Below are 118,031 nucleotides of genomic sequence, written 5' to 3'. Positions count from 1 at the left end.
TTTATCTTATATTTCTGCATATATATACTGTAAACTTAGTCAGAACAATACCTGTAATATTTTTATTTAAGTTCTCTTTCAAAATGGGGATTAAAAACTTAAAGCTGATCAAGTAAGAGATTCAGAGAACTCATAGCACGTGTGTGTCTTGGAGCCTGTCTCCATTACCACAGGCAGAGCTGCCTCTGTGCCCTGGAACTGGCTCCAGGTTACCACTCCCAGCACCCCAGGAGCTGGAGCTCACCCAGCACTGCAATGACACAGCTCCACAGCTTTGGAGCCAGGCTGAAGGGAGAACATGCTTGTCTGTAGCTGATGGTATGACCTAGGGCTCTCAAATAATATATTAGTCAATTTTGGGGTAACAGCTCTTCACAACTTAATTGCTTTATAACTACTTTTTGTCCTTTGGTTTTCTTTAACATCGTACTTCAACACTTCTTCCATTATCCCCTCTACCCTTTTTCAGATCAGAAAGGGATGTAATACATTTCTATCCAATGCGTGCTGCGTAGAATGCACAGTAAGAGGTGTTCTTTCATTTCATAGGCTTATTGTAAACAGAAATAGTTGTAAATTGAAATATATTTCATATTAATTAATTTTTAAAACGCAAGGCTATATTGTCACTGGAAATTATTTACTGGCAATTTCAGTATAATAATTTGGTCTACTCACCCCATTTACATAAGTGTACTCAATGCTTTTCTAATTTTTGAGCGTGATTTTTGTGGGTTTGTTTTTGTAGCCTGTGATCACTGCTGTATCCACTAGATGGACCTCAAAGATTTTGGTTGGTTTGGTTTTTATTGCTCTAATTGAATTTTATCTGTATATAAAACAGTATTTTTCTGTTAACCGTACAAGTCTTTTCAAAGTGCACTCCAAGTTCTTTTCTTACAGGGAGTACATATGGAGAAAATAATACAAATGCTATTTTTAGCGAGGACTCAAGATAAATAGAATAATGAAGTTTTACTCTCCACCTATCAGCCATTTTCCCACCTCATTAACTTCTAAAAACTTTTGAGTAGGTGCAATCTAATGTAACAAATGTAAAATTGTGAAGCATAACACAAGGAGTGTTCACAAAGGGATAGGGAGATGCTGCTTTTTGTTATTTGGGTTTTTTGGGTTTTTTATTTTGTGGATGGGAAACCCCAGAGGTCATTTAAAGCAGACACCTAAATTAAGTGATAGGAATTGTGAACTGCAGGCGTGTTCCTTTTTTCCATTGGGAAGAAGCAGAACAAGGAGAATACCCCCCTGAGTAAAACCAGCCTTCAGTGGATGCTGTTTTGAGTTTCCCCCAGTTAACAGCGCATGGCCCAGTGGGTGCAGGCAGTCTCCAAACAACTGGATGGACTTGCCTACCACTAAGCTGACAGTCAAAACTTTGTCTCCTACCAGATCCAAGCAGAAAAAAGGCTGAGATGCTTGTAATGGAAGTACAGCCAAAAACATGGGGGAGAAGAGATGCATTTTGCTGCATGACTACAAGATGGTTAAGTCACATTAGTAATACAGCTCGTAGGCATTGTTTGAAATTTTCAAAGCTTATGATATTTTAAAAGTTTATGATATTTTTCCACGTAATTTTACACATTTTTATTATCAATAAAAGTATCAATTGCTGCTATATAGGAGTATAACTTTCATGGATTATTATCCAAATTTATAGTTGACAGTGGGTCATCTACTGTTTTCAAACTAAAAATGGATCTTCTGCTGAAGAAACTTTTCTCTCTGTTTACTCTTTTATACTAAACCTGAACTATCGTTTATTGTTGTTTAGAATTAATTGTATTTTATTAATAATAAAATTAAGATTATTGATAAATATAACTAATGGTATGTTAGAAGGCTAGTTATTATGTTACATATTTCTGTGAAAAGCCAGGAAGTTATAAAATTGCAATAAATAGGAAAAATAAATATTTGAATCAAGTAACCTGGGTAATTCAAGTCTTCAGCTGATAGTCACCTAAGTCAAACATCAAAAAGTTGTACAAAACTACAGCTGGCTACAGCAGAGTCAGTCCTGGGTACCACATCTCCCATCTGTCAGTTTCTTTTAGCTTGGCTCTTATTGACATGTATTTTAAGTTTTGCACTGTTATGTTCTTACCTTCCATTCTTAAATGGTAATTTATCTAAAGAATAGCACTGTATTTGTTACTTCATCCCCATGCTGAGCAGCAGAAAGGAGTTGAAAATTAGTTTCCACTGCTTGCATTGATTCTGTTCACCATCTCGCAGCAATTTAGCTGCAGTCTATACAAACAGGTTTACATACCTTGTTTACTTTATTATTTTCATGCTCCATGGAGATCATCACAACAAAGCTACAAAGGCCAGCAGTGCCTCTTTCAGATTTTCAGTATTGAAACTTCATAAAAGGGTAGCATTTGAGACTCTTGCTGAGAAATTTTTGTCTTGTGAGTGCATGTGCCATTTTGTTGCTGTCTGGGCAGGCATGCTTTCCAGTTGTATTTTTTTTCTAAGTTTTTTTCCTTTTAGTAGAATTTTGAGTAGAACTCTGAAGACTCTTCTAGATGTCAAACAGTATTAGAATGTCTGGCTTCACTTTTTTCCTCAAACAGTTCTATTTGTTTTGTTATTAAGTAACTTTTTTCTTCTTACTGTGAGAGCATTAAAAGGTTTGCTAAACATCAAAGTACATTGTTACATTTCTATCTATGGTTGTCTACTTTAGTAATTTTGAATGAGAAGAACACTGAAATTAATCATCATTCTTTAGAGGGCCAGGACCTCAACTAGTGAAGAATGACAATCAGTATGTTGGTTAGGATCTGGTCCAAAACACATATCTTGTGATACTCCACAGGACAGAAAATGCTTAGTTAAAGTCATCCTTTTTAAGACTCTGTGTTCACGAAGAAATGGTATAACCTGGGCCATAATAATTGTAATCTCTTCCATTCCCAACTGTCCCTGGGAAAAAAAAAGAGCTTTAGGAAACATGTTAATTTCCTGCAATAAGTAGTCATTTAATTAAAGAACAAAAGTAACAGGAATCAAAAATGCTTGCAGCTGTGATTCTGTTAGACAGTATATAAAAAAGAATGAAATTATAATACATTAAATTAGTTTTTAGAACATGAACTTAAGTGTTTTACAAACTAACTGTGGTAAGTTCAAAATGTCTTGTCAACGTAATACTGAATGACCGTGTGTCATGTCCGTTTATGTCAGAGGCCTTGGAATGGTAAAGCCTGTACATGCACAACATCTCCTTTTCCAAGATAGACTGCAAAACAGTTTAAAACAAGCATTAAAGGAGAGTAGTAGGTTCTTTCAAGTAGCTTTACTTCAGTCTTTATCAGCAGATCATCCCACTCCACAGGCCGTCACTCTTCTGACCTCAGAGCGAAGCACATCTCTGGTATTTCTTTCCATACATAAGTGCTGCAGAGACTTCATCTGCAGAGTCCTTCTTTCACATAAACATCAAGGTGTCCTGGACTGAACTTTAGGGAAAGACTTATATATTCCCTGATGTGAGTTCAGCAGCAATTTCAAAAAGTAAAGACAGATTCTTCTCAGAAGAAAATTTCTATGGCCTGTGAAATCTAGAAGAAATGAGACATTTTTCAAACCACTTTGAAATACATATATAAATTTTTTAAATCCTCTTAGATTAAAAAAACAATTGTACTTCTTTTAAAAAACAGTATTCATTCTGTTTAAAGGCACAGCAACAGTTAAGCAATGTTGAGCTGATGCTTTGGAAAGTAAGAGGACACTGTTCATTTAGTGTATGGTCTTAAAACCTGCCTGGAATAAATACAATTATACCCTTGTTCTATAGGCTTTTTCTTTTAGCTGAGCGATGTAATTGAAGTCCCAATTATTTTTAATGCCTTAGCACTAATTGTAAATTTTAAGCCTGTTTACTCCTAATATCCTGAACAAATTTCAAAATATATCATTATAATCTACTTAAACTCCCCAGGTAGCTTCAGTTAGAGAAGGTATATCTATCTCATTTTCAGACTTAAACTGCAGCCAGCCCATTTTTTAGTCCTATATTGTATCAACACAGTGATGTCTTGCCATAAACATTGAGTCTGAGTCTTGAACTGTTAAAAAAGCCTGAACTGTTGCATGAACATTCTAGATTTATACAAATACAGCTTTTAGATCAATGTACATTGCATTTATGGCCCAAGTGTATTTGTCTAGATCATTTTGTCTTGAACACCCAAAGCTCAGTTAAGCTAAAATTTATTCTGAGTATAAAAATAAGCATGGAAATGTGGGTCCAGGCACTGCTGAAGTGAGCCTTCCAGAATGGGACACTGCACATGAAGTGCTTTAGGGCCATGTCAGGCAACTTATTCTAGCAGCAAGCACACCAGAGAATGCTTACAGCCTGACAAGAGTACACTGTGCTCCCAGCAACTCCTATAGTACTGTTGTAAGAGCAATTGGATTTGCTCAAGAGACCTAATCAAAATTGTAGGAAAGAACTGATTGCTATTTAAATTTTCCTCTAACTAACAAGGTAGGGTTTTTTCAAAGTAACAATGGCTGTGGAATCAGCCTCTCTCACATTGTTTTCCCACTTAGGAAAGTGAAATTAACGTTTTCATGCATGTTTAAACGTCGTACGTGTCATCAGTGCTGGCACATGCAGCAAGCACTAGAGTGACTAGGGTCACACTGGCCCAGCCACACAGAGAGACAAGGTTCCAAACCAGTCTTCTGATGGACTGCAAGTAAGTGTGCTTGTCAGGCTGCTCTCCTTCCGTTATCAGTCAGGACTCAAGCAGGTTGCTCTAGCAGCCCGTGGAAGTAAACAGCTGGAAAACTGACCTCGTCAAATGCTTGCTTGATGCATGTACCTCCATTTCATTACTTTTGTATTCATTTAGCTCCTTCCGTATTGCTGCCTAGGAATTGAAAATAGAAGTAAGTTAACAAACAATTTTCTATTTATAAGCATTGTAAAATACTGGACTCACAGAGCAGAACAGCAGTTCTAAAGGAGAAAAAAAAAGGTATTTGGCTTAGCAAAGCAGACTATGCCAGCAGAGGTGCTGAATATTTAGGTTATAAGGATTAGTGATATGAAACTTGTATCATTCATTACTGACTGCTGAGAGGGTCAGTTCTGTCTAGAAGCAATTCTAAGAGAAGAATAAAACCACAATGCTTATTGTCTCACATTTAATATTATTTAAGTTTAAAATTACTAAACACTAAAAGATGTTGCAGGGAAATTGATCAGCAAGTGAACTGGAATGTACTGGTGCTTTCCCAGATTCTGTATGTTTGGTACTTCATAGATAGCTACCTAAAAGTGTGAGGCTTACCTATGTTCACGTTTCATATCAGAGATTTGGCTTATTAAAAGAAAAATGAGGAAAAATATTATACTTGTCTACTCTGAAAGAGTTGTTCTTCAGTCACAAATGCAATGGTCAAACTCCTGACCTGGAACTCCTGAGGTAATTGAACTCTGTCAATTTTGTTTTAGCTTATAAGCCTGCCTAGTTAAGGATATGAAAGCAGTAAAACCAGGGAAGGCCTCATTTTAATACATATCCAGTACATACAAGGAAAAAAACAAAATACTTATTTTTTTCATTATAGCTCACAATAGCTCATTCACCATTTCAGTGAGCTCAGGAGACCAGCTACGGTAGTAAAAATACATTGTTCCTTTTCTGATTGAGTACTCTAAAACCATTTATTACACTTTTTACTGGGGAGGCACTGGAGTGAATTGTTTGATCTCCTCAGAACAAAGCAGTAACAAGCCTGTGTTTCCCATTTTACCCAGTAATTATCTCAGCATCCCTACTCATTCTGCTTGCTGCAGGCCTGGAGCTTCAAAACTCATTCAGCAACTGGAACCTGGAAAAATGCTGAGCTATTTTTCTTACTACTGAGGCACCTAAAGGTCAAAGTCAAATTAGGATGTAACCACCTATGTGGCAGGTATGTGATGGACTGAGTGTTTGTTTACACTTGTGAAAATATGGGATCAAGTGACTCCTTGAGAATTCATAGGAAACAAGAAAGGAAATATTTACATGTTTAGAAACACAGTGGAGGATATTTGCCTGTTTGGGTTAAAACTTCCAGTGTAAGGATAAATGTTAATACTGCATTAGCTTGAAATGTTTTTGAGTTGCAACCCTAAAGCATCAAGAAACATTGTATGAAGCTTTGTTTTTTCCTTATATCAATTGCTGGGCTGGGAAGAAGTCCTTATAGTACTAAATAGGCATTTTTCTAAATAGCATTTATGACATTGTGCATTGGTTTCAGCATAAAAAATAATGCTAACATTTACAGATATTAAATGTCCCAGAGGTTAAATGTCTTTGCAAAATCCAATATATCATCACAGACAGAGTAAGCAGGAAGCGGTAATAGGTCATGTTAATTATGTCAGCACCTTATCTGCTGCTGACAGTCTTGTCCACGGTTTATCTGCTCGCCTGTCGTAGTCCTGTGCTTTCGCCACTTCCACATAATCACTGAATCGAATCAGAATTTTTCTGTCTCTTAGTTCATCAACTGTAGGTCTCTGGTTAAGCTGTATTAAATAGTTTTGTAAAATAAACCCAGTGTTAGTAACAAACAGATCAATAAAACATAAGTTTTCTGCTTTCCATTTTAGCTTAGTGTGCATTTATGTATATGGAAAAAAAAAAAACACCCATCCCTTGGAAATTGCAGCAAAATATTCAGACCTTTACAGGATTTTTAGGAGAGTAATAATGGTTTAAATGGAGCTGTGGGCTACAGCACAGTGACTTATGGACAAAAGAGGAAAGTATTTTAACCTGGTTATTGATAAAATGTATTTATAATATGCAAAGGAAGCATAATTAATTTATTATCATCTATGTATAATGTATGCAGTAGGGGGTTTCTACTACAGTCTGGGTAAGGTTTTCAGGACTAGACTTGTAAGAATTTCAATTTGGCTTTAACAAGTTATCAGCATATTTGGCTTATAATTCCAGTAGAGATTCCTAGGAACAGCACAATAACAAGACACAGTTCTGATTCTGAGAATAACTTAAATGCAAACAGAAATCTTGTAGCACACCTGGTGCTCAGCAGGGAGTCAGCCCTGCTATTGACTGCTACAAAGAATAAACTAGTATTTTTCTAGCAATATAGCTGCACAACATGAAGTGTGCAAGTAACACCCCTATTCTGATGTAGTTAATACTTAAGTGTTCTACTCAGTCTCACGTAGCTGAGATGAGATAGGTATTTTGATTAGATACTCATATTACTAAATACCACTCTCAGACACTGCTGAGCAGGGTGTGTATTATGGGGGAGTTGTGTAATAATGGCTTCCATGGCTGGTTGATGTTATATTAGCTTTGCTAAGTGTCTAAAAACTGATAGAAGATATTGCAAGGTTTACCTTTCTTGTCAGTCTCTGTTTGATTTCCCTTTTTTCTTCCTGTTCTGTTTGATCATTTCGTTCTGTAGAGAATATATATATAAAAAATAAATAACATTATATTCCTTATGAGAAAGATTGGTAGTTTCAGTAGTTCCAGTCAACATAAATTAGATCATATAAAAACTTAGTAGCTGGTTATTAGTTTGTATGTTTTGTTAGTTCAGTACCTCTCTCTGGTTCTCTCTCAGAACATACAGTTACCTCTCTGTAAGGACAATGGGTGCCAACGTCAGCTTTCCCTGTGCTCTAAACTCTAATTCCAAGGAGATTTAATAAAAACAGCAGCCACACCAAGTCTCAAATTGTACAAACTTTAGAAGGAAAATAAAAATATTCTGTATTCAATCGTCATTTTTTATTCTCCATATTGCTGGAGACATTCATTGCTGTCAGATACTGAAAGGACTTCCTGCAGCAGCTTCAGGGAAAGCATGTTCTTTCCTTTTTAAGTTTTTTCCCAGGCTATATCTTGAGGTAGTCCCAGTGCCACAGCAGTTAGCTTTGAGTTGCATGCTTTTTTCTCTGCTATTCAGGATATGCCACTGACGTTAGAACCTCTTTATCCTCACAGGGTTTTTCTTTTATAACGTTCCATTCTAACTGAAGCCAGCTTGCCTTTGTGTGCTGTGCCTATTAACATTCAAGCCGTGGTAACTCCTACACACTGGGTCTAAAAATAGACTAGAGTGCTGTAACACTGTGTGAAATATATCCCTTGCCTTGGGAAACAAATTAATGGTGTTTCTATTTTTAGTACTATCTGTTACTAAATCAAGGGGTGAGCCTATGACCTGAACAAAGCTGAAGACCTAGAGAAAAAGGTTTAACCATTCAGGGATTCTCTAGATACTACTGTGAAGTTTATTATACCACAAGCATTAGGTATTTCCAGTGATAAAGCACACATGTGATTTTGAATATGCCTCAAAAAGACAGTAGGTACTGCAGATTAATTTCAAAAATCATATTTTTAGTAATGAAGTATTCTTCTTCCTTATTTTTAGGCTCATTAGATTACACTAAAATTCCATCGTAAGTATCTATTTAAAAGAAGATAGTCCTGGGCTATAGTAGACATGTACATCAAATTAATCTAAAATGCTATAATGTGTTGTATTACAATTTGGTGGTGTCAAGGCACACAAATTGAAAAGAGAAAAGGACAGATAAAATTAGTGCCTTGTCAGGGATGAGCAGCTATTTAAGTCTGGAATGTTCAAAAAGAGACCAGCCTTTAAAAAGTAAAGTGTATTCTAAGACAGAGATACCTGCAAGAAGGCACCAATATGCTTCATTAAGTTTTAATTCACCCTTTTAAAAGTATATATTCCTATCTATATGTATTTGTTAAAAATGATAGCTTTCTGTGACGTATTGGCTTTTTTAAGAGATAACTGATATGCACTGAGAGAATTCCTAAAGAAAAACCCCAAATACACATTTCTGATCAGAAAATGCTTTTCCAAACATACTAAACACATACAGTGAACCATTTCTATGAGTCGTTCACTCAGGTGCTGTGCATGCACACCTGCAGTTTCAAGAAAGATAAATAAGAGTTCTTTTATAAAAAATAACCCCAGATTTGATAGGGAATGCTAGCCAGGGCATAACATAACTCAGGCCTTATTACAGACAAACCAGGGAGATTTTCTCATCAGTGTCACTGCCTACACATCGATCCATTCATTAGTGAGGGCTGGGGACAATTCCTGGTGTTGAGGATGAGCTGGGATGGTACAGTGTGATTTAAGAGATGCTGTCTTCTTAAATGTGAAACAGCTTGCTGTTGAATGCAGGAAGAACATGTGGGTTGTGATTTTAGTTCATATGCTTTCCAGGTTTTGTAGTAAAGTAGTGTTTCTATAGAAAAAGTAAAGGGCTTGGAAGATCAACAAGATTTTAAGAAAGTGTTTGGTATAAGTTGCTTTTTAAGTATTACTTTTATCTTAGAAACATCTCCCTAAGAGACAGGAGTTGTCACTATTTTTAATCTTACCAAGATTTGTTTTAAAATAACATAGTAGTTGCACTTAGGCACTTGCAATATGCTTCTCATTTTGACAGATTTGTACAAATGTGAATTATTAGTCCTTAAAGCAGCTTTGGGGGTAGCACTGCCTCTGTTAGCAGTGTGCATTATGAACATCAAAGATGTAAGGACACCTAGGACTCAACTCTACAAGCCCTTATAACCTGGAGGAGGTTGTAGTGATTTCACTGAAGGGCATTTATGCTGTGACAGGCTTGCATGTCAGACCCAGCCCAGGTGTCTTCAAAGTCCGTAACAAGAACATCAATGTCCCTATTAATAAACGGAGACTTTACTAATTTCCAGATTGACTCAAAACTGAGACTAGGGTATTTGCATCTGTCCAGCTTTTTAAGATTACAACTGACACAGGTAAGTGATTACCCTAGCTCTTTACAAGATATATAGCTTTCTGTATAATGGAAGAAGTAAATAAAATAGAAGTGGTTCTGATCTCAGCTGAACCTTTATAAAGCCTGAGCAACTGAACTGAAGTCAATATATTTACTCCATGCTGGGAGCTCTTTAAATGAGATACAAATCTAGACCAGTATGTTTAGCTGGCATTCAGGAAATATCTTTAATTCTGCTTTATCTTCTTTCTGCTTTATCTTCTTTCTGCTTTATCTCTCTCTAAGCTCATTATATGAATGTATTCAAACTTTTTTATTATTAAAGCTGGTCAGTTTAACCCAGATTAAGGATGTAACCAGCACACTTCAAAAAGTAAACATAAAGAAACAGATTTTTTTCAGTAGAGATCAGCTCTTCCTTAGCCAGGAAAAAATGCAAAGAAACAGATTTTATGAGATCTTAGGTTCTGACTCTTGAAAATCTGGTCCCATATATTTCAGAATCTTGGGTTAATGTTTTTTCTTGTCCCTTAGGTAGATTCCAAGTTAAGTTAGGGCCAAGTTGATCCATTCACATTTGCAAACAATGTATCCTGTGTCTCATTAGCTATGCACATGTTAGAGACATTTCACTTTACCAGGTGCAACGTACACATACTGAAAATACCAATAAATGTAAGCTGACTAGGGAATTCCATGTGCATTAAAACTGAAATGAAATCTCCAATAATTTCAATGGCAAGAGAATAATGTTTTTCCTATGAACTCCTAAGAAAGTTCTGAGATACAAAATTTTAGGTAACAAAATATGAATAACTTTTTTCCTATCAAATTACAATCACATTAATAATTGAATATTAATTAAATAGCATAGGCAGCATTGCTTGTATGACATAAATTTATGTGGCTTTATGTTTTATGCTTGTATAATGAGAAACAAACACTTGTTCCCATAATTCTGCTTTTTGTCTTTCAACACTAAATAGACCATGAAAATAACAGAAGTAATCTACTTTTTCTTCAAGCAGATGGCCTCCCCCTTTCTCCTGTCTGAGACTCATAATGGAGACAATTTCAAGCTTTCTCCCACTTCCCCTTTACTTAGAGGATTCCCCAGCACTTGTAGGGAAAGAGATTATGTTCATCACTTGTTTGATTCTCAGGTCAGAACACCAGTCTTTAGGAAAAGAGTTGAAAGTTCCTGTTGAGAACATTTCCCTGTGGCAGCATCTACAACAGGCCTGGAACTGTCACTCTAATAATTCAGAATGATCTTTCATTGACTTGTTTTTGGGAAGATACTTGCTAGGAGAATCACACCTCCACGAGGATGCTTTCTCCATTCCACCTAAGCCTTGGTGACATTCAGTGTACAGTTTGCAGTGACAGTCCTCATCTTGAAAAACAACAGTCCAATTCACTGCACCGTGTGACACTAAGATTGTGTTCCTTGCTTAGACATCCGTAACAGTGTAATCAGAACATTTAGAAGCCTCAATTTGAACAAATCATTCTTTTCTGTACTCACTTGATCAAAGTGTGAATTCTGATGCCTGCAGTATTTGAAACCCAGGACATGTGCAAAATTAAAAGTTTTAAGCACAGAAAATAATCCCAGTGAATAAATGTGTCTATTTAAAAAGAATATGTTCTAGAAATGCAATTGATTGTTTCAACAACTATCATATAAAATACTTTAGGAAAAAAAAAAAATACTCACGTTTAAGTATATTTCTTCTTTCTAGCTCCTCAACAGCAGGTCTTTGGCTGAGTCGCCTGCGAAAAAACACCAAAATCACATTTTGTACCATGCCTGTTCTTTGGAAAGTCTGCAGTGTTCTGAGATCTGGTTGGTGTTTTCCTCAGGAAGGGGACTACAAAATCCTTCTCCAGGACTCAGGAAGGAAAAAAAATACAAGAATCCTGGCACCAGAATGCTTTCTTCTCTTATTTTTCCCAAATGTCAGCAATGCAGGTAGAAGTTCTCCCCTAGTTTGCTCTGCTGTCAGTGAAATGCTTCCTCAGAACGTCCATCCTTTTCACCGTACTTTCCAGTCACTTGGAACCAGTGCTCTCCAACAGTTAAATTCACTCTTGAGAGGTTATTTAAGGTGGTTATCAAATGAGTTTCATAGGGATCTTCTGTAGCTATCACTGCCTCTACCTTTAAATCTCACACAGCAGCTTCCTTTTTTCTAGTAACACCAGTGGTGCATCCTGACAAAATGCAGACTTGCCAGAAATAAAGCTTTCCTGTGGTTTCCCGACTGCCCGACTCACAGACCAATCCAGCAGCTCTCCTCCTGCCTGATGAATAAAATTCGTGTGCTGCTCACAGCCTCATGCTGTCTGAACGGAGTGTCTTAGGCAGTTTCACCTCCCCTTTTCAGTTGTGCTGCTTCAGGATTGAGTCTTCAAATCATATGATCAGTGCCACAGCGATTTTATTCTGCATACTAAATGAGACTTCCCCTGAGACACTGCTAATATCTGCAGAGGATCTCAGGTAATCGAACCCCTCCCCTAGGCAGACACACACATGCTGCATTTCTAGCTTTCAAGTAATAATCCAGCAAGCAGATCAGGAAGAGGTTATGATGCTTTCTGGCCTGTGTTCTGGCAACGTTTAAGGATTCTCATCCTCTCCTTCAGATGTTGCCAAGCCAGAGATGAAGTTACAGAGACAAAGAAATACCCAGAGCAGGGACCACACTGCAAACCACTGTTGTAGTAATTATCCTTCCACTATGTATAACAAATAAAGGAACTAATATAAAGTGATACTATAACAAGATCTACATTTTATCAAACATACAAGAGATGAAAAAATTAAGTAACTGTTAACAAACTAAAAAACCCAGTAAAAGCACCTGATTCAAATTTCTCTTCGTTTTGTAACAAATATACAAACATACCTTCAAAATCAGTTCTACTTATGAGGTCAACAGTACAAAATATGAATGCAACTCCTTATCCTTTTTAAATGAATTTTCCTGAGATCACTGGGAAAGCTCTCATTTGGCAACAGGAAGGCATCACAACTATTATACCAGATTCACCCCAACTGAAAATTTAGACTGTAGGTGTTTCTAAGCACTAGAGCTCATAATCTAACTCCCATTCTTGCTACATAACATTTCCTATCACCTAAGGTTTTTCTTCTGGTCTCCAGATTTCTTTTTGTAGTAGCAAATCCAATACTGAAACGGGAATGATGTTGAAATGTATTTTGGTTCCTGCTCCCCTTGGACTCCTCCCTCCTCCCTCATTTCCCTGTGTATCTCAGAAATGATACAACACTGGCTAGGTTTTGTTTGAAAGAGATTAACGTGCATTTTATAATATAAATCAGGGAAGAATGACTTACTCAGCTTATCTGCAAATGAAAGGTCCACCCAACCTGCTGCTCACATGCCTCTCTCTCAAGCCATTCGTAATTACACCCCTCTCGTGTGAGATTATTATAGATTCTCCCAGAATCTGTACATTAGATTTCAGAGGCCCCTTTTAAGCTGGGGGATTAAAAGCCTAACAGAAATTATAAAAGCAGTATGAGAATGTATATGTGTAGGAAGCTCTGTATATATTTTTTTATTTATAGTTACATACTATATGATGGTTAATTAGTTAAAACTCTGTTTCCCTTTTGGTTTTGATAAATACATGGTAGGTGACCAGAGTTACATATTCTTGTGCACACCCTCAGCTTTTCCCACAACAGAAGGAAAAGCAGAAATACACAGGCATATATACGCATGAGAATGCATTGCATTTTTTTCCTGAGTTTTTCAGAGATACGGACAAGACTTCCAAGCTTTTTTGTCTTACTCACAAAACTAGAAGTGGATTTTTGTTCAAAATAAAATTCTAACAGGGTTTTAGGAAGCTGGGGATAGAGAGAAAACACCAAATACAGTGAGAGTCATGATCAAACAATGAGAAGTGGCAACGCCACTGACATTTTTGCTAACAAAGTGTAGAAAGATGCTTTGTTTCCATTATTTTTTTCTGCTCAGGAGAAACCCTGAAACCCCTTTCATTTGCTTTCTCTGCTGTGGCAGCTGTGCTGCGTGGTGGTTGGGCTCCAGGTGAAGGACTCCAGATGCCTCCACCAAGGGCTGCTGATTGTAACGAGGGGAAGCAGCTGTGAGCTCGGGCCAGCCGAGCCTTTTCTGCGCCCGGAGAGGAGCCTGGTCAGCCATCTTAGCAAGAACTAGGTGCTGTTGTGTGTATTTGCTGTGTGAGCAGAGCTTGTCCTTAGTCACTCAGCTGCTCTGGGAGGATGGAGGAGGGTGCTTCATCCCCCCATGGGGGTCTAAGCACCCCCAACAGCACTTTGTTTCCTCAGAAGGGGACTCACACTCCGCCTTGATACCTCCAGCTTCCCTCACGACTCATCTGCAGCCGGTCTTGGATCAAGATAAGTACACTTTCCTGAGGGCTTGGTGGGTCAGCCACTCAGCATAGCGCAAGGGAAGCTGTAGGTTACCTCTGTCAAAAAAGCATGGCCCTCTTGAAAGGAGATGTTAAGTAAGAAGTTGCTTCGGATGAGTTTGTGCCACTGCTTGGGTGAGCCATTCCCCCGGCACCACGGCGCTACACGTGCCTTCCTGAGCAACGAGTGCTCTGTTTTGCTTTTTTATTTCTAGGTTGTTGTTTTTTTTCTCCCAAGCTCTTAAATTACAAAATAATGCTACTGACATAAGCAGAAGATGTCCCCTGTGCATTCAGCTCAGTGTTTTACCTCAGAAAGAGGCCATCTGGCCCTGCAGAGAGGCAGCACCGTGGCCTCAGAAACACCCCCATGCCTGACGGGCACCCAGCCTGGGGAAATGGCGCCTGGCTCCCCTCACACCGCTGCTGGGCAGCACAGGCCAGCATGCAGGTACTGAGAGACAACAGCTCTAGAGAGGGGATGTTCATATCTCCTAAGTTTAAAGGAAATAAGTTCTAGCAGAATCACCATTATCAGCAAACTACGTTGCAGTGTAGGAGCTGCTGTGTGACTCCGAAGGATGAAGCAGGCACCTGCCATACAGAAGTTTTTGTGAAGGCTTAAAACTGAACCCTCAGTGTATCGTCGATGATCTCCACAAACTTTGCACAGAGGATTTTGTATTATAGAGCTGCAGGCCATTTTGAAGCAAATTGGAGTCTTGGCTCATTTCTCATGGGTTCAGTAGAGTACCTGCACCTGTGTGGGCAGAGGCCAGCCTGCACGCTGCCTGGGTGCCATACTGCTCTGCAGATCTTGCTGCAGGAGCCATTGAAGGTCTGCAGTGGACATGGAGCTCCAGCACTGTTGCAGTATCAATGTGGACGTGGCTGGGTGAGTTCTGTGCTTTGTTTGTACTGTTGTTTTTTTTTTACCTGGGGACTCGCAAACTCCTACGGGACTCGCCTCAGTGAGGTGACTGTAAACTCTGCTGAGAGCACTAACATAGTGAACCACTTTTGTTGTGTTACAGTCATGGTTTATTTTCTGTGGATTTAAATTTAGATAGCTGCTTCTTGTTTTGAGGAAGAACATTACCCAGTTAATGCTTTTGTGTTCCGAGCTATGTTAAAACCTAGCTTTGGTTGTTTTTGCACTGTCTGCTGAGGCAGGAGTCCTCCCTCTGAGCACCTCTGCAGGGCCAGCCGTTTCTGGAACGGTCTTGAAAGTTTTATTAAAAACTCACAAGTCACTTGTAGGCAAGTCCCATCTCTGTACAGATTACCCCCAGATCTGTAAATGTATGAAATGTCTTATGTTAAGAGTGACTGCTTGAAGAATCGGGGGGAGGGGGGAAGCACCACATGAATTCAAAATGCCACAAAGCTGTTTCTCAAGTAAAAAAAAAAACAACAAACCTATGTCTGTGTTACTGTTCTGTGCATAGTGGGCATGCACCTTCAAGCACCATATGTTCTTCAGCTGTTTGAAGTTTGGGGAGTGTTCTGGGGTATTTTCAGATTACCTTTAGATTGTTTTATCCAGTAATGTGGGCTTGGATAGATAACTGGATAAATTAATGTATTTTCATCTCTCAGAAGTCAAAGACTTTGCTATGTACTTTTCCCCTGTCCTCTGCAGTGTTACTCCTGAGGGTGAGAGGAGCAGGTTGTTGCAGGTTAGCCTGTGGTTTGCTCTGAGAACATCCTGCAGGTATGGCCATGTGCCCTCTTGGTCTCAAAGTACCTTGGATGCTCAGAGTCTGCACATGGCCTTAGGATATTTGTTTTCTCTATGCGATTTGCACATGGAAATGCCATGAGTGCTCCAGAGGGACTCTAGGGGAGGGACAACAAATTATGCACGTCTGTCTGTTTCCCTTGACTTACATATGCTGTGCATAATTGTAGCAAAATGGGTTGCCCAGGGAGATAATGAGCACTGTCCCTACCAGCCCAATGGGTGGGGAAGCCTCTGTGGGCTTGACTGGTGGAGGAGGCTGCAGTCCTTCACCACAAGAGTCTGGTTGGAGGTCCCGCTAACTAACGTGTCTGACGCATGGACAAGTGCAGAAGCTGGATTTGCCTTCGAGGGGAAAACCACTAATTGGTCATTCCCTCTGGAGCAATGTCACATGTTCATGAGACCAATGGCTCTTACATGTGCCGGTGACTGCTAATCAATAGATCACTATTACTTCAAAAAGTCAGATTGTCTCCTTCCCATTCAAGGGAATTAATGTTTTGGAGCCAGCATTACACCAGGGCTGATGGTATTGCACTGTTGTAGGTGACTGAAACTTCAGCAGTCCAAGGATTTGCATGTGTTACTAGGATCTTCAGGTCTGCTATCAGATGGGCAATTCATCAATAAGTCCTACAAGCAGGAGACAATGCCAAGTTTTCTGTCCTTATCATTAACCTTAGCAGTGTCTGCTTTGTCCGTTGTGGGAACTGCCTCTCAGCAAAGGCACAGGAAGCTGTGGGCTTGCAGGTATGGGCACAGAATAGCTGATGAGAGACAAACTGGAAACAGGTACAGCCCACCTGTGTTCATATCCTTTCAAGCTCCTCTTACTAGTCTTAGCTGTCTGGCAGACCCTGGCAAGCACTCAGCAGAATCTACTGCAAAAAAGTTTGCATTCTTTGTACATGGGATTTTTCACGTGATCCTTTGTTTCCCAAATATATTTTTGCATAGACTCAGTTGCACAGACACTTTATTTATGGCTGTCGTAAAACTGGATTTCTTTCAGATTTCTTTGGAATCCTTTCTTGTGCATTTCCTTAGTTAGATCCATGTGATTCTGATAATCTTCTACAATGGGAGGAGTAGACTGGGTAGACTTGGACACGTGCAGGTACTTGTGGATTCTGGACTGACAAGTGAGCAATCAATCCAGCCTTCAGTAAATCAGCTGGAGCCAGCAGCAATTGCATTGATTGTCGCTTGTGACAGTTTTGCAGATAGAGTCTGGAGGGCTGGTGGTGGGGAGGATCCCTCTCCTAGGAAAGCTGAGAGCTCCAGCCAAGGCAAAGGGAGGAGAAATGGGAGTGCCCCGTGCTTGATCCTTGTAAAGCAGCTTGTGTCTGCTGCCCATTAGGAAACAGAGGCTCTGTCTTTCAAGTCGGCATCTTCATTATCAGAACATTGTGTTCAATTGAACAAGAAGTTTATTTTCAGCCTTCCTATAAGTGGCTGTGAAGATGATGTGTGCCAGGGCTTTGAGTCACCCACATGCTGCACTGTGGCAGTGCAGTACTGCTTGCAATGTGCAATTATGGGTAGTAGTAAATTCTGGGTAGGAGGGACTTGCCTTTTACAGTCTGTACAAAATTAGAAGGCAGACACTGAGGCACAAACTTGTTTTTACCCCAAAGTGATTCTAGAGAATGCAAAAAGCAGTAGCTGAGGGACGTGCCAGCAATTCCCATAACAGCACAATAGTAGTTGCTGCCATTCTCTGATATTAGGAGGTTACAGAGCAGTGTGAAAAGGGTGAGTTGATAAGGTACATTCTGCAAGTTGCTTGCAAAAACTTTACTGCTTTAACATCGTCCATTTGTGTCTGTGTTCCTTCATAAACTTTTTGAATACAAATAAGAAAATTGCCTTCAGGTGTCCAGTAGGAGATACTGGATACACACTAAGACCATGTACATTGCATATCTTATTCATTTGTTTGGCCTGTAGTTCTGTCTGGATTTTCAAGGCTGCAAATCAGCAAGAGTTCAGTTAATTATGTTGTCACTCATCTCCCAGGCAATTACAGTTGCTCATCACTATAATTTCTATGATGGAAGCCTTGAAATGAGGAGTTCAGATGTCAGTTGGAATAAAGACTACATACTTTCCCAGTGTGACCCCTGTATCATAACCCACTGTCCCTGGACGACCTACATCTTTGTCACAGGCTTGCTGTTGTGTAGTGGTACTTGGTGATAAGCTCTGTATGGGTCAAAATACAACAGAGCCAGTATCTAATTATGTGAGAGGACTCAGATGGAGAAGGCTTTACTGTAATCACTGCTTTCACCACCTGTGAAAGCCCCACTGCATTTGACCTTTTGTTGCATAGTTTTCTCAATGTGTGAGGAAGAAAGGCCAGACACAGCTGGAGAGCAGAACCTGTCTCTCAGTTCAAAGGCCTGCTGCAAAGTTCAGGAAGATGCTGAGCATCCTTCCATCAGCTTCAGGAGGTTTTTGCTTCTATACCTCTGTCAACATGCAGTTGAGGACTCTTGGACAATGTTGTGACGCAGTCTAGGACCAACATAACATAAAGGTTTTCATTTTCAGTTGAGCTGTTTGTTGATATACAAGAACTAACATACTACATTAGCGTGTAAATGTAACAGCTGCTTATTTCAGAACATTAGCTTTCTCCTCTCCCATCTGCTCTCCTACTATTGTGGTTTCACAGAGTTGCTAGATAGTGGATCTGTCCTGTTTGTAACAGAATTACAATATTTAGTCATTAGAGTGACAAAAGTACAACTGATTATTCAGCCAAAGACATGCTCCAAGTCTGTAGTTTGATTAATATTTATTTTGGTAGCAATGTCAGTGTGAGCTGCACTGTTGCTTGCTCTTGCTTCTGCTTTGTCTTGCAGCTGGGCAGGGAACTGGTTTGGGAAATACGTTCAAGCCAAAAATAGCTCAGCAAGAAAATCTGCTGAAGCAACATGCTCTTCAAATAACAGTGCAAGTGGTGCAGTCTCCCAGTGCAACTGTGCTGAAGGCTGATGAGGGCTCAAGGCTGTGTATTAAAATGTATGTTGAAGGGCCTTCCAACTGAAACCACATGCTGGTTATGATCTAGGTCACACTGTGCAGGTCACTGAAAATGGTAAATAATATTTCATTGCAAAGCAATAGGGTTTTTTCCTTATTACTTTTCTTTAAAGCAGGAGTAAAGCTCTAGAGCACTGTGTTCCCACAAGAGAAAAACAAAACACAAAGGCAATGTTACATATCTTAGATTTGGGCAAATTGAGAACATTGTGGGTCTGATGATTCTGAACAAGCAAACAAAGGGACTTATATAAATCCCAGGATTTTAGTTTTATCCCATTATGTAAGTATTAACATTATATTATCTTAAATAAAGACATCTGCCACTGCTGAAGTGATCCTAAAATCAACTCTCATAGAGGCTGCCTGAGCAACAGTAGGGAGTCTCCAAGTCAATCACTAATAGACCAAAAGCAAATCTTAGCCCAGTGGTAGGGCCTGCCACTTTACTGAGACTTGCCAAACAAAACTCCCAGTGGAACAGTTGCAAACCCCTGGGTGCTTACCGAGTAATGGTAAGTACAAAAGAGAAAAGAAAAAAGAAAAAAAAGTTAGGTTTTAACTTCACTCTATGAACAATGCCTAATCCAATGCTTGTGCTTGATGTCCTCCAAGGAGGCTGAGGCTGGGTTGCCAGCCACCCTCTGTAAGAAAGTCTGTAGGCTCATGACTCAACTTCCTGGCCAGCCAGCACTGTAACTTCAGTCACCACAGTCAGAGGAAACAGGGACAGGAAGAGAGAAAGACGTGTCAGTTTGGACTGTGGCACTAGCCAGGTTTCAGAGTCCATCAGACAGAGATACTGTACATGGATGGAAGTGTCCCCAAATGTCCTGAATTGAGCTAGAATGTTCACTGTTGCACAGCTAGTATTAAGATCCACAGTACTGTTCACTAACCTATAAACAGTTGCCCCTACTAACAGATGCCACTGTGATATGCAACTGTGGGATTTGGGTCACTGGAAGGAACCACAGCTGGATTTGCAGAGAGCAGAGAAATAAATATTGGTGTGCATGCCTAGTCAGCCTCCCTCTGCTGTCTATATGTAAATTTTCCTGCACCTCCTCATTTAATGCAAAATGGTTTGATAACAGCCATTCTTGTCAGAGATAAAAGCTGCTGAGGGTTTCCCCATGCAATGTGAGGTCTGGAAAATACACTTCTCTGTTCCCTGTAACCTGTATTTGTATATAAAGGGCTTTTTGACAGTCTGTAGAGTCTGTGAAGTGACAAACATCTGCAGGCATATTTGCCGCTGCCAGGTGTTGGGTAAAGCAACAGCAAGGATTTACCCCAGAACTAGTGGTATCAAGCTGAGTGAGCCTATGAACCCAGCAGCTTCAAACCCTAGCAGGAGAGGGCATGCCATTGTGGTCTGCAAACTGGTTGTAAGATCAGGCTTTATGCCAAGGGATATCTTTCTTAATCATGGAAACAAGTCAAGGAAAAATTAGCACTCTCTTGGCTTTGTGTAATCCCTAAAGAAAAAAACCTTAATTATAGTGGTTTCTAAAGTTGCAAACGTGTCTGGGATAGACAGTCTCTGCTGGGACCCATATCTATGACTGCACACCTACTATCAAATTGCAGGGATCTCTCTGGGAACGCTCTCCCTGGCAATGCAAGTACTTGCTAGTTTTCTCCAGTCACTCACCCACATAGCATCTCCTTAGGATGGGATATCCCTGCCTTCAGATAGCATGTCACCATCTGTTCTACTATTTTCTGTTTCTCTCACGTACACTATTGTTAGCCCAGCATTTTTCAGCAGAGCTAGACCAACAGCTTGCCTGCATGCTGTCATTAACCAAAGCTGGCCAGGGACACACAGCCTTTGCCCACAGCATGCTCTGAATCCTGCTGCTTTACTGCATTCCCATTTATTTTATTTAAACCTTTTGCTTTTTTCAAAAGTTCTCTTGAGCTTGTGTTTATTTTCAATGCAAAGAGTGTTCCCACTATCAGCATGCAGAACATAATGAGAAATTTCACTGACAACTCAAAGATGTGGTCCAAGCACTCTGTAGAGAGTGAGTCCCCTAGTCCCAGTGATGGGAATAATTATCTGTTTTGTAGTTATTTCACTGGCAGATCTCATGGTGCTCTGCAAAGCTGGTCTGTTGGGTTATCTCTGTCGTACAGAGTAGGAAAATGTGACAAGTGTCTTGTCTGGAAAACCAGACTTGCGTACCCTCCAGGGACCTATTCACTCCTCACTGTGAATCGTGTTTCTGTGATTTTGTTTTTCTTTGTTTTTAAATCGGGCTGTGTGAGGAGTATGACCTGTCATTTGATGTCACAAAGCCTCCAGACCATCAGAACATCCCTGCTACCCCAGAGCTTCCTGCTCTAGCCATCCTTGTGGACCTAAGCATGATGTTTCCACACAGCTATCATTCTCTGTTTTTTCCTTTATGTTGTAAACAGGCTGCAAAAAGATTTCTTCAAAATTAATCGCATGAGGCCTCTAAATACAACTTTCCTTACCACACTAGTACTGGTTTGTTTAACCTTTCCTCCCCCTCCTTCTCCTCCTGTTGAGTGGTATTTGGAAGTACGGTAGCTTTTGCAGACACCCTCAAATTAGCCTGATCTCTGTGATAGACCAGCTGCTATCTGGAGAGACTGTTGTGAGATTCTGTCTTTTTTTAAAAACAAACAAACATGATTTCTGAAAAACTAATGAAGTATTAATTAATTCAGAATTTAATTTGCTTAGTGAATATTATAATCTCAAGCAAGTGACAATGGCTGTTCATCTGTGAGCTGTGTAGTCTTGATTTTGAGGGCTCTTTTAAAAAAGTGAGGCACTCACTTTTTTATTCTGGTGTGTCTTGGTTGTGTAGTATTTTGTATAGTGTCAAGAAAACTCTCATATATTTGTACAATCACGGACTTACTAGATTGAAGGAACCTGTTTCCTAGTTACCTTGACACAGTCCATGACATAAGTGGACTTTCAACAGAAGGAGGTACTCAACTTCCAAAGGTGTTTACCTGTTTCTTTTTTATTTCACTGGATAAATACTTGAGCATGGACTGATAAATCTGGGAGTCGTTTTTGGTGTGTGACATGCAACAGCTACAGAAACTGAGAGTGCATTCCAGGAAAAAACCCCACTTTCAAGAGTCTGGAGAGGTCAAGGAAGTGTGCTGGCCACTTGGATGATTTAATTATCCTGAAAAACAGATACTGAAGGAAACTTGCAGGGCTCTGTTTGACCTAAGAAGCTCCCAAGTTACACACATAAACAGGAAATCCCCACAAGACCTGATTATACAGCTGCAGCTTGCCAGGTGGGCACAGGCAATGGAATCAAAAAGGTTTTGCTAGAGCTACATTTTAATAATTGATATGACTGTAAAATATTTATTAAGTATTGTTTGATTGGAAACAGTGACCTTCTGTTCTGACCTGTTTTTTTCTCCTTCTCACCTCCCTATTTTCTAAATATTTCTTTCCTTCATTTTTCGCCCCCCTGCCTTTTCTAAGGTTGTTTCCAAAAGGCAGAAACAGTGCTAGACTGACCCAGTTTTTTTATATAAAGGCAGTGAGCCCAAGCCTCTGATTCCTGGGAGGAATTAAAAACTTGAATGAACCCGGCTAAGGAAGTTGTGCTTAGAGCCACAGGAGGAGGAAACTGTAGTAACTCTGTGTATTTGGAGGGCCAGCAATTGTACTGTATTAATTGTAGTTTCCTTGGATCACATGTGATGAGCCAGTTCTTGGAAGAGAGTCCAAAAGCAAGCTTGAGTTCTTCACAAAAAGGTGAAGATGACTCATCTGACAACAGTGGCCCATAAATCAGGGATGACTTACTGCTGTGGTAGGAGCCATGTGCCCTGCAGGTATGGCAAATGCAAAGGAGACACTGCATGCTAAGAAAACCTTACCTCTTCCCTTCCCCAAGCTAAAAGCCATGGTACAAATTTTGTGGGAGAATTAATTCTATCCATTTAGTTATTCTGCAGACAATTCACAGCAACAGTTATGGTGAAATCCATTCATATCTAGTCTATGCATAAATTTGGTTAGGTTTAAAAGGAAGGTGAAGGAAAACCAACACAGCACAAACCTACCCCCTCTCTCTTGTTCCTATGCTTTTGAGTGGCAAGTCTGAAATTAGTTATGTTAAAACTAAAAAGCATGTAAAAAATTTCCTTCTGGCTGAGACTTTGCTTCTACCAGTTCACAGTCTTTTAGATACACACTGTCTGTCTTTGCTCCTGTTTCAACTGCAATGAAGTGCTTGGCTTTAAGTGCATAAAATATTTTTCCTGAATTTGATGGACAGGTTTAAAAAGTATTTAAAAAAAAATCCTAAACATTACCAGTAACACAGTGACCATTCCTACAAATGGTGAGGGCTGCCACTCAATGCCAGAATCTCTGCTCAACCTGTGGTTCATCAGTAGCTCACAACTGCTACAGCACCTTGTTCTGGTCAGGTTTTTGTCATTAAAAAAGCACAAATGGCTGTGACAACCAGAGTAGCTTACTTTGGTCCCTATTGATTAAGCTCTGCAAATTAAATTTCAGGAAGTTCTTTCTGTAATTGTGCTGCAAATCCAAACTGATTGAAGGACCTGAATCATAATCCAGTGTAAGATGAGTCGTTACAGAGTATTATTATTTGCTTTCTGTGTATTTCCGTTTTGGTGTATGACTGCACGTCACAGGCCAGATCTTCAGGCATGTGTAAATGCCTAATTTCTGGGAGAGGAGCTGAGCCTGAACACATGCTGCCACTTGTAGGCAGTTTGGCAGAGCAAAACAAATGCACTATTTTAATCCCTAAAATGTTTTCTCTTGATTACACTTGCTTTAGTAGTTTTCCTGCAAGTGTATTTATATGACTATTCTCACTTGTGATGCATTACAGCTTTTTGAACCCTGAATTTTTTATTTCTAGTTTCACATGTGCCACTTACGCTAGACCTATTTGAGGAATTGACTCTGTCTCCCAGAAAAGGTCCTGGCTATTCCTGTCTGCATTTACACCTGCTGCTCTGCTTTTCCCTTGCCTGCTGCTCATTGACCTGCTGCCCTTGTCTTCACTGTGCCTGGAAAACATATTTGATTATGAATTCCTGGAACTGGAGTCACAGAAGTAGAACAGAACAGTGTGAGTAGTTAGCGTCTCCCCAGAAGACAATCTCTCATCAGCTGTGCACTGAACATGTGAAACTTTTTCTTGTCCACAGACAGGAGTAACTACCTCCTGCAATGACTCTTGCACAAAGTAAATACCCAGCATTTTTAGCAGGAGGTGCATGCTGAATCCTTGGTGATAAGAACCTGCAGAGCAGATTTGAGTTGTGTGCAAGTTGTTCAAATGAAAATAACACACAGGACTAAGTTCTCTCTGTTGCAGCCCTTTATAAATTAATTAGTGTGTTCAAAAAATTATTGCCAAACATCCTGTGGGCTGGTCTGAGGCAGCAAATTGCTCTTTGTGGTTCAGCTGCAGATCATGGCTCTTACCCAGATTTGATAGTGTTCCATAATTAATTGTGCATGCACTGTGCTTCATTATGGAAGCAAGCAAGCTCCTCTGGTTGAAGAGCTTTTGTCCAGAGGGTCTATTATGATGGCACACTCAGGGCACTTAGGTTTTTTACTTGCTGACCAGGGATTTGTATTAGTGAAGCTCGCTCTGTTACTGCAAAGGTAATACCTAAAAGGGAACAAAGGCTACCTTTTTCAAGAGCTTTTAGGTCGTTAAGAGGAAGGGACAGGGTAGTCAAGGTATGGCACGTACAGATAGATGTATTTGAACCTCTACTAATACACATATTGGAGCTGCACTGCAGCTCCCTTGGACCTGAAGAGCTCTGTAAAAAGGATGCTAAACTGACTCATTGCTTGGAGACATTGACAAAACTTGAGCTTTCTCCCTTTCCTCCTGTTTTTATGCTTGAAGACTGTCTCAGAGTAACTCTGGCAGCTGACACTAAAGCTCACCCCCCTGACTGTAGGCAGGGTGCTGTCACTAGGTACATAACAGGGCTTCCAGGTGCTTGTCACTGCCTGACACCAAGGAAGGGCATGTGGAATACTACTGCCTATGGGCTCTGTCAATCTAAATCCTGGATATAGCTCCAAAAACTCTCAGCTATCACTTGCACCTCTCCCAGTCCTTCCCCTCCACCCCTGCAATATTTTTCTTTTCTGTAGCCTGAAAAGCTGAGCCCACAATGGAAAAGAGACAAAACATTAAAAAAATCCCAAATCCTCACACAGCGCCAGGTTTAGAAAGCACTTGGGCACTGTGTGAGTAGTTAATAAAATACTGCAGCCACATGCAAATCTCCAGCAGCAACCCTCCAGCCCATCCCTGCTGCCAGCATCTCCTCTTGCTGTGTAGTGCAGAGGAAGGAGAACGGGAGACTCCCTCAGCCTACACACACTCCCACAGAATTAAATTGTAGCTCTATATATAGCTCCAGTCTCATGCGAGGAGCTGAGGCTTTCGCAGACGCCCACGCTGTGCTCACTGCGTCTATTTTTAGCATCAGTGGCAAAGTTACCTGGATGATTTCTGCCAAATAAGAATGAAATGCATTAAATTGTACACACCTAATTAGCAGTGACAGTTGATTTGTCTTTGTGCCTGCCCCTGCCTTTCTGTCTCTGGAATAAATCTGTGTCGAGTTTTCCCAGCCTTCTGAAATCAAGGCAGTTCCCTGATTTCTAGTTCAGTGAGTGGGAGTTTGAGCACAGTTGGAGCTTTATCAAAAAACCTTTATAATCTCTAGGTGAATTTAGGCTGAACTGCCTCAGTTCATTGTCTACTTAATAGATAGTATTCTGCACTAGGGCTACTAGTACTTCGTACATACCAACTCCGCCACTCCTTAGTCAAAATCAAATACAATATTCCCCAATGTTCTGTGGATTCAGCCCTGTTTCCCACTGAATTTCTCTCTTTGGAGGGCAATGCCTTTTCAGTGAGCAAAGCTGCACTGAGATGTTTCTGTGAGGAATTTGCACTGGACGTGCAGTTCTTGGGAAAGGGGGCACAGCTTTTGTTTCATCAATAGGTAAAATTTTCCTTTGTGATCGCTCTGTGTTGAACTGCTATGCTCTTTGCTTTTAGGCTGCAAATCTGAAGTGCGGTTTGCTTGGTATTGTTCTGTCTCCAGCAGCACTCTAAGCTTCATGGTCTGTTACATGAGGCTGACGTACAAACCAGGCTCTAATCTGGGTGTGCATTTAGCTATGTCTGCAGTTTCTGGGCAAGTCAGCTCGAAAATCCCTTTCCAAGAACCTCAGGGCAACACTAGAAGTACAGATTTCCAGATGTGGTAAAGTACTAATAAAGATACCTCCTTTTCACTTTACATTTCCAAGAAACCTTGTCCCAGCATGATCCGTGTACTCATGCCAAGATTTGAAATGTGGTAAACATCAGTTTTAGGTTCTCAAGTTTTGGTTCCACTCTGTGTCCAGAAAACAATCTTTCTTGCTGTCTGACTCCTTTGATGCCCACATTTCTGTATCTGAATTCCTGTCTCCATACTCTGAGTGCTGCTTAATGCATCGTGTCCACTTATGCAAAAATCCAGGGAGGTGAAACTGAATATGAAGGGGAAATTACAAGTATAATCTTTTCTGGGAATTCATGTTTTCATTGAAACATTAAATAGTAACGGAGTGTCTTTGACTGTGGTTATACATGGCATACTTGAGAAGTATCAGCCACCCAGGCCATTCAAACATTAACTTTCTCAACAGTTAGATATCAAATTCAATTAAATAACCTTTTCTGTGTCATTCTTCAGTCTGGCAACTATTTTACTCCTCCAGGTTTCAGCTTAAACCCCTTCTTCTAGAACAAAGTGAGTCTGTAAGGCAGAAAGCAGTTACTGCAAATAATTGTACTTGCAAATGTCTTCCTGCCTCTTGACACAAAGAGCTCTCAATTCCCTGAATTCCATTGGGGGCTTATTATCTGCACACCAAACACATCATAATGGGAACCAAGACCTGTTGGGAGCCCTGTTGCCTAATGCACAGTAGAATATTGCAAATGCACACCACAGCCTGGGGCACTGGGAATGCATGAATTAGTAAGAGAAAACACTACTGGAAAGGAAAATCTGGAGAAAATGGAATATTGCCATTTTGGATGGAGGATGGAGGGAGATGTTCATGTTTCCACGGCAACAAGTGGTAGATGAAATTGGCTGGAGCATGAAATGTGGTGCATACACTTTTCAAAACCAGCAATGCACATAAATGAATGCTTGAATCTACTCATGCTGCAGTCAGTCAATAATAAATCTGAAGTCAGTGGAGTTGCACTGCTGTAAAAGTAGTCTGTCCCTGTATAACAGAATACCTCAGTTTGTTTTTTGTGATGGAATGAGTGGGAAAATGAAAAAAAAATAGGGATTTTTACCTTCAGCTGCATAAACACTCTTTAGCATGATAACAGAGAGTTTGTTTCCTCAGCAGGTTCACAAATACTGTTAAAATGTGTTACAACCAGAACCATTTTAAAAAATAGTTGTTCTGAGAAAATGTTATTGTCTCCCCATTTTTGCAGTCACACAGACACCAACATTTGGTGTATTTTGCACGTTATATACATCAGCTCAGCTTTCTCTCCAGAGTACAGAGCTGGGCTATGTTAGCTGTGAGGCAATTTGCTAGACAGCTAAAGACTTTTAAATTCCTGCAAATGTGCTGAAAAACATTGCTCTTGAAAACAGCTGCCTGTTTACTTGCCATTCTTATGCAGACAGCTATTGAATAACTGCTCAGTAATCTGCCAGTACTAAACTACAGGTCTGTAGCCTGATGCTACATGTGGATTCAGAGCTGAGCTGGCAAGTTCTGTTGATGTTATCCAAGTGTTATTAGTGCAGCAGCAGCAGCAATGTGTTCTTATCTGCATAGGTAGTGGCAAAAAAATAAAACAGACATTTCTATTGATGCCCATGTCCCAGTCAGTACTTCTCACCTGAGCTCTTAGCAGAATATTCCTTAGCCATAAGCTTCCGAGTTGTCACAAGGAGACTCTGCTGCACAAATACTAGTGCAATGAGTGGATTTAAAGATCTCAAAATCTCATGCAAGGTTTTCATTCTGCCTTATGTGGTTACATTTCCACACTACTGCCAGGTTGTGCTCTGGGGTGCTCTGGATTTTGTACTCTAGAGGGATATCTCTAGCACTTTGACTCTTTGGTCTTTACCCGTACCCATTTTTACTTTGGTTTTTTTGGATGTGTTCTTTCTTTTCCTGGTATAAATATTTTTCTACATGCATCCACCACCTGAGCTTGTTTGCACGGTCACATTCTATTCCGGTGGATGAGTTAGGGGCTGAGATAAGCTCTGCCAGTGCACATATGGGATGGAAGTAGTGTGGGAGATTGCTTCCAATCTGTTTTGCCGTTCCTGTCTATTCCAGCAATCTCTGTACCGTCTGTTCCCTGACATGTGCTGAATCTTCTGCGTTCCAGGAGGAAGGGGCTAAATTAAAGCCTGTCTTTCAGCACTTGGAACAAAGATGGTTTTTTTATGGCTGAGTCACTGAAGTTGCTATATGCTTTTACAAGGCTTCCACTCTGTGTATGTGTGTGTGCTTGCATGCTCCATGTTTGAGGGTCAAACTCTGCCTTCAAGTGTGTTTGAGGTCCCTTCCAATCCAAATCATTGTATATGACCCTCTAGACATTACCAATAAGACTAATAGCCCACACCACAGGTTGTTGCAGAAGACAAGGGCAATCAAGTATGGAGGTTTCCTTCTGAGCATCTACCTATAGACAGTACATTTCCTAGCTTCTAGCAATGACCAGCCCTTTTCTTCACCAGTAGAGCAGTTTCCTTTTTAAGTCCTCATGCTAACACCTGACTCTAGGTATGCCTCTGTTAAAATAATTGCAATAATTCTTCAGGCTTATTATTAAGCAAGCTAAATGGTGAATGATAAGCCTGTAGTTACACCACCTGGACTTGCAGTTCCATTAGACCTTTTACACTAAAAAAAGTAGTGAATATTCTGTGATGGTCTGAGTTAGTTTTAGGGAGAAGTGGAGTGGAAACCATGTTGTGTATTTTAGAGCCTTAAAATTAGGCAGCTGACCTATGAAGATATTTCACAAGCAGTTGACTGATCAAAACACTGGAATTAACAATATCTAAGACCAGCTTGAAATATTTCCCTAAGATGAATACACAGGGTTTGCAAGGTCAAGATGATCTAGATGGAGGTCCATGACACTTTCCTTCCTAAGACATTGGGTATTAATGCAGCACATCTATTATTTGTTCTGCCTGTAACTCTTTGAACTTCATGTAAATTGTAATGTGATATTTTCTACTTGTATGAGATGTGTATGTTTTTTGTGATAGGGACTGTCATCTGCTTGTCTTGTGCAGTCAGTGGCACAATGCACTCTTTCCCTTTGGGTGTAAAGTGCTACCATGATACAAAGAATAAATAGCAATCACTGAGCCTGGAAGAAGGTGATTATTCCATATCCAGCATTGCAGGGCCATCAGAAAGTGCACCCAAAATCTCATCTGTGTGGACTCAGCAGCTCATTTCTTAGTTGAGGGCAAGTGTGATGGTGGCAGTGATGTTTTCCTCTGTAAACTCTGGTCCATTAGGACTTGTGCTCTGATCCATATGCAAACTTTTCATTCCTTGTCTCCTTAAGTAAAGTTTAATCAAATGCACACATGTGAATGAGCTAGTCTAAATATCAATAAATGTTTCTTTCAGGAAAGGCTTGAGATATTTAATATTTAATAAGCCTTGAAAATGAACTTCTGTTCCTGTTTCTCAATTTGATTTCAAGCATTTTGGCAGCGAGCAGTGCTCACTGTCCCAGTGAGGCAGGCACAGCACAGATTATTTAACAATTCACTTTGTCTCATCTGAAATATTCATGTTAGCAGATATCCAAATGCAGCTCTTAAAAAAAAACCACACAAAAAACAAATAGTGCAATCTGAGCCTCACAGTTACCTTAAATCTTTGCTTTAGGCTACATGTCACAGTAATGCTGTATCTCTCATAGCTCTACCCTGTTGCCCTGGTTACTGATCAAAACTAGAGCATCCCTGCAGCTGGACTTACACAAACACCTTATCCATGTGAGGGCAATACTGCTGAAGGTGCTTCTTCCCTAAAGCAGAAATATGGCCCCAAATGCATACAGCAGTTTTCCTTGTTCAAGTAAGCAAGCAAGCATGCAGCTATAACAATTGCCTTTATCCTCAAATTCAGCCAGTGCTAACAAAGCAAAATTAGATTAATAAATAATTAGTATTGTTGTTAAAGCACTAGCCTTTCTGGAAGATCTCAAAATCTTGATTTTGTATCAGTGGAGCTGCAAGTAGATTTGGCAGAATTTTATCTCTCACATTGATTTCTGTCTTGAAAATACAGGAATCCTGAATGAAGAGGGAGTTTAGATTTTTTTCAAGTGGCTGATTGACAGCTGAAAATGGGCTATATTAGTTTGTGTGTGACTTTCTGCAGGATATGGGCTTGTGGGTGGGTGACAGTGTCTCATCTGACAATACTCAGATGCTTCATAGTAAAGGGTGGTCCCTCCTGTTCTTGGATAGACTTACTTTGAGAGTTTCATTTCAATTTGCTGCCGGATTTCCTGTCTTTCCTCATCTGTTCTCCTTGGAAAAATATTCCTGTCTTCCAGCTCCTGCTTACTTGGTCTGTTTCGTAGTTTTACTGCCAGCAATTCTTTCTTGCATTTTCTTGGCAAAGTACCTGGGACATGCATTGGAAAGAAAGTTATTAGGAAGACAGGTCCCGGAGATGAAACATGAACATATGAAGAGTGGAAAACCTATAGAGTGACAGTATGTTAGTGTGCAATGAGCAGTTGTACACATTACTATAAGTAGCACTACTGTTGTGCTGGGCTACAGAAGTCCTGTGCAGAACTTCAGCAGAGTCTGAAAATTGTCATTGCAGAGCAGCACCAGTCAGATGGAGTTGAGAGTACTGTCCAGATATGCAGGAACTACAGTTAAATCTCTGTGTTTCCTTCATCTTGGGAGTCTGTTGTGTAATACAAGGCTATTTTGTTTTGGTTCCTTTTTACTTTAAAGGGTTTTTGTTATTATTTATTTAATGCTTCACCTTTTCTATAAAAGGTCAGCTCATTTTTAAAGAAAATGACATTGAATTGGTATTTTTGGCATATGACATAGGATGAAAGCTGTTGTTTTTTTTAAAGGATGCTCTGGAGGTTGTCAGGATACTAAATCCTAAATAGGTTATCATTCCCAGGTATCGGGGTTTTATTTGCTCAGGAACTGTGAGCCTACGTTATTATTATCACTACTGATCTCACATTTATTTGCATGGACATGAGCCTATACCACATCCACAACATACATGTTGGGAAGATTGGGGCAAGACAGTAGTTATGGTCTCCCCATGTGAGCAGGGACAAGTCTCTTGATTGTTGTAGTGGTGTAAAGTTAAACTTCTTTGAAAGTTCAAAGCACCATTTACAGTCTAGAAGCTGTGCCCTTGTTTAGCTCCTTCTTCCTAATGCTCTCCAAGTCTGGTGCAAACATTAATTAAATTAGATTTCAGCCCTCTGTGAAGTAGTAGGTATGCATTTAACAGATGGGTAAAGAAGTTTAATGATTTGCCTGATGCCACACAGAGCCTTTGCTAACTGAATATGTGGCTCCATCAGAAACACTTGTCTCACTGGGGGTCGATGCAGAGTGGGCAACGACAGTGCTTGATCCTTACGGCACAGGAACAAATAGAATTCCTTCTGGAAACAATCCAAAGCACTTTTGGGGCTTACAGACTCCTGCGTATCCCTGAACATTTTCATTTTCACCTGGAAATTTTAAGCAGGTGGTAAGAGGAATTTGTTTATGTCAGGACATTGCTGCAGAGTAACTGGGTGTGCACGCTGAGCGCAGGATCTCCAGAATAGGACAGGATTCCAGCCCATGTACTGGCCATCTGCATAGTGCATTTGCAAGCAGGTCAGTGCATCTTCAGTGCAGTGGAAGCAATACATGTGTACACGATACAGCACATGCATACATCTCTGTCCAGAACTGCTTTGAAGGAAACAAGGAAGCCCTACATGTGTAGTCAACACATTTTTTTGAGATGCACCTTAAATGGTTATTCTCCCATTCATCAGTGACTTCTAAGGTCTGAGCATGCAGGACTATCTGTACTCCCTTCACGCTGTTATAAAACTACTTGCCATACCATAGTATACATGGTCTTTGAATTGCGGGAGGACAAGGGCTAGAATCACAATGTTTATGTGCTCAAATGTCAGGGCTCATTTTCTTCTGTCCCTTATCTCCTTGAAGGCCAACTAAAACTGATGCTCTGCGAGTAAAAGACTGGACCTTTTTGCAACAAGTCAGGTTTTGAAGCTGATGTGGAGACACAGGCTTAAGTGAACTCAGCGTGTGCCCTAGAGGCTTGTATTTCAAAGTGAGATGGAACAATGCAGTATTTTCCTTGAAACACAGCAAAATGAAGCTGCTTTTCAGAGTCTTGACTACTTGCAGGCTGCTCTGCTGTACACTTAGAAGGAGTCTATTACTTTATGAAATTAAAAACACAAATCATATCTGAAAAATCTCAACTTTAACCTAAATCCTGCCGTTGCATTAGAGGAGTAGACAGCATATAACCCACTCAAGATAAACTGTGCTCACTTCATCCAGATGTCTGGATTTCTAAATGGCTTACGCTATAACCACTCCCATGGTCCATATGCACTGATTAATATTTAGGGTATTTCAGCAAACAAAAATGCAAGAGATCTTGATTAATCTGATCTAGTCTAAGGAGCCATTCCCCACAACTGAGCAATTGGGTTAATTCTTGACAAATAATACCTGCCCAACAAAGTGAAAAGAGGGAGATGATGTTACTCCCTTTGGGGAGACATGCCAGGAAAAACTGTGTGATTTATCTGTTTTTGTCTTAACCAGCCCAGTGACAGCCAGTTATGTCCACCTGCTGCAGAAATCCATACCTGATACTTCAGAATTAATAAACAAAACCAGAGAACAGTTAAGACATAAAGCCCAAAACTAGTTGTCCCCACATGCAGTTTCAGCACCCTGAGGCAAATTCCTTTCTGATCACTATCTCAGTGGAAAGTGAACCTGCAAATACCCTTGTTTAAGTATTTTCTTCCTAACAGTTCTCTTTCCTGGTCAATAAGGCATGTGCAATGCTGGTCTGCCCCATAACCAAACTGTCTCAGGTAGGATCTTGGCTGTGGCTTGTCTCATTATTTATGACAGCTCAGCTAGGTCAACAATAAATGCTTTTGAAGTTCTTGCAAACCAGTCTAGGTATATTAAACGAGAAAGGATCTGGAGCTTTCCGGTGAATTCTTCTGGTGCTATCACTGTCACTACTGCATCTGTAGTTCCTCTGTGAAATGCAAACGGGTGCAATTGAATGAATGCTGGCACAAGCAGTGCCACCCAGTGTCAAGATCAGAAGTGTCTTGCTCATGTCCCAGCTTGCAGGGAGTAAATGGGCCCTGCTTATCCCCGAAGCTGCTGTCTTCTCGGGGGCTGAGTTCACACCAGGACTTCTGTGGTTTAAAGCAGTCGTGTTGCCCAGCTTGCCATGTACCTGTTCATGGCAGCCTCCTTAGACGACATCAGGCAGCTGACACTGTATGGCCTGGGTTTTTGCTGTACCCCTAAAATATGCCTCAACATGAACATGAGCAGAGCAAGCACCAGGCTTGTACAAGAAATTAGGTAAATGCACATTTAAAACCTACAAGGACAAGACAGTTCACTATGATCTTCAGCAACGTTCAATAAAATGATCTTATGTGCAAAGCTCCAGCGTCATGATGACTGGGGGAAGTTTTAGGGGTGTATCAAACAAGCTTCTTGGTGCAGAGAATGAAGTTTAGGTGTGAAGAGACTCAAATGCCAAAGAGTGAGATAAATTAATTATGAGGAAGCCTGTGTAGCTACAAAGAAATGAAAGAAAATTCTTCGTAACAATTGTTTTTGTTGAAGTTGGAATGTGTTTTGTATGGAAAGAGGGGTTGTATTCATATCTTGGGCCTCTTTATTGAATTATGAACTATCTTTGTTTGCTCTCCTTGCCCTCAATGTACATCTGGAGGTAATTACTAATCTGTAGAGAGTAAACATTCTATCTGATTTCATAACAAACATGCATTTCTAGCCTTTCAGTTAAGGGATCTGTCCGCATATCTACTGTGTGCTGCCATTACATCATGAGAACTGGGGAAGCAAGTCTGTATGTGCTTCTAGCTTTTGACTTTTGATTTGGGCCATCAATCTCATTCACTAAAGCATTCAAGAGCATATCAGCTCCACCTAACTATATTCGCCAGTTAGTCCTATAAACTTTTCCATTCAGCTTTTACATCAGTTGATCTAGCATTGCCTTATAAAACTTGCTGCATTTAATCCATTTCTAGGCCATCCTCAGTACAGCAGTTCTAATGCTCAGCTGTAGTAAGCAGACATATTTCAGAACTCTAACACTTTTTGTGGAAAGCCAAGAGCTGCTCTGGATACCACTGAAATGTGTACAGTAATCAATGTTCTTCTGTCATCATAATTTCTGTCTTCACAGGCATAACATAATTATTTTGTTAAATATATAGAATATTCATCTTCAACAGTAAAATGTTAAGTTTTATTTTTACAAGTAGAGGATAACGTATTTTTTGCCTGGTTGTGACTCTACGTCTTAAAATATATAACAAAAGAGACCGCTTTTGTCATCAGGAACAACACATAGGAAAAAAAAAGATAACTTAAAAATCACCTTTTAAGTTATATCCTTTAATGCATTATATGAGGGATACTAATTTGTTTTGCTTTTTCTCAGTTGTCTATTCTGTTACTGGGTATCTTAACACAAAGAAGCAGAACTCATGAGTCCTGTGTGCTACTTATACTTCCTAATAGCAATATTAAAATTATCCTTTAGCTGTTACAACAATTATTTTTTTGTTATTTTTTCTTTCCCTGCCTTCTCTTATTGTATTGATTAAGAGATTGAAAGATTCCTTTCAGACTAAATCTTTGTCCTGCTAACACAAAACATTAAAGCTGGAATGACAATTAAGTTTTCTAATGAGAGTTGATTATTGTGCCAAAGGCACTTAAATAATTGCTCAGAATGATACAGTGTGCTGCCCATAAGTCTCAAGAAAGGGAAAATCGATCAAATGGAGAAGCAACTTTCTTCTTCAAGATATTTTCTCTGGATGTTTGTCCTTCCTAGATTCATTGGTCTCTTCCACTTTTCACTGTATCACCACTGCACTGGAATGATAGCCCTAAAATGGGATGCTTCCAAAGCCTCCACAGCGTCGGCACCAGGTATGCAGGAAGCTTTGCCTGCTGACTGTGAGATGTGTCTACAAGTGCTGCCATTATTGTTATGTAGTGCAAAGAGCATGTAAGTCACTGAAAGGGTAGAGCATACTGATACATAACCCTAAACACCACTTTTGTGTGCAGTACCTACAAAGACAAACATGCTAATGATCACTGTGACTAAATTTAACTCTCACTAGAACTCCTTGAAAAAACTGATGTGGCAATAGAAGATTTTATACTGATCAGCATTTTCTGTTGCATACTGCCTTGTTTAGAGCATTCCGTTAGGCTACAATAGCATATCTTTATAATATAGTAAGTGACTTTCCTTACCAGAAATAATGGAGTCATTCAAAACTTCCTCATCCTGATAAAAAACAGAGTCTTCCTTGAGCTCTGAGTTAATTATCATGTTTTCTTTGTTCTCATCTGACTCTTTAACCGAGTTCCGCTTATTTTCTGAGTCAGTGCTGTAGCTCAGCGAGTTCTCCTTTTCTTTGTTGCGCTCTATGCTAGATGTTCTGGATGGACGGACATCCACTCTTTTTTTTGGAGAGCCTTTGCTTTCTCTTCCGCGGAAGCTGTGGGAGGAAGGTGTACAGCCCAGTTTTCACAAAAGACTGTTTTGTTGCTACAGTAGAAACTTATCGTTATATGAGAATGAGCAGAATATCCTGTAGCTTGTAAAGGCCAGGGCAGACTTGAACATGGGACAACACAGGATAGCGTTCTCAAGAGTGTGTTGAGAATAGCTAATGTGGATCTACTTTCCTATCTCTGTCATAAAGATAAGGTACAGAAGGGCAGTGACTAATGTATTTCTTTGATATACAGCCACATGCTATACTGTACAGATTTAAAAAAACCTCACAGTACATCCTTCTAATGTAAAACATTAATGGCATGAAATATTACCATTCTGATACTTTATGATCATGACAAAGGTTAACAGGGCCTGGAAATAATATAATACGAATCTGTTCCCCATGACAATAGCTGTTATGGAATTGAGAAATGTTACCAACTTAACTCGAAAGCTCTAGGATGGAAAAGGTTATCTGTGTCCTCCCCTAATACACAGGAGGGCTTATAATGAAAACCAGACAAAGTACCCAATGCACTCCCACACAAGCATTTGTATTAGAAATTGGTACCGTATATGCTCATGTATAAGTCAGGAGACACACACTGCAAAAGCAGCATTTCTCATGTGTAGAGGACTGGTATTTAGAGCAGGGTATGTCTTAGCTACTTGTTATCTTGTGGGGAGACTATATTTTGCAATAGGTCAAGGATTATCAAATTATTCTACCTGTTTGAAAACCTACTTCCATGTCACAGTAGCCTCCTTACAAAGGAAGAGCATACTTTGGAGTAACTGCCAAATTAAGCATTTAAACCAGGGATGGATGTTCAGAGTAGTCATATTAAGAGGAAGGCAAATCCAATCTGTAGGAGTAGATAAAATGCTAATAACAGCATAGGGACATTTACCAAGAAAAAAATATTTAGTGGAATGATTCTCCTCATGCACCCAGAAAGCCAAGAGGCTGTAGGTACCTGTCCTGCCGGTGTTTGGTGGCCAGAGCCCTGTGGAGTTCTTCAATGACTCTGCTGGGAGGTAAAGGCAAGTGGATGGCAGCCAGGTGAGGGGAACCAGTTGGCGTTGTTACCTGTCCTCTGACATGGGGATCTGAACTTTTCTGGCCAGAAGGATGGAAGAGGGCAGCTTGTCCTGAGATCTGGGAGGAACCAACAGTGACATAGTTCTTCAGGATGGTGGAAGGAGGAGTTTTTATGGCTGGGTCATCTATTTCGCTTCCTGCTGTCAAAACATAAGAAGGTGAGAGGTTGTGCAATGCTTCTTAAATTTTGCATGCTGAAATTAATTAGTTTTTCTAGAAGGAGACTGGTTAAACTGAGTAACTGAATTCAAAAGACTCATACTACACAAATCCAGATCTTTGATCTAGAAAAATAGATGCCTTGTACATTTCCCTCAGTATCAGATGCATAACAAAACTTGCCAAATGAAATTAAATGAGAGGTGTGGTATTGAGCACTAAAAAGAGAAAAGAAGGATGAGGGAATCTAATCCTTTTTTACCCCCAGATTCAGATGTTTCTTATGCCCTGTAAGCCTTTTATTGGAAATTAGATTTACAGATATCCATTTTTCTGGCACCTGAGTTCAAAGCACAATAGATATTTCTCTGGTTGTAAATTTCGTAATTTCACACTTTAAAAATAACTGAACATCTGGCCTGAAAAATACGCTGTGTGGTTTATCTGTTCTGCAGCTCTATTCTCCTTTCCCTTATAGCTCCGTCCCAAGCCTCTTGCACAGGGCGTTGTTTACACCTAGAGCTCAGTCTGGGAGTGAAGAAGCGACGCCAGTTCCTCATACAAAGAGTATTTCTTTTCTCTGGTTGCCACCTAGTGTTTTAAATAGGAATTTAAACTGACACCGCTTCTGTACAAGCTTGTTTTCACAGATAATTTTTAGTTTTTTCACTTTTGAGAAAAATCCTTCCGTTTATAGCAGAGAAAAACGACTGCTCAGGCCAGGAGTATCCTGAAATACCCATGTAAAAAGGATTTGTTTCTTATTAGCAGGGTAACTTACTGGAGAACTGAAGAGGACAAAAGTAATTTTCAATATTAGCTTCAGTTATTAAATATTTCCTCTCAGAACCAGCATCCTGCATAATGGTTACCAACTACAGGCTTTTTTTTAAGTTCATGGCTGGAAATACGGTACAGTTTGTAAGGGTAGTGCTGCAAACAGAGCTTGGCATTTGAAGGTTAGAGAGCAGAATTATTGAGGACAACATCAAAAGCACAACTAGGAAGGAGAGCTCCTGTAGCCATAACCAAAATCAAACATAAAAAATTTTAACATGACAGCACTAAGCCTGGCTTCTTTCTCACATTTATAGGGTAAGAAGAAGAGGAGAGTTACATCCACATTAGTCTTCTCTCTTATTCTAAGAAAGGTCTAGCTTACTATTTTTTTCATTTTTTTGAATGCATCTTTGCACATTTCTCTCCCTCCAACCCAGAACCCTACGCCAGAGCTTCATTCATCTCTCTATGCATCCAGAAAACGTGGGTCAAGCTAGTGTAAATGTTACCCTATTTAATATCTGAACATGTCTGAAAGGACAGGGGCATTTCTTCAAGTGTGTAGGTGTCCAGTGCACAATGTCTTGGCAGTGAGACACGTTCCCACTGCAGATCTGCTCCTGGACTGATCAGGATGGTTGCTGCTGCCAGCAGAGACCAAACCTCTGCCAAGCAAAGATGATTTTTCAGCACTCAAGGGGATTTTGATTATGTGCTACTGTGGAGGTGCAAAGAACATTTGTTATCGATCATTGCCATTGAATCATGGCCTGAGGGGATGGAAAAAACACCTCGTAAGTCACTTTATACTATGGCACGTTGAGAGAGGGTGTCTGTGTTTACTCAGAGCAAGAATCCTGGGTTCAGCTCAACCTTAAAGCAGGAAGGGAGGAAACTTTTTCTTTTCCTTTATACCTGCTTGTTCCTGGAGCAGGTCAAGGGCCAGTTGTATCATCATTGCAGTTTGGCTCAATATTGAGAGTTTCCTGAGATCACACCTTATTTGTCCTAATGACAGCTGTTCAGTGAATAATCTTACAAAGTGATGTTTTGGCACATTGCCCTGTTGCCCCTCTCTCTGTGATTAATTGGTGCTTGGCTTATTCCTCACTCTGCTGCTAACAGCATTTCTAAGATTGTTAAAGAGAGAAAACTAAATACAAAAGAGCCCTTCAACTTCTTAATCTTCGTTTTCTTTTTCTTTCATAATTGCTCTCTGTTTCTCTCTCCCTATACATTTGTATTCCCTTTCACTCACTGACAGTATTTTTTTAGTCTTTACTGCCTTCACATCCACACAAAAATGAACAAATGTATAATCACTATTGGAAAAGGATCTATAGTTATTGGAGTGATTGAGAGAACTAAGAGTTGTTCTTTGTGGAAAATTTAGATGAGAATGAAATACCCAAACTCAGAATATACTGGATCTTAGGGGAAATAGTTTGGTTAAGCAGCAAAATATCTGCACTCAAAATGCTGTGAAGTGCCTGGTGGAACTGTAATCTCATGGCCTGCTATGGGTTAGGTTTTCCAAATAGCCTACATGTCATGCAGAGCATGGCCCTCACATGAGCTGAGCAAAGCCAAAGGGCTGTCCTGGTTGTGCCTATTGATGCTGCAGGGCGGCAGGGGCAGGCTTGAGTCTGACTCATAGCAGAGAATGTTGAAGCAATCTGAACAGCAGGTCCCAAGAAGAATTTTGATAGCATTTTGAATCCAGCTCCCAACTCTTAAGCTTTTAAGCATGGACAAAATATGGATATTTTCCACGGGAAATAAATACTTGTAATTTTCCTCAAAAAGACTGAAAATCTCAGTATTTTCTATGAACCTCACTGGTCAGATTACAGTGCTCCTCTGATATTTTGTTTCCTGGTGACTTTGAAGACCCTGTTCTTTGTGCCAAATGAGTGTGGCTGCAAATCAGGGCTGAGGTAATGGCTGTCATTTAAAAGTGTAAATATTCAACAGGTCTGACATTTAGATGTCAAGACTTGATTCTAATTTGCAATAAGGCCCTTTTAACTGGTTTTGCCATATGTAGGGCCCCTAAAATTGGAACAAACTAAAATCATATTCACTTTAACACATTTTCTGCAGTGCCAGAGTGTTGGAAAATGTAACAACATTGGCGATACATTAGAAAATCAGGCCCAAAGGAATTGCTCTTGAAACATTCAATGAAGTCTGGCACACAGGTTTGCTATGTGGGAGCCAGGTGTATCACTTCTGTGTAACTAGACCAGATTTCATAGCTCTGCTTTAAACCTACCATAGAGAGCAAACGCTTCAGGTAGAAACCTCTACAGAACCTATTGTCTTAAAATTGCTTTTGGCTGTTGTACTCTTACCCAGCAGAGTCTGGTTAATACATTTAAAACTTCCTTGTGTTTTATGACATATCAATAGGAGCATCTGATTCAGCAGATGTTTGCAGTTGGTTTGATTTGTTTTACATGTGTTTAGTGCAAGACTTGCAGCAAATAATTCCCTAAGAGATTCAAATAAATATGTGAAGTACAAAGATCAGTGCATTGTTATCAGGCAACCAGACTGCTCCATTCATGGAAATCATTAGCATTCTCTTCACTCAGTGTAGCTACCCCGATTGACAGCAGTTTGTGACAATAGGCTTAAAAAAGGATGTAAGAAAAAAATCTAAATTCTGTGCTGTGTAGGTGAACAACAAATAAGGGATGGGAGATTCTTTACTGACCAGTAATGACTGACCTGTTACAGTTTTTGTGATTTTGGAGATGGCCTTAGGTGGTGGAGCTGGGAGCAGCGGAGGGCTGGGAAGCTGTGCTGGGTTTCGTTCTGTCTGTTTCTGGGGGGAATCCATGGATTCAGATACAAGTAAGGCTTGTGGACTGTCTTCAGATGCTGGCAGGCTGGCATCTTCTAATTCTTCAGTGGGTGCTGAAGGTTTCTTGGCTAGTAGGAAGATGAGTAAAATTAATGGAACATGAAGTTAATAATAATGATAGGCCAGGGGACAGTGCCAGGAACATTCAAAAAACCAGAACACATGGCATACAGCTAGAAGCACTTCTTTTCCATAGTGAAGATAATGATTGTGTGAAACAGCCAGCCAAAGGCAGGTAAAGAAAAAAATGTGTGAAGATATTGAAGAAAAGTTAGTTTTGAAGATCCCAAGAAAACTGCTGAGCTTCCGTTACTTCTCTGAAGCCTTTTTCCCTTTCGTTTTGTGTTTTGTTTTGTTTTAATAATGAAGACAGCAAGGCAAACCACCTTTTGAGGACTGTAATGCATTTTCTTCCAGCATACAATTTCAGTGACACAGTTAGTGGGTACTTGTTTGTGCTAGGAACATACAGCCAAAGGGCAAAGAGCAATATTACAGGAAAGCTGACTTTCCAGTTGTTTGCTGTACACATAGACTTTCATAATTCATTTTTATCTTACTTAATACATGACATCAACTTGCATCCTGACTCTTCTCTTACTGCAGCTGACTCAAGAACTGTTGAGTCTTTTCCTGAGGTTAAAGCTGATAACCAAGAAAAGTCTGCAAGGAAAAAGGTTTGCCAGTGGATCTCAGCAATTTTTGTGGAACTGAGAAGTAGTGAAGTGCTTTAGAGAAACTTCTGTCACGAAAGCCTTAATTTGAGGTGATGAAGCAGTGTTCATTTCAGGATTGTCTCCTGAAAGAGGGCAAAAGCACTTGGCTCTTGCACTTAGCATGGGTTCAATCACTGAGCAGTTCATCAGATTGACCCAGCTGTGATGAAGGCACAGAGGAATAGATCCAGAAAGGCATGAAGCTGAAGCAGGACATAGGTGGAATTTCAGTGATTTTCAGTGATCAGTTTTCCAGTCCAAAACTAACATCCATGAATCCTGCTTAGATGTCAGCTGATTATGGCAGTGCTTAAACTTCACACAGGGCCTCACTGCATGACATTCACTGTATTACATGTCCTGATCTCTGTCTTGGCATACATGGAGACCTACAGACAGGCTTGAACCCGGCTCTGATCCAGGCCCCCATGGCCAGGCCCCACTATGATCTCAGTAACCATGAGGTTTATTTTTCCTTGGGCTGGATAAATGGCAAATCCCACCCCTCCTGGTATTTTGGGTTGTCTGAATGAAGTACCTTTCCCTCCAACCATCCTAGATTAAATACATGACAATACATTGCCATATTTCCAGAAGTGTGTGTCCCAGTGATAAGAACTAGAAGTTCAGAGAGAAATTTCCTTAGTGATGTGGAATCAAACACTCTAGAGAAGAGTATTATTGCTAATAATAGCAGTGCCTGAGGGATTCTAGTCAAGATCTTGATCTACTTGTTCTAAGAACAGGGAGATGAATGGGTTTTGCCTCAATTAATTTTTAGGATGGTACAAAAGCAAACACAGCCATGAAGGATAGAGTTTGAAGAGAGAGGAAAACTTTAAGCGCATATATTAATAAAAGTTGTCCATGTCCAATTTTCTGTCTTGTCTCTGTTTTAAGAGGCAAAAAAGAGAGGATAAATCTTTAGAATCCCACATACAGTGCTTTGCAAAGAAATAGCACATGGTTGAAATTAAGAAGGTGGTGGAAAGGACTTACAAAAAAATCCTCGTGATGAGCAAACATGATGAGATACTTTCTGGGAAACAGAAGAGTTTCTATTGTCAAAGCAATTAAAAGTTCAGTGGAGATAGAAATGGGCAAGAAGAGCAATATTATATAAAACAGCAGAAGGGCACAAAATTGCGTGAGTCATGGGGATGGAAAGGACAGGAGGAAAAGGAAGTGGGAAAGGATAAAGCAAAGTAATAGGAAACCCTTGAAATAATTCTTTCCATGCTGAGCTGCTGAAGCAGGGTAAGAGCATAAGCAGGCAGCACTGCTCAGCAAACCACATCAGGTAGGGGTGGGTTTGGTGAAAGTGGCTGGGGAGTGGGACCCCAGAGAAAGCAGGGCATGAGGGGGTGGAAATGGAGAACAAAAGGCAACCAGGGCAGATGGTGAAGATTGACCAGAGGGAATGGGCAGGAAGATCTGTAAGCACTACATGGTACTCCTCACAAATTAGGATAAAGCATTATCTCTGCAGCTTGCATTTCTTGGTTGTCAAGAAGTGAATGGAGTCCTCCAGCTGCTGGATTGTGCCTGGCTGTTCTAGTCCTAAGGAGCTGCTGTCATGGGTGAGCTCTGCTGGAGCACAGTTGCATGAAAGGAGATTCGGTTACATTATGTGTGCTCCTGGTATTAAACTGCAGTTGTATTTGCAGCATTTTGTAGACAGGGCGATGATATGGACAGTGTAAGATTTGTATTGACATTGTTCACCAGAGTCAGGACACACAATTTCAGGCTTGGCACAGAAGTTTAAGAAACGATTTTAAGAGAAGCTTGTTTCATCTTCACAGGAGTCACTGCTAATACTAAAAGGGCACGATGGATCATCTCATAATCCAACTAATCCCATTATGCAAAGCTTTGTGTGGTCCCACAGTTTAATAGCAGTCTCAAAAAATCACTGGTTTTATGTACTGATTGCTAACCTAGTATGGGCTGAGATGAATGTTTATTAAACTGACTCCTTATAAAGCAGCTCAATAGAAATATTTTTTTAACATTTTATAGTTTTTTGAAAACGTTTTATATCTATACCTGCATCTTCTTTCAGCTCATCCAAATGCAGCTCCTCGCCAAGCAAGGTCACATTTGTTGTGGCTGCTATTGAAGTCTCTTGTTGAACCTCTTCTGAGGCAAGTGCCTGGCACACAGGAGCTGGAGGGTCACTCTGCATTGCTCTCGTGGCATCGTCACCAGTGCAGGCTTTCCCTTCGGTATCTGAAACACCAAGTCATTTAATATTAACTAATCCATGAACAGTGAAAGCTGAAACTCCCTGGTAACCACTTGAGAAGAGAGTCCCAATGTTGCACTAGTCCTGAGCGGTCTGAGATTTGTCTTAGAACAGCACCTGTTTTCTGACATCTGTAATGCAACACCTGTGGAGACCAGCCCATCTGGATACTAATATCCACCTAGTTTTCACAAAGAGGCATCTTTTTCTGTGGACATCCAGCAGCCTGGGTAAATGGCTGTTGTGCATGTACAGGAAAGGCCACTGTGCTCCTTAAGCACCTGCAATGTGGGAGATGAACACAAACTTGAGAAACTGGAGGTCTCTGGGAGAAGGCAATTCCTTGCAGGAGCAGAGCTCATGGTGCAGTGCATGCGCAGGTTGGTCTGATATGTCTGGGTTGTGTCAGGCTCCAGGCACGACATGCTGCCATCCAGCTGCCCCAGCAGTAATGCCAGAGCCTTACTGAAGACAAGGCTTCTAATATTCCCTACCAAGCTGTAGGTTTTGAACATAGTTTTAGTTACTCAGCTTTGAAAAGCATGTCCTGTGTGATTGAGCTGATCAGAAATTCAAATCTGTCTTCGTGCAGACCTAGAAACTGCTCCCTTTGCTTACTCTGAAAGATTTTTGTGCCAGTGATGCCTGCAGCTGTAGCATAGTGATGACTGAAGCTTTTCCAGCATTCTCCTATTCAGGCAAGAGTCCTCAGAATACAAAGTATCCTTTTACTTCAGGACTCCCTCAGAATTTACAATGTCTACATCACTGTTGCAAACCAAAGCAATGACTTGCTGCTCCAGCCAGCTCCATACTGATGGACATGTTTGCTGCCCACCCCTGACCTCCTAGCTTGTATTTGTCAGCCCTGGACACTCCTTTCTGGAAGCTCCTAACAGAGTGATGGTTTTTGCAATGGTATCATGACAAGTGTCTTGAACATTGATTTAAAATAGCTACCATTCACAGCCACTGCTTTTTAATTCTATTTGGACAATCTGCAGAGTAATTTATTGCCCTTTGGGTAAGGGTATCAGATATTGGCCCGGAGATGCTGTGGAAGAGATGCAGTATTTTTGTACACTGACCTCACTCAGTCTGTCTCATAATCACGTTTGGTGAAAAGTTACTGTTCTTAAAATAGACCCTGCAGTAGCACAGTTGCTATGATACAGAGAAGGGGTGGGGGAAAAAGTTCATTGCCTACATTTCAGCTCATTGTAAAGGCAGCCTCTACCTAATTGTCAGTGTATTAACAGCTGCCTGCATTATTTGACAGGCAGCCCCTATCTCTATCTGCTGTAAGTACAGCTAAATCTGATTAGTTTTGTGCTCACAATGGGGAGCAATATCAGGGGAAGCTCCCTAAATGTTTTCAAGGTAACTCTGCCTTGCACATTGCTCACATGCTTTGGAAAGGTAGGCTGCTGACAGCTGTGCCACAATGCAGCTGCAGTCAGAGACAGGAGATCCTTCAGATCCCGGCCAGTGGAAAGTGTGATGACTGATGAAGTAATGACAAGAAGACAACCCTGTGGAATAATTTCTGTTGAGGAGCATCTGAGACATACAGCAGTGATGTTCCTGGTCAGAAATGATCAGCTCGTGCTTAGATCAAAGTGAGTGTGCTGCTTTGATTGGCAGGAAAGCCTCAGAGAGTCTTGCTTGACTATTACAAAGTAATCAGAAGAAGTAGGGCTGTAATTTAGATGAGAGTGAATCCCACTGTCTGCCAGACCCTGCACCTCTTACAGGGTGCCAGTTGTTTCCCTGGAGTGTAGCTATATTTGCCCTGTGTGAGCGGAGCTGGAGATGAGAAGACAGAAGGGACCCAGACTGTGCAACTTCATTTGTGCAGTGTGTCTGGACAGCTGGATTTTGGGGTTGTGTGAGGAGAAAGGGTGACATAACCTGTTAGGATGACTCATCACCAAAGCAAGGACAGTGCAATTTCACCCTGGGCTGATCACAGATTGATGCAGATTCTGCGCTAGCTTTGTGATTTGCTCTGAGCCAAACAGTCTAGTTCAAAATGCTGCTTGACAGACCTTGTGCTACAGAACTGGAGGATGACACAGCTATTGTAAATGCATGAAGAAGATCTGGAGATTTCTCAGATTGTAGCTTCATCCCAGTTTGGGCTATTTATGAAAGTGAGCAGGAGTCAGGTCTTTGGAAGTGGAGTAGAACCTGATGAAATAGAGGGATTTTAGGTTTTACTGTAGTCTTTTAGCATAGTGTTGCTGCTCTGACAGTTGCAACTTACTGCATAAGCAAGGACTTAGCCTTGAAGCTGCTGCCACTTCATCTTAGTCCAAGTAGGACACTAATCTTTTACTGAGAATTATTTGGGTCAGTTTTTTGTTCCAGTTAATAAGCTCCATCTCCTAATAATATAATAAAATAACCCTGGAGATTCACAACACTGCAAAGAAGAATAGCTTGCAGGTGGTAGCAGTGTCCTTCAGCTGACTGTTAGCCATTCTTTGCTTTCAGGACTGCAGGGTGGTACTGAAAATGTGTTTGATGTTTATAGGAGCTCTCTGCAACTTAATAGCAGACAAGTAAGCAGTCTGTTTGCAGCTGCCTTTTAGAGAAACACAGTGTGACATAATTTTTCACTGGACTATATATATATTTATTTAAGCTATTTTAATTGTATTAAAATGTTCTTGTAGCTTAGCATTGTCTGTTTTCCTCCCAGACATTTATTTATGCATGCAAGAAGTTTACTGATTTGTTGTTATTATTACCTTTTAATGTGCTCTACAGAAGTTTTATTTTACTGTGTTTTGGTAAAGCCAAAGATAGCCAAGTTGTCAAATTCATGGTTTATGGGGAACTTCCGTACTCCTAGCAGAAATGAGGCATATTTTTCTTTCCCATAGTGCTAATAGGGCAACTAATTATATATAATTATGAGAGAGACAGAGTTCAATGGACAGAATTAAAAATGAGCTTTTTGAAAAACTTCAATTTTTAATAAACTGAAAAAATTAAATTTTTTTTTACTTGACCATTGAACTCATTAAAATATAACAAAATAATGTGAAAATAGCTTTACTGCAATGGAAAAAAAAAATCCTGTGCTTTTTTTGACTCCAGTTTCTCAGTTACATACCATTGTGGACCCACTGAGTATTGTCCCACAGACTATTTATAGGTATGGCATTTGTTTTATACAAAGAAACTCAATTTTAGTCTCAAAGAATGTAATTTCTATCTATCAGATTGTTCAAACTCAAAGGCCAATCTTTCCTCATTACAGCACTTTCTGCTATAAAGTTTTCAAAGATGGATTTATTTATTTTTACCTCTGTTTAGGTGGACATACCAATTGGGATGTTGTCCATAACACTGGGAGTTCTCTTGATCTTGCAGCAGATCTCTGTCTCCCTTAAATTTTGAAGTCAGCATGTTTGGAGTCCTTTGAGTCAGGGCTTTGGAGCAGCAGGGATATATAGAAACACAGTCCTTTGTGTATGTTTCTGATGTTTTATCATCTCTAATTCAGTGACTGCTGCTGAACCTGGTTTGTACTTGGGAAGGCTTTAAAATGACATTACTAAACATTTCATTTATCCATGTGTATGAAAAACAGGCAGAGTGGTAATATGTTTTGTCACAAACTTGGTTTACCAGAAAGACAACTGAAAACATCAGATCAGTATCATTTTATGTGATTTGGTTCACGGATGGTACATGTTAGCTGGATGCATCTGTATGTTTATCTTTATAACAGCTTTAGCTTGGCAGTGGGATTGAGGTAGGTTTACAGTGACTGCATAAAATATACCTAACAGCTTAGATTGCACCATGTATAAATCAAGAGAAGATGGAGTTGCATTCAACATGGTAAAACATCAAAAATTAAACTGCATGGATTGATTGCAGCAGGGAGGAATGTGAAGAGAGACATGCTTAATTCAGATACTGCCTTTTTTTCTCTCTTTGGATTTTAGGTTTTCCTTTTCATTCTTTTGATTCTTAGGTTTCGTCTTTCACAATTATATGTCCTGAAAAAGACTGATAAAAAACTTGAATTTTTACATACCTTGTTCCATCATCTCCAGAAGGCCTTTCTTAATGAGTTCATCCCGACCTTGTCGTGCTGTCATCTTTTTCTCCAGCACTGCACAAAGTAGTATCATAACACAGCACCAGTTAACAGCACAGTATTCATATAATGGAGTGAGAAAGATGCAACCTTGGATATTCCCTCTAGTCTCAACTACTGTGTGCTTGGAAAGTATTGCAATGATTTTGTTTTGGGGAGCATGGGCTGGTAAGCCTGTTTGTGCCTTTTCCTTTGTTAGAATACCTGTAAAATCATCCACATGTAGAGGTGAGATTAATTATCTAATCTACTAGTAGTGGGTTTATTGGAGAGTTAATGCTGTTTAATACAGCACATTGGAGCTGCCTGAGGAAGTGGTGTCCTTATGGTGCCGCTCCACAGGATTTTGGGGCAAGTGGAGGGAATTACACCATCCTGTCTTAGGAAAAGGCAACTGAATTTGTTTCCTTACTGATCTCCTGGGATGTCCCTGGAGACTAGCGAGAGCATGCAGTGGTGTGTGCTGGGCTTCTTCACTGCAGAGACAGCTGCTTGAGGGAAAGCATTTTAAATGCTGTAGCTCCCTCCTGTCACTTTTCATAATGTTAGTGTGACCTACATAATCTTCACCCCAAATAAAAGGGATGATGATACTTGGGGCCATAAATGTAGCCTATTTTAGAGACAGGACAGCCCATGAAAAGCAGTCTGTGTCAAGGCTTGTGCTTCAGTCTTGTATTTTGACCTTGTCTTCTAAATATACTGTATTATATTATATTGGAAGTCAGCCTTCATGGTCTCTTTCTAGCCTTAAACAACATTAATCTGTAACATGCTGAATTTTCCAAGTTAGATTTAGGTCAGGTCACTATAAACAGTTTCTGTGTAAGCGTATTTCACCCAAGCTAAGCTTTGCTCTGTGTAGCATCACTCTCTGGTTCTCATCCTACCTGCAGATGTCTGCTTTAGCTTCTCATTTTTCTTTTTCCTCCACTTCCATGGTTTGAAGATCCTGCCCAGTGTTGCGAGTTTGCTGTTCCTCCTCACTGGGGGAGTTCGAATCCCTGAGACCAAGTAGTCAGAACGCATTGCAGAGGACTGCTCCATCTCATCTGAGAAGGGCAAGAGAGGAAAGCCAGCTGTTGGACAAAATAGACTTAACATACACTAGACTTAAAAATGGGAGGCAAATGAAGACTAACAAGCATTCAACCTAGTCAGTGAGATAAGCAATGCAAGATCACAGATTGATGCAGATTCTGCGCTAGCTTTGTGGTTTGCTCTGAGCCAAACAGTCTAGTTCAAAATGCTGCTTCACTCTGGTCTTGCACAATACCTGTCTGGATGGCAAATATTTCAGCATCTCCACTGCTGCTGTCCTTCATGGATTAATCAGGACTATTACATCCATAGAGGGGGGGATGAGCTGAATTTGTACACCCTATGCTTTCTTCCATTCCTTTCCTGCCTTTGTTCATGCCTGGTACTCACCAAGGTAATGGTGTGCCTTTCCCTCCCAAGGGCTGCATGTAGCTGCGTTACAGTCTTCTGAAACGAGGAGAGTTGGAAGCTCCCAATAGCTTTGATAGGAGCAGTAGAAATTTAACACATCTGTAAATCAGGCCCATGTGGCTTCCAGTTAATCACGTAAATGTAATGTTAATTTAGAAAAATTTAAACCTCTATGAAAAGCTGAGAGGAAGGGCGAGAAAGCTCAGCTCTTTTGAATTCCCAGTTTCTAGTTCTATTCTCAGACCACAGGATACTGTTGCCTTTTAAATGAACTCTTTTCACATAAGCTAACACAGAACACACTGACTTGTAAGCTAATGCAAATCTTTTATGTAAGAATAGTTTGTTTGATAAGTGCTACGTAAGTAAAATCTTAGAGCTATTGTATAAGTGTATTGAAGAAGCTAAGGGGAAAATTCTTTCCCTTTTGTCCAGCCAAGCCACAGGAATTCAGAGATCACGCTTCAGCTGGAAAAGCAATTTAGGTATTTTTAATATTTTGCCTTGAAAATTCAGTGTAAGTTCTGCTTATAGACAAGTCTTGTATGAAACAACACATACTGACTATTCACAGTCGTGTGCTAGCCAGTACCATGAAAGAAAGTAGCACAGTTCCATAAATGGGGTTATTGATGTCTTTGCTGAGATTTGTGCTTGAGCACCAATGCAGTGATTGTTAAAAGAGATGTTGCCATCAGTCATCAGGCATGTTACATAAATAAAAACTGAATGACAACTTGCGTGGTTTTTCACCAATGAGTTATGAGTTAAATGAGCAATGTGGAGCTATGAACATATGTACATTTCTAAGTAATTTCTCCTGGAACAACAACATTTATCATAAATTGCTTTATGACTGCAAGATAAAAACTACACAGCATCTTCTAGGCTTTGTTTTTAAGTTAACAGGGTGAAAATGCTTAAATCACAGCATGGAGGTGGGAATTTCCAAGTAAACAGGAAACAATTTTTGGATGATTATTAAACACAGCAGGGGAATGAACACATTCCTCCTCTTCCACTTAATTTTGAAAATACTGGTAATAGAGGTGAATCATTCAGTGGAGACAAACTAAAAATTTGGCCACATGAACTATCAGAACAGAAAGAAGGCTGTAACAATTCCCCCCACCTCCATCGTGCATGCCCAGTGAATTTCTCTATGTACTCAATTTACAGCATTTTTTTGTCTCCTTACAGAGAGCTTATCTTGGGGTTTAATGTAGAATAGATTTAAAATGTGTGTAAAAATCTATTTTTGCCTTTGTAAGAATAGTGTCTACTCAAGGTGATATTTATAATTTACGGTTTGGAGGTCAATATTAAGTTGAGAACAGGAGCTAGCAATGAGCCTAGCACAGGAGGAGGGCAGGAGCCTACAGATCACAAATGAAGTGCCAAGATATCATGCTCCTTGCCTAATTGTATATTCAAAATTGAGAAGTATCGCAGAAATAAGCTTTGAAAAATTAGAGCTGCTCTTGATTACAGAGATGGCAATAAGAATGGAAAATGACAGAGTAGATCTGCTATTAATTTGCTATTATGATTACTTTGAAGCTGTAATAGAAGCCTCAGAAAATAGCATTTGGCCATTTTTGTGACATCCCTTGAGTGGGAATGGAAATGTTCATAAAATTAGCTCCTCTCAGAAGAGCTGTACATCAGACTATAAATCAGACTCTTGTACCTAGAAGCTACAGTAGAGTAGAACAGCCTCAGCTCAGCCATCCCTGGGCCTTGCCTGTGAGACTGCATTGCTGCTCAAACACTTCCTACCATCCAGGAATTTCTCAAGCGTGTAAGTGAAGATTAAATAAGAAGCTGATTTATAGCAGTACCTTAGCACTTACTGAACCTATTGCATTTCATTCAGGATCTAGGTGTCTGCAAAGTGGTTTAGGCATTATCCACATGTTTTCTTTAACCTTGGTAGCATGAGATCATGTTACCTTTTTTACCAGATAGCAAGAGATGTAGACAGAACCAGGAAGTCATTCAAACCCAAACCTGTGTGTCTCTAGCAATGTTTGTTATCCAGATATTCCCCTATGAAAATGACTGGGGAGATACTACAAAGGCACTAGGAGTTTCCAAAGTGCCCTGTAGTCATCAGTGCTTCTGAAGTTTCTACCAACTCTGTCAGCTGAGTTTCTTCCATCCCCTTTGTTTTGGAAATATAAGGATTTTGTGTCTTAGACTTTGGCTACACATGAAATACAGATAGAAATCAAATGTTGAAGAAGGAATGGTAGCTAAAACAAATGTTCCAGTGGAGGTTTTTGTGGGGTTTTAAACTTTATTAATGCTTCTCATACAGTACAGACAGTCCTTAAGCAAATGGTTTTCTCACCTGGTACATTCTCACCATATGCAATTCCTACACTGTGCATTTGGAGAGATGGACACAAAAATAGATAGAAACACAGTAAGACAGATGTCCTGAAATTATAAATAACAAGGAAATGGTCTCATGACCAATGCCAATAAGAATCACAAGAAAGCCCTTGGAGCTCCTCATTTCCAGTCCGTTCATTTTGTGTTGGTTGTGGGTTGACTGCTTGGGAAATAAGAAGTTGACAGCACAAAAAGCAGTTCCCACGTACAGCAATGAATGCTGAAGGAGAAGGCACGCCTAAATATCAGCCAGTTCCTACAGCCAACAAGCTGCCAAGACTTGCCAGCTCTCCAAACCACTCTGAAATATTCAGTACATTTTTTTAATCTGCAGTCAGTATTTTAATTATGCTAACTGTTCTGTGGAATAATGCAGTTATTTCTCCCAGAGCCTGATAGCCCGGGGCCAGGCCATGCAATTACATAGAGGACGTCTGCAAAACATAAACAGCCAAGAGCTGAAATCAAGACTCTTCAAATCAGCAGGGAGAAACAAGCAACAACGTAACTACCTGTGTAACAGAAGGATGAGGTGCAGTCATTACACAGGGTCAAGCAAGCCCAAGCTTAGCCCCCAGCAGCTGCTTAACCCTACTCGACACAGTGAGGTTAGACTCTGCTTGGCCACCACTGCTAAGACAGAACAATTGGTCCCACACTGTCCCACAAAGAGACAGTCATCAGTCCTGTGGGGCCAGCAGGTTTTGCTCTGACTGAAGCTTGTTGGCTGTTTAAATCAGAATTACTTTCAAGTCCATGCTTGACCCTGTTGGGACAAAGGCGTCTGTGCTGGAGCTTCAGTTCCGAAACAAACTCCTCATATATCACAGAGCTGTCATCTGCTCTGTGTGTGTGTCAAAGGGGTGGAAATTAGTGTGGCTGTGCTGCTGCTGCTGGACAAGTGCTTCTTACAGTGCAAGTTGGGGTAATTTCTAGAGCTCCTAACAGTGGTCAGAAGTGCGAATTATTTGATGTCTGAGACTTCCCAAATGAGATGAGGCGAGAGATTCTGACCTGGTGGAACTGCTCTGCACTGCAGAATAAACCAAGCAACAGAAAAGAAGGAAGAAACCCCACAACAACCCATAATATTAATTACATTCGGTTGCAGGGTCTGACCCTTCAGAAAGACTGGGTATCTGCAGCTTCTGTTTACATCAGCAGCAGTTGTGGTGATCAGTGTTTCTGAAAAAATGCCCCAGCACCACTGCCTTTAAAATATCATGGGGACATAAATAGACTACTCTTCTCATTAGCCCATTCTCTATAGGGATTGTGCATGGATCATGAAGTTTTTCTGCATATAGAAGTTCTCCCACTTACAGATGTCAAGTCCTGACTCTATCCCATCCAGTGTCCCTCAGAAGTGGAGCAGGTTTGCTAGGAATACTGTGAAGTTTGTGTCCTGGATGTGGGATGTTGGAGTGCCCTGTGCCTTCATTTGTACAGCAGATGATTTTGGTGCTGAGACAGTCAGGTCTGAGTGATAACAGTGTGTGAAACTGAGCATTGGAAGAGTCTGTAGCTTAATGCCTGGGTTGCTGATTATAACAACTGCAAGCTGCATTCTGCAGGCTGATGCATAGCAGTTGGGAACATTAGGGTTGCAGAGCTGAGTTATACTGACCTTGCCACAGAGAGAGGCTGTAAGAGACATGGGATGCCCTCTTATGAATGCACAAATTGCTCTAAGAAGTTTATGGGAAGATGAAGGATGCTGAATTTTAATGTGCTGAGAAATCTGGTAACTTAAATTCATGGTAATGGAAGTTGTGCCTTGCTACATCCTCTGTGCATGCTGGCAGGAGGAGGACCACTGAAAAGTCTGCAACCTGCAGGCAGTTTAAAAATAGCACAGCAGACAAGAGCTGCAGGCAAATTTGTAAGGCTGGCGTGCTCTGTTTTCTGATGAATTGGTTTGTGATGCAGCTTTGCATGTTTTCCTATTTATTATCATTGTATCTGTCTTTGCAACTCAGATACAGAATTTCAAAAGGAGAAGAGGTTCCCTGTGGTCCACTCAAGAGGGCAGAGACAGGGAGTGGAATCAAAATTACCTTTTTGACTTTTGGGATAGAGGTGCATTTACCACTACTAACTTTCAGTGTTGCGTAGAATTCGTGTCTGCCTCTAAAAAGGATGTCAAGGAGGATGCCACAGGGAGAGCTGAGCTTTTAAAGTTTTCATGTCTATTACTGGTCATTCCCGAATTGTGCAAACCAGACATTAGTGAAGTTAGCCAAGAAACAGCACTTCCTACAAAGGGTGCTCTGTAGAGGGGCCACTTTTTTATCTGTGAGAGAAACATGCAGGGGAAAGAGGGCAGAAAGGTTGTCTTGGTTTTAGAGTAAGGACTATCCCGAACTTTGGGAAAGAGAATTAGCAGCAGGAACAAAGCCCTTTTACCTTAGTTTAGCATCCCAAAAGAGGAAGAACAGATCACAGTGATTGAATCTGCAGGATGGGGGTAAATTGTGTGTGCCTAGGAGCCTTTGAACACTTCTGTCATGCTCTAGAGGGGCAGAGTTCAAACTGAAAAGCTTTTTTATTGCGCTAGCTAGATGTTTTCTGGGATGGAGCTTTCCTTGTTCTAAAAATGTTTTCTGTCACCTGCATTTCTGCAGAAATGCTCTCTTCCTTGACTCTTTGAAAGAAAACTGCAGTGGAGTGTTCCAGTTTGAAGTTTCCATTTCATTTTTTCAAACATAGTGTATTTTTATTTTTCCAATTTTGAATGACTGATAGAAATTAGAAATTAAAATTAGAAATGAGAAAAAAGCTTTTGATGAACCTGGAAATTATTCAGTTTTGTTGGATTGTGTATTTGAAGCTGTGAATGTTTTGAGTTGCCTTGGAAAAATTTGCACAGAATCATTTTTAAGACAGAAAACCTAGCTCCTAAAACTTCAGTTGTTTAGAAAAGGCAAAGTACCTGTAGTACATTATTTAATGTGATCATAAACTCATTTTAGATGCACAGCTGCTGATGTGACATAGATCGTTGCTCTGACAAATCATATTTGTTACACTAGAAAAAATACTGAAACCAAATATGGAAAACTACAGGATTTAGGTGCAAATTCAGGCATTTACCTAACCCTAAATTTTAGCTCAACAGTGTAGGTAAAAATCACTTGGATTCTTATTTTTCTGTTCATGGTAATATTTTCTGTTCATGATTTCCCACCTTGGATTTCACCTCTTTCAATAGTTTAATCTCAGAAGGAAACAGATGGAAAGTGGGCCAGGTTCATCCACATAACTACGTCATTCACTGAGCTACCTTGGGGGGAAAATCTGGCACAGAAAATTTATATAGACTTCAGACTCATGAAGATACATGAAGGCAGGGTGAAAATACTAAGATACTAAGATAAATGGCAGAATGACAAAGGGGTATAGAGTCTTTTATGAACACCATACCAAAAACAGCTCTGGGTTCACCTTCGAGAGAGTAAAAGCTGTTCTTGGGCTGAATGACCTTTATTTTAGGTTGGTGGTATGAAATCTGATTAGGTTTTTATACTTCCCTGCTTGAAAACACAAGCTACTGTGCTTTCCTTCCTACCTTTCATGTGGTCTCCAGAGTCTGAGCTTCCATTTTCACTTAATACTCAAATGTATGCCACATATCCTTGTTCTATGATTTCCACTGCTCTTTAGCATGTCAAATTATGATTTAACATTTTTCTTTAATTGAAGGAGGCAATCCCCCCCAAAAAATAACAACAGAATTTGTGGGTGGTCAGAGGGGGCTGTGCTTGCCAGGGAAGTTTATTTCCATTCTGTCATGCTGAGTCTCCCTTCAGAGTATTTGGATTTTAAAACCAGCTTTAGCTGAAATGAACAGGGAAACAGATTATACTTATCAGAGGGAAGAGAGCAGGGAAGTGGCAATTCCAGCTAAATCTCTTAGATAGAAATACACTTTATATGCTTGAGATTTGCAGTTTCTTCCAGAAAATGTTCCTTCGTGAAGCTGACATATCACCTAACAGCATTGCCATCATATGAGCCAAGGTGCAAATAAATTAATCAGGATCCTTTCATGCTTTTGGATCATAGTGTCAAGTCCTAATAGCACTTCCCGTGATTTACAATGCCCAGTGTGACATTAGCAATTCATTAGCAAATAAGTTGTTCAGTGTTTGCATAAAGAACCCACAACATGCTTTATCTGGATAAGGAACAACTAAATCACAGTAAGAAAATGAGACTAAGCAAGGATTGCTGTATAATCACAATTAATTTGGTTACCTGAGCCTGTACAGCATATTTGAGAGGGGAAACGACATTTGCATGTGTCTCACCCAGTGAGAGCTTGCTCAAGCAGCAGACAGAGCTGCACCTCCTGAGAGTCACTAAAACTTTTCTTCCAATAAAGTCAAAGAAGCACTGGTTCTGCAGAGGGCAAAGAGCCAGTCTGTGCATCAAGCCTTGGCCATCCTGCACATCCTTGTACCACACACATGTTACAACTTTCCAGGACTGGGGAGTTTTGCCAAGCATCTTGGAGAGATGCTGTTTTGCAGGACACAGGAAGGCCAAGCACAGGAAGTACAGGAATGGTTTGAATTAGGCTCTCCATGCACTTAAAACAATAAAGCTGCTGTCTGCACTGCAGGCCCAGTGTTCCATCACCTGCAGTCATTTAATTAGCTGTAGCCTTGCTGCAAACCTGTTGAAAGGATGGTTTTTTATAGCTTCCTTAGGGAGTCTGCAGAGTGAAACACACCCTGTGCTGTCTCCAAGAGGCACCTTCAACTCCGTTTACACTGCAGCTTACCCCAGGTCAGAGTTACATTTAGAGGGACGTGTCACACCCAGGGAAGTCATCGGTGTAAGAGCACCATACTTGCCAGCAGGCAACCATGTATTGCTTTTTTCTGGGATTCATGCCCCAAAATGGACCTGTTTGGAGTTTCTTCTGTTTATGGGAGTGTATGGTTTTTCAGACATACAATCAGCTCTCACTTTATATCTATCCCTAACTTTTATATTACAGAAATAATCACATCCTCATGTCCTGTGAACTTTTATGCTCTTGTAATTTAATGCATAATTTCCTTCTTCCCTCAAATGCACCACAGCTCTCTGTTGGTGCTCTGTCACTGTTCAATGCCACTACTGCAGATAGAAAACATTCTTTCTGTTTGGTGAAATGCAAAGCATCAGCCCTTTTTTTTTCCTTTATCAGTCGTGCTGCTTTGCGCTTTCACTTTCTTTACAGCCGTTGGCAACAAATACACATTAGTCAACAGTCTCTGGTGCACCCTTCAGGCCTGCTATACGGAATAAGACAGAGATTTGGAGAAAGAAATACTTGGACAACAAAAATATGGCATAAACCAGAACTGTTGCAGAGACAGGTAGATAGAAAACAGGTGTAGTGACTGAATTCAACTTTTGTCTAAAGGTTCTGCATCCAGTTTGGCTCCTTGTAAACTGTTATAAAGCTGCCAGTGATTTCTACATTTGTTTGGTATGTAAATTATGATTAAACCCTTCTTAGGAGGTCATATCACCAGAATGAATTTTTTAATACTTTCTAGAGGTGGCTTGTTCTGCTGCACATAACATTCCATAAATACAAAACATGTAGGAAATACTTTGAGAGAAGCATTGATTTTAAAGGTCCACTTATCCCACTGTCTTCTGGTATTTTCCAAAGAGGCAATTATACTAAATACTCTGCAGTCTTCAAAAGGAAGCAAGGTACCACAAGCCCTCTGTTGTCCTCAGCATCCTTGACAAGACACACACAGATGTGCATACACACAGAGCAGAGTCAGGCAGTGCAAGGTCTCACACTTCTCACCTGGTAAATCTTGTGCCAAGTTTAACGTTATCTGCTCCTTACCGTGGCACTATAGTGAGGCCTGGATAAGGGCTTTAAACACTGATGTAACAAAACTGCAACATGCTAAACTGTAGAGATCTGAGTATCCTTAAATATCCTGGGAGGTCCACACTCTAAAAAGTGAGATTCTGCTTCCAAATTGATGGGCTCTGGTTAACAATCTTTGAAGTGCTATTAGAGAAATATGCTTTCTAAAATGAAATCCTTCACTGGTTGAAGGCCAAGAGAAATAATTGCTTATCAAATTTATTGTAGTGGTTATCACTGTTTGTCTGAAACAAGATCACAATCTATTCCTAATGGGAATGACAGGATCTTCAGGGCAAGGAATGAACATGGAAATTACTTGAAATATATAAAGCTGTCTCCTCTGCAGCTCTTTGAATTAATCCATACCAGGTTGTTTCCTTCTTGTATTATAGGACCTAGGAAAAATGAACTACTGTGTTGTAATCCTTGCCCTGTATAAGAAATGGAAGAATATAGAGACAGTGTCCCACATGGCAACAACAAAATGAGAAATTGGCAGGAGAACAGTGATCTCTGGCCATTCACTCTCTGTGTCACTCTGCAGCCAAGCAGGGAGAACAACTATGAAAGTAACTGCTGTTCCTTTTGCTAATGTAATGCATTGGCTTTGTCTGCATCAGCAAGTAATGCAGCCCATTACGAGTGGGTCTGTGAACAGGTGGTGCTGAGGACCCAACATCCTCGGGCAAGAATTTGTTAAGCACTGTGATCTTGTGACTAACTCAACAGAGAACAATCTCCTTACGAATTGCAAAGCAATCAAGATTCTTCTTTAAAACAAAAATGCCAACCAAACTAAACCACCATCCTTCCAAAATTTAACTAAGATTCCTGTATTTACTTTCCATAGAAAGGATGTTCATTATTTCTCTGGAACTTCAGTGCAAGAAATCAGTTTTGTATTCATTTTTTATATCATAAAACATTATTTCCACACAAACTAGACTAATGTTTCTAAAAACAAGTCAGAAAATGCATCATAATATTCCTTGAAAACTGAATTCCTTGCATTTGAAAGAAGGGGGAAGAATTGTCTTAAATACCACTTTAATATTCACATTCTTTTCAAGGAGAAACTTTGTGGGCTAGTTAGATTGCATTGTTTACAACAACTTCATGGGTCAGATAATAAACCTCAGCAATATGCTTGCAGATGATTACTATCTCTAGGAATATTAGGCAATATTATGTGCAAGCATGATGTTTAATGACTACATTGCTTACTCCATCTTGGAAAGAGCTCCCTTGAGCTGAAATAAACAGAGGAGGACTGAGGTAGTATACAAACATACTCAAAGTAGGCACAAAGAATATAATGAGCTAAACTAAAATCTAAATGATAACAGCTGAGAAATGGCTTTTTTGATATTTTAAAGGTCTACTAGTAGCATTTTCATTTAAAGGCTATGGCAGAACTCATAAAAGTTCCTTATATCTGCCTTTAAGTGTCTGGAGGGTTTCCCTACATGTCACCATGTAGCTAATGTGTGAGGCATTGTCCTGTTCACTCTAGATCTGCCTGTAGTTGAAACAGGAGAGGCTGCAGCAACTCTGAGTTTTTCCTGTTAATAAATTTTCCCATTCCTGTTAATAACTTTTCCCATGACTTTGTCAAGGCAACTTAGTAGTCAGGGCCAGCATGGTGGATGTGGAGCAGCTTAAATCTGTCTTGGTATAACAAACACTCTCTTTGTACTGTGTTCCACATACATACAGAAATGGCTGATAAAAATCCCCTTCCATACATTTTGTCAGAACAGGTAAGATTGCCCCGGACCTGCTCTTACAAACTTAATTTATAATGCAATAGTATGAAAAAAATAAATAACTTTATGAGATTCTACAATACTTAGCAGCGTCTGGGGAGCACATGGTTACACTTCTCTCCTGCTGGTCATTGCTTATGCAAAAGAACAGAAAACAACTAAAGGCTCTCTCGTTGCACAGACCCGTTTTGTTAATTTTACTGACAACAGGTTTTAAATTCACATGTATTTTTGAGAATAACAATCCCAGGTAGTTCTTTGGTCTCCAGCTCTTTATTTTCATTTGAATTATGTTTTTGAGAAGAAATCATCTAATGAATTTTTTTCTGACCTTTTCATCAGCAAGAATATTTTGAATTTTTACTCTTGTTTCCTTCTCTTATTGTTATTTTATTATTTTTTATGCAAAAAGGATAGCCAGATCTGTGACAAAACTACCACTTTAAAACCACCATAGAATATGAACTGAATTTCTATTTAAATGCATGAGGTTTTTATTAAACAAGTAAATAACAGTCTTGCTCATTTCAACCATATCCTGGGCTTGTTTTTGTAAGTCTCACAAAGGCAAAGAGCATGGAAGGAAAAACAACATGGAATATTTTTACCCTGTCTGACCTAAATTTATGCATTTGTTAGTTCTTACAAAAGAAAGAGAAGTGTAATAACTACTCCCTCTTCTCAGTTTCTTTTAATCTTTCATATTTTAACTGTGTTCTTAGCTGCTTGCATGAGTCATGGAGAGCTAGAAACAAGACCCCCCCTTCCTCCCACAGTATTATAATAACTGCTTCCTCATGAGGAAGCCTCTGTGTGTTTTGGGGTATACCACTAAAAAGCCACAAAAATCTCCTGAAAGCTTCTTTGTACCAGAAACCCACCTTGGGTCTACTAGAGGAAGTGCCAATATCTTAGGTGCAAAAACCCAAGTACTTATGAGTGTAATGAAAACTAAGAGATTTAAAGATTTCTTTATCACTCTGTCTGGAAATTTATGCCGTATTTCTTCAGTATTTGCAGAGATTTTTAGACTGCTGTTGACTTTGTGGATTGTTTTGTGTAATTGTAGTATCACATTTCACTGGTCTAGGCATAATTTAGATTAGATTTTGTGATGTTCCAAGAAACTCTAAAATTTACAGGCTTTTATGAGAACTGGAAGGGTATTCAGTGCTTGCCAGGCTGTTCCATGCTATTCCAAGATAACATGCTCCTTCCTATACAGTGTAAGGCATATCCAAACTAAATCTGCATTTGAAGCTACCTGTATTATTATAATTAGAAACAACAGGGGAAGCTCATGGCAGAAATGCAGTTTTCATTCTGAAATCCCATAACTTTGTTTAGAAAAAGCCAGGCCCCTTGTACTTTGGCTCACGCCTAGACTGAGCAGAGCTTACCAAACCAGGTCATGGATCTTGTGCAGTAAGAGAGGAAAAAGAAGGGAAGGTCAATATACTCCAGCATAAGCCAGATTCATTGGCAGGTCAAATGGATTCATATAGCAAACATAACATTAAAATATGGTGTGAAACATATTAACAGAGGATACTGGTATCTAATGTGCCGGTCAACTCCATGGCATTTATAGCCATGTATTGTTATGCCTTATACTGCTCTGTTTCATTCATATTAGCTTGAGTTTATCTGCCTCTAACATAGAGCTTCAGTCCTAAATTACTCAACATAAGGTCCAAAAAGGAGGATGTCACATTGAAATTACATCTCCCTGTCAGACAATATTCTCTTTCTCACTGGGCTACCCTTCCTCTTCTCTATACATATTCTGCTTCTACCCTAGCTCTGCTTTTTGTTATCATTTCCCCATTCATACAGACCTGACTATTTATCCTGCAGGCAGCCTTCTCTTCCTGCTCATGGCAGTTTACTGATCCTCTGGATAGGAACAGTCTGACTTTAATCAAGACTGTGCAGGAAAACCCTTTCTTCTCAGAGAAAGCTTTTATATGTTACAAGTGTTCAGAATTTGTTTACCACATTGAGTAATGAAGCAGAGCTAAAAATACCATATGTTCCTTTGACATTGCCCATTCATTACAATAAATGACTGAAATTTCTGTTACTGCAGAACAAAACATGTTTTATGTTTTTGCCTTTAAGTGAAGCTGTGTATAAAGCTCTTTGCCACTTGGAATATCCTCTTAGTGTTTTACATAAGAGGATAACACAGTTTATTTGGAAAATGCAGAGAAGCCTACAGCTTGTTTTCCTCTCATTTTCCTAAATGAATGTGGAGAGATCTTAGCATGTGAGATCACAGAAGTAGAACTGGCCAAATTTTCTCCATTATCAGAAAATATAGTGAGGAAATTTGTTGAGACTGCCCTTCAGAACATCACTTCTTACTGGCAGTTCACTGTGCTGGATAAGCAGAAGTCCTTTCAATCATCTTCAAGCCTTCTATGCAATCTGTCTAACTCTGTTTCAACAACTGAGATGAGATTATCAAAGCACAAGAAAGAACTCACACATAGGACCAGATTGTTTGAAGATGTTTATTTTAAGCCATTTCACATAGTCCCATTGACTTTTTTTTTTTTAACTGAAAGTGAGAGAATTTTTTTTCTCCAGTAATTAAAACTCTGAAGGCGAATGCTCTTGCCTGCACAATAAAAGAACTTAAAATATTTTTTAAAGTATTTTTTAAAAACCCATTAAAAACTCAGCTAATTTTTTCCTTTCAAGTGCTGAAATGATCTCATGCTATTAATAGAAGATTTTTTTCTCTGTGGAAAATGTATTCTTCTATTTAAAGCTACTGGGGAAAAGCTTGAAAGAACAAAAAAATATTATTCCAACATCTAGCTATCAATACAGTCTTTGGATGATGAGTTCAAGTAAAGGCTCTAAAACAAATACACTTAATTGGAAATAAGGCAGAACGATTGACAAGACATTCTTTTCCACACAGTTGCATTCAGTATCTGCATACATGCCCACCCAGCTTGTCCACTAATGCTGAAGAAAGCAAATTTGAGGATACCTGATTCACAGCATTGAAAAACATTGATTTTTCTTCCTTCACAGAAATAGACACAGGTACTGAAGCAGCCTGACTTCCCCAGGCTGCTGAGCAGCACAGCCTGACCCTGACCTAACTGGCCCATGATTAGCAGAGCAGGTGTTGGTCTGTCCCGTGATCTTCCTGCAGAGGTATGAAATTGATACTAGCTGATACTAGCTGTGATGACATTCTTTGTGGGCACAGGACTAAGAATTCCTGTCACAATACATCAGCAAACAGAATACCTCCCCAGGAGTTTAAAGAGGGCATTTTATATTGAATAGCTCATATCCTGCTTCCATGCACCTGATCCATTAGGCTTTACTTCTTGGACATGGGCTGGCACTTGCTGATTTTACTCACATGCTGACTGCCCAGACCAGGTGCTGTCCTAGCTATTTACTCTGCATTTGGAGAGATGTGTCTTGTGCACTCCTGCTAGGATCATTCAGAAATCATATTTGCAAAAACACTTGGGTATGTTATCTGAAACATGTGATTCACAATAAAACCACCCAAACCAGAACAGAATGCTTAAAGCTGAAAATAAACCACATTTTACTGTTTTGTTTAATAAGGAAATGGAAAAAAGATATTTGTAAATTGCACAGTGAAGAATTGTGCTAGAGATGTCTGAGTAACCAAAACAAGCCACGGTACTTACATATCACTGCAGCAATGAGCTCTTAAACAGAGAGCTAAGAAGTATTGTCAGTTAGCAGGGTGCTGGATGGAGAAGTTATGTATTTCCATTATCTATGCAGGGCACTGAATTAAATACAGTAGGTCAGAGTCCCTCACACAGCTTCCCTTCCACACAGTAGATAAACCCTCAGAAGACAGACATGAACAAGTAGGCCTTGGTTTACAAACTCTGGTATGCAAAAAATCTAGGTTTAGGGCATTTAGTATGAGATAAAAAATACCATGGTCCAAATGATGCCAAGTCCAGATTCAGTAGACGTTCATTGTGCCCTCTCAAATGTGTTAAAAAAATGTTGATCAGTCAACTTTGTACCTACATGCTTTTTCCTGGGTTGGGTATAATCTGTCCACACCACTTGCACTTCATGCCATGTCAAGCGTTGTCTGTCTTCCCACAGTTGGCATCAATCTGGCATAAAAGCACAGAGCTGGCATAAACCCCATGTACAGTCCTGGCTGATTTGACAGAAATATGATCATTTGCCCATGATTGATCTGGATGAAACCTGTACTGCTGGAAAAAACAGTTGTGCACAGATCTGGTGTTAACATCAGACTCTCAAATGATGGCAGAGCCTGTTGGTGCCAGAAGGTGATGTGAAACTAATGGAATGTCTTTGCCTGCTGCCCCAGCACAGAGGTCTGGGTGGCAAGAAAAAAAATGAGACATCATATGATAACTTTAGTCTCTGTGCAGATCACTTCTGCCCAGTGACTTGAACTTCCAACAGCAGCTTATGTGCTACATGAACAGCGAGGAGAGTATTTTCAAGGGGCTTGAGCCTGTGCTGTGCAGCTGCCTCCAGCAAGGCAGCAGGATGATGCAGAGCAGCTCCATTTTCAGAGCAAAATAGACCACCCTTCTCCTCATGTTTGCTTTTCTTTGGTTTTGGCTTTGGGCTCTTTGCTTCTGAACTGCAAATGCACGTGTGCTCCACCCTCCCCAAAGTGGGTAGGTTTGCTGTAGTGTGTCAGTATCTGCATAATATATCTACACAGTATATATGTATGCATGCAGTGTTGCACATTAGATTACATAATTTCATATTTAACGTTCTTTATTAAAAAATCAAGGAGTGTGCTGGTAATATGGATTTGATTATAAAATAGCTACTTCTCATACAGGTCAGAGTGAGACACGGTTTGGGAGCTTGATTTTTAGGGTGGCATGATCAGCATCAGAGATCTTGTATTTGCAACTAAGCTGTGCCCTGGCAGAACCCAGTGCAAAGTTTGAGTAGTTCAACCATGCTGTTTCTAACCCATTCTTAGTAATGCACCTAATTCATCCTAGTAGCATGTACAATGACTTTTGATTAAAACAAGATAAGTCACAAGCTAGAAGTTAAATTTTAGCATCTATTACAGTGTTGTCTTCAATGTTCATATTTATAATGCTTGAGTGCCTAATGCACAGTGAAAGGATGCGAACAGAGTTGAATCCCAATTCCCATTAAAAGGCTCTTTAGCTCTCCTCACCTCCTCACCTTCTCCTGGTATTTTTTTCTTTTTATTTTATTCCTGGTTTTCATGTTTCCATTTTTTTTTTTTCCTTCATTTTTTTTCCCCCTTCCTCTGGAGTTGGCAGAGAGCCAAGGGGAGAGGGGCAGTGCTACTTAGTATTGAGCCAACATTAGAAGTGAGAAGCTTTGACAGTTAAGCTTATCTCCCAAGCCCAAGCTGACAAAGCCACCTGAAAAAAAAACAAACCCCAAATGTTCCTGTTTCAAATGCTTGCCTAAAAGCAGGTTTAACTTATGTTTTCATCATTAAGAAGAAAAACAACTCCCTTAGTTCTTGATACATTTTGGCACTCAGCAAATAAATTTTACCATGGCAACTGTAAAGCCACTTGAGACATACAAACTCTCCAGTAAAGTGGTCCTCATCATCTTGTTCTACAAACTAACATGGATAATCTCTTGTCATTAAAAAATATAAAAAACCTACCTGAAATAGCTTAGTATCATGTATTAGTATCATGTTTTCTAATTGTTATGGAAATAAAACATCTGAGTTTTACATAATATTTTCGCAAGGACATAAAAAACCCAGGTGCTTTACAAAGGAGGAAAGCTAAAAGACAACGTGTAGTGTGACCTGTCTCAGGTTGAATCAGTGCTGAGAGGACAACCTTCACCCCATAATGCAGGTCCAGTACTCTGCCTTTTCGCTTCTTTAGCTAAATCTTGTAGCCCAGCAAATTCTGACTGCAGTCACAGGCCAAGGAAGTTCCACAGAGTTGCCCAGTGCAGTGATCTATCTTATCTTGCTATCAACAAGAAAGGATTTATCTGTGAGGTCAGTACTGTCTGGAGGGAGTGCAAGCTGAAGAGGCACAAATGAATAATGTACCTGTGTCTGATAAACAGACCTGAGTATTGTGTACAATGACTGCACTGACAGAAAAAAGTATTTTGAGTGATTGTAGCATGCAGCTGTATGTGAAATATGTGTGGTTTTGGAGCTAATTTGCTATATAGTTGCCACAGCTGTATGTGTGAATCATTTCATGGCTTTATTCTTGGCCACTTCTGACAGTGCACATGGTAACCAATGAGTTACACAAGCAAAATCAGGGAATGGCAATATATGTCTTTTTTTGCAGAGTCATTTAATCGTCTCTCTTTGTCATTGTGGCCTTACATTCAGTGCAAACAGAAGGACAACTTAACCGTTCTCTCAATTTGCAGTAGGAGACCCTGCTATACAAGCATAATTTCTTGCCATGATTTTTCTCAAAATAGATTAATCTTTGTAGAAAATGAGAGCAGAGGCTAATGAGGGTTGAGGCACAAATGGGATAGCACCAGTAGCTACTTCATACAAGCACAGCAGTGTAATCGTTTCTAGCATATTTAATAAATCCAAGCCCTACTAGGATGCACAGCTACAGGGGAATTTATTTTGAAGTCAAATATGATGCTGCTTGGCTGTCTTCATTGGAAATACATGACACATATTTTATCTTATTTCTTGCCTTCTTCAATTTAATCACACCTTTAATGAGCAGAAACATAAAAAGTAAACAGTTCCTTTCTCCTCTACAATAATACTGGTCTTCTTTCTACACTGTTTACTTTGAATAACCGGAGTTCATTTTTAGGACCCTGTTCAATATTTAATTCAAAGAACTTTACAAACATCTTCCAAATGCTATTTTGAAGCTTCAGCAATGTTCATTTGTGTACTGATAAGCAATGCAAATTTCCTGGGATTTTCTCTGTCTTTCAGGGCAAGGGGAAGGGTTATTTCTTGATTTGCTTATAAATCCAGCTCCATTCCCAACTGAGAGAAAACTGAGAGCTACGTAGATCAGAATACAGTTGCACTGTGAGTAATTTATATATTAGCCCTCATTTACAGAGGGTGAAAGCCAGCAGAAGCAGCCTCAAAGGAAGATGGGATGGCAGTGACCCATGCTTTATCTTTAAATCCTGTCCTTTGTTTTAGTTTTAAAGTAATACTTGGCAACAAAGTTATAAATAAATAGATTAAACAGAAGCAGAAGGCTGAGAGGGGGCTGGCTGCATTAAATATTACAAGTAACTGTCAGATTAGTCACAAGTAGAATTTTCCTTTCCAAACACTGTGCATCGAGGGAGGCTGAACATTTGTTGTACAATTAACAAGTCATGGCATATTTAAACAAATCAGTACTTTCATCAGGTCAAGTTTCTACTATTTCATTACATTACTTTTCACACTGATTTTATATTGTAGGTCTATATATCCCTTGAAATACATTCTCTTGTGTATATGGAGTATGAAAAATTAATTCCATTAATAGTTATTTTTTAACTAGGTCTCTGGAGTTCTGTGAGCCTGAATTATGCTGCATTTTCCAGTACCTTTTCAATTTTTAATGTTCTAGATAAAAAACAGTTTCCTATAAAAATCATTGCCCTCTTCTCTGTAATGGTGACGAGAGGGAAAAGGATATCAAAAAGTTCCTCATCAGCATAAATAAATTAAAATCCCCACTTCATAGAGGCCAAGAGAAATGGAGATGCTGTTAAATGTTTTAAGAGGAAGGTAAAAGCAGAGATGACCAAAATTAAACTCCCCAGTCTAAATATATTAGCAGCTCTTTCCCCATTTGTATTTTTAAATGTCAAATAATCTATTAAAATGGAAACATCATTGAAGGTAGTGTGGATGGAGAAGGGTTTGTGATACAATGTATTTAAATAATGGGAAATCACATTTACAGTTCTGTTTTTGCTGGTTAAAATTCAGCTTTCTGTTAATAAGGCCAGTCTTGTATTTTTGTCAGCACTGTCTGCTCAGGCTCCTCCTCCCTTTGTCAGCTCTTTCCATGCTTGCCTGATGATGCTTCATTTTGCAGGGATTTCAAAGGTTTGCAAAAATTTCACAGCAGCAATTCTGTGTCATCCAGCAAGGGAGACCTATGTTCACTATTTATAAACTCACACAGTTCTACTTGCTTCATGGTAGCATATTCATGTTTAATTAGATATTTTTGTTTTTATCATTCTCCAGCTTGCAGTCATAATTGTCATAACTGTGCCCATAGGGTAGATTCACAGCTGTGTATATAAAGTGGACTGAAGCATCTGCTTGCAAAGCTTCTCTGTAAGTCTGGAGCTGGATATATAAGAGCAAGTACACTTCAGACAGACAGCCTTGATAGGAATAATAAAGCATCACATGCACCTACATTGCAGAATGGAGAGCAAAAATTCCTCTGCTATGACCCCATTAGGAGCTGAGTGATGCTGGGCAGGAGAATGCAAGTGAGAGCCCAGAACAAAAGCAAAGAGGTGATTCCAGGAGCTGCTGTGGCACCACAGCTCAATAGTTTTGCTTTGCTGATGTGCACAGCCTCTCCTTGGGCTTTCGGTCTACTAACATCGATGGTTCACTATTTTATTAGGGAATCAGCAGTTTTCTTCTTTGCTGGACACTGTTATACTGTCAGGTTTGTGATGCTCCTCAAACCTGGGAGTACTGTTTATTCCTCCCTCTGGGCTTCATTTATCCTCTTTGACTAAAAGGGATACAAGTAATTTCATTTACTGTGAAAGGTATGACTATCATTTGCAGTGTCCATTGGATTCTTAAGATAATGGATGGATGCCTGTTTAATAGAGAGGACATTCCTGGCAGTTGCTTTGGCAGGAGGATGTCTTCTCTGTGACAGGAGCTCTTCAGCACCATTTTAGGCGAAGAGAAATCTGATGGCTTTAGAGTCATGCAGTGCTAGTGAGAGGGGAAGAAGAAAGATGCACAGTTTCTAATGTGATCCTGTTTTCATTTGGGCAAACTTTAATTTTTTTAATGCTATCCTTTTCCCTACAGTATATCCTTAAATTTTCCATTGACATTCATGGTACTTTAGGATGGCTTTATGCCAAGTTACAGGCATGTATTTCACCTGGGTTTCAAACAGTATGTTTTTATCAACTTAAAGACGTCTTGTAGGCATCTTGCTTTTTGGATTGTCTTTTACCAGGGTTTCCTTTTTTAATTGATGACCTCATTTTCATGTAGTCCCTTTTCTAGAAATTAAGTATCTGTATACTGGGTGCACTGGGCTTCCTATGCCCCCACCATTGTATTTTGGCTGTTACCACTGAAACTATATTGAACTGAGCACCACTCCAGATGAAATTCAGAATGGTATATTTTCTTCTGCGTCCTAAGATTGGCTGTTTGATGAAGCAGTCATTTACCCTGTCCAAAATCATTTATCCCTATGTCTTGTCCCAAAGAGGCAGTTATCCATGCTATATGAGGGGAACTGAAATCTTATACTACTTATAATTATCTGTAATTTACAGTTTTTCCTTAGAATTTCAGTTCCTGAGGTCTTGCAAGTTTTTTTTCATTGAAAACTGAAATTTCCAGAGTCACATTTAAGTATATTTTATTCACTTGACATATTTTTTCACTCAGAGGGTTATGCAAATATTAACAACCTCTGTAAACAAGAACAAACCACACAGGAGAAAAGCCTCCTTAACCTGGTCCCTGAAGAGCCATTTGGAACAAATGGCTGTGTGCATAATATAGCTGTTGTTTTTCTAATTAGCATCTCTGGCAATAAGCCATTTGGGTATATTCTATATGCTTTTATCTTTAGATTAAATTTACATTTGCTGCTAGGTAGCTCTGACATCTTCATTCTTGTTTTAGAACTGTCATAACATGATTATTGTGTGATCACTCCTCACAGCAAACCAGCCCCTATTTATATGGCTCAAGCTTATCTACACTGGTGAGCTCTATGATCATGCCAAATAAGGAGTATTTTCTTTTGCAACTTGCCTCCTAGAATTCAAAAATTATTGTTGTAAAAGTTGCAGGACAGGTTTGGGTTTTTTTGAGCCATATGACTCCAAGATAGAAGCGGTAGACACAACCAAGAAAATAATTGATAAATAAGAGTGTCTTTCTGAAGAAATTGTGATTTAAATATTCAAAACAAAGGGTGAGGTAAACTTTACAAAACAGAGGCACAGATTTTAATGATATTTCCAAAGTTTTGAAGAACTGGATATAGAACAGATAATTTCCTCAGTCCAGTGTTCTAACCACAACATTTTTCCTACCACACAGAACTAAGCACTTTCAAAAATAATTTTTCAAGGGCAGATTCACAATCAGAATTATAAATTGTTACAGCTTTCATGAAATAACTTGATCTATTGTTGATTGTGTCAACTGCAGATCTGCCACAGGAGCCTTCAGTAAAAAATAAGTAAGTAAATATGTATCAAATGAAAGTGCTTTCATAAACATTAGGCATAGATAGTAACAGAATTTCTTATGCCATGAAAATTCCGTATCTTTCAAAATTTTTTAATGTTAAAATAGAACCTTTTTTTTTTTTTTCAATTCTTGGAAATAATGAGAAAATTTTTCAAGGTCACAGTAGTAAATGCTGTCTAAATCAAATCTGTCATTCAGCTAATTCAGTTAAAACATTTTCACTATTAGTTTCCTTACCAGCTGCTTGAGTGAAAAGTGAGGTTTTATTCTGACGTGCAGAAAAGGATTGACATTGCCACACCATTGCCACACCATTGCCACACCATTGCCACACCATTGCCACACCATGGCCAAGTTACCTCTCACAGACGTTGCTTTTGGAGATCAGAAAAAGCAAACTGCAGTAATAAGGTAAAGTGACTGCTACAAAACAAACAGCAACCTTGATTCAGTTCACCACACAGGTCTTTGGGGTTTTCATACCTTATGTGCTTAATTAGATTTCAGATGATGTCCATTCATTAAGAAAAACATTTCTGTTTCCCCAGTTTAGTAGATTTCTTCTTCTAAACAGCTTTGTACTCAGCTCTCTCCCTTTACCACAAGAGCCTGTTAAGTGTTTAGGTCAAAACCACAGGACAGGAAAATACTAAAGTAAAACTAGAAATCCTTTACCCACTCTCTGTTGAGATGTGTTCTCCTCTAACACCACAAGAAGAGTGAGCAAGAGTGGTCCAGTCACACAGGTCTGAAGTTCCACTGGGCAGTTGTCACCGTGACAAGACCATGCAGAAGTAAATACCACGTTGCTACCCATATGAGCTCTACTATAAATCAAATCCTTTTAGACTCCCTAAAAACCACATGAATCACAGTCTGTTAACCCAGGGAGAAAAATGAGTGTGATCATGCACTTTAAGGCTGCCTCATAGTGCACAAGGAACCAAATGCAGGCTGCATAGGCAACCATAACTGGCATTTCCTAAGTTTTTACTGCTTGTCTTTAAAATCTTAATGACATGCTCTTAATATAGTGGCTTTCCAGCATAAAACATAATTATTTGAAGCTGTGTATGTGATGATTTCTCAGTATCTGGAGAACGTTTTGTTTTGTGCTTTAAAAGGATCCTGAAGAATAATCGTTATTTAACTAAAACATCTTTGGCTTTCTTTTTCCTTTGCTTTTGTGTGGAAGCCACAGAACAGCTTTTCACATACCAGATGAATAACGTGTAGGAAGAGTGGGAGAGGAAGGGAATTGATGAATTTTTTTTAAATATGTGAATTTAATTTCACCATGTACTTAAGTTTTATCATAATGCACATCCAAATTTATGTATAAAAAGGATCTCCTTGTGAATGCTTCAATATGTTGTTTTATACATTATTGAAAAAGTTCATATTTTACAAAATAATACAATTCTTTTCAACTGTTTTTTTCAATGGTAGGTTGCAAATGAACATACATCAATGTCTTAAGTACTAGGTAGCATGAAAACATTCTGTATATTCAAATTACACAGCAAATTGCAACCATAGGCACGCTGGACAACTGTTAGATTATCTGACCAGACTGAAAGGTTTCATGGAAACAAACTTTCTTACACTGTTGGATATTTTTAAAGAAACTTTTTCTTACCAGTGCCAGGAGGAAAGGGACCAGCTATCCAATACACATCGAAACTAAAAAGCACTGTGACACTTGCAGTGGGAAAGATTCCCTGTTCCCTGCGCTCCCCTCCCCCAGCTTCTCTGCAACTTAACTGTAGACATAAATCTCTCTCCCAGTTGAAAAAGTGTATGTATCAATACTGAAACGAGGCATGTGTAATAGACAATTATGCAATTAATCTGCAAGCACCATCACTGATTCCTAGTTTTGAAGGGCTATCTTCATGGTTATGAAATGTATGATTTTCAGAGCACTAACTTATGAAAGAACAATCCTACATTTTCAGCTAAAAGACATCCAATGGATTTTATTTTTTTTTATGTATACCTAATGATCCCAGAGATAACACATCCTTGCATATTGTATCACAAGCAAAACATCACAGGAGTCCTAGTCCCTTAATGTTAGAAGCCGGCTGCATACCCTCCATACAGAATCTCAGAAATACTTAAAAAATGACCAAAGGTTTAGTCCACTCACCTCAGTTAACACTCCAAGTAAGTATGATAGACCAGTTTAACAAAATAAGGCATCAGGAGCAGGAAGTAAGCGTTTATCCATTTTCCTCTTAATTTTGTCTATTCCTTGCTACTTACCTCTGAGTGCTGCTGTTGCTCGGAGCACACAGAATGCAGCAGCTCAATCCCAGGAAGAAAACAGTCATTTCCTTTCCCCCTCTGTTACTGTTCTCCCTTGAAACTCCTTCACTTTTTTCTTTTCAAGTTGCATACAAATACAAGGATGGACCCTTTGGGCTCTATCCAGGTCTGTTTATATTATGTAAAACAGATGAATGCATTTCCTATTTTAACCATAAAAACCATGTCTTCGCTGACAGGCGCCTGGATCATTAATAGTATTCTGTATGCAACTGTGAAAACCCACGTAAGGCTCGGAATTGGGCTCAGTTTTCTAAATGAAGAACCAGATGAAAATCTGCAAACCAACTTCCCCTTGTTGCAAAAGTTTCTCTTTTTCTCTGCTGTAGAAGAAGCTGGAAGCCACTGTTTCACCGATACAGATTTTTCATTGGATATGCTGGAGGGAGACCTTTTAGACTTGGTTTAACACCAGAAACACGTTGAAGATGTTTGGGTCACTAAAGTGCCTATAACCTCACTGTAACTTCTGGTCAGCTACCACATCAAACCTGTGATTCCTTTCTCCCAAGGCAGTTTTTTCTTCTAACACTGTCAGCAAACTGCTTCAGCACTGTTTGAAAAGATTCCAGCTTAAATTACAGTAGTGAAAGCCTGTTCTGGGCTTTTCCCTTACTATTTTTTCTAGAATATTTAAATTTCTTATGATTCCCCACCCAGTCTTAACCATACTTCCCAGAATGCCAGAAAACAGTCTTTCCTTCCTGCTATCCTAAATGCCTTCATTAGGGAGACTTAACATTGAAGTGTTTTGGAAAAGGCAGATGCTCTAGATTTAAAAGAAGCAAGAAGAGACTCTCAGTGAACAGCTGCATTGCTCCCAGCTTCAAGCCAACCATATCTCAGAATGGTTTTGTCCCTGAGAACATATTATTACCATCTAAATTTAAAAACACTGGCATTCTTGCATGAAGGCCAAAGCAGACTTAAAACCACAAGGACTATTCTGTTTGAATATCCTATGACAATGATGCAGAAAAGACCAACATGAAAACCAGTTTTTCTTTGAGATTTTTACTTGCAAGGTACCTGTACAGAAATGGCCAAAAACACAAGTACAGTTTCAAATATAATCACTGATCACAGTTCTTGTTGAAATCTCATCCTGAAGGTGTTTTAGCTCTTTATTGGCTGCTCAGAAATATCTTGTCCCACTGGAACAGTGTTATTTTATATCTGTTAGTAGGTTGAAGTGTTGGACATTAAACCCATGTTCCAAATGTATAGTTTCTCAGTTCTAAAGGAAAATATTTCTAAAATAAAGCACCTTCTACCTCTGTAGATATTAGGTCCTGTCATTCTTGAAGTAGTGTTCTGGCAAACCATTCCATTTCAGAGCACTGAGCTTACATACCTCTTGCTCTTAAAATGGCTACTGAACTTCCAAAATCCAGAAAGAAAAATCTGAACAAATGTAATTAAAAATCTTATCAATTTAAATTAAATCACAATCTTTTTTTTTGCTCCACGAAATACATATTAACATTTTTTTTTCTCTTACTGAGGCTTCTTATGCATCTCCTACAACCACCCACATTCATTTTCCAGAATAGTTTAGTCAGTGACTCAATGATCCATTGCAAATCAGATGAATTGTTGGTTCTGAAAAAAAGTGCACTGATCATATGGATAATGTAAGATAGATTTATTTTAATTCAATGAACATAGGTAAAACAGAGGCATAGAGACTTTCAGTCATAAACAAGACTTCTGTGGACAGCCTGTTACTTATTCCCTGAGGGATATTTTAAAGAGCAATGAATGAAATACTGTTTCAATTACTAGTAACATCATTTGGAGTATTTTCATTATTGTCAGTGGCTTAACTTCAGTCAAAAAAAATGTATACATATATATCAAATATAGGTGTGTATATATGTTCTGGCTAAGGACTTCCTTGCATTTTCTGAGTATAATTTTTGCATTTCAGAAGTATCTGATTCTCTCTAGAGGAGGACCCAGCCCAGATGGGAACTTTGCTTTTTGATAAACCTGGGTTTACTGATTGGTTTTATGTAATTACATCTGTAATGTGACAAGAGATTTAGTATGAGAGAGAGAGAATTAGAGAATTAAATGCAATGACAAGTTGAAAAAAAAACCAAACAAACCAACCCAATATTTCTTTTAATATTTAGTAGAAGTTTGCTAATTAATATTATCCTGACCCATCAATCAGTATCTGGCCATTAATCTAATTGTCATTCAGTAAGTTCTTCCAACCAGAATCTCTCAGGCATGTACTGCAAAGTCTAATGAGCTTCCTGTGTTGTATTGTAAGAGAAAGGATGTTGAATCATCTTCTAAGTCTCTTCACCTTGTTGCTGGCAAGACCAATCTTTTCTGAATGATTCCTGAATGGAGGGATGCTAAAATTGGGCAGGTAAATAAGGCTCTGATCAGAACACTGGTCAGCTGGGTAAAGTAGGGAAAAGTGTAACATAAAGTTGAAGAAGGAAAAGGACAAACATCCGCACATCTAAGTGTGCTACCTTGCTTGTACTGAGGCCCTTAGTTAATTTTTAAAAAATTTTAAAAAATTTAAAAATCTCACCATTCTCTGTACAGAATTCATCCTTTCTATTCAAAGAAGTTCTAAAAAAAGCTATGACAACTAACTTTCAAATGCAAATAAAAAATATGAAGCAAAATCTTGATTAAAAATTAAAGACACTGACCCAGTGAAGTTCCCAAACGTGCTTGAATTCAGGCACACAGTCTTAGCAAAATTAATGGGATTCATCTGTCAGTGAGAAGCCTTATGCACAAACGTGCTTCTTAGAGTTCTAAAATCACGTTTGGTAGGCTTCTAGATACTTCAAATTTAGGCATACAAGTTTGAAAACCTGGCAAAAGCTTCTTAAATGTTTTTCAGGAAAATAAAACAGATCTTTTCAGGTTTAGATGTTTATATGATCATTACTCTCTAGGCCAATAGAACTGGTGGTTACCAAAGGAGTAGAAATGTCATGGCCACAGAGGGGATGTTGGAGGGCTTCTGAGGCTGATTGTAGTGACCTAGGCAAGTTGGAACTTCTGATACAGGGCTAACAAATTAATGAACATATTGAGAAAGCTGATGTTATAATTGTGCTGATGGGCAAAATTCTCCAAAAGTTTGGAATGGCTTAACTTCAGATTCAGATTTTCCATTGCCATAAATAAAATAGAACTTTTCCTCCTTAACAGGACCCAGACTTTAATCTTGCCTTTTGCATGAGACTCAGAACTCCTATTTTTACACTTCTATATATAAAGCACTTCCAGCAACTTACACTGCAAAAATAAATAATCTCTACCATGAATTTGTGCCTTTTTAAAATATATCCCTCAGAATCTGAACTCTCTTCATACACTTTGGTGCGTGTTCTCCATGTACTGGAGAGCTAAGTTTTTGCTATGCTTTTCTTGGCAAACTTACTTCAAGTGTGTGGATTTTATAAAGCATCTCCTAAATGTTTCATGTAAAATTGTGTGCATGTGGTAATCATTTTGGATTTAGTATTCTACATTTCAGCTGTCACTGTAATTCTGTGTCAGAAGACATTAATTTATTTATGACATCATAGACCTTCTTTGGAATATATTCTTTCCTGGAAACAAATGGTGACCCTTGTTTCATTAAAGCTGGGCAACATCCATATTCCAGTGTTTTACTGTACAGTTTGTTTAAAAGTCTTTTGATAAAAAGAGGTTAGATTGCCAATGATACCAGGTAATGACTTGAGCAATTGATGTAGCACAAACTTATCATACAAAACCCTACATGGTTACTGAAAAGCTTGTTTCCCCTTTGAGGAAGGGGTGGGTGGGAACAAATTGCCTATATCTCTTGAAAATGCAAGGTGTTTTGCTTCCAATTGCTGTTTTTCAAGAAAAAATGATAGTGGGAAAATTTGCCTGTACATCAGAATGCTGAACGTTAATTTTAGAATTCAAACAAAGTCTTCAAACATAATCAGTACACTCTTTGAAACACCATGAAGAAAAATCAGCATTTGAGGAATCTCTCTTACACAGGTTTTAAATTTGGTGAAATTAGGTCTATAACTTATTCAGTAGTTCTTAAATACTCATAAATTGTGTTTGGACTAAATTTTCAGAATTTCTTCTATCATATTTAATTAATGCCTATAGAAGAGGCATATTCATAAAAATTAGAAACAACTAAGTCTAATCTCAAAGTTCCTGTTTTAAAGAGTAGCAAGACTGTAGAATAAAACATTTGTTCTCCTGTTATCAGGAACCTGAAGAAATCTTTCTTATTTTAAAGCCTTTTCCATTTGAAGACAGTTAACATGCTTGGAGTACTTCAGTAATTAGCATTTGTAACCTTTTCCAATCTGAAGTTCATGTTATAGTTAGTAAAAAAGAGAGACCAGAATTTCAGTATATTCCTGGAAATATCTTTAAAATGTCCTTTGAAGTATTTTTAGATTAGATATTAGGAAAAAGGTCTCCACTAAAAGGGTTGTAAAGCACTGGAACAGGCTGCCCAGGGAAGTGGTTGAGTCACCATCCCTGGAGGGATTTAAGAGATGTGTAGATGTGGTGCCTGGGGACATGGTTTAGTGGCAGAGCAGGGTTAAAGGTTGGACTTGATAATCATCAAGATCTTCTCCAACCAAAACAATTCTGTGATTCTACATGATAAAGTTCATGCACCACTATCCCTGAGTCTCTTGATCAGCATTAATTAGGATTTTTTTTGTGTTTTAAATGTGGCAATAATTTCCTTTTGTTTTCTCAATAAGGCCTTTTGTCATTTTTTATTTTTATCATCTGTCATAAAAATGTGCTGTATGTGTAAGCAATTTAATGCTTCACTGAAAGGCTGTTACGCAACTGAATTGTATAAAATCCTGTCCAAGCCCAAAATTACTGTAAGGAGGAGACAGTGAAATGGCAAAAGGCTGAGAATAAGCAGCCATCTATTCCTGACCTCTTGACATGAGGTACCTAATCTTTTCTTCCCTCTTACACTCACAGGGTAACAAAGAGAGTAGATCTACAAAATCACATATAAAAGATGTAAATACAAACAGAAAACATTTAAATTCTCAGCACATCACTTGAAACACGGATGACCATCTTTTCACCAGTGGAAAGTGAAAAGAGTGATGTAAAAGAGCAATAGCATTTAGTACTGAGCTGTAATTCCCTTTAAGATTTTCTCCTCTCTCCACATTATATGACCCTTTCTTCACAATCTCACTTGCCTTTTCATTTGAAATTGTGATGATCTTTCAAGAGGATAATCAATGAGAAGGCAATCTGCACACTGTGTAAATGTCTGTATTTTGTTTGCAGACAGTTCTGAAAGCATTGACTTCTGCCTTTGCTATACAGGATAAATCATTAAGTAACTGTGTATAAGCATACCTCTAGCTCTGGAAGTACCAGTGACAGGTTAACACTGTAACAGAGAAGACCACTCCACCATTCAGCACCAAGGTCAGCTGAGGACCACACCCAACCTATAGACTAGGACCCTGATACATGAAAAAAAGTCAAAGCTCCCATCAAAAATATAGAATAATCTTGAATTAATAGAACACTTGTTGGAAATTGGCAATCCTGATAGAGAATATTTTCTTTAAAAACACCTAAACAGTAAATTTTATTAACTAACTGTATTCTTTATGGAACATTCTACATGGAATATAATGCAAATGATTAGATATGAGATACAGTTTGTAACGTTATTTACTCTTAGTAATGCACAATGGAGCTACCTGCATGTGTGGTGGAAGAACAGCCAGGTGAATTGTGCACTGCACTTGCAGCTATTTTTAATTTGAATTTTCTGTGTACAAAATATGGGCTAAATTGTGCCTTCAGGTACCGTCTTAAACCAACATCATAAATTGCACAATCTCAGAAGACATGATCTGCAGCACAGCTCCCTTTTTGCTTCATGATAGGCCAGCTGCACATTAACTTTTTCAGAAGCAGTCTACAGCATGTCTGTAGTGTCTCAGATGCACTCACTTACCAGGGCACTGCATTGTTACAACAAAAGCCTATTTCAGTTTCCACTTCTCCTTGTCTACTTCTCAACTTCATTTTCCAGAGAAAAAACATGCCATCGATATCAGATTGCATGTATACCCCCTTGTATGCAGACTGAGACAGACAGAAATTTTCCCTTCCTTAAACAGATGTAAGTAGTCTTTAACAAACCTAGATAATGTTTTTTATGTGTGGGTTTAGCTGAGTTATATTTCCTTTGAGTGTGGACTTGAGATCTGGAGATGCATTGGGTAGATTGAGAGGAATCTATTCCTGACTTTAAATTGATCTAGGTGCCTGTGAAATGCTAACTCGTAAGGCCTCTATGTATTTTATATATGGAAAAAGGCAAGTAAATCCTACTGGACTTATGTATCAGAACAAATAGTGCTTTATTTTTTAGAAAACAAATTGTCATGGGTTCTGAGCAAGACTTTGGCAATCCACCAGTGACAACAAAGCTACAGTGCCAAGTTAAAACTAAAACTTCAAGGTGGTTGTGCAGATTATTGTGTTGTAGTAGTAGCCAAGTCCAGTATATAGTCCCCAAAAAACAAAACAGCAGTTAGGTAAGAAAATGGCCTCAATGCTGTAGGCTGGAATGTGGAGTGTCACCAGAGAAAACACAGCAAAAATGCATAGGAGAAATCCCAAAAAGAAGAGAAAAGTCAATCATTGTACATTTACTGAAGTAACCAGACTGATACAGTAGCGGACAAAAGGACATTTAAGTCTAAAAGTTGTCCTTTAAGTGAATTTAAGGGCTTTTTTACATGGCAACTCTTACAAATTCTGATCCAAATTACCTAGCTGTGTGTGCTTGGAGTAGCTTAATTAAACTACACCAAGTTTGCATGAATACTCTCTCCTAGAATTAAAGTAATCTAAATTCAACTTGTGTTCATTTACTTTTCAAAAGAATAAAACTAAATTAAATTGAGCTCACTTTAATTCTCAAAATTAGTGTCCACAAAGATTTTAATAATTAATCCACTGTACTTCCTGAAGTTAAACTGCATGGATTTTCATAGTCTGTGTTTGTATAAACAAGCTCAAACACACTTATGTTAACTTCAGGGCTGTTCTATTTTCTATTACACTTCATATGGACTAATTTAACAGTCACTAGGAGGAGCCAAGTATTAGCAGATTGTTCTTAACTGAGACTGTATTTCCCATCACTGAATATAAAAGACAATTTTGTATATATTATCTGAATTATAGTCCTCAGTGTACCCCTATAGGCCTTAAAGTCTACTGATTATAAACAAAAGAAGCTAGATATGAATCTTTAGAAAAAAAAGTGTATTTATTCAAATTCAAATTTATTCAAAGTCTAAAAATTATACAGTTAAAGATGTTGCTGTACAAAACAGCTTATGGTATAAGAATTTAATTTTCTAGGTAACAGATGCACTAAAGGCACAATTGGAAACCATTTTTGGACTGTGTCCCAGTTCAAATCCATCTTACGGATTTTGAATATGCTAAGACAGATCTTGAAATGGTAATTGATTTGATATCATGATTTTAATCAAAGAAGAAACTCAGATTTATACCTGTTAATGCTCTAACTCAACAATTATAAACAATGTGGGTTTTTTAAGTTTTACTGCTCCCAAACTAGCTGGGTCCCCTCCTTAGTTTCAGTTTTTAAAATGTTCCCCTGTTCCTGGGGTGAAAAACTCTATCTTTGGCTGCAACTCTGTTCAAATCACAGCTTGTTAGGCATGGTTTGTGTTAACTGTGATTTCAGTTGGCAGGGCACTAGATTAGCTGTTGATATCAAGCCAACATTTAATTTTGTTTTCTTGAGTCATCTGTTGCCAGTTTCTATGACAACTGATCTCCCAGCCTTCACATTTACTAGAGAGACCCATTACAATGGGCAGGAGTACATATAGGGATTTTTTAAGTAGATGGACGTTCAACTTTTTTCTTCAATGGATACGAAAGGATCTTTTCAGCTTCCACTTTAGCAACATGGGACTTCTGTTGATGAATACAAAGACTTTCTTGAAAAAAAGAAATAGAGTAAATGGTAGTTTTTAACAAGAAACCTGTTTTAGCATCTTTCTACTACATCTACAGAATGAAGGTCTTTGTTTTTAAAATCACATGATGCAGAGAACAGCCAAACATCATCTTCTATTCTCATTTGCAGTAGTAATGAAAGATAAAATTTAAGATATAGATTCTTCTGATCTTCACTAGAGACCCTGTACATTTCAGTTTGTTTCACAAATGTGTGGCTTAGGTGAAGGAGGTATCTCAGGAAGACATTATTAGTCCACTAAGTCAACCCAGTTGTTGTAAAAGATCAGAGTCAAAAACCAAGAATGGTATGGGAGCTTCTTGAAGCAAAAAACCTTTGGCTAAAAAGAATAGTTAGTGTATATAAAATAGTAACAACCCATATACCCACAGGTTATGAAAGCATAAGAAGAAATTAAATAGCATATTGGATCACAAATAGTCCTTCTAGTAGAATGTTAATATACAGTGGTTATTTCTAAGGCCATCTCGTGTTGAATTTCACAGGACTTTGTGCAGGAGTGGTTTCCAAAATCTGAGTTCCACATTCCTCTTATGTACTGTGTTTGAAACCTTGAGAAGCACTAAGCACCCCACATCTCTTTGAAGTAAAATGGAAGTACAAATACAATAGAAAAACACATGCACAACTGATTCAGATGTTAGACACTTCAGAAACAAACAAACAAACAAAAAAAACCCTCCAGCTGCCTCTTCACCTCTTCATTAGGTAAATATTTGCTTCTATTATATGGAAAGAAAATAAGCAGCTAGATAACTTTGTCATCTGATGTGGTTATTCCCCACTGCCCAGGAGCTTGTACTAACAAGTATTATTTGCAGGAGGATGTCCTGTTATCCTGGCCCTCCACAGAAAGTGCAGCAGGCATTGCACTGCTTGCAAACTCACGTGGGGACACAATACTCACAACTGCATTTTAAGAATTAATGTGCCTCTGCAAAGGCAATAGACCAAAGGTTTATATACATCCCATTCAGTTGGTGTTTCATTACACATCTTTGGATGACTTTTCCAAGATGGTTCTTTAACAGCAGTTCAAGATTTCTTTCCTAAATGTGAGGGTACACAGACCTATCATCTCAGTTAAAACAGAGAATAAGGCAATCACTCTGACAAGGACGCACTTTGCTTCTCCTCCTCTCCCCAGTAGAAGCAGTTAAATATTTTAAAGATAACGGGGGTGTATGTGGGAAAAAGTGAAAGATAAGAGAACACCCAGGTTCCTCAGCTTGAGTTAACTATTCCAATTCCAATGAGGACAGTGGATGTCCTCCAGCTGAAAGTCCACCCCAATAGAAACCAGAGGTGGTCAAGCATGTTTGGTCCCACTCATACAGCATGTAACCAAGTGGGCTTCTCCTTACAGCTTTCCCCTGTTTTAGTAAAAAACACTAGACTGTTGTGACTGCTAAAAACCGGTATAAGCTAATGACTGGAGCACTGTGGCCAGGAGGTGTGGTTGCCACCATTCAGTACTGCAACAGAGATGAAAGAACTCACATGTTACCTCTGAGCGGTTTTGCTGTAACAGTTCAGGCTGTGAATTCAGGCTGTCCCAGACTGTTTGTGAATGCAGTTGGCTCGTGAATATCATTGATGCAGATGCTGGCATACATTCAAAATGCTGTGTTTCATGTTTTGCTTTTATCTTTAAATATATTTGAGTAGGTTTTTCTCCCTTCTAGAACAGCTCACATAATAGGTAGAACTAAAAATGATCTAATAGCTTCAATGCCTTAGAGCCAGTGGCATGCATGAAATTCAAACTGTGACTATAAAAAGAAGTAATGAGAGCTTTTTCTCTAAACCTCATTTTTAGCTATTTCTATATTTTTTGAGAAGGATAAAACTTGTTCATGTTTTAGATCAGCATCAGTTAAATAACATGCAATCTGAAAGTTATTACAAGTTATCTAGGGAACTGGAGGCAAAGTCTGGGTTTTTTCAACTGGTTGAGAAGGCAGTAAGTTTAGGAAGATTAGTAGTTACTAATTAAGGTTACAGAGTGCCCCAAATCTGTTTTTACAGCCCTTAGTTTTTAGTCAGAATCAACTATATCCATTATATCTGAGCAAATAATTCCTGTTGAGTAATGTATTTGCACCTTCTTACTTTCTATTTGCATAGTCCCTTTGTGGTATTACAGCTTTTCTGATAGTATCAACTTGCGCTTGCCTCATTATTTCTGCAGTGTTCAAAATACGTATTATATGGACTCTGCAGCCAAACACAAGTTGCATTGCTCAGTTCTAGTCCAATAATTTGTGTCAGTTCACCCTATGACTGAGTGCAGCTCTTAATTAAGTTTATTTGCATGTGTGCAAAACATATGCTTGGTTATTCAAACCTTGCCTTGCACAGATGTTGCCTAATTTTGTTAAATGGGAGAGACCTATATAACTTTTAAGATGTATTAGCCTGCTTGTAATATTTAATCATTTGAGTGTATTCCCAGACTAACAACCATTTGGTACCTTGCTTGTGAGAATTTACATATTTTATCTATTTGTAAATACTCTGAAACAAGAATTTGTTATTTTAATAAACATGGGTAATTTGGGGATTTTACTATGTTTCATTCCAGCACAGGCTGACTCAGTGTGTTCTGAGACATATGCATATTGAGACACTCCTGGAGACTGATTTTAGGTTGAACCATAACCATTATGACTGTGGAAGAGACCATTGAGGATGTACACCATGGGCAGCTGGTCTACCCACTGGCAGTTATAGCAGTCTTGGGTCATTCTACAAAGAGGTAGTCTGTGTTGTATCCCCTAAGCTGCTCTAACAATTCTGGCGTTTAATCAGAGACAGATACATTTGTTATAAATAAAAGGAGCCAAAAGATACTAAGAATATCTTTGGAGAGGCTTCCTTGATAGTGCGTTGGGTAATGAATGACTAAATAAAAAAAATTAAAGCAGAATATAATGGATTTGTACTTTGTTTGTACACAAAAGACATCATTAGAACTCTTCAACCGTCATTAGTTCTGTCTCTTCTGCAGTGTCACTGAGTCATTCTTCTCCCTGAAAAAAGTCTGAGTTACAAAAATGCCAAACCATACAACAAAACCAGCTAAAACTCTCTGGGTTGTCTTCCTATGTAAGCTGGTTCTCTGAATTTAGGGGATTATTTCCCATGTTTTTTTTTCCATTTCAAGGTGAAATGAGTTCTGCAGATACCTCAAGGTCAATCTTAGCCGAATTTTCTAAAAGGTAGGGTATACAGAGAAAAACCTTTACCCTTCCAAACAGTCACATCTGTTATGGTCTCTTGGAGGACTCCACCTGGCTCACTCTGGAAAGGACCTGACGACGTGTCTTAGGTGTGGAGAAGCCAGGAGCAAGTGAAAGTGGATAAGCTTAATAACAGATCCTGTGTTTCTCAGTCATTCAGGCAACCTGGGTGCCACTCAAACTAAAATTAGGCCCTTTGTAAATGGGAATGAGAAGTCTTTGTTCTTTTCTGCTTTTGAGCAGATGATCACAACCTAGACGTATGCAGCTCCAAAATAAGCACTCCCTGTCTTAACCCAGGCACAATAACCTCTTTACCAATTCAGAATCAGTGCACTTGCCACATTTAAACCACCGTGATAAGATTAAATAAAGTGACTGTTGAGCAAATGAAAACAGAACTTGAAGAGCAGGGCTGGGGTAATCATTTAGCAGCATCATTTATTCGCTCTTCAGAAAAAATAAAACAAAAATTAACATTGAAATAATGAAGCAAACCCAAAGGAAGAAAAGCAGTCTGGCAAATTCTGGCCCCTGTGCTACTGTCTGCTCAGTAAGTGGGTTCTTCCAGGGTAGATTCTCAAGAAAGGCCCCAAAGACACATAAAGGGATTTTTCAAAGTTCAGTTACAAAGCCATGTTTCTAAAATTTGTGTATTTCTAGTAATTAAGACAGTTCTTGATCTACCAGAGAACTAGACAAATACATAAGAATCAGTCTTTGATTTTAAAAAAGCATTATTCATCCAACCTGGCTAAGCAGTCAGTCAACTACAGTGATTTGGTTGAAATACCTATCAGTGGTAATTGTGTACTTAAATGCTTTGAACATTTTCTGTAAAATATTGTGCAAAATTAAACAGGCACGATTACAACATATAAAAGAGGGTTATTTTACATACAATGAAGAAAATTTGTAAAATCAGATGCCAAGATATGCAAACGATTTGTATGCACAAAACCCCATGTGTGCATATGAAAAACACTTAATTATGCCTGTTATTGTAATTGCCATTAACATGTGCAATTACTTGCTTTGCATCACAATTCTAGGTGAATGGTTAAATCCGCTACAAAATTATGAATAGCTGAACAATTCTGTTACAGTCCCCAAGCCATTTTATTAAATATCTTATTATATAGTAAGCAAAGTGCGTATTATGAACTAACAAATTGCAAACTCCATTTTTTCTTGAAGTGACTGCAGTATTCCCCGAAGAACTGAGATTATGTTGTTTGCAGAACAAGAACTCCACATGCAATAGCAGGGAAATCATCCTTCCAGTACTTCCCATCAGGGCTTAGCTACATCAACAGGATGGGTTTTCTGGACTCCTTCAAACCCTGGGATTTTCTGGAGAATTTGTAAGGTAGAGGGGGGATAAAAATTTTCTGGAAATACAATTAGTGTTACAACTCTAAATGTAATTTCTGGTGGAACAAATTGGAAAATGAGGATGGTTATGTAATATTTCTTAAGGACTATCAAACTAGATTTCTGCAGGCACTTCTATAAGACTGTTCCACAGCTAAATTTAAATCCTCTTGAATCTAAAAGCTTTGTTCTTCTATCTTATGATAGTGCAACAGCTTCATCCTTGGCTCTGCATTCTTAATTGTTTTAGAGAATCAGCTCTTATGGTAGTACTTGATCAGCTGAAATTCAGTCCTAAATATAGCAGAAGTTTGAGGAACTTCATATACGTGGATATTAGAGCCAAAGTTGCTGCTCTAAGTTGGCCTCTCCTAAGCTCACTCAGAGATAGTTTGAGGATGTGACTGCAGGCTTGATGGATTTACATTGACATGAGCCATGAAGAAAGGAAATGTGGGGAATTCATACTACCCTTTTTGGGTTCTGCTTTTCACCTAACATGTTGACAGGAAAACACTCCAAAATATAAAGGTGAACAGGTGACAACTCCCATCTTCTCCTTACCACTCCTTTTCCCACTTCTACTGCGCATCAATAAAGGCTGCAATTATTACTTTTTCAATAACAGTGGTAAAAACTGAAAAAATTACAAAACCTGATGGCTACTCTCCCTTACCCTAGAGCTTATCCTAGAGCTTGGCCATAGATCCAGTTCAGAAAAATCTAGCTTCATATTTTTAAAATGTGATCCAAGCAACAACATCAATGAAACTCCAAATTCACACCCCTTACTCTCCTATCAGGACCTGGACCACATGTAGACTGTAATTAACAGAACTATTGCTGAGGAGAGACCATCCTGAATGTAATTATGCTATTAGGACAGGGCACTCAGAATAGCTTGCTTATTAGAGAAGTCCATATGCTTTTCCTACACACTGTAATTTTCACTTATATAAAATAATCTTCTTAGGAGATACTACAATTGAACAGTGATTATGTGTATCAAATACATTTTCCATGGTTATGGTTTATATGAAAGCACAAGACCAGAGAGAATCACAGTTTACTGTCCATGCATTTAAATAGTGCAAATGGTTTTGCACAGGTTCAAATGTGCAACTGGGAGTTTCCATCATCCTCAGTCAAACAAACTGTCAGACAGTGGTATCAACCACAGACATGAAATGCCCATTGAAAATGTAGAGATAGAATTGTTACATTTCAGACAAAACTCTCAAAGCATTAATAGAATTACTATTCAGACATGACTGTTATTGGACTCTGATGTTGGAGCCACTTTGAAGTGGCTGCTTTGCAAGTAAATGGCTGAACAATTACACTGTGATACTTGTGTTCCAGAGCTCCTGACAATTTATGAAAAATATACTATGTACATCTTTGGGAATCAATTTCTGTAAATAACCCATCTCTCATGAGAAATAACCCTATATAACAAGGTGATCACCTCAAGTAGACTTAGATGGCAGTGAAATAGATGAAGCCTTCTTCACATCTCAGAAGGCAGAAAAACAATGAAATAAAGCAGCTATTTCAAACCACTCCAGACATACTACTTTGGAACAGTTGCTTTGAAGTCATACCTTCTGAGAGCTATCTTAATGACAAGATAAGAGCAGGAGCACTGGGCCAGGCAAGCTTGTTCCAATGGTAAAATGCCTTAAAAGGAATCTCAGGGCTATTTCTGGAGGATAGAAGCCATCCAAGTGATCAATGATTTTGTTTTGTGCGCAGATTTAGGTTACAGGGGAAACAAGGGAACAAAAGATTGATTTTGAGAAGGTATAATTTAAAACTTCAAAATAATATCCAAGATTTTGAAGTCTGGAATATGATTTGGTTGTTTGATGCAATGGTATGACTTCATCGTTTTAGTGGCTCCTCTGAAGATGGGACTACTGATTTGTGGTATCAAGGGACCATGGGATTTGACTAAGAAGCTGTAAATCAGGAAATACACTACTGCCATTAGCAACACATGGGACAAATTTTGCAGGTTTTAGCACATAGTATTTGTTCTTCTCAGGGAATCTTCTAGGACCAAGTTTTGACCTCTAATACACAACTTCCCTTAGCTGTACAACCTCAGCATGCGTGAACATTGGCCCTCCAGCACTCTGAGCTTATCAGTCAGAGAGGAGCTGGGTGACTCACAGCTCTCTGGCTCTGCAAGAGCCATGAGCCCATGGAGCAGTTACCCAACATCTTCGTGACTCAGTACCAACACCTGTAGAGCTGATACAGGCTCCTTGGAAGTCTTTGAGAGCTGTATAATGGAAGAGCAGGATTTATGTGATAAAACAGCTTCCAAAAAGTTGCCGATCGTAGCGATTTGGAGAAAAAAAAAAGCAGGCACTTACTGTTGCTGTCTAGACCTTGCCTAGTAGCTGTTCTTCCAACAATTTATATATGCAATTACACATCTATTCACCATCACTGCAGGTGCAAGCTGAACAACAGCATGTGTATAAATGTGTGTGGGTGTGCAAATGCTTCATCATAGTGGTTTGTTAGCACAGTGAGTGAAGCTTTGTGTCCAATGAATGTGTAAATTAGATGCTTAGATTACTTGAGTGAAAAACAGTTCACTTTGCCTCCTTAGTCCATCCCTCTCAACAAACATCAGAAAAGAAAGTAGTTGGATAGTTTAATTCCCTGTCAAAGTAGCAGCTTCAATCTAAAACCTAATCCTAACTTGTGCTGTCCTCAGGTTTCTAACAATGAAGAGAAGTGAATCTTAAAGAATTAGTCATGTTGAATGATATCTTAATCATATGCATTATATGCTCTTATGTAGCATCAGAATAAGAGATGTCACATCTTGTGTTGTCGTTTCTGGGACAGAGAACTGAGACTGTTGGCTAGCTTTAAATCATTCTGGCATTAACGAGATTCTGACCAGAGGCTCTTTCATGTTCAGGATATGCACGGAGTTATTTTCTGTTATATCACAATACTTTGCAAAGGAAGAGCTAAGTTACCAAGACTAATCCTTTGTGTCTTTCTTTCTTTACAATGTCAGACAAAATAAGACTGTGCTGTATTTCCATAATCTCTCTTGCATTATGAGAATATTATGATCTATAACCCCAGCAAAATCCCGAAACTGGTTGCATTCCCATTGGATCTGATATGCTTAGACTTGTCTGTTTCTGTCAGAAAAGATATTTCTAAGTATGTATTATTTCATTTTAACAGGCACTATCAGGCTAAAAATCAGATTATTAACATAAAGCAGAAAAGTACAGCTTTCTGGTGTTTAAATATTAGTATTTCTGAAAAACAAAACATGATGCAATACCCAAGGTTCTCTTCTTTCTTCAACTACTTAAAATTAAATGCAGTTTTGAAGATCTCGGGTATATTCTGCTTTTTTCTACTCAGATAGGTTTATTTAGATTAATCTGTTCAAAAGTAGTTTTTGTTCTCAGACAACTAGACCTAAAAAAGATTTATTCAATGCTGTGATGGAAAATTGCAGAGGAGGGAGGACAGGAGGGAAATCTGAATTAAAAACTAATTAAGTAAACCCACCAGAAGTAAGTCTTCCATTTCTTTTAATAGGCTGAGGGGGGGAAAAACAAAACCAACCAAACCAAACAAAACAAAACAAAAAAAAACACCAAAAAAACCCCCACAAAACAAAAACAAACTAACAAACAAAAAAAACCCATGTGAAGATCAATCCTTCCAGACAGAGGGAAAACATGCACACCTATGCAAAAATTTAGGGTGTGTTTCTCTGCTGATATTTTCATGATGTCTAAGCTGCTAAGAGCATATTCAGTAACTTAACTCTTAAAATCACTTCATTAGAGCCACCAAACCACCATGATCTCAAAATACATAAACCCTTGGCAGTGTGGTTTTTGTTTGGGTTGGGGGATGAGGTGTGGTTTTTTTAATAAGTTGTGAAATATGTCTAAAATGCTTAACAGGCCAAAATTAGAGGAATAGATAAATATTACATTGCAGGGTGGGAAGTGGAATGAATTTTCAGCAGGTGGAGAACACAAGAGAGCTGATTATATAATACATCATCTCCCAGTTAAGAGAGATGAGTAATGCCCCAGGTCACAGTGCAGATTTTTTCAAACAGGTTGGTAGAACTAGTGACCTTTGATGTGTTGAAATTAAGCCTAAATACATCCTAGGCGTAGTGTTATGAGAGCAAGAGTGAGAAAAATATAAATGGAACAGCAGGTTACTGAAAACATCTTATTCTATATTTTGCTCCCAGTTTGTTCTTTCAGAAACAAAGGTTATTTAATCACTTTTTATCCCATGTCACACACAATGACTTTAGAGCTTACTGACAACTTTCAATCAAGGATATGTGGTTCATGAAAAAAGACACTAGTGACCCTAAGGAGCATTACCTGTAGGAAAAGCCCAGTGTGAGGTCAGTTTTTCTTAGGCACCAAAGCATCCGCACAGGAGAGATAGTGTAAGTGCCCCAAGGGAATAGTTTTCAGTCAGACTTACACTTCATTAGATAATAGAGGATCTATTCTGAGGTCATAAATGAGATTTTTGACAGTTTAAGATCAAACTGAGGACTGAAAATGCTGAAGCTATAGGAAAGCAGGCTTTGTTGGCTTCTGTGTTGTTACAGTAGTAACACCCATTCTATTTCCAGAAAAATTCTGGAGAAAAGCATGTGGAGCCAGGGGGCTCCTGCATTTGGTAAGGCAGAAGAAGAGTGCTAACTAGCAGGATCAATTCAGACTAGGTGGCAGAAAAGTGAAGAAACTGTAAAGAAAACCGACTGAAAAGTAAAAAAAAAAAAAAAAGTTGCAACAAGCTCTACATCACAAGAGAACAAGAGAACGTAGGAAAGCACCAACTAGGAGGAATGCCAGATTTCTGGATCAGCCTGTATTTTCTTCAAAGATACTTTCTTGGACTAAAGAAGAGGGATACAGAATACATTTCTGTTATGAGTTAGGGCCCCTTCTTCAAACGCTTTCATTGACACAATATTCTGGATTTTTGAAGGACGCTTCTTTGTACTTTTACTTGTTAAAATGATCTCTTTTACTTGGCTTCTTTTCAATTTATTCTTCTGGTTGAATTACAGCAGGAAATGTACACCATAACACAAAGAGGTCTATTGGCTATCTATCTTGACAGCCGCTCTTCGCATACCCTATGTTTGCCTTAAGAAAATACGCATCTGATCGTGTCATCTCTTAAGTTAACCACTACTACAAGGCTCTCAAGTAAACGAGCCTCAGGCAATGGCTGATATTTGCTCCTATTACAGATCTAGCAGAGTCATGGTTTTAGTGAGGATGTAATTTTTTTGTATCATGGGATTCAATTCTGAATTAGTATCAGGAGTTTACAGTAAACTAGTGTGTTCATCAAGACCTCTGTTACATTGCTAAATGTAGGGATTCCCAGATGACAGTAAGTTCACTTATGTTCCTCACTTGCAGGAAGAAGTGTTACAGGTTGCTGGGTTCTCATGATGTATCTCCTGAAATCTGAAGTGATATACGTAGTTTATCTCGCTTCTGATTTTCCCATTAATTTTCTTGAGGTAAACAAGAAACTAGGCAATTAAAAGTCATGGTGAACAAGTGGATACTTTGTATGAGTGAAAAATTAGGCTCCATTCTCTTTTTTCTAAAGCTTTCTCTGCATAATTAGTATTGTGTTAGGAGTATTTACTCTCTGCTTCTAGTCACTGTAACAAAGAGCAAAGTCAAATGAGCAACCATTATGGAAACAAACATTTTAGCTGAAGTTAAGCTGAAGTGCTGTAACTGAAAATAGGGTGTTTTTCTCCTTGAAACCTCTGCAGTCCCAGAAACCTGCTACCCAGCCTGTGTAGTTGCTATAATTAAAAAAAAATAAAAAAAATAAAAAAATATCCTTCTATCATAAATGCAGAGCTTACAACATTATAGAAGTCCCATCTGCAACACACAAACTTTAGAGGAACCCAGTGAAGTCACTGTTACCTACATTATTATGTATTGTGAGCAACCCAAAGAGGCTAAAGCTTTAGGTAGCTGGAGAGAACACAAGGGTACAGAAACAGGTGTGTCAAACAATCTCAACAATTGTGATTTCCTGCCGGTGAAAGTCTGTACAACTTTTCTCCTCTTTTCTGCAGTAGTTCGTTAATTCCCCCCTTACTCTGAGCCATCCTTAGAGGTGACTGACACACTGTGTTGTACACTTGTCCTGTCATTTTCTCTCTGCTGCTGAAACCATTTGGGATGGTCAAAATCTAAGGTTCTCAATCAACCTGTCTCACTCTACTGTGCTCATTGTGGTGCTTACAATGGATCAGTGATCCCTCAAGTGGATGCTCACCAATGTCCATTATATAGCTGACCATAAGTTGTGCAGGTTGAGGAGAAAACTTTTAAACTATTTCCTTTCTCTGTTCCTTCACCACAGTTCTCCAGTGCAGCTAAAATAATGTGATACTAAGTATTGTGCGGGAAACTTTACAGGCTCCAGTCCTAAACTTGTCATCTTCCCCAGCTCCACCCATCATAGATAACTGGAAGCCTTTCAGCTCTGGAGGCTGAGGTCTGGCTTAGACAGTGACTTCTTGCAAAGCAATCTCATCAAATCTCTTACACAGCAAAACCTGGAAATAGGGGAGATTGTGGAATTCTTCTGTAGAATAGCAGCTAACCTTTCTGTTGAGCATGTTGGCTCTATCTTCATATTTCACAGAGATTCATGTACTTCATGATGAAAGAATTAAAAAGAACTTGGGGGAGCAGAGAAACTCTCTTGAAGACTGATTTCTACTAATGTTTTGTCTGAGTTTCTCCAAGAAAGCAGGGTTGGTCCTAGACACTGAGCAAACTTGCCCAAAGCATCAACACTTGTATATATTATTTGAAGCCAGACACAGAAGATTGATCCTGAATATTTCATTTGGTGTTCATGTGTGTTCCTTCAGCCATCTTCTTCATTGCTTCTAGTCTGTTCCAAGCTTCAAGGCTAGGCAAGTACACTCTCCCTAAACAGCATTTTCTACTGCCCTGTCAAGAACAGTCTCCTAGACTGGAGAAACCACGGTTCTGACCCAGTAGAGCATTTCTTATGTTCTTGAAAGGATAAAAAACCAAACCTTGGTGCAGGCTCTTTCATTAAGAAGATGCAGATTTCTGTGAGCAACTGAATGAAATGTGACAGACATTCACAACAGATCAATATGGGCAAGGCACAGGGAAGACTGTGTGGCTCAAGGGATGTAGCAGCCCTCAGAAAAGGCTGAAGGCTTCACTGATTTGATGTAATGCAGTGATCTATGTCCAGTTGCTAGTTATGCAGCAACAGAACAGTTTGAGGATGTTAAAAGAAAGCAATTAGAACAAGGACGTTAACACATGAGCTGTCTCTTCAGTACATGCAACAGTCATGAAGGAAATGCCCAGGACATGCCTTTCTTTAGCTATAACCACAGGTCTGCACACATGAGCCATGTGTGATTACAGGATATTACTGTACTACAGAGAGCAAGGTAATATGCTCTTTGATTAAGATCATCTTGCTGAAATATTTATGCAGACTTGAGCATGAAGCTATTGACCTGCATCAAGTAGTTCTATGATGTGCTCTCTAGGGCATGTATAAATTGTGTATACGTTAGACCATAAATCAACTTGAATTTCAAACAAAAGCAGGAGATGGGATTTAATAGGCACAAAGAATCCATTTATTAGCATACAAACTCTAGCTACAGTTAGAAGCGAAATGAAGGTATCATATTTAGCTTTATTTACTCTTTGGTATTTATAGATCTGACCTGCTCAGAAAAGCCAGGGTAATTAATTCTACCTAATAAATTTAAAAAATAAAAAAACCCACAAATTTGGTTTAAAAAATGACATAATGTTATAAGTAAACAAATTGTGTAGCCTGTTAATTACAACATTAATTGGGCAGTCTTGAAAAAGAGTTCCAAAGCTAAATGCTGTATAAGAATAATACTGTAACTTTACTACTCACTAAAATAAGCAGTTAAGTTTCCAGAAAAACATGACTCCTAGCATTACGTAACTCATCACATGTTCAAAGTGCAGGGCAAACATTAATTTACTGAATAATCTTAAACCATCTTCATTCATAGCTAAAGTATGAAGGATTTTTTATTATTATTTGACAGACATATGAGTTTATTTGCAAAGAGAAACAACTAATTGTGGGCACAAATATGTGTGCAAATTAAGTCTGAGTAAGTACTTTAGTACTTGTACTTAATGTGTGCAATCAAATTTGGAATTTTTTTGTGGTTTTTTTTTTAAGAATCCCTTTAACATTAAAGAGAGAAAGGTAAGAGGGGGTTTCAGTACTCCATAGACTACCTGATAGACTGAACCATTTCACAAATTCTATTCTTACTGAAACTGGTGGACATATACTTGTCCGAAGGTGAGCAGGAAGATATGGACAAATAAGTATTTTCTAATTTAACTTTTATCCGTCAAGTAGTCAACTACCTCTATTTCATTAGGTCATTAGAATGTAAAGTAATTGCAAAGAGGAAGGAGAAGTACTAAAAGGTAAATAGAAATCCTTTTCCATCCTTCAAAAAGCACATGGTTTCCTTTTTTTTACTATTAGGTGATACAATATTCAGCATGAAGACTAAATCTCTAAAGACTTTTAACAAAAATTATTGCTTAAATCTCCAAGTGAGCAACCAGATCTGTCTGTGATTTTAAATAAATGGTCCCAATGTAATATTATGCGAAGAGCAGTTTCAGAATTTGGTTGTTTTTTTCCTTAATTCACCAGATTTCCGAGATGTACTTGTCTCAGCTGTTTTCTCCATTAATAGTAATATGAAACACTAGAAGATGTAGAACAAGAAATGGCAGCTACATTTTTAAAAAGAAGTGAATAAAAAAAATCCAAGTTCTCTAATCTTACAATGAGGACAGATTTTCTTTTCTATGCAAAATACTTTTTCTTCTCCTTTCCAGTGTTTCCCATGAGTTGACTAGTAGACGCTGAAACACCTCAATATATAATTTATCCCAACAGTGGCACTGCTGTGTGTGATTTCCATGGTTAAAATATGGGGCTGAGCCCTAAAAAATGCAGTCAAATTGCAGCGGTGCCACTGGCTTCCTACAGAAACTCAGAGAAAGCCATTATTTACAGCTCAATTCCCTATATGTAAAATAACTTTTCCCCCCACTGTTTTCTGTCTCTTTCAAATTAGATTGCAAATTAGAATTAGACTACTTAACAGTTTCTCTTTATATGCTGCACAGCAACTGGCACAATCATGCATTATTTCAGATATAGCCTATAGGTATTTCTCAGACTGGACATCTCTGTTTGGAGAATCTGAGCCTGAATCTTTTTGTAATCGGTAATAGTTCCTTTATGATGCATGAAAACATCTGAAGAGTTGAGGAGGGCAACAGAAATGCCCTTTGTAGAGAGTGCACAAAAGACCTGTAATACTTCTCTGTGTGATGTATGAGATACTGCAACTCTGAAAAAGCCTTTTTCACCCATACAGCTTGCTTTGATGATTATATACTTAAGACCTAAAAATGTATTAAATAAGATGTAGATGCATTATTTAGATATTAATATAAAATAAAGATAAATCAATCCTGCATTGTTTGCACAGTGTGCAATGTCATCCCTGCTGCTCTTTATGCCAGGGTTTAGTTGCCGCAAGCAACGTAAATGCAAAGAGGGAACTTGTGTGTACATAACTGGGTTCTTTCTTGTGCATGAGAGAGGATTCCCAGGAACTAGGGGGGATAAAATATTTAAGACATTCTAGAACTAATAAATTAATTCTAAATCAACAAAGGATAATAGAAACTGTCAGATCAGATAACTAGTGAAAAAGCTTTTCACTGATGTGATAGACTACCTACTCAAACTCCCATATTCAAGTTTAGACCCAAGCCTTTATGTGTCCCAAGAGTTTTGCTATTAGCATTTGGAATAAGAGAACCAGCAAGCATCTGGAATATGAGAACACCAGTGCAGTGGGTCTCTGAAATGTGGGACCAGAGTGCACATTTGCACTCAGGGACAGTCCCTTAGGCTTCTGTATTTCAATGTGAGATTCTGTCTAATCTTTCCAATCAGAAGAAAATTATTGTAAAGCTAGGAGGAAAACAGGACCCTCTATTATTACTCAAGGATGCAGAGGCAATTATAGATGCAAAAAAAGGTCATAAAACAACACCAGGTATTTCCAATATGATGACTTCACTCTCATAAATCCAGTCTAGGTTATGATGGTGCATAATCAGTATTTCCAGTTCTGGGATTTTTTAAATGGTTTAAGTATCTTTTCAGCAACATTTGAACTACCTGATAATTTGGGACTTGGGGAAAAAGAGACCTGTAAAACACTTTTTCCTTCATTAAGGATCTTTATTTCATTTACAGAACCCTAATATTTGTGTCCATAATACAAGTGTCCAAACACTGGGAACAGTCAAACCTTGGAAAAGCTTAAAAACAACCCTCAACATTAATAGCTTACTTATTAACTGATCTCATTTAGCTGCTACAAAAGTAGCATTAAAACATAACTTCAGCAAGCTTCTCTCTTGAATCCCAAAATTAAACTAAGTAGTTAGAGTTTCAGTAAGTAAAATACCCAGGCAACCATGATAAAGCAGTTTGTGCTAAGCATACATCTTGTGGAGTAACATGCAACTTTGTCACAAATCTAAATATGTGCAGTACCAAAATTACACATTCAGAGCAATAGAATCTACATCTAATCCCACCAATGCAGCTTGTCCAAGTGCACCATGCCCATCCTCCTCTTCAGAAATGGAGAGATTACTCTCCCTCCTGGAAAATCCTGGAGAAGAGCTGCCATGCATGTGAGATTAGTCATGCATCAAGGAGGAGGGCTGCTGAGGTAGGACAGGATTCTCCACTGCAGGACAGAGAGGCTGGGGAAAGGGAGCTGTGTGCTTCCATTGAAGTTTCTCTGCATCACAGGGACTTGGGGCCCAGTTAGGTCTGACCAGAACAGGCTTGAGGATTTGATGAGAAAGAAAAGGACCTTTGCAAAAGCACAATGGCCCATTTGTTGAAGGGTAAGTAGCATTGCAGTACTTGGTAATATGGTGATGATCCTTCTGGTGCTACCTGATAAAAAACTCTAACTGTACCTTCCCATGAATAACAAATATTTTGGGAATTCTTACAGAGCTGAAATTTGGATTTCAGTGTAAAAGGAAATGGGATATTAAGTTGGAATGTAAATTAATATCCTGCATGTTTCTAGTATCTACTGAGTACTCCTGCGTATAGTCCCCATGGTATCACCCAAGGAACTAAATACATGTGCAACAGTAAGTTTCTGCTGGGAGCCCTTTGGTTGGATTAGAAAAAAAAAACATTCTGACTTTGAGTGGCAGAGCTTAAAATAGCACAAAGCTTCATATAGAGTTAAGTTGTAAACTGGAGCAAAAGCATTCATTGGCTTATTAACTTTGGTCATAAATTAGTAGTATTGAATGTAAGAGACCCGATACTCTTCCTGCTTCAAAAGAAATCTGATTCAGGAAAAACTCTGTAAACAGGAAACTTAAATGGAAACCAAAATTTTTTCTGGTGAAAAGAAAAATGTAGGTAGCCTGGCCAAGTGTTAGTATCAAAGTTGAAAGTTTATGCAAAAGTATGACAGATAAGCCTGCAAGTCCCTGACTGCAAAAGGATGAGAGCAGCAGCCAACTGACAGGCAGGGCATCAGGAGCATCTTCTGTCCTGGTGCTCAGTCTGCTCAATTTCCTTGCATCTTAAGCACATGTTATAGTTAAGCATACAGTTACAAGATTTTCTGAATTACGGGCCTGGAATGAATAGATTTGCAGCAAAAATTACTAGAACAGATTGAGAAAGCTGGCACCAACCTATCTGCACTCCAGTTGTACCCCTTTCTCTTTGCCTTCCCTTTGTTCCTTAAAAGGAACATCCATCCTTAAAAACCCAAACCTATCAAGGCTAAGGAGGAAAAGCATACCTTTCCCATGGATAGCAGGCTCTCTGACACTATGCACAAGACTCAAACTAAGCAAACTTGTTGAAGGAACAAATACGTCAGCAAAAAGATGTCAGCAAAAAGTGTTAATTAAAATGTTTAGAAGTGTAATTCAATCCTAAACAGTTATGAGAAATCAATGGTAGGCTTGTGAAGGGAGATGCACAGTCTATTAAGGGTAGGTTACAGCTTTAAAAAAGGAAGAATTAAAAACAAAAGTCCTAATACAGATTATTCCTGTACTTGTTGTTTTATTGTGTTACATCTTTCCCTTGGCATTGCTTAGATGGCCAGGCATTGCTTAGATGGCCAATGTCCTTATGTTGCCTGTGATGCTCTACTGGGTTAGGGGTCATCCTTCAACCCCTTTCCTCAGTCTTCTCCAAAGAGAACACTAAGAAATTATGCCAGTTTAGCTGTTAATATCACCTAACACTACAGCTTGCACAACAACAGGTCCTTGCCTGAGTACAGATCCTACACTGGAGAAGGAAGACATGGTGGACCACTGGCAAGTAGAACTCAGTAGTGCCAATCCTGAAAAACAATTCTTGAATTGCCTGGTGCCAGGAAGGAAGTGTAGCAGCATAGAGAACAAAATGTGATGGCACCAATGTATACTTCTACAAATTAAGATGGATTATCCCAAAATTAAGGGAAGGTGGGACATTTTCACACATTGTCAAGGCTGTCTGTATCTCCTCAAGTAATACGGAGTTGTGACATGGTGTTCTCTTCTTCAGTCTGTGGAGCCCCATCTTTTATGGCTACAAACCAAATGAGGTTGTCAATCTTGTCTATGCCCTGTGATTGCTGGAAGGATTTAATGAGAGCAATATTTGGGCTTCCTGCAACTGTCTCTCAAATAAATGGTGTTACTGGAATCTGTTCTGAATTTCATATCCCAGCCTTCTTTAGACTCTCCTTTTTCCCTTGATCCTTACTGGGAAGGATGGAGTAGGGGAAAGGAAAAAACTATGATCTCTGGAACTAGTGAAATCCCTCTTTGTATTATGTTTTCTTAAGTGATTGCTGTCTTTTGCCATCTAAATTCACCACCTTTTAATTTTTTTAATTATAACTTAACTAATATTCTATATTTTTAAAACATTTTTGACTGCCTCAAAAAATTCCCTTTAATGTTAAGGCAGGATGTGGTATTTTCTAGAGTAGTTTTTCACTTTAGAGCTAACCCCAGATCTATAATCAATTAAGTTGTGTCTTTTTACACAAATCAGTGAAGACAGTGGGACTTCGAACAGCTGTCTTAATGGCAGCAGGGAAGAATGCAACTGGTTTTAGATGTCTTTCCTGTGAGGATTTCAAAATGCCAGTTGTGCTAATAGTGATTCTTCTCCTGTGAATCCGGCACTAAGTCATGGCACAATAAGAAGAATTACCTCAAGCAATAGTTCATTAAAAAATTGTGAATTACAGTAATAGGAAGTGAACTAACTGCAGTCTGTTCATCCTGAGTTCCATAAATCTGATGTTTACATGGCTCAGTATTAGCAAGAAAGAGATTATATGGTCCAGTGATAAAAGATTCTGAACTTGGGCAAGACAGCCAGCAAGTCTGGTAGCCATGCTGTGTACAGTCAATACTTCTGTTAAGCTGATGTTTCAAGAAGGGAAAATTAAGCATTTCATGAGGGAATTTTCTTAGTGAAATACATGAAAAGCTATATGCTGCCACCTCTACATTCTCTGCTATGTCACTGAAATTTCCTGTGTAAAGCTGTGCTAAAAAAAACCCACAAAAACCACTGTAATTGTATAGGTCAGGAAAGGAATATGAATTATGTCTTTAAACAAATCCACATGAACACCAGAAAAATCTTGAGAATATAGGCTGGCTTCTTTACCAAATTTTCTACCTCTCTATACTTTCCTACAGTAGACACAGCCAAATGAACTAGTGCAGAATAACTCTTTACCACATCATGCATTCAAGAAAATGTTTCAAAACAAGAGTGCATCTCCAGTAGGAATATAATGCCATTTGAATGCCATATAAAAAGGAATATTTTTGTAGTGATCCTTCAGTAATATAAATATTTTGTTATTGGCTTATTTGTGTGATTTAAATGCATGACTTAATTTAAATTAATTTTGTTTTTAAATTAACAAAGAATCCCTACATGTTCAGACTTACTTCTCTACATGCTCTTTTTTGAAGTCGGGGTTAGGATGTAAACACAAACTTTGTACGTATCATTTAGCACCCCTAAGACTTTCTTTTGATTTACAGTCCATAGATGTTTATGTTTGTGTCATAATGATCAAGGTAAAATTATGCTCCAGCATAATAAGAAAAATTACAATTATGCCATCTAAAATATATCCTTCTTGCTACAGTTTAAATTGTATTCAGTTTTTTGAGTAGCTGGCTGGATGAAATCGCTCATAGTAGGTAATTACTGACATCACTGTAGCATAAACTATTATATAAATTAAGTCATTTATGTTCATTTTATTATAATTTTGAAGCAGTCAAATGTTCAAAACTATTTGATAAAGAAATTTAAAACCTGAAATCTTACCAAACGTCAAACTCTACTACTATTTAACCTACCTGGACAAAAACCATATGTATTTATCACCTTTTGTTTCTCTCCACATATTGTATGTATAACACAATACCACAAAAGACATCTTTTCTTGCATCTTAGTATAGCCTCTGCCATGCAGTGGGACACTGCCTTATCTGATTAAGCCTGGTTTAGGGAAAAGAAAATGTTTACTTAGCATTGATAATTCTTTCTCTTTACAAAAAGCATAATAATAATGTTTATATCTTTGTCTGTATGTCGACATGTTGTGTCCTTTCTTGGCTGTATATTTCACAAAGGTCAAAATAATTAATTAGCAGAAAATAATATAGAGGAATTAAAACTGAGATTGCACATGCCTTCCTTTCATCAGCCACTTGTGCTTCCAGAAATGAAATGGCAGAAACATACATTCCTCTTTCAGTCAAGATTGCCCCTTTGGGAGTGAGTCAAGCAGTTCATGTTAGAAGAGTCCTTTGTTCCCTTCACTTAGGGTATCAGAACAGTTGGGCATCAGAGATAAATCATCTACTGTTTGCCTTAATTTAATTTGTATTTCACTCCAGAGCAAGGTGCTTATAATTGCTTGATAAGACAAATAAATAGAAGAACTTAAAATAGTTACAAATATTAATATCCTCATTGGCTCAGAAGGAAGCAATATAGCAGGTGTGTGAGGAGAGCCTGGGATATTTTATTTACTCAGCAGTCTGAAAAAGGCAGGAACTGAAGTTCAATCCAAAACTGGACTCAGGGACAGTCCCTTCCAGGTTGATAGGGCTTGGCTGAAAGCCCAAACCCATTTCTAAGTTTAGTATTCAGTGTAATGGGTGGGAATGATCCGCACCCCATTCATTGTCTTACAGTGATATGACTACTCTTTTTCTCATAAATAAATCTAGTTTTTGTATGACCATCTATTCAGATAAACTGAGAGTAAACTGGCTCTTAGCCTTTGCTTCCAGTTTGTTGTTGTGCAATCACGTCACATCAAAGTGATGTGGCTGTTTCTTTTTCTTTTTTTTTTTCCCCTAAAAAAATCGTTGCTTACATTCTGACGATCTGAAATTACTGAGTCACCACCAACAAGCCTTTAGAATTATTCCTCAAACTGAAGTTAAGTTGAAATCATCATTAGCCATTGTTAAAGAAAAAGAAATCTAATCACAGTATTATTCTATTTATATACTAGCGGTTCGGCTGCGCCCCCTCAGCACCACCCTCTGTGCCTACACTTCATAAGAAGACTACGCTTGTCCTCATGAAGTGAAAATTACCTTCTTGTGAGGCGAAAGCGTTTAATTACCACTCTGCTTCCCCTTGTCTCCATGGTGATCCCATGCAAACAGCCTGCTTTATTAGACCTTATTTTCCCCCGCCCCACGAAGGTAATAAATCAGCTCCGTGCGATCCTCGGTTGCAGCGTTGCCCGCTGCCCCGCCGGAGCGCAGCCCCCGGGCCGGGGGAGCCCCTGGCCGGCTGCCCAGCGCCGGCCGCGCCCCCGTACGCTCACTTCGCCACAGCAAGAGCCGCGGGAAGAGCTCCTCTCTAATCCTGCTTGGAGCTGAGCCCCTGCATCGTTTCGGCACTTGCTGCAGAAAATACGTTCGCCGTTCCCTGCCCGGTCGGGGCGGACAGGCGGGTTATAAATGGGTGGATGCTCGCGGCGCGTCCCTGCCCGCCCGAGCGCTGGCGGGGAGAGCGGGGCCGTTACCTGGGTGCTCGCCGGCGCCAGGGCCCGCGGGGTCGGTGAGAATGCTGGGGTCACTCTGCGACCTGCCTCGCGGGAGAAAGCAGCCTGTCCCTTCTTCCGATGCAGCCATGAGGTGGAGGGCGGGAAGCTCAGAGGCGGGGGGAGGAGAAGACGCTCATGGAGCCGGAGGCGGCCGGGGGACACAATGGGACGGGGGTGCGGCGGGGCGTCAGCCGGGCAGGGCCAGCCGCGACAGCATCTTCCCCGGCGCCGCGGGCAGGCTGCGGCGGGGCGCTCCGCCGGCACCGGGCACTCAGGAGGCGGCTTCGAGCGCCTCAGGGGGGTGGGCCATGCTGCCTGGCGGGGTGGGGAAGAGCCGGGGCGCTGGCCGGCGGGCCGGTCCCCCTCCGCCCCCTCCCGGGACGCCCCCCTGAGCGTCGCTCCCGGAGTCTCCTCAAGCCGCCGCGCTGCTGAGCGCATCCGTTGGAAAACATTGGGATTCTCCCATGGTGCCCAGCGAGCAGCCGCGTGACGTCACGGGGGGCGGGCGGAGGCTGCACCTGCAGCGCACAAAAGCGGGGGCTCCGCAGGTGCGCACGGCCGCGGTGTTCCGCCCCGCCCTCGGGATGCGAGGAGGGGGACCTGCCGGTAAATCTGCCCTCTGGCCACCCCGTTCCTCGGGGAGCTTCGCCCCCCGGGAGGGAGCGGTACCGCCCTCCCGTACGGGGGCAGCCTCCCCCGCGGGGCTGGAGGACGGTGTCCTGGGCAGGCTGCTGCTTCTGGCGCCAGAGAGCGCCGGGACGCGCCCCGCTGGGGCATCCGCGCAGCTCGGCGGGACGTTCCGCGGAGCCGTCAGGTCCCCGCGGGGGTGCGGCGGGACGCGCCCGGGGTCACCCCTTCAGCTGGGCTCTCGTGGTGATGCAGGTGGCTCACGGTGACCCCCGAGGAAACCGTGGGTGTTTCGTCGGGAGCTAAATTGTTTGGTTTCAGAATTTGTTTAGAGGAAATTACAGGTTTTGTGGAATTTTTCCTTAAATGACAGGTGACTTCTCCCCATGTTGCGGTGGGTGCCAGCAGGGGGGCTGCTTGTGTGTACCCAGTACTCTGGGTAGTATCTTCCTGGAGTTTTGGCCTGTAAAAACCAGAGATGCTTTTTGGTCGCTGTGCTAGTAAAGTCCTATAGAAGAAGAGCTCAGTCAGCTCCTGTTAAGATCATGCAGATTCTCTCCTCATGTATTATAGTGGGGTGGTGTCGAGGAGTGTGCATTAAACGTTGCTTTTGTCTTTGTCTGGAACTAGTGTTAAGGAATACGTGAACCTGCAGGTGCATTTCCTAGGCTGATTTAGGAGACATGGTTGTATGCAAGGCTGACCAAGTTCCCGTCATAACAGGTGTAAGTTTGACAAATTTTAGGGATGAAATTTAATGTGAGAAAAAGTTCCATTAATGTAGTCATTCCTTCATGTTAACATTTACTTTTACAGGAATATATAGAAATTAAGAATGATATGGATTTCTTGTATTAAAAATATGGTCAGAAGTTCCATATCAGATTTACGCATTCGTACAAGGTTAAACATAAAATACCTTCAGCCCAAGAGAGAATGTCTCCAAGACAGCTTTAGGACCCTAGAGAAACACAAGATAAGACTGGTGTATTTTTAACCACTCACAGATGGATTGTCTCTATAGAGGACACTTTATAGGATCCTAAAACATTGTTTGATAGAAATCAGTCAAACAAGGCTGGAATCTGCCTTGCTGTTTTAACTTGGTTAAAACATTTCATTTTCTGTCATTCCTGCCAAACCAAGCATCAAGAGACTCAGTCTGGGAATAAATCCTAGGTGCTGTGCACACCAGCTGACAGAGCTGCCCCTAGGCCACCTTGTTCTATTACTAAATGAACCACCATCATGTCTGGGGAGGGGGGAAAAGTACAACATAAAATAATTGTTTTAAATTGTTTAAACCTATCACAGAATCATTTTGTTTGGAAAAGACCTTTAAGACTGAGTCCAACCATAACCTAACTCTACCAAGTCCAGTGCTTAAACCATGTTCCTGAGCACCACATTTATACATCTTTTAAACCCCTCTAGGGAGGGTGATTCAACCACCTTTCTGGGCAGCCTATTCCAGTGTTTAATTACCCTTTCACTGAAAAAGTTTCTTCTGATACCTAATTTAAACCTCCCCAGGCACAACTTGAGTCCAACTCTATGTTGCTAAATAATGTATCTTGTGTAAAAAGTACTATTATCTGCATGGCTTTTGCTTTGAATTTTCATATGTAATGTTGATGATGATGTATCTGTTTGCACTTTTCAGTTTCTTAAGGCAGGTTCTGCATTCCTTCTGGGGGCAAAGCTTTTGACAGGAAAAATTAATGTGAGGCAGTCTTTTCATGTTGAAGGACCAATGCCAAAAGGAATAGAGCATTTTCACAGAAGTAAACAGAAGCTGATGCAGACATGCCCCAACCAATATATTTTAAGTGCATTGATTTGTAAATCCCTCTGAAACTGGAATGAAGCTAAACCTGGTTCTAACTGTGGGTTTTAAGCACTTGAAAAATTGTCCTTAAGTTCCCATTTACTACTTTATGTCATCCTATAAATGTCACAAACAGAAATATTTGTAGGATCAGAATTACTATTTGTAGAAACTTGATTCTCACTTTTCTTAGTGCATTTTCTCAATGTGTCAGTCTTCTGGTAAACAAGTGTGCAACATTTTCCCAGAAAGTACAATGATCTGATATGTTTATTTCTCTCTGAGAGGATTTTTCTAGCTTGGTGACAGATACTTCTACAACTGGAATTCATTCAGTTGCAGAAAAATGCCTCGTAAAATAAAATATCCACACAAGGAACACAAAAGAGAAAATAAAATTTATTTAGCTTGATGCATATACCAAAACCAAACCAATGCATGTCCATTTGTTAGTGCTCTTCCTTGATAAAAAAATAAAAACACAATTATATAAATGGTATGCATGATTTGATTAGTTTGCTTTCTGTTTGATTAACAGCTGAATTCCTGTTTCATGAACTAGTTACATAAAGAGAAACCCTAACTTGTGCTAGGAAGGAATAATCCTCTGAGGAGAAAGAAAAGAGGTGAGTCATGCCAGTGCTGGGTTTTTTCGAATCAGCAGAATATTAAACAACCTCATTTTCATCAGTCTAGAGCCTACATGTGATCTCTGAGCATAACTCTGATCTTTCAGTGCTGTTATTTAGGAAAAAAAAAGAGTTCAGGACACATTTGGATTGACAATATCAGTTTTCATGTTAAAATTGTTTTGATGACCAAGAGACAAATAGCCTTGCTCAGAGCAGTTTTCTCAGATGCAGCAACAGAAAACATTTGTTTTCTTGCTGGTGAGTCTTAACCTATTTTTTTAGACTTTATGCCAGCTTGTTGCAGTTCAGGATGCTTACAATAACAATAAAGATGAGTATTCCCATGCTCAAAAAGCTCTTGTCTCTATTTACTTGGCGTTTGTGGTTTTTTTCACCCTCAGATGCTTTCTTGGTAACAGAGACATAGGGCCCATTTTGAGCCTTTATTTGTCAAGATAAATGTATGTCACTGAGATAAGTATCATCCAGCAGTGACAACTTTACGTACAAAGACTTGAAAGATGTCTTCTGCAGAGCATGATGAGGTAGTTGCTGCTATGGAAGGCAAATAAAAAATGAATTGGCATCAATGACTTGTTTATTGGTGGCTTCCTGCACACATTTGTATTTAACATCTCTGATACTCGAGCTATTCTAGGAATCACGCATCTGATTTTCATGCTTGCTCTTTCTCACAGCTGCAGTGCTTGCTGTGTCATTTTCTAAGTGAAGAATGGGAAAGGGAGAGGTAGGGGAAGAGGCAGGACACCTGGACAAACAGCTCTGCTCACGCAAGTCCTTCTAGGTAGCAGTGCAAATGACAGTGAGAAAGGGAACATCTACTTCTTTGACAATTATTCCAAATGATGCAGCTTGTTATAGTAACAGCAACCTACCAGTTTATGGGGAGGGAACTAAAGTCTGTGACACACCAAGTCCAACAGAGTTACAGGGATGTGATTCGTTGATTGCTGTGCATAATAATTGTGTATAAGAAGCGAGGAAAAGGCAGCTGTGTGTGGAAGGCAGTGGAGGATTCCTGCAGTGCTGTCACAGCAGCTAGAGGTGATGTGCCGTGTGAGTATTGTTTGTGCCAACTGGAACTCTGAAGAGATGAATCTGATTTTTCTCTTCATTTTTTTATTCCCCTTAGACACCTAAGGGAAAGGAGTCTATACACAACTTCCATAGCAGATCCCAATCTTCCTCTTTTCAATGTTGCCTTTTGGGGAATTAATATTCTTGTATATCTTTCTTGAAACCTTTCACTTCTTTACAGGCACAGTGTTCTTAGGAAGGCATATGCCTGTAAGCTCCTTATTATTCTCACTTTCATTCTCAAAGTATTCCAAGGTCTCAGATACCCATAGCTATGAAAAACTGAAGTCGTGGGAGCTCTGAAAGCCATGTCCAGTATAATTGAGACCCCGCAAGATCTACTGGGAAAACAGTGAAGTATTTCTTCTTACATTTGTAACACAAGTGTTAGAGGTTTTAGACTTCAGCAAAATAAAAATACCTTAGATAAATTGTTGTTGTTGTAAATATAAAAAAATGTAATTTAAGATCCTGGAAAAAGTTTACGTATGGAGTTAGGAAATTCCATTTGAAGTCATGAAATTGTCCTTTGACGTATTTAAGGGTGAGAAAACACCTGATCATCCCTGATCTGCGTTCTGATGGGTGTCGCCTGGCCTGATGCTCTGGGCCTGGCGGTGCCCTCCCAAGGTGCCCTCCCCCGCTTCCCGGGCCCCCAGCCCCCCCCGCTCCGTCCCTCCGCGCGGCCCCAGGCGCGAGCGGCAGCCGTTAACCGCCGCTGGCGCGCGCCCGGTCCCCTCCCCTCAGAGCCCCGCAGCTCCCGGCCCGCGGCGCTGAGAGGACGCCCCTTCGGAGGTACGCGGGATTTCTTCCCTGCTTGCCCTTTAAGCTTTCCCCGGGGTTTAACGCCGGCGGGCTGGTGCTTTCCGTGCGGTTTGCCACAGGCATCCCGCTGGGCGGGGGCCCAGGACAGAGGCTACGCAAGAAGCGCGGTCCCGCCCCGTGGTTAAACCCTGACGGATTTAACCGGTCTCTCAATTTGGCAGATACTTGACGCTAAAGTTTAACTTTAGCTCCGTAGAATCATGAACATAAATTTATTAAAATAGTTTAGGCCCATATAACACTATAAATATTATTAATAGTTTGATCATATCTACTGTTTAAAGACTTTTTTACCCTCCTGACTCAGTAAGGAGAAGAGGGAAGGTTGCTTTCCCAATTATTTCTGAGCAGCTGGAAACAAGGTTTTATTTTGTTTACTCCTTTGCTTACTAACAGTCCACAGTTGAATACTTGTTTTCTGTTTTAAATGAAATTTGCAAAAATCTTCACACAAAAAAATAGCCAACATGTGCTAATGAAGGGTTTGTAACAGTCTTAACTTGCCTGAGTGCTCTAAAGTCCAGGCTTGGCAGTATTACTGAAACCAGCGTCAGGAAGGTGTTGTGGGCTGCGTGCTACTCACCTTCCTCGCTTTGTCCAGCAAGGAAAATATACAGGAAGAATTATTTGCATCCAATTGAGACTTCATTAAGAAAACCACTGCCCTTCATTTCATGGTACTGGTACTGTGACCCTGAAATTGTTGTGGGTGTTGAGAGGTGCTGTGGCAGGTTTGCTGCTGTCTGGCTGTTCTGTTAAACTCCTTTCCTATTTCTGGCTGGTTGCAGTATGTTCAGGAGCTCTTTTTTTTCTTTGCCAGTTGTCATCTTGCATGCCATGCATTAAATACCTGAGCCCTTCACTAACACAACACTTACATTGAGCAGCTGTCTGTCAGCTTTTCTTATGTATATTATTTTCATTACATTATTTATATTTCAAAATCACTTGAATGAATTGAAGAAGAGTAAAAATTATGGGAGCTATTTGACTTAGTGGGGGAATTTTACAAATGGCTAGAACTTAGCATCTGCTACTAATTGATTGCTACTGATTGAAAAATGGCTGCTTGCCACATGCTTATGAAAGTCTGATATAAGTAACTGATCAGTTTGTCCCAAGAATGGGAAGGCAAGTGCCTGGGAAGGAATTGTGTTTGGGAAGGAAAAAGGTGGAAGGCTTCCTGCAATGTGTTCCACTAAACTATTGGAGAAAGCAGGAAACTGTGTTTACATCAGTGCTAGAAATTAACACATCACTTAGGTTTATACATTGTTGCATTCTAGTCCTTTTGTTTTGCTTATGCTTCGCAGTTGGTAGTGTTTGTATTTTAGAAGCAACACAGCTCATTTTTTCAGTGATAAATTTGCATAACTTGTACCTTTATCAGAGATGTCCTTTCTGTTTATTATGTATTGTATTCAGACAGTACATTCTGATTCAGATCTCATCTTGCTATTACCAAGTTTGAAATAATTTTGAAGTTTAACATTGTCAAATTAATTCAAATGGCAAAGATCATTCAGTTGTAAGCAGAAATTGAAAGGAAAATCAATGTTCTGTACTAATTTATGAGACCTAAGGAATCTTTGATGTAGAGTTGCAGGACAAAATTCTGATTCCACTCATGTTAGTGTAAGTTTTAACGTTTACCTCAATGGCATTTTGATGTAATTTGTGTATCAGTTTGATTTCTTGTGTAATACGTGACTTTGGCTGGTATTTCACTGACCATGATACACAAAAAATTTGGCAGCTGGAGAGCTGAAATACTTTGGGGGCCAGAGATACGTTAGACTAATGACAGAGCTTCCTTCACTAGGTTACAGTTTGCAGTTTTAGGGAACCTGAAATCTAGTGAAGACCATAATAATTAGGATTTATGAGCATCTCACATAAGACACAACCTCACATTATTGGGAGCTAACTCGTGCTGGTCTTCATGGGAGGAAATAAAAGAAGTCCAGAGTCTGAAGATAAGAGAATGAAAGATCAAATTGATCAGAACTCATAATAAGCAAGATCAAAGTTAGCAAAACAGTATCTGTTATGAGATTGAAGTTTTGTATTGTGTGACTCCCCAGAAGTCATAACACCAGTTCCAATTCTCGTACTTGGGTGCTACATAGTGTAACAGAAGAGATAGTGGTGCTGTACGGGGCAGAACTGGCTTAAGATTTGTGCTTCCCCAGGGAAGAACGCAGTGGTCACTCTATGGTACACATTACTTCTCTAAGTGCTTCAGTTTGTTACCTAGTTATATGTGTCTCTGGGACAGAGTAAACCTTTGGCTGGCTCCAGCCATTCAGTTTCCTGCCCACATATTTCTGATACAAGACTTGAGAAGGGAAGCAGAATAGCTACAAATAAACTCTAGGAATTTTTAGTTTAATTTTTAGGAAATATAGGACTGAATACCATTCCTACATAATAAAGTTTGCTACTTCCTAAAAGTAAGGATTTATGTTGTGCTTTGAATTCTCATTTAGGCAATTTATGGATGTGCAGTAACATTACTATTACCGTGAAGGTTCTGCGTCTGCACTTTTGCAGATGCAGTAAGTCTTTTTGAGAAATCATTCTTCAGCAAAAACCGAGCAAACTTTTTTACTTTTTCAGTATATTTTTGACAGTTGCGCGTGTTACCATGAGAGCAAGCAATCCCAAAACAATCTGTTCCTCTATGGTACTGCAATTCACTATGCTGATTTCTTAACAGTGCAGATGCCATCTTGCTGCAAATTTTGGAAGGGCAGGCTGCTAAGCAATTTAAACACAAATTTGATTGGTAGGGCTGGTGGTTGTTTTTCTAGGATTAGCCCTAATAGTAAACTTTTAACCTGAAATGTTAGCCCAAGACAGAATCTTATCTGCACTGACTAACACTTCAGTCACTAAAGTGGCTTCCTATAGTTCCATTCCATTCATCCTGTTTATACTTTTTAAAATACATAATTTGTCTTCATTAGATTGATCCATTTCAGATTTTTTTCTCATCAGGTTCATTATATCATTCTAAGAGCTGTTTGTTGGATAATTTTTCAGTTCTTTCAGACATTTCTATGCCAACAACCAGAACCAATTTTCAGTTAAATCTTAAAATATGTAAAGAAAATCTATTAATATTGGATTTTCACATCTTTTAATTATGTTACAAATCTTAAAGTGTGGGTAAAAAAGTAGAAATAAAGCATCTAAAAAAAGCTGTAGAGAAAAGCTTTCTGAAAGGTTAAGAAAATTAGGTTCTATGTATTAGAACAAATTCACATTGGAGTGCTGCTTGATTTTATTTTCTTCTTAGTCACAAGGTTAGTTCAACACTGGTAGCAACAGAAGTCCTGTGTATTTATGTTTTAGTGTTGGGCTATTCTAAAAATAATTCAGGGTAGCTTTTTGTTTTAGAGTACATTTCCCTGAACTCCCACTCTGACTTGGCACTGAAATGGAATGTGAGTTTGTTGTCTGGGATGCTTCATATTTCAACACTAAGGAAAAGTATAAGTGACTTGGATGCTCCCAGAATTTGCCTTTTACTTACTGTATTCTGACTTGTTGTACTTTTTGCATTCAAGAAATATATTGTGAAATTCTTAGAGATTAATATTTGGCCATTCAGTTTTGAAAATGTACTTAAATATATTTTTCAAAAGAATCCCTACCAAGTAAGCAATTTTAACAGTTACTTTTTGTCTTGTTTTTGGCTGGCATGTGGTATGTGCAGGTTCCAGACAGCTGTGTTTTCTGGCTGGATGCTGAGCTGAACTTCCTAAACAGGGTCAGCCCAGTCAACCAGAACTCTCTGTATGCATCATGTCTGTTTTCAGCCTCTCAGAATTAAGCATTTTCTCTGGGCTCTGCATTGTCTTCACATGAAGCTCCTATGTGGAAAGCTCAGGCAGAAGGCAGAGGGCCCCAGGCCTGTTTTATGACTTGTGTTTTAAGCAGAGTAAGATAATACAGTTTTAATAGGCCAAAGTAGACACCCATTTTGCAATATGGTCATCTCAGCTGGTAAGTCTAGATGGAAAAGAAGGGAATGGTTGTCCCCTCACATTGCCATTTGTAGGAAGAAATCTGGCATAACTGGAGTTTGTTAGAGTCAAAAGGTTCCCTGTTTTGACACCGACTGGTGAGACACCTAGTATACTAAAGCATCATCAAATGTGTTAAATTTATTTTGTATAATTCCGGCACTTCTGTCATGGAATTCAGTACTTAAGAAGGAGCAAGACTTGGGTAAGTGCAGAAGGCTGAATAAGGCCTAAGTGCCATCTCTTTCCCAAGACTTCATAATTTCTTAATAGATAATTTTACAAACTCTGACCCCAACTGTCTTCACATCCACTGACCAGCTTGTTTACCTGGATAAGGTGATAAAGTTTGTTTTCAAAACAGCTTCACAACAATTATTAAACATGCAGGAATGTGATCATACTCAGCAAGGGAAAAGGAGGAATGTAACACCTTTTTCTCATGTATTGCCTGAGTCTGTGCCTTAAGTCACTATGTACTCATCAGCGAGTTGTTAAAGATGTGAGGTCAATGAGCCTGGAAACATACTAAAATACCAAACTGATTCTCATTTAAACTTTTTTTTTATTTTATATTTTTTTCATTATGGTTCACATCACTGTCAGCTCTGATGAATTATAACTGAAGGTGTTTCAAGCCCATTTCTACAAGCTGTTGCAAACTCAGGGCTAACTGCATACTAGGTTTGATCCCCTTTGTCAGCAGCTCTCTTTTTTCAGTGAGTTATGAATGACTACAAGGTCAATTGAATATTTTTATTGTTTTGTGTATTTTAAACTCGGGAGTGCAGCCTGCAGGATTTTTTGACTGACAGCCACTAGAGAGCACTATGTGATTGTATCTTCTCCCAAGTAGATTGTGGTAGCCAAATAGAGAACTACAGGATGAGATAAAAGGCGTTTTTTCACTACATTTCTAAATAATCCTATTGTGTTTTGCACAAAATAGAGTATATTAGGCCAAGACTTTAGCAACTCTGGCATTTTGTTTTACATATTTATTAATTTGGTGAGGACTTCTTACATCAACATTTAATTTTTGCTCAGTAGACTTTCGCAGGGATCTGTAATGTAACCAGGAAAAAGTCCACTATAGTAATTAGTGTATGGGCTGTTTTTACCATAATACTGAACGATAATGCTTTGATGCATGCTGTATGGATAACCTTTGGTGAATGTAGTTCCATTTTAGCTTAGTTCTTAGAAACACTATTTAAGCTCAAATAATTATGATTCAGCAAACCATGAATAGAATGGATCTGTGTAAATACATAAGCAAACTCTTAGAAGTGGTCACTTAAAGAGAAAATGCTGCATGAATGAATCCGCTTGTTTCTTCCTGATCCTAGTATCTGATGTTTCCTTATCTGATCAACCTGTATTTTTGTGGATCTCATACGGCCCATCTCCCATATTCCCCTATAAAAGAAAATCACATTATTCTTTTCTTTAGAAGTACCCATGGTTTGAGGTGTTTTTTTTCTTCTCACTTTTTATACTGTGTTCTGAAAACAGCTGTTGGAGACCTGGGTATGTTTATGCATTGTCCTTTTAAAGCTTTTCTGTACTTTTTGGGAAGACTTTCTCATGGAAGCCATTGCTATCTTTCAACTTATTGTATGAGCAGAAGGTGAAAAGGCTGTAGCTTAAAACTTGGCAGTGATTGTGGAAGAAAGCATATTCTCAGAAGATAAAGAGCAGCCCAAAAGGCCAAAGTTTTCATCATCAAGTCTGCAGTTCTATTTACAGGAGGTGATTAGTGCAGCTGTGGTCAGCAAATAGGTTGCTGCAGAATGGTGTTTCCTTACTTAATAAATTGGTGCTGAGAGGCGGAACCACTTATTATACTGAAGTGAAATTCTTCTTCTGTCAGCATTACTGAGTCAGAGCAGCTGTAGGGGAGTAAACTGGATTCTGGGGAAACTAAATGTTAGGGCTAGCTGTGTAAATGGATCACGTGGTGATGTGAAAGACCCTATCCATGATGATGGTATACATCACGTAAGCACCTAAATAGACCAGGCTAAAAAAGTAAAAATATATAATTTTGAGTTACAGATCTCCAGCTTAGTTTGTCAGCCTGTTTATGTCAGTGTTAAACTTGAAAATTTAACTAGCAGTTTGGTGTGAAGTACTTGGTGACGAAGCCCACATTTCTTGTATCACAGTTGAACCAAACTATTAAAAAATAATCACAGGTGTCCCTGTATATTTCTTTTTTTGTAGATCACAGTTATAAAGAAACTTCATAAGCGGGGCTATCTATCTGTTTACTTCTACAGTATCAGAATGCTTAGCTGTAATGTCATTTGGCAATATGAAAAGTGTTACCAGGTTTAAATCAAATGGTGAAGTGTCAAAATTACTAAATTTATTTAAGTAACTTAGAATAAACTGCATTCAATTTATGGTCTAAATGACTGAAGAAGTGTGAACATTTTATTAAAATCCATGACCTCTCATAGAAGTTAATAGATCTGCAAAGATATGAGGGTCACACCTTCAGAAGGGACCTTTAAGTGTTCCCTAGTGATTAGAATACATACTTGGGTGATTGATTTGTATGTTTGCATTGATTTGCATGCTAATAAACCCAACTTTGTATTTAAGTCTTCATTCTTTTATCTTCTGGTTTAGCTTCAGTAGGAAAAAGACAGTGCCTGTACACCTCACTACACTTAACTGGTTTTTGATTGAATTAACTTTGTGTTCAGAAGTATCTGAAAATACTGTAATTGTGATCTGTTTCAGAATGTATAATTAATTCATCCTTATGACATCTTAAAAAGATGAAATTAATGGATCTTTTTGTGGTTTAAGGTGTGCAGGAAAATATGTGCAAATTCATTAGTACAGAAAGGCTTTTAAAAAACTAAAATCTCACCCTACTTTTCTAAGGAAGAAGCTATCCAAATAGCTGCAGGTGATGTTCTATCACTCACAGGGCCAAGAAAGAAACAGTTTCCCATACTCAGAAAATTGCTGAGGACTCTGGAGATTTTTTATTCAACCTGAATTACCTCCAAATCTTTAAAATGTTTGCAGTGTTGGGTCAGGGGAAAAAAATATTATCAGTTGACTTTTTTTTAATTGCATTTGGATTACTTTCTATTAATTTTCCCACCTTTTTTCTAGGACTTAGTGCAGATACTTTCTAAGAATTTCCTTGAGGGCTTTCTGGGAATTTTCCATTATGCTTTCTGGAAATTTCTGTAATGCATTTCAGAAATTACTCCAAGTGCTTTCTAGAAATTCCTTTGGAGAAGTTTCCAGGAATTTTCCCAAAGATCTTAAAAATTTAAAAAAATTTTTTTTTTTTAAATTCTCTGGGAATGTCCTGATACACTCAAGGAATTTCATGTACTTTCTAGAAATTTTCCCTGTACTTCTTTGTAATTTCTTGGCAATTCTGAGTTTTATAGAAATTCCTTGGTGCATTCCAGGAACTCCAGTGTTTAATATATTCCTAGGTACTCCTGCAACTGCCCTATTGTATGTGGAGCATTCCTGTGAATCCATGTTACTTTTTCCTTCCTGGGTGACATAACACGTTTAAGATTCTCATCAGTAATATTTAATCCTTTCAGAGTCTGCATAGTAAGGGAGGAAAACATGTTTTCAGTGGGATAGAGCTATTAACCAGCTCAGATTTCATGTTACACCTGACCACTGATTGCTTGGCAAAATGGGCACGCATAACGTGTTTTAACCTGCTCAGCCTTTTCAGCTCCCTCCCTCTTCCCTATGCTTTCCAGGGAGAAGAAGGTTATGTTCCTGAGGAGACTGCTAGAGCCTGCACTGATCCTAATGGATTATTTTTTGCAGAAGAGAGATGCCACAAAGCAGCAATTCAGTCAGTGGAAACTCCAAAGACAGTGCTAAAAAGCACATGTCTGGATTGCCTGGCTTGCTTTTGAAGAAATGTAAATTTTCAGTAGTGTAGACTGATGCAGCTCACCCAGGAGTCTTGCAGAAAACCTAGTTCCCAAAGTTTTTCCTCTCCTACTTTTTTCATCCACATAAAGTAAATATAGTGATATCCTGCAAGAGCATTATGAACAGTGGCTTGGTTGTTTTTCTTCTACTAGTGTATTAGCAGAAAAACAATTTCAGCTGTGCAGGCAAAAGTGAAGGCATAACTGATTACCTCGGGAGGGTGGGGCTTTCTCTGGCAGTATGAGTAACTTGTGCTGTTGAAAGAAAATTAAAAAAAAAAAAAAAGCTACTTCTCTTTCTTCCTTCCTCCCATCCTCAGTCACCACCATCAAGTGTGATCTGACCTCTTCCTTAGTGACATACAAAATGCTTCACCAAATGCTAACAATTTTGAAATCTTAAATTTAAGGCAGGGTTGGGATTATTTGTCCCTGTAATTTTAAATAAGGACCCCAATGTTTTTTAACTCCACTGTGAATGTGACTGGCCAGCTGTATATGCTCCTGTAATGAGCTCTCTGATTTGGTTCAAGTAGCACCTGGATCCAGCAATTAAGGCTTTGTATCGTAGCACTGGGCATCTGATACATGTGTAAAGAAAAAAAACAGAAGGAGGAAATTAAAAGAGTGTCCTGCAAAATGAACTTAAAAATATGTTAAAAAGGAACTCTGAAAAGAGTTGATGAAAAGCATAAGGCAAGTATGCTAAGTGGGAAAGTGTTATTGCTCTGCTGACAGAAGAAGCTGTATGGAGTAGGGCCCTTCCTTGAATGGCCTGTTGTGTGCCATCAAGTGTCCTTTTTTACAGTTTAGCTTCAGGGTGAGTCTGTGTGAGGGCCAACTAAATTGCACACAAAGCCTGGAAAAGAATTTGAGGTATGGTAATTCTTTAAAATATGTTTTGACTTCTTTGTGGTTGATGTTTTTGCTCTTTTCTTTTGATTGTGTGCATGATTAAGCATCTAAATACTTGCTGTCTTTGTGGGGGGTTTTATTCCATTTTAAATTTGTTTTATGTTTGTTTGGGTTTGGTTTCTGTTTGGATGGAATGAAAATTAATAATTATATGCTGGTAAATAACTTAGTTAAGACTTAAAACAAAACAAAAAAGAGGGGTTTTCTTCCTTTTTTAATATATCCAGCTCTTTTAAGAAACGTTATTTTTGTATTATAAATTGTTTTAATCCAGCCTTATTATATATTAGAAATAGTTGTGCTTTTTTGTACCTTGAAACATGGAACAGGCTCATGATTGCATCATATTGCAGAATTCATGCTTCAGGTTTATTTGTGTGTGTTGTCTGGTAAAAACAAAACAAAGTTTTTCTCCTGGAAAGATTATGCAGTTGAGTAACTTCAGACCAGTAGGCTGTCTTATATTTTTCAGAGAGGGAGTCTTAAAAGAATAAGGCCTTGGTTTATTTTGCTGAAGAGACAGTTCTCAGTATATTGATTAGCAGAAGCAAAATAGAAAAAATATATGTTGTATCTCAGTGTTTCAAAATAATTGTGTGTGGAGCTAGGTTTCTGAGACTGTCTTTAGGCATCTAAATAAGTTGTCTGGTTTTCAAATATTCTGAACACTGGAGACACCATACAGAAATGTAAACCTTTAAAATAATTTCTGGAAATAATTTTTTAGTTTATACAGAGTCTCAGAATAATTTAGGTTGGAAGGGACCTCTGATGGTCATCTGGTCCAAATCCCTGCTCAAAACTGTTTAGATTAGCTGTTAGATAGAATCAACTTCAGATTTAGTTTAAGATACCTCAGGATCTTGCCCTGTTGCATAATCTTATCAAAACTGGTTTGTTTTGACACATCTTGACACTTTTGTGAGCTTTCTTAGTACTTGTTTCGTAGGCAGCTGCATATAGCAATTGCTGAGATCAAAAAAGGATTTAGAAGGTTACCATAATATTCTGGAAACTAGATATGGCTCCGGGATCCATTGGTTGAAGGAATGTTACACACTGTTCATTACAGGCTGACCTCTAAAAGTTGTTTATTTTTTCAGATTATAAAGCAAGTGCTATTAATTGTTTTGCAAATGAGAACAGCTTCTCGTGGAGACTTAATGTCCACATTAGTTTGTTTTTGATTTTGTGCCATTTTTTTTTTCAGAACTTGGCTTTCCTGCTTCTTGCATGCTCAATGATGCTAGTATATTCTCAGCATTTCAAGCTAATTGTATCTACAGAATGTCACATCTTTTGTTTAATTCTGTTTTATGGTCAAGAGATTAGGATTAGGAAGACTGTTGCCTTGACTGCAAAGGAAAGGTTTTCACTTGGAAATGTTCAGAGAAGTCCAGAGATAATAACATAATTTCTTATTTGTTTCCTTTGTGAACAACTTTACTGTTTAGGGGATGAGGAAGAGGGGAGCCCATTTTGGTATGCTAGCAGAGAATTAAATGGCAGCCTATGTTGTTCATAAGCATCGGAAGTAGTTATTAGGTTTGATTCTACCCTCTGATATATGTGGAGTTTTTCCTTCTCTCTTTTTTTTTACTTGAGTCATGGCTTCAGGCTTGTTCTGTAAGATTTCCTTACTTGTCTGGTGGTCTAGTTGCTCACAGTTCTTATCCATCTGTATCTGTTCTTAAAACAAAATTCTCACTGTGAAAAACTTTCTATTTGAAGTGGGATGGCAGCATTCCATTTTAATGTCTGTTCTCTCTGACCCAGCATGGCTTGCCTTTGGCTGGAGTTCTTACATGCCTCCAAGGATGTTAGTAATCCACTTTGGAAGAGAATGGAAAATATTTTACAAAGTCTTTTAAACTGATTTAGTTCCAAAATGAGTCCACTTCTTCCAAATGTGAAGTCTTTTATTGAAAGAAAATATTTTTCATTTCCGCTTTTATAGGGGAAAAAAAAAAAAGCTACAAACAAGATCCATATCAAAATTATCAGTGAAGTTAATTACTTTTGAATGAAACACGATTTTTTGGTGTATAGCATTGGAATTAGTAGTTGAATTATTTTTTCCCCATTTGGAAAAGAGAGGTGAGAAAAGTCAGTAACATTTTATCTAGTACTAAAAATATAGCAGAAATTCAGCAATTACTAAAGAATTAATCCACAGGAGTTATTTAACCTTGGCCTGGTTACTTAACCGGTTTTCATTTATTTATTTATTTACTTTAAAATACTTACAGTGTTATTCTACTTCCTTTCAACTCAGTCTAAACGTATTATTGCATCTTTTTTCAAAGCATACGATTTTTCATCTATGTTTCAGTGTATCTAAAATTTCTACCCTTTTTTGAGCAACCTTACAGATTGGTTCTTAACCCTGAAAGAAATTAATCTAGGAAATTTAAACAGCTGAGCTTGAAAGATAGCCTTGAATGTGTATACTGAATACATAGAATAAATCTCTTCTATTTAAACATTTATTTATATTATATGTATTTATGTATTATTATATTAATATATCTATATAATATATATTATTTATATTTATATATTTGCAAAGAAAGGTGCTGTCTGAAATTGTTTGAAGAATATATTATTATTTTAAAACTGTGGACTATCTTTTCTGTATTATTTTTTATTATTTTTTGACAACATGGAAGCTGTTGCACATACTCTTCCATAAAGTAAAACTTCATCACTTATCATTTCATTATCAGCTCTCAAGGGCAGTGACATTTGGTAGAAATCACTCTAAAGACAATGAAGAGAATGACCAGCATGTGGACTAAAGAAAA

The 118,031-nt window shown here is 39.1% G+C and overlaps 1 protein-coding gene across 3 annotated transcripts; it reads right to left on the bottom strand.

Annotated features, from left to right (window-relative positions):
* Positions 1 to 2,986: 2,986 nt before the first annotated feature.
* PHACTR3 (phosphatase and actin regulator 3) lies at positions 2,987 to 101,527 on the bottom strand. 3 transcript variants are annotated; one of them, XM_051633307.1, is made up of 13 exons: positions 101,316 to 101,527; positions 48,921 to 49,082; positions 47,968 to 48,045; positions 43,715 to 43,897; positions 40,814 to 41,017; positions 37,017 to 37,281; positions 35,790 to 36,037; positions 30,678 to 30,831; positions 11,568 to 11,623; positions 7,421 to 7,482; positions 6,431 to 6,571; positions 4,840 to 4,916; positions 2,987 to 3,593 (listed from the first exon to the last, which is right to left on the bottom strand). In XM_051633307.1, the coding sequence occupies exons 1-13, from the start codon at positions 101,422 to 101,424 to the stop codon at positions 3,578 to 3,580; spliced, it is 1,755 nt and encodes a 584-aa protein (XP_051489267.1). In that variant the 5' UTR covers positions 101,425 to 101,527; the 3' UTR covers positions 2,987 to 3,577. The 3 variants fall into 3 exon arrangements, with proteins under 3 accessions (XP_051489267.1, XP_051489268.1, XP_051489269.1); XM_051633308.1 differs by having other exon boundaries at positions 37,017 to 37,278; XM_051633309.1 differs by lacking the exon at positions 101,316 to 101,527 and adding an exon at positions 62,540 to 62,602.
* Between the last annotated feature and the right edge of the window lie 16,504 nt (positions 101,528 to 118,031).

This window comes from Apus apus, chromosome 15 (assembly GCF_020740795.1).
Source record: "Apus apus isolate bApuApu2 chromosome 15, bApuApu2.pri.cur, whole genome shotgun sequence".
Classification (NCBI taxonomy): domain Eukaryota; kingdom Metazoa; phylum Chordata; class Aves; order Apodiformes; family Apodidae; genus Apus; species Apus apus.
Note: the sequence above shows the minus strand (reverse complement) of the source record. Positions and strands in the feature narration are given on the sequence as shown.

Coding starts and splice junctions, on each gene's coding strand:
- PHACTR3 (XM_051633307.1), bottom strand. CDS start 101,424: ATGGCTGCATCGGAAGAAGGGACAGGCTGCTTTCTCCCGCGAGGCAGG. Junction 49,083..101,315: donor TGGCGCCGGCGAGCACCCAG/GTAACGGCCCCG, acceptor TGCCCTTCTCAG/ATGAGATGGAGCAGTCCTCT. Junction 36,038..37,016: donor ACCAAACACCGGCAGGACAG/GTACCTACAGCC, acceptor TTCCTCCCACAG/CTTCCGCGGAAGAGAAAGCA.